At 63.6% G+C, this 121,896-nt stretch overlaps 12 protein-coding genes across 35 annotated transcripts in view; 6 read left to right on the top strand and 6 right to left on the bottom strand.

The window, feature by feature from the left end:
- Positions 1–764: 764 nt before the first annotated feature.
- On the bottom strand, positions 765–9,085 carry CNNM4 (cyclin and CBS domain divalent metal cation transport mediator 4). Its single transcript, XM_080568295.1, has 7 exons — positions 7,687–9,085; positions 4,517–4,660; positions 4,291–4,428; positions 3,471–3,640; positions 3,201–3,300; positions 1,743–1,918; positions 765–1,659 (listed from the first exon to the last, which is right to left on the bottom strand). Exons 1-7 carry the CDS (start codon positions 8,948–8,950, stop codon positions 1,465–1,467), a joined length of 2,187 nt encoding a protein of 728 aa, XP_080424421.1. The 5' UTR covers positions 8,951–9,085; the 3' UTR covers positions 765–1,464.
- Positions 9,086–10,382: 1,297 nt separating this feature from the next.
- Positions 10,383–20,409, top strand: LMAN2L (lectin, mannose binding 2 like). Of its 7 annotated transcripts, none has more exons than XM_080568292.1 (9): positions 10,397–10,814; positions 12,243–12,361; positions 13,512–13,629; positions 14,448–14,530; positions 16,127–16,159; positions 16,524–16,685; positions 16,760–16,874; positions 17,694–17,791; positions 18,111–18,229. In XM_080568292.1, the coding sequence occupies exons 1-8, from the start codon at positions 10,649–10,651 to the stop codon at positions 17,753–17,755; spliced, it is 858 nt and encodes a 285-aa protein (XP_080424418.1). In that variant the 5' UTR covers positions 10,397–10,648; the 3' UTR covers positions 17,756–17,791; positions 18,111–18,229. The 7 variants fall into 7 exon arrangements, 6 of the variants coding, with proteins under 6 accessions (XP_080424417.1, XP_080424418.1, XP_080424420.1 ...); XR_013942154.1 differs by adding an exon at positions 18,760–18,789 and having other exon boundaries at positions 10,398–10,814; positions 17,694–18,230; XM_080568293.1 differs by lacking the exon at positions 17,694–17,791 and adding an exon at positions 18,760–20,409 and having other exon boundaries at positions 10,408–10,814; positions 12,281–12,361; positions 18,111–18,230.
- On the bottom strand, positions 20,030–36,544 carry FER1L5 (fer-1 like family member 5; the record flags this gene model as incomplete). The annotated part of the gene is made up of 38 exons (XM_080568379.1): positions 20,030–20,713; positions 20,790–20,937; positions 21,022–21,131; positions 21,223–21,416; positions 21,514–21,613; positions 21,690–21,831; positions 21,917–22,012; positions 22,083–22,171; positions 22,679–23,404; positions 23,700–23,931; positions 24,713–24,868; positions 24,942–25,318; positions 25,940–26,165; positions 26,276–26,301; positions 27,303–27,464; positions 27,976–28,311; positions 28,391–28,913; positions 29,380–29,645; positions 30,533–30,647; positions 30,716–30,883; positions 30,962–31,075; positions 33,018–33,109; positions 33,187–33,311; positions 33,383–33,610; positions 34,025–34,098; positions 34,168–34,211; positions 34,307–34,375; positions 34,446–34,543; positions 34,618–34,738; positions 34,841–34,956; positions 35,041–35,071; positions 35,146–35,196; positions 35,267–35,329; positions 35,405–35,533; positions 35,611–35,920; positions 35,997–36,088; positions 36,168–36,223; positions 36,460–36,544. The coding sequence occupies 38 exons, from the start codon at positions 36,542–36,544 to the stop codon at positions 20,642–20,644; spliced, it is 6,162 nt and encodes a 2,053-aa protein (XP_080424505.1). The 3' UTR covers positions 20,030–20,641.
- Positions 36,545–37,684: 1,140 nt separating this feature from the next.
- KANSL3 (KAT8 regulatory NSL complex subunit 3) lies at positions 37,685–64,027 on the top strand. 6 transcript variants are annotated; one of them, XM_080568223.1, is made up of 22 exons: positions 37,685–37,981; positions 39,903–40,073; positions 40,731–40,821; positions 41,135–41,320; positions 41,503–41,634; positions 42,909–43,025; positions 43,598–43,699; positions 43,814–43,885; positions 44,200–44,274; positions 45,148–45,305; positions 46,234–46,297; positions 46,782–46,982; positions 47,242–47,398; positions 48,577–48,654; positions 51,687–51,878; positions 53,593–53,677; positions 54,534–54,688; positions 55,160–55,272; positions 55,867–56,086; positions 56,307–56,440; positions 60,850–61,009; positions 63,274–64,027. In XM_080568223.1, the coding sequence occupies exons 1-22, from the start codon at positions 37,725–37,727 to the stop codon at positions 63,855–63,857; spliced, it is 3,504 nt and encodes a 1,167-aa protein (XP_080424349.1). In that variant the 5' UTR covers positions 37,685–37,724; the 3' UTR covers positions 63,858–64,027. The 6 variants fall into 6 exon arrangements, with proteins under 6 accessions (XP_080424349.1, XP_080424350.1, XP_080424351.1 ...); XM_080568224.1 differs by lacking the exon at positions 48,577–48,654 and having other exon boundaries at positions 37,686–37,981; XM_080568225.1 differs by lacking the exon at positions 51,687–51,878 and having other exon boundaries at positions 37,686–37,981.
- A 2,905-nt stretch (positions 64,028–66,932) lies between these two features.
- Positions 66,933–73,620, bottom strand: ARID5A (AT-rich interaction domain 5A). Of its 4 annotated transcripts, none has more exons than XM_080568231.1 (7): positions 72,707–73,620; positions 70,426–70,612; positions 69,613–69,781; positions 69,456–69,508; positions 69,287–69,384; positions 68,972–69,194; positions 66,933–68,832 (listed from the first exon to the last, which is right to left on the bottom strand). In XM_080568231.1, exons 2-7 carry the CDS (start codon positions 70,579–70,581, stop codon positions 67,540–67,542), a joined length of 1,992 nt encoding a protein of 663 aa, XP_080424357.1. In that variant the 5' UTR covers positions 70,582–70,612; positions 72,707–73,620; the 3' UTR covers positions 66,933–67,539. The 4 variants fall into 4 exon arrangements, with proteins under 4 accessions (XP_080424357.1, XP_080424358.1, XP_080424355.1 ...); XM_080568232.1 differs by having other exon boundaries at positions 69,047–69,194; positions 72,707–73,613; XM_080568229.1 differs by lacking the exon at positions 72,707–73,620 and adding an exon at positions 71,104–71,189.
- Positions 73,621–75,379: 1,759 nt separating this feature from the next.
- On the top strand, positions 75,380–84,397 carry LOC308182898 (STE20-like serine/threonine-protein kinase). Of its 3 annotated transcripts, none has more exons than XM_080568221.1 (18): positions 75,380–76,474; positions 77,625–77,789; positions 77,899–77,947; positions 78,119–78,268; positions 78,359–78,431; positions 78,757–78,951; positions 79,509–79,590; positions 79,678–79,788; positions 79,883–81,811; positions 81,922–82,058; positions 82,205–82,328; positions 82,600–82,779; positions 82,866–82,995; positions 83,103–83,227; positions 83,305–83,487; positions 83,571–83,696; positions 83,778–83,891; positions 84,017–84,397. In XM_080568221.1, exons 1-18 carry the CDS (start codon positions 76,328–76,330, stop codon positions 84,122–84,124), a joined length of 4,128 nt encoding a protein of 1,375 aa, XP_080424347.1. In that variant the 5' UTR covers positions 75,380–76,327; the 3' UTR covers positions 84,125–84,397. The 3 variants fall into 3 exon arrangements, with proteins under 3 accessions (XP_080424347.1, XP_080424348.1, XP_080424346.1); XM_080568222.1 differs by having other exon boundaries at positions 79,509–79,788; positions 79,883–81,550; positions 81,656–81,811; XM_080568220.1 differs by having other exon boundaries at positions 79,509–79,788.
- Positions 84,398–86,435: 2,038 nt separating this feature from the next.
- On the top strand, positions 86,436–90,649 carry LOC308182896 (oxaloacetate tautomerase FAHD2B, mitochondrial-like). Of its 2 annotated transcripts, none has more exons than XM_080568217.1 (8): positions 86,436–86,593; positions 88,188–88,400; positions 89,118–89,334; positions 89,428–89,487; positions 89,602–89,764; positions 89,848–89,956; positions 90,069–90,156; positions 90,481–90,649. In XM_080568217.1, the coding sequence occupies exons 2-8, from the start codon at positions 88,195–88,197 to the stop codon at positions 90,541–90,543; spliced, it is 906 nt and encodes a 301-aa protein (XP_080424343.1). In that variant the 5' UTR covers positions 86,436–86,593; positions 88,188–88,194; the 3' UTR covers positions 90,544–90,649. The 2 variants fall into 2 exon arrangements, with proteins under 2 accessions (XP_080424343.1, XP_080424342.1); XM_080568216.1 differs by having other exon boundaries at positions 86,565–86,639.
- GPAT2 (glycerol-3-phosphate acyltransferase 2, mitochondrial) lies at positions 90,638–101,948 on the bottom strand. 2 transcript variants are annotated; one of them, XM_080568200.1, is made up of 21 exons: positions 101,629–101,947; positions 99,798–99,881; positions 97,713–97,826; positions 97,527–97,600; positions 95,954–96,064; positions 95,523–95,651; positions 94,346–94,672; positions 94,077–94,176; positions 93,652–93,858; positions 93,431–93,541; positions 93,059–93,144; positions 92,855–92,967; positions 92,579–92,649; positions 92,233–92,497; positions 91,997–92,145; positions 91,828–91,905; positions 91,527–91,652; positions 91,306–91,426; positions 91,041–91,094; positions 90,892–90,947; positions 90,638–90,813 (listed from the first exon to the last, which is right to left on the bottom strand). In XM_080568200.1, the coding sequence occupies exons 1-21, from the start codon at positions 101,716–101,718 to the stop codon at positions 90,697–90,699; spliced, it is 2,583 nt and encodes an 860-aa protein (XP_080424326.1). In that variant the 5' UTR covers positions 101,719–101,947; the 3' UTR covers positions 90,638–90,696. The 2 variants fall into 2 exon arrangements, with proteins under 2 accessions (XP_080424326.1, XP_080424325.1); XM_080568199.1 differs by having other exon boundaries at positions 90,892–91,094; positions 101,629–101,948.
- Positions 101,949–103,990: 2,042 nt separating this feature from the next.
- ADRA2B (adrenoceptor alpha 2B) lies at positions 103,991–106,470 on the bottom strand. Its single transcript, XM_080568215.1, has one exon. It carries the CDS (start codon positions 106,040–106,042, stop codon positions 104,870–104,872), a length of 1,173 nt encoding a protein of 390 aa, XP_080424341.1. The 5' UTR covers positions 106,043–106,470; the 3' UTR covers positions 103,991–104,869.
- A 1,446-nt stretch (positions 106,471–107,916) lies between these two features.
- Positions 107,917–121,896, bottom strand: part of ELMOD3 (ELMO domain containing 3) — a gene marked incomplete at its 5' end in the record, with an annotated part of 17,066 nt that continues 3,086 nt past the window's right edge. For 2 of the 5 annotated variants that reach the window (XM_080568210.1, XM_080568211.1), the window contains 11 exons: positions 107,917–108,257; positions 108,789–108,970; positions 109,899–110,026; positions 110,193–110,269; positions 110,994–111,124; positions 112,038–112,160; positions 112,695–112,818; positions 113,141–113,229; positions 113,349–113,411; positions 113,647–113,698; positions 113,776–113,844. In XM_080568210.1, the coding sequence (XP_080424336.1) occupies positions 108,111–108,257; positions 108,789–108,970; positions 109,899–110,026; positions 110,193–110,269; positions 110,994–111,124; positions 112,038–112,160; positions 112,695–112,818; positions 113,141–113,229; positions 113,349–113,411; positions 113,647–113,698; positions 113,776–113,844 (1,185 nt within the window). In that variant the 3' untranslated portion in view covers positions 107,917–108,110. Of the gene's footprint in view, positions 108,258–108,788; positions 108,971–109,898; positions 110,027–110,192; positions 110,270–110,993; positions 111,125–112,037; positions 112,161–112,694; positions 112,819–113,140; positions 113,230–113,348; positions 113,412–113,646; positions 113,699–113,775; positions 113,845–114,574; positions 114,891–121,896 lie in introns of those variants that run through there. The other 3 variants (XM_080568209.1, XM_080568208.1, XM_080568212.1) reach the window with 3 other exon arrangements.
- RETSAT (retinol saturase) lies at positions 114,818–121,579 on the top strand. Its single transcript, XM_080568201.1, has 11 exons — positions 114,818–115,054; positions 115,584–115,766; positions 116,404–116,645; positions 117,081–117,282; positions 117,726–117,923; positions 118,018–118,137; positions 118,807–118,945; positions 119,127–119,236; positions 119,612–119,778; positions 120,047–120,206; positions 120,467–121,579. The coding sequence occupies exons 1-11, from the start codon at positions 114,889–114,891 to the stop codon at positions 120,613–120,615; spliced, it is 1,836 nt and encodes a 611-aa protein (XP_080424327.1). The 5' UTR covers positions 114,818–114,888; the 3' UTR covers positions 120,616–121,579.
- Positions 121,730–121,896, top strand: part of LOC308182897 (caspase-7-like) — a 3,377-nt gene continuing 3,210 nt past the window's right edge. For both annotated transcript variants that reach the window (XM_080568218.1, XM_080568219.1), the window contains exon 1: positions 121,730–121,896. This exon is cut by the window's right edge and continues 837 nt beyond it. The gene's annotated coding sequence lies outside the window, so the exon portion shown is untranslated.

Below are 121,896 nucleotides of genomic sequence, written 5' to 3'. Positions count from 1 at the left end.
CGGGCTCTGGGCCACCTGTCCCCGCGCCCTGTCGCCTCCCAGGACAGAAGCGCCCCCTCAAATGGAGCTGGAACCTCCTGGGCTTCGGTTTGTGGCCGGTGCCTCTCGTCCTGTCGCTGGGCACAGCTGAAAAGAGACCGGCTCCATGCTCTGGACACCCTCCCCTCAGATATTTGCACACCTTGATGAGGCCTCCGGGGGAGGCTCAGCGCCTCGCCCTGCTGCCAGCACCCTTCCGACGCCCCCCAGGATCCCGTTGGCGCTCCCCGAGCACCGAGGGCGAAGCGAACGGGCAGCCCGGGAGCTCTCAGCCTCCATCCCCACCCCAAAGCACGCAAGAGGCCGACAGTACAGATATAGAGATTTTTTTTTTTATTACCCAATCGGCAAAAAAAATAAAATTCCAGAGTCGGTTCCACAACCTGGGGGGGAGGCTGCAACAGCGGCACCGGCCCCTGCGGGGCCTCCGGGCCGGCCTCCCCCTCCCCAAAATATACAAATCAAACCCGATGCGAAAAATAAATACAGATTCTCGGGGGGGGAAGGGTTGCATAGAGGAAGATTTAATAAAAAAGTTGTTTTTTTTTTTTTTTAATTTCCATCATGATTTATTATTATTATTATTATTATTATTACTTCTAGCATCTCCCCGCAGAAGAACCTAGGACCTGATAGTCGCGACACGATTAACAAAAATAATTAACCTTCTCCCAATAACTTACAGCGGTCACCCAGGGGACTTGTGCTTTTCGGGGGGGGGTGGGGGGGAGCCCCGGCGGTGAGGGGGGGGTCCCGGCTGGCGATTTCGGAGAAGCTCCTTGGGAGGAGGCGGAGGGGAGCCCCCCGCCCGTACTTTGGTCACTAGCTGTGTGCCGGATCCTGCCCCCCCGAGCCCCCCGCCCCGGGGCCGCGGCACTCCCTGAGTCACCCCCCCGTCCCGTTCCGCCTCCGGTTTATTTATGTTTTATTTTTTTGGGGGGGTCTCCCGGCCGTCCTCAGCGCCCCCGCTGGAGGCTGGGGGGGCTGGTGGCGGAGCCAAGCCCCTCGCCGCGGCCTCGGGCCCGGTGCGGTTCTCCGGGAGGAGGCCCCGGAGCCGCTCGCGTCCGCCCGAAAGCGCCCCCGGGGGAGGCCGTGGGGGGGCCCGGCCCGCGGGACCTGAAGCTCCCTGAGCTGCACGCGAACGAACGCCCGCCGGCCGTGGGGCCTCCGGCCTCCACCGCGCTGAAACCACGGAACCAGTCTCCAAAAAGCAGCAGCAGCAAAACCGGGCTCCCTTCCGGCCCGCGCCGCGGGTGCCTCCGGCGAACGCCGGGCGTGAAAACGGCGGCGGGCGCGTCCGTTCCCTCGGCGGCCGGCGCGGCGGACCCGTACCCGCTCCGTCGCCACCGGAGCGTTTCTGACCGGGGCAGGGTCCCCGCAGGGCGGCTGCGGGGGTCCCAACGCGTCCCTGGCCCGCGGCCGGGGTCAGATGGAGTTCTCCACGGGGCTGTGGTTGCTCCGGCGGCTCAGGCAGTTCCTCTCGTTCAGGAGGCTGGTGGTCTCGTCGGCGGGCTCCGGCTTCTCCGGCAGGTCGGGTTTGGGAGCGCTGCTGTCCGGGGACTGGGGACAACTGTCCATGCGGGAGGCGGTGAGGCCGTTCTGGTACTCCTGCCGCGTGATCTGCGGGGGGAATCGAAGAGGGATGGGGTGGAGGTCGCGTCCCCCAGGAGGCCCCGGCCGCCCCTGGCCCCGCGCAGCCTCACCTTGACGAACTGGAGGTCGGTGAGGGCGCGGACGCTGAAGTCGGCCACGTACGGGGCGCCGGCATTGAGCTGGTTGTTGCTGCCGCCGACGGGGGACGAGACGGAGTCGGAGCGCTCGTGGTAGCTCAGGGAGGCCGAGCGGTTCAGGCTGCCCACGTGGGACGGGGAGCGGGTCTCTGCGGGGACGGGGGGCACGGGGTCAGCACCGCGGCACCGGGCAGGGTCCCAGTGGGTGACCGTGGTGCTGAGCCCCCGGTGACACTGCCCCGAGTCCCATCCCCTAGGATCTGGGGACATGGAGCCAAGCACAGAGCGGTGGGACAGACGTGTCCCCGAGTGCTTGGTCCCTGCCTGCCACCTGCCAAAGGGTCCCCAACTGGAGCCCGGCCAGAGCCTCCAGTTCCCCCCGCTCTGGGCACAGCGGTCCCCTCGCCCAGGGGACAGCTCTGTCCTCAGCAGTGGGACCGAGCCCGAGGACGCCGTCCCTGCCCCGCTGGATCGCTCCCCCTGCGTGGGGGTGAGGGGGGGTGACGAGGACAGCGCGGTGACGTGCTCCGAAAGCCGGGGGTGCCCCAGGGACCGCGGGCAGCCTTGACACGGGGTGGGCTCACCCGCCCGGCCAGCGCTGGCTCCTCCATAAATAACCACAGAGGAGGCAGTCGGGGGAAATCGGGGTGAATGAGGGGAGCGCGGGGCCCTCGTGCCACTATGAGCGGGACCGGGTGCTCGGCTCTGCCCCCACAGCCTGTTGCAGAGGCTGGTGGAGCCGCTTTTCCTCCTCCAGCAGCACCGGGATCCCACGTTGAACGGTGAGGAGCCGGCCCAGCCCCAGGGGCAAAGCACCCAGCGCTGAGTTCATGTGGCTGGGGTGGGGACGCCCGAACGTGGGGGGTAACCCGGTCCCAGCGGGGTTTGGCACCATGTAGCTGTGCCGTTCGCCTGTCAGCCTGGGAAAGGGTGACCCTCGCTTTGTGGGGCTGGGCTGGGACACGGACAGCACGACGCACGCAGAGGACAACGTCAAGAGAGACCGGCGGGCAAAGGGGCAGCGCTGCACTGCCCCGTGCTGCTGGTGGGGATGGCAGAGGGCAAGACGGAGCAGGAGAAGTGCTGGTGACCCCACGGCACCAAGCAGAGCCTGGCACGGGCTGCGAGGTCCACGTCTGGCTGCTCGCAGAGCTCAGCAAGGGACATGAAGGCGCCCCGAAATGGGGGCTGAAGGGAGCGGATCCGCCTGCACGCTGCCAGCCCAGCACCGGGGTCCTGGCTCCAGCCTGGCACGGCCCCTTGGCCCCGCTGCCAGGCACGCACAGGGCGCAGTGCCCCGAGGGGCGGCACCAGCCCCAGCATTGCCTGGGGGGAGCCAGCGGGGCTCAGAGCCTCCTCCAGCATCTCCACTTCCCAACAGCAGCTCTAAAACGGGCAGGGGGCTCTGCCCACGCCATGGGGGACGCTTACCCGATACCGGAGGCGGGCTGATGGCCATCACCCCGTAGTAGGAGAAGGCTCCCGCTTCGAACTTCATGCACTCCTTGCCGGCCTCCACCTCCACCTTGCCCTGCAAGGCAGAGAGACGGCGTCAGGCTCCGCACGCCGCGTCCCGCGGCGCTGGGCTGGGTGGAAGGAGGCTCCCCGCAGCCTCCCCGGGGTGACGGCTCCCCCCCGGGGACCCCACACGTGGCCGGTGACACCACCCCGCTCCCAGCCAGCGAGGAGGAGCGGCGGTACCTGCAGGATGAGGATGAAGTAGTCGGCTGACTTGTTCTTGGTGTAGAGGAAATGGCGCGGGGACTTCTTGTTCTCCTCGTCAAACTTCAGCTCCTGGATGACGTCCGAGTACTTGAGCAGCCGCAGCAGGATCTTCTCCGAGATGAAGTTGGGCGTGAAGAGCGTCACCTCTGCGGGCGAGACGGGACGGGGTCAGAGCTGCCGGGGCTCCCTGTCCTCGTCCCGTCCCCTCGGACGGAGGTGCTGGGGGATGCAGGGGGACCCCAGGCCCCGCTGACACCTCCCTGGGCCCCCAGGTCTGGCACCTCCACCAGCTCCAGAGGGAGAGCACTGAGGTCCCCACTCTGTGGGATACGGCTGGCAAGTGCCAGCACACGGACAGGGACCTGCCAAGTGTCAGTGCTGCCACCCCTAAGCCCCATCCCTTTTCGTTTTGGGGGACAGGGTGGGAGGACAGCGGGATCTCACAGTCACAGCCCCCTCCCTCACCATCTCCTGCCAAATCCCTGGCTCCTGCTTGAATGCAGGGACCGCTGTGCCCCCATTTCCCCACCCCTGGGATCCTCCAGGCAGGACAAGGCCACCCGAGGGGCAGCGACAGCACCAACGCGGCCCAGCTGCGGGGACACGGTGCCAGGCAGGGCTCCCTGGCAGGCCACGGGGGGAAAACCCAGAGCAGCTGAGCTGGGGGCAGACTGCGGACAGGACGCTGATGCTCTTTAACTCCTCGATTACAGAGCAGCGGGAAGGGGACGGAGCCCTCGCGGTGCCCAGACGCGGCACCGCACCGAGCTGCGCGGAGCGTCCCCCAAAAACTCACCCGTGGAGAGGAAGCGGTGAGCGGCCAGCAGCAGCTGCGGGGACACCTTCACCTTCAGCTCGTTGACGGGGTCCTTGAAGGCCGAGAAGTCCCGCTTGTTCTTCTGGTTGCCCACCCGCTTCTTGCTGCGGTTGTCGGCTGCGGGGAGCACGGCGTTAGCGGGGGCGGGCGGCACCCGGGGGACCCCGGCACGCGACGGGGACGCGGGGCCGAGCCCCGGACCTACTGTAGGTGTCCGATTCGTCCAGGATCTCCGACTTGATGATCTCCTCGATGACGTCCTCCAGCGTCACCAGCCCCAGCACCTCGTAGAAGGGGTCTCCCTCGCCCTCGTTGTTCACCTTCTGCACGATGGCCAGGTGGGACTTCCCTGCGGACACACAGACAGATGCTCAACACGTGCCGGGCACCCGGATCCCACCGCCCTGGGGGGGTCCCGGGCAGCACAGGGCGGGGACAGGACCCTGCCACCAGGCCCAGCCTGTCCCTCCGCAGCATTTGACCCCGGTCAGGGAACAATAAACACGTAAAAATTGAAATGAGCCCCTGGGCTGGACCCTCCTTCCATATTTAATGACAGTAATTAAGGCCGTAACAGCGGCGCCTGCTGGGCTCGGGACATCTCAGGGTGTGGGCTCAGCCAGGGGGGTCACAGGAGAGGGGAGGGGTCCTGGAGGCACCGTCCCACGTCACCAGGGCCTGGGGACATCGGCACAGCTCCGTGTGAGCGCCACGGGGCAACCAACACAGCCACAGCTGCGTTTCCACCAGCAGCCACCACCTCCCTGGGTCTCCCTGGCCACGCTGTCCCAGCCCGGAGGGAATGCTCCGGACCCCTGGTGCTGCACGGGGCCAAAATATCCAGGGGGAGAGAGCCCAGGGCAGGGAAACGCTGCCTGTAGGGGACACGTCCCCAGGAATCCTCCCCAGCCCTGACTCAGTAACTCCTCTCGCTCCGCTCCCCGCGCGCAGGTTGCCTGGTTCTGGGTAAATCGGGCGTTGGCATCTCCCTGCCACGAGGCTCCGTTTCTCTTGCTTCAGCCAAAACCGCGCCAACAAAGCTCGCTGCCGGCCACCGCCTTCGGGAATTCCCTGCCCCGGGCACGAGGCTCGGCCCTGAAGGCCCTGAAATCCCCACACCGCGGCCGGCCGCGCTCTGCACCCTGCGAGCCACCAGGGCAGGCGCGTGCCCGCCCGGCGCTGCCCTCCCCGACGCTCTCTGCTCTTTAATCTCAGAGCGGGGCGGCTGCGGGCGGCTCAGCGCCGCGCTCCCACCCAGGAAAAGGCTAATTTTAGAGACGGGCACCGCGCGGCTCCCCGGTTCCTCCTCCGTCAGCCAAACACCCGCGGCTCAGGCGGCCCCGCTGCGACGAGGCGGCGAAAGCGGCGCCGAGGGGAGCCCGTGCCCGTCGTCGTCCCCGTCCTCGGCCACGCCGACGGCCCGGGGGAGCGGCGAAAGGACGGCGGCACCGGCAGGGCCCAGCCCCGATGAGTCAGGCCGCGGTTCCTCCCCGCGGGCCAAGCGAGGACGAGAGCAAAGGGCGTGACGCCGGCGTGCCCGCGGTGGGGACGGGCCCCACTCCTCACGTCAAGGCTCCCCAGCGCCACCACGGTCCCCACATCGACGGGGACAGGCCGATTCCCAACGGCCTCGCGCCCGCTGGCTGTGTAACCCGGTGAAAAGTCCACTTTTCCCCTTCCGCAACGCGTGGTGCACAAGCAGCAGCCGCGGGGTTTCGGGGTGTTCACGGTGCCCACAGTGGGAAGCCAGGAGGGGACAGACAGCCCCAGACCCGGTGCTGTGAAGGGGTGACGCGTCCCGTCCCCGCTCCGAGCTTCGTGCTGGGCTGGCACCGAGAGGATGAGAAGGATGGGAACGGGCGCTGGAGCTGCTGCAGGAGCTGTCACCCCGGTGCCAGCCTTGGGGACGCGTCCGTGGCACCAGGGGAGTCGCAGCGAGGACGATCGGGAGCGTGGCGGGTCGTTTTCCTCTCCTTATCCTTCCGCTCAACCCGGGTCGAGATGAGCGGGACGAGGGCAGGGGCTGTCAGTGGGGCGGCAGCCCCAGGGAACAGGAATTTTGGGGTGACCCCAGAGAGGGCCCCCCAAATCCTCCCGCTCCTGAGCCAGCTATGAAAAGCAACATCGCAGGACGTCGGCGGCTTTGGAATCAGAGCGGGCGCGCTTTAAATCCTTTAATAAGGATTCGTCAGAGGGAAAGCCGGCGCCAGCAGCGGCCGTAAGCCCAGCTCCAGCAGCACGGCTGCAGAATACAGCCCCGCTCCCCTTCTGCTGGATTTTGGAAAAGGGGCCGGGGGTGGGAATCACGCTGCGGGGTGGGAACCTGGCCCGCTGCGAGATGAACTGAGGCAAAAGCACCGGCCGAGAAGGCTTGTGGTAATCGGGGATAAAAAGCAGAGGCTCGGAGGCGATGAGATCCTGTCATGGTCACGACCACAAGTGACACCAAGTCGCAGCGTGGTCCCCGTGCTGATGTTCTGGGGCGCGGGGGCAGCATGGCTGCAAAGGGAAGGCAGGAACCGAGCGTGCGGCCACCGAGCTCTTCCCTCAAGGATCGGCCTGGCCTGGACCTGCCAACTCCTGGCCCAAGCTGTAGCAGAGCTCCTGCTGCAGGAGAAATTGGCAGATCCCCTAAATCCTGGTGTGGGGTGCAGGTGACTGCCCCAAGCCCCTAAAACGCCCCCAGTGCCACGAGGACAGGGCCAAGCACCCCCGGTGTGAGCGGAACGGGAGCCGGAGGAGCAGCGGGATCACGGCGGCGTCACCCCGCAGAGATGCTCATCCTTGGCAGCAGGGTCCCTGCCTGGTCGGGCGTCCCCTTGTCCCCTCGCTGAGGGACACGGCGCCGTGCTGCTGCCAGCCCCTCCTGCCGCCGGGCGCGCTCGGTTTTCGGGGCCAGCAGGAAGCGCGGGGCTCGGGGCCGTCCCGCGCGGCAGGGCAGGGCCCTGAGGAGGGAGCGGAGCAATTTTCCAGCAGCGTTTCAAGGGCCTCCGGGGCCGATAATTAAAAACGAGGCGCAAGTAAACACTCTCAGAGCGCTTCTAGAGGCGGGCGCCGAGCAGAGATTGCTCTGCCTCCGCCGCCCCGGCGCCGTTACGGAGCGGTCCCCGGAGGCATCGGGCACCGAGACGGGGCCGCTGCCCGTCCCCAGCGCCCCGGTGGGGGCTCCACAGCCCCCTCACCCCCTTAAAGCACCCAAAAAGCTCGCGGCCGCCGGGCAGCTCCGTCCCTGGAGAGCTGCCAGGGAGGCTCGGCCGCAGTTTTGCTTCCGGCATCGTGCAACCGGAGCTGGGCAGAAAGCAAGCAGCGGCCCCGGGAACCGCCCCCCCCCCCCACCCCGGGGGCGTTTCGCCCCCCCCAGCCCCGACCACTCACCCTTTTTGAACTCCTCCAGCATGGCGTCCAGCTTGGTGTCGTGGAAGACGACGTGGACGGGGTGGTTGTAGAACTTGGTGATGGTCTTGAGGGGCGTGCAGTCGTCGGGGTCGACGAAGGCCAGGTCCTTGATGTAGAGGATGTCCATGATGTTGGAGCGCTCGTCCTCGTAGACGGGGATGCGGGTGTAGCCGCTCTCCATGATCTCCGACATGGTGTTGAAGTCCAGGATGGCGTCGCTGTTGATCATGAAGCAGTTCTGCAGCGGGGTCATCACGTCCTCCACCGTCTTGGTGCGCAGCTCCAGGGCGCCCTGGATCATGTTGAGCTCCTCCCGCACCAGGTCGTTGTAGGGCTCCGTCACCTTCAGCATCTCCACCAGCTTCTCCCGGTTGTAGACGGTGCCGATCTCCTGGCCCAGGATGCAGTCCAGGAGCTTGCTGATGGGGTAGGAGAGGGGGAACGTCACCAGCATGAAGAACTTGGTGACCACGATGGTGTTGGCGCCCACGGCCAGCCCGTGGCGGGAGCAGAGCGCCTGGGGCACGATCTCCCCGAAGATGACGATGCCGATGGTGGAGGCCACCACGGCGCCGATGCCGGAGCCGATGAGGTCGTCGAGGAGGATGGTGAGCGTGGTGTTGACCAGCACGTTGCCCAGCAGCAGGGAGCAGAGCAGGTAGTTCCCCTTGCGGCGGATGGGCTCGATCTTGCGCGCGTAGCGCTTCTCCTTGTCGGTGCCGCAGTTCTGCACGATGCGCAGCTCCATGGGGTCCAGCGCCATCAGCCCCAGGTTGAGCCCGCTGAACATCCCCGACAGCACCAGCAGCCCGCCGATCAGCGTGGCCTGCAGCCACAGCGGCAGCAGCGACTTCTTCTCCTCCAGCACCACCAGCTGCCCGTCGGGGCCCCGGTGAGGCAGCCACGGCTGCCCGGGCCGCCGCTGGCTGCACAGCACGTACGTCTTGGCCCGCTCGTCCTTGCGCAGCGGCTGCACGCGCACGCGGAGCAGCGCCGAGGTGCTGCGGGGCTCGGCGGGCCCGGGCCGCACCACCAGGTCCTGCGAGCGCTCGGGGCAGCTGCCGTTGGCGGCGGCCGAGGCGTTGGCGGCGGGGCGCAGCTCGGCGAAGGCCACCCGCTCGCCGGTGCGCGGGCCCAGCCCCAGCCCGTAGAGGCGCAGCAGCACCTCGCTGCCCTCCGTCACCCGGATCGGGCCCCGCGACGGAGCCGCCGCCGCCGGCTTCGTGCTCTCCTCCAGCCGCATGCCCAGGATCACGCTGTCCCCCGCCGCCGCTACCGGGGAGCCGCCGCCGCCGCCGGGCAGCGCCAGCAGGAGCAGCAGCGGCGGCAGCAGCGGCGGCGGGGACGCGGGGCCTCGGCCGCCGCCGCCGCCTCCCGGGCCCGGGCCCGGGCCCGCTGCCGGCCCCCCCCCCGCCGCAGCCGCCGCAGCCGCCGCCGCCGCCTCCCCGCCGCCGCCCGCCGCCCGGCGCCATGTTGGGGTCTCGCGGCCGCCGCGCTCGCCGTGACGTCACGCCCCGGCGCCACGCCCCCCCCGGCCCGCCCGCCCGGGAAGGGGAGGCCGCGCCCCGCCAGTGCCCCGCCCCCTCCCCGCGGAGGGCGGACACGCCCAGCGCGGGGCTTAAAGGGGCGATGGATGGGGTGGGGCCCACAAGGGGTGGGGTTAGGGATGGGATGGGATGGGATGGGATGGGATGGGATGGGATGGGATGGGGTGGGATGGGATGGGATGGGATGGGATGGGATGGGATGGGATGGGATGGGATGGGATGGGATGGGATAGGGTAGGATAGGATAGAGTAGGGTAGGATAGGACAGGACGGGACAGGACAGGATGGGATGGGATGGGATGGGATGGGATGGGATGGGATGGGATGGGATAGGACAGGATAGGATGGGAGGGGAGGGGATAGGATGGGATAGGGTAGGATAGGATAGCACAGGGTAGGGTAGGATAGGGTAGGATGGGATGGGATAGGATAGGATGGGATGGGATGGGATAGAACGGGATGGGATGGGGTAGGATAGAGTAGGGTAGGGTAAGATAGGACAGGACAGGACGGGACAGGACGGGACAGGACAGGATAGGATGGGATAGGATAGGACAGGATGGGACACGATAGGATAGGACAGGACGGGATGGGATGGGACAGGATAGGACGGGACGGGACAGGACAGGATGGGATGGGATGGGATAGGATAGGAAAGGACGGGACAGGATAGGATAGGATGGGAGGGGAGGGGATGGGATGGGATAGGGTAGGATAGGATAGCACAGGGTAGGATAGGGTATGGTAGGATAGGGTAGAGTAGGATGGGATGGGATGGGATTAGGATGGAATGGGATGGGATAGGGTAGGGTAGGATAGGATATGGGGATATCTCTTATGTGGAGTGGGTCAGTGTGCAGAAGAACGGATGGGGAGCGAAGGTGGGGAGATAAGGTGGGGCGCTGAGGGCAAGGGGGGTCCCTGAGGGCAAGGGGGCCTCTGAGGGCATGGAAGGGGAGGGTGTAAGGGCATGGGGGGGGGTCTAAGGGCATGGAGAGGGGGTCTACGGGCATAGAGGGGGGCTCTCAGGGCATGGGGGGATGTCTCGGGGGCGGTCCAGGGGCATGGGGGTGGTTCTAGGGGCATGGAGGAGGGAATCTAAGGACACCGGGGGTGGGGACCTAAGTGCCAGGAGTGGGGCACTAGGACCCTGGGCGGCCGCCAGGACCTGCGGGGCAGGACTCGGGAAGCCGAGACCTGGAGGGGGGCGCTAGGACCCGCGCGGCCCCGGGCTCTCCCCTCAGTTGGGAGCGGGGCAGGCCCTGCGGTGCGGGCCCCAGGCCCTCCGAGGACTCCATTCCCCAGCATGCCCCGCGCGCTGTCCCCGCCCCTCCTCCTGACGGACGGCGCGGTACAGCCAATCAGCTCGCGGCGCCGGCGGGGCGGGGCGGAAAATGTGCGCGCGGGGCGGGCGGCGGCGGGGGAAGATGGCGGCGGCTGCGGGCCGGTGGCGGGCCGGGCTGTGGCTGCTGGCCGTGGCGCTGCGGCTGGGCGGGCCGCGGGCCGAGCAGACCGAGGAGCACCTGAAGCGGGAGCACTCGCTCTCCAAGCCCTACCAGGGTGAGCGGGGCGGGGTCCGGTACTGGGGGTCGGCGGTCCGGTACCGGCGGTCGGGGGTCCGGTACCGGGGGTTGGGGGTCGGCGGGGCCGGGTACCGGATTTGGGGTGCCGGGATTTGGGGTACTGGGGTTTTGGGTGCTCGGTACGGGGTTTGGGGGCATTCGGTACCGGGTTTTGGGGTACCAGGAGTTGGGGGGTGCCCGGTACCAGGGGTCGGAGGGGCTCGGTGTGTGGTGTTGGGGTGCAGCTATTTGGGGTACTGGGGTTTTGGGTGCCCGGTACGAGGATTTGGGGCACCCGGTACCGGGTTTTGGGGTACTGCAGGCTTTTGGGGGGCCCGGTACTGGGGGTCTTGGGGCCCGGGACCAGATTTGGGGTGCCGGTATTTGGGGTTCTGGGGTTTTGGGTGCCTGGTATAGGGATTTGGGGCACCCCGTACCGGATTTTGGGGTACTGGGGTTTTGGGGGAGCTGATACTGGGGCTTTTGGGGGGTCTGGTGCTGGGTTTAAGGTGAGGGGCTTTTGGGATGCTGGGGTCTTTGGGGCGCCTGGTGTGGGGGGGTTGGGATGCCTGGTGCCGGGGGTTTTGGGGTGCTCACTACCGGGATTTGGGTGCCCGTTATGTGGTTTTAGGGGTCTAGGGATTTGGGGTGCTGGGTTTTGGGGTGCCCAGTACCGGGTTTTGGGGCGTGGAGGATTTGGGGTGCCCATTATGTGGTTTTGGGGTTCCAGGAATTTGGGGTGTGGGGCTTTTAGAGTGCCCAGTACCCGGGTTTGGAGTGTCAAGTACTGGGTTTTGGGTGTGGGGGATTTGGGGCCCCCGATGCAGGGGATTTGGGGTGCCTGGTACCGGGGTTTGGGTGCCCGGTATGTGGTTTTGGGGTCCTGGCGGTTTTGGGTACCTGGTACCGAGTTTTGGGGCACTGGGGGTTTCGGGGAGCCCAGTGCGAAGTTTTGGAATGCCGGGGCCTGGGGATTTGGGGTGCCCAGTGTAGGGATTTGGGGCATCCAGTACTGGGTTTTGGGTGCCTGGTGTGTGGGTTTTGGGTGCTGGGGATTTTGGGGTGCCCAGCATGGGGGGGTTGGGGTGCCAGGTTTAGGGTGCAGGGGCTTTGGGGTTCCTGGTACTGGGATTTGGTGCGCCTGGTGTGGGGGTTTGGGTGTCAGGGCTTTGGGGCATCTGGTGCCAAGTTTGGGGTGCGGGGGTTTTGGGGTGCCCAGCGCGGGGATTTGGGGTGTTGAGGTTTTGGGGTACCCGGGCTTTGGGGGCATCTGGTGCGGGGCTTTGGGGTGCCTGGGCCTTGGGGCCTTGGAGCTTTGGGGTGCCTGGGCTTTGGGGCACGAGGGATTTGGGGTGTCCGGGCCTTGGGGCTTTGGGGTGCCGAGGTTTTGGGGTGCCCGGCAGCGACCGCGTGTGTGGGCCGGCAGGCGTGGGCTCGGCCAGCTCGGGGCTGTGGGACCTGCAGGGCAACGCCATGGTGATGACGCAGTACATCCGCCTCACCCCCGACGCGCAGAGCAAGCGGGGCGCCGTCTGGAACCGCGTGGTGAGCCCCGGGCTGGGGGGCACCGGGGTTTTGGGGGGGCTGGGGGTACCCGCTGCGGGGTGGGGGAACGGGGTGGGTGAGGGAAGGGGTCCGGAGGGAGAGCTTTTGGGGTCGGGGGGCAGGTGGAAGGGGGGTTCGGGCCTGGAAAATGGGGTGAATTTGGGGGAGGTGGGGGGGGGGGGCTGGGAAAAGGGGGGTTGGGGAGCTGGGGGTGTGGGGCGGTAGTGGTTGGGGGATTTGGGGGAGCTGGGGGACGGGTGGGGGTCAAATTAGGGCAACGGGGGAGGTTTGGGGGGCCAGGCCAGCAGGTAGGAGGGCGTTATTGGGGTGCGGGGGAGGTTGGGTTTGAGGGTCCGGGGTAAAGGGAGGGGAAATGGGGGGGATTTGGGGGGGTAGGGAGAGGGGGGCAGCGGGAATGGGGCTGGGGGGCCCGGTGAGGGCAGGGGACTGGGGCCGGGGGCAGCAACGCCGAGATGTGCAGCACGTGGCTCGGGGATTCCTGCGCAGGCTGAGCCCCTTTTGGGGTGACTGCTCTGAGGGGGGGGTCCTGGCGTGGATCTGGGGGGGGTCTTGGGCTGCCCCACCCAGAGCCCTTCCTATAAAGCGCTGGGGGAGGTTTGGGTGTGGGGTTTTCAGTCCTCTTTTCGGCTCCCACAAAATATCGCTGCCTGTGCGAGGCTCAGCTGCCGCCGGGCTTATCGCGTTCCGCGCCCGTTCCGACAGGGGGTTCGTTTGCAGCTCGAGCAATAATTGGCTCGGCAGCAATTAGGAAGGCAGAGCTGCTCCCCGGGCTGCTCTTGCTGTCGCTCACCCAGGCGCGAGTTACAGACCCCGCCACTTGCCGTCACCCCAGAGTAGTGCGAGCCCGGATTTGTTTTCTTGGCTCCTCATAGCCCTGGGCAACGACCGACTCCCTCGGCCTAATGATGTCCCTCGAGGTTAATTAGGACATTAATTATCCTCGCTCCCATCCGAAGCCCAGGGCAGCGCCGTCTGTTGCCCGGGGAAATGGGGAGCGTCCGTGTGCCCGCGGGTTCGGCGGGGCCGCGGGCTGTCGCGGTGGTGGTCGCTGCCTGACCCTCGGTGCTGGGGGGCGTTGGGGGGCCCCCGGGGGCGCCCCGATTTCACGCGCTCGTTCCTCCTCCTGCAGCCGTGCTACCTCCGCGACTGGGAGATGCAGGTGCACTTCAAAATCCACGGGCAAGGCAAGAAGAACCTGAACGGCGACGGCTTTGCCATCTGGTACACCAAGGACCGCATGCAGCCAGGTGAAGGCAGCGGGGCCGGGGCTGTGCCCGCAGGGGACGGGGATGGTGCGGTGCCGCCTCCTCGAGGTGCTGCCTCTCCTGCTCTGCGCGCTGCCTCGGGAGCCCTCTGCGGAATTGCGGCGCTGTGGGGCCTGAGGGCTGCTTTCCCTTCACGCTGGCAGGCCCAAAAGGGGGTAACAGCCGTGAGAGATGCGTGGCGCTGGGGGTGTGGGGGGTCCCTGGGAGGCTGGAGCCTGCCCAGCGCCTTTGGGACTTGTTTGCCTCGATCTCGGGGCGTGCAGGGCGGTGTAAGTGGAAGCACGGGGCTTCAGCTAGTAAGGAGTGGGCTGGGGAGGAAGCTGAAGGCTGGCCCAGCGCAGGGCAGGGGGTTTAACCTGTCCCTCTGACCTCCCCGCCTGTGGCACCGCGGGTCTGTGCGCTCGATTATCCGCACAAGGCTGCGTGGAGCCCTGGAGTGCCCGGCTCTGGCGTGTGAAGCCCAGTTCCGCGAGGTGACATCGGCCCCTCACGTAGGAACAGGCAAAGCTGGGGGCAGAAGAGCCCCCCCAGTGATCCCCATCAGCCTTTGGCCTGGGTCTCCCTGCCTGGTGTCAGCAAGCCTTTGCGTGCCCTGACCCTTTACGCCTCGCTAACTCAGCTTGCAGCGGGTTTCCCTCAGTGATTTGGAAGTAAACTTGACCCTGTGCAAGCTGGAGAGCACCCGCCTCGCTACCCGGTGCAGAGAGCGATGCGAAGGAACTCGTAAACCAACCCTGCCTGGCGTTGCAATGCCTTCCTCGCCTCGCGCCATCATTCACAGCCCGTTTTATTTCTTCTAGGACCTGTCTTTGGAAGCAAGGATAACTTCCTGGGCCTGGGGGTGTTTGTGGACACCTACCCGAACGAGGAGAAGCAGCAGGAGGTGAGCGAGGGGCGATGGCCGTCGCCGTGCTGCTCGCCGGGTGCCTGCCGAGCGTGGCACGGGCAGCGCTGGCTCAGCACCCAGGTTACGGCCTCGCAGCTGGTGCAGCCCTTCACCCGCACGGCGAGGTGGGATGGGTTTGGGCTCCTAACTCAGAGGCCAGCTGGCTACAAGCGGACGCTGCTCGGCTTCCTTTGCGCCCTTTCCCTCCCTGTGTAGTTGGCTTCTGCCCAGGGAAGCGATAACCTCTCAGATAGGTGAGAAGCTGCGGGGTGGTTTTGTTGTCAGCTTCACCCAGGGGAAAAAATCTTGGGGTGGGAGAAAATTCGTGGATCTCATCACCTCCGCGTGGCGAGCTCCTGCGCTTTCTGGAGGCTGCTGGCAAGCGGCAGTTGAGGGGAAGCTGTACCGTGAGCCTGGTCCTTGTAGACCTCGAGCAGAGCAGCAGGCCAGCGGCCAACCCCAGCCTGCCGAGCTGATTTATGGCAGCCAGACAGCAGGACCTGCTCCGGGGCGCGCAGCGTGACTGTGCTGTGTCCCTGAAAGGTGCCCGTCTGAAGACCTTTGGGTCCGTGATGCGTTGTTTGTTTGCCTGGGGTTTATTGGTTTCTGTGGAGAAGAGGGCGCAGAGGCAGTTAGAAGCGGGCTCCACCCGTCCTGATGCTGGAGTCAGTTTTGTCAGCCCGAAAACAAAGCTGGCCCTGCCCTCGATTCCAGCTGCCCCTAGAAAACAGGCGTTGTTTTACTGTTTCGCCCCAAGACGTTGGCACCAACCACCCCACAGCACCACTGTCATTCTTCACCGCGGTCCCCGAGGGAGAGGGGGCACCGTTTGGATGCGCCCTGGCCTTGGAGCTGCTGAGCAAACGTTGAGTAACCGGCTGCTTCTGCTCAGACGTTACCAGCAGCCTGCCCTGGCACGGGGGCGGACTTTGTGCCCACAGCAGCGCCTTCCCGTTACCGGCACTGCTCGGGGACTGGCGTGGCGGTGGGTAGGTGAGGCCGTCCTCTTGACGTGCAGGGCTGTGGCCGTGCTTTTCTGGGGTAAAGAGGCACAGCAGCCTTTATTTAAACAAAATAAAATGGTTTATGGGATGTGTATGGCTTTACAGCATAGTCAGCAGCCAGAGGGGCTGCCCTCCTGCGACCGAATGAGAAAGGACAGAGGTGGAGAAGCGCCGATCAGGCGTGGGGGCTGGCAGCTGCTTTGTCTCTGTTAAAAGTTAAAGTGTTTTATTATTGAGGGAAGGGGGCGGGTGGCTTGCGGGACCCTTGGGAGCTGTTGGGGAGCTGTCGGTCGTGGTCAGTGTCAGGGCCTGTGCTCGGGGCACGTGGCTTTGCGCAGGGGAGCGGCTGTGCTGCACGTTGAGGAGGAGAAACGTGGTGCACGAGGGGGCTTCTGCCCACCCGTGCTGCTTCCTAGCCCTGTGCCCCGGGATTTGGGACCTGGCCCCTACAAACCCCCTCCGCTAGGCAGGTAGCGTGCTGAGCTCTGCAGGGAGGAACTTCCCAGGTTGCGAGTTAATCCTAAACTCTGGTCCGTGACCATTTTGCTTCTGTGCTCTTTCTTGCTTTGCGATAACCCTGGACTCGCAGGCTCAGAAGAGGAGGTACAGCCCGGGAAATCAGGTACTTGCTCTTGCCAACCTACTCGTTTCCAAGCTCTTTGGCTTCGTCTCGTTTCCCCGTGAGGGAATTCCCTCATCCCGGCTCCAGAAATCCCCGTGCGACCAGGGAGGCAGGCGTGGGAGCTGCTCTCCATCCCAGCTGCTCGGTAGCCGCGGCTGACCCAGAGGAAGGCTGGAGGGTGGCGAGGGATCGCGGTCAGCTGCTGAGCCCAGTTTGGGGAGGCACAGATGGGGAGTGAAGGAGTTTGGGGTGTGCAGGGTGGCGCGGCTCTTCACCCCGCAGGTGTGCCGTGACGCTGACACGGAGTGGGCAGAGCAGCCAGGGGGGGAGAGCCCCGAATTCACCCCCAGCCTTGCCCCCGCAGCGCGTCTTCCCCTACATCTCTGCCATGGTGAACAACGGCTCGCTCACCTACGACCACGACCGGGACGGGAGGCCCACGGAGCTGGGGGGCTGCACGGCCATGGTGCGCAACCTCAACCACGACACCTTCCTGGTGATCCGCTACGTCAAGAGGAGGCTGACGGTGAGTGAGGATGGCCGGGGCCGAGCGGGCAGCCCCCCAGCCCCCCGGTGCTACCGCAGCCTCCTCTCCTTCAGGTGATGATTGACATCGATGGCAAGCACGAGTGGCGGGACTGCATCGACGTGCCAGGCGTGCGCTTGCCCCGCGGGTACTACTTCGGGACCTCCTCTGTCACTGGAGACCTCTCAGGTACCGCCACGGGGCCCCGAGTGGCGCTTCCCAAGCAGCTCTGGCAGGACTTAAGCAGCTTTGGGTGCTGGAGGTGCAGCTGGGTATGTGGCGGGGCTCATGGACGTGCCCAAAATCTCTCCGTGCTTTAGGCACCCCCAGGCTGTGAGCCTTGGTTCTTCGTCTTGCAGCAATTCCCTAGGAGCCAAATCCCCGGTCTGGGTGTGCTGTGCCCCCGAGCACTTTGCTTGAGCTCCTCCTGCCACCGGGTTAGGCTGACGGTGACACCCAGACGGTGACAGGGACACGGCCAGGCTTCAGCCAACATCTCAGAGCAAACAGCAGAGAAACACGAGGGGCCGTCTCCAAAATGTGTGCCCTGGGAGGAGTAACGCAGAGCGAGCACTGAAAATCTCCTCCTGTGCTCTCCTGGCTCGACCCATAGTGGTCGGCGGGGCCTGAGGGCAGTGCTGGAGGTAACTGCACCCCGGGGGTTAAAACACGGGGGTGCTGTGCTGCCTCTCCAGGTGTAGTTCTCATAGTGCTTTGGATTTCCCAGCCCAAGAGCGATGTTGAGGAAGGGACCGGCCAGATGTGTCTGGAAGCAGTGGTGCAACAAGGGCTGATGGAAATCGGGTTTGGCAGGGAGCTGAAGCCCTCTGCTTTGCTTTTCTCACTTCTTGCAGCACTGCTTGGGGTGCCGGGAGGCCTGAAGTTACCCCGCTGTGTCTCTTTCAGCAGGTTTTAGCCCGATTTTGAGTTATGCCCCTACAAAAGCGCATTGATGGCCAGTGTCCGGGCCCATTGTTAGCTCCAACAAAAGTTCCTTTTCTTCCTCAGATCTCTGCCTAATGCCCTGGGAGCTCGCAGGCTGGCGTGGAGCACTCGCCTTGTCCCACTAATAACTCCGCAGTCACGAGCAAAGGAAATAGGGTCATGTGAGGCTGGTTCTAACACGCTCTTTTCGGGTGGCTGAATGCTTTGGGGTCAGATGATCTCCCGGTCTGGGCTGTTGTTTCTCGGTTTAAGTAGCTTAAAAGTTCCCCTTGGAAGTGCTGGAAGAGGGCCCCGTGCTGGGCACAGCTTTCAGCCCAGCGTGGACCCTGCCCCGAGAGGTGAGTTCTCCCCGTGGCAGGGGACAGCCGGCGGCCTGGGGCTGGTGCCCGAGTTGTGACGTGCCACCGGTGGCACTCAGGTCCCCGGCCGGAGCCGTGCCGGTCGGTGGCACCTCAGGACGTGTCTCTGCTCTGCTTGCAGACAACCACGACATCATCTCGCTGAAGCTTTACCAGCTGACGGTGGAGCGGACGCCGGAGGAGGAGAAGCGGGACAGGGAGGTGTACCTGCCCGTGGTGGACAACCTGAAGCTGCCGGGCAGTAAGTAGGAGCAGGGGGAAGAACAGCGGCAGAAGGACCTGCGGGGTCACGGAGCAGAAACAACGGCGCCTCACCAGCAAACCAGCTGAGCCCAAGCTGGGATCAGGAGGCCCATGCCCAGATTTCTCTCGCCCGCTGTGCCACAATCTGGGTCACCGCCTGCCTTCGTTTGGCACAGGCACGCTTGGAGGAGAAGTGCTGCCCCCCAGAGCGTGCCGGGCTAACCGTGGTCACGGCATCACCAAAATGAGGTGTGCTGGTCTGCCGAAACCTCACGGAGGCTTGGGCCCTGGTGGTGTTTGCTCCTGTCCAGAAATGCCCCTCCTCGCGTGTCCGCTGGCTGGGTTGCGAGGCTCTCGCCAGCCCACAGGGCACCCAGAGCCTCGTTCCCAGCCACAGGAGCTCTTCCCACCGGTTTTGTGTCCTTCCGAATGAGCTCCCTGCAGGAAAGCCCATGGCCGAAGCGGTGACAGGACGGGGGCGAGCTGATCGTCCAGCTCACAGCCGTTCTTCTTCCTCTGTCTCGCAGTGGAGGCGCCGCTGGAGCCCATGAGCGGCCTGGCTCTCTTCCTAATCGTCTTCTTCTCCCTCGTTGCCATCGTCTTCGCCATCGTTATCGGAGTCATTGTCTACAACAAGTGGCAGGAGCAGAGCCGGAAACACTTCTATTGACTTGGGAGCCTGCCTGGGATGGCCCCTCGCTAGCCACACCCTGGCTCCCATCCCAGGCTGGCCAGAGCGCGATGGACCCGGCCTCGTGGCAGGGCCCCCGGTGTCCCCAAAGCCCCAGCGGGGACGGCCGCCGTTTCTCGTCAGGCTCCAGGACCCCCCGGTGCGAGCGGGGACCCCCGGCGCGGCGTGGCTGGGGCCGGGTGCTGCGGGGACGGAGCCGCCGTCCCCTGAGAGTTTGCTGGGAGCAGGAGCCTCGCTCTGGGAGCTGTTGGGGACTGGGCTGTGGGGTTGCGGCAGCGCCGAGCCGCCTCTCTGCTCTCCGGGGAATACAGAGGTCACTGCTTCGGCTGTGAAATCCCGGCTGAGAGCGACGCAGCGAGCAGAGCCCCGCCAAGCGCCTGCGTTCCTCGCCAGGCTCCGACGACAGCCCCTCTGCAGCGGTTTCCTTTCTAGGAGGGGTTTGCCGAGCTGCTCATCCCCCCCCCAGCTGCTTTTTAGGCCGTCTCTAGAGACCGGACTGCTTTTCCTTGGCACCTTGAGCTCCCCCCACCACCGCACAACCCCTCTGGGTCCCTTCAGCCTCCCCGGTTTGGTGTTTTCGGGCTGCTGACGGATTTCCCCATCCCAGGCAGCTCGAGCTGGCAGTCTGCCTGGCCGCTGGGGGCTTAATTCCGTGCTCCCCTCTTTTACCACCTGTTTGCTGCTGCTGCTGCCCCCCGGGGCTCGGCCCCTCTCCCCGCTCCAGCATGCCGCTGCCTCCGCACGCCTCCCGCACCGGTGCCGTCCGCATGCCGTGTCGTGGCTTTGCCGGCTTTCCCCGGGGCTCCCCCTCGCTGCGTCCCGACCCCGCCGAGGAGGAGCCGAGCTGCGCGGGCCTCTTGGAGCCGCAGCTCCCGCTGCCCTTCAGGGAGCTGTAGTTTATTCCTACCTCAGCGCCTTCTTGCTGTGTTTCTCTCGCCGGCGGTCGCCAGAAGGAACGGCGCGGCCGGTTTTGCCCCCAAAGGGATGGGGCGGCCACCTTCCCCCCCCCGGGGACTGCCTCGAGCTCCTGTGGTCACTATCCCAGAGCGAGGGGTGGTGGCAGGGGGTCCCCGGAGGGACCCAGGAGAGGGGAAAAATGAGGTCGCTTTGTCCCAGGAGCCTCCCAGCAGCTCTGGGCACGTCCAGATGGCGAAATCTCTGCAGCACCCTCCTTGCTGGGGCCCTGGGGCAGGGCTGGGAGCCGTGTCCTCCGCACCCTGCTGCTTCCCGGGGTGCTTTCTGACCCAGCCAGGTCCCAGCCCGCGGGGAGCGGTGTTTTTTTGTGAGCAACCACTGCTTTTTTGGCAGAAAGCTGCCGCCGGGGTAGGTGGAAGCTTTTTTAGAAGTGCCCAGGCGTTCTTGTGGCCTGAAAGGACTATTTCTGGCGTTTTGCCTCTGTTTTTTTGCCTGATGACCAGGAGTGAAATGCGTGCGCCTCTTCCCAGAGCTGTTACTGGTGTCTTGGAATAAACGTTGGTGTGTGTGACGTGGCCGCTGCTCTCCTTGGGACGACCCAGCCCCAGCACCCCAGGGCGCCATCCTGGCCCCGTGGTGCCTTGCTCCCCGAGATGAAGCCGGCAGAGTCGGGGGATGATGCCATGCCCGTCATTTGGGTCCCATTTTATTAAAGAGGTGACACCGGGGGGTGGCAGCCCCTCGGCAATCCCCACACCCAGCATCCTCGTGCCCCGGGGGTGTCCCCGAGCAGGGCTGGCCCCTCAGGGCTTGCTTGCACTGCTGAAGAGCTGCCAGCCTTGCAGAGGGTTCACCAGCTTCATGGCCAAATAACCCTGCGGGGGGCAGAGAGGGGAGCTCGGGGGGGCTCTGGGGCTGGCAGGGGGAGGGATCGGGGGGGACTGCGCTCACCGGTGCGGCGTAGACGAAGGCGAGTATGAGGGCGAGGAGCAGCAGCAGGGCCAGCCCCAGCACGATGCGGCAGCGGTGCCGGTGCCAGAGGCTGTAGCGCAGGCTGCGCAGCGGTGCCTGCAGCCACAGGAACGACCACTCCGGCCTCCTGCAACGACACCCAGCTGGGGGCACCCACCGCCACCCCCCTGCACCCCTTTTTTTTGGGTGGGGGCTCCACGCGGGGGCTTACACGGGTGGCTGTAGGGCCGGGTACATGTTGGGCTCCTCTCGCCCTTTCCCTGCCGGCCGCTCTTCTGCCTCCTTGGCCTTCAGCAGCTCCAGGCTCAGCTCCAGCTTACCCTGAAGGGGGGGATGGATTCGGGGGGTGGGGGCCGGGATTTGTGCCCCCCTCTCATCGCCGCCCACCCTTTCCCCACCCCTCCTGCTGTACCGAGAGGCGCCGCTTGCCGCCCTCCTGCACCGTGCAGGGCCACCACCCCTTCACCCGCTTCTGCCGGAAAAGGGAGAGGTGGGGGGGTCCCCGCGCCCCCCGCCAGGGCCAGCGGCTCGGCCGCGGCGTCAGGGCACAGTCCTGGGGGCGCCGGGCTGGCTGCGGCAGCCGGCTGAGCTCCAGCTCCAGGACGCCTGCATGGGGGGGAAAAGCCAAAACGTGGGTGCCCCCATCACCTGTGGGTACCCCCCTCCGCCCCAGCAGCCGCTGGGCAGGGAGCTGGGGTCTCACCCAAAAAGTCATCGGCCGTGAACACGTCGTTGTCCCACACTTGGAGGATGAGCTTGGGGGGCAGCTTCTGCACCGTCTCGTCCAGGCTCCAAAAATGCTCCTGAATAGCGGGAAGGAAGGGTGGGTCATGCTCGGTGCCCCCCAGCCCCATGCCTGCCCCAGGGGAACCCCGGCACCTTTCGGGGCAGGACGCAGAGCCGCTCGGCCACCAGGTACTCGAAGGGGAAGACGAAGCGCCAGTTGAAGCTGCCGTCCCCTTGCAGCGAGCGGTAGTGCACGTCCGTCCTCTGCCTCTGCTCCTCCAGCCCGTCCAGCCACCTGCCATGCCCCGGGGGGACGGGACGTGGCTGTCACCCTTGTCCCCATCCCCACCACCGGGCCCCCGGCGGTGGCTGTGGCTCACCCGGTGACGTAGATGTCGCTCATCCTCTGCCCGGCCACGTTGGTGTCCCTCAGGTCCACGTCCCGCGTGTTCCACACCACGCAGCGCAGCTCGTACCTGGAGGGGGACGGGGACGTGCCACCTCCCACCCCCAGGGGACGTCCCTGTCCCCCAGCGGGGTGCTCACCTCTGGGGTTTGCGGGGGGTGATGTCGACGGGGGGGCCGGGGGGCCCAAGGCTGGCAGGGAAGACGTCCACCCACATCTGCACCTTGCCCTGCACCATGGGGCGGGGGGAGGCTGGTACCGGCACCCTTGTCCCTGTGCCACTGTCCCCCTCCATCCCAGGGTGTCCCCAATGTCCCTGCCACCTGCCCCCAGCATCCCCCCTTGGCCTGGGGTCCCTGTCACCCCAGGGTTCCCCTTATTCCCCCAGCACCCAACCAAGTCACCCCAGTGTCCCCATTGTGTATCCCTTTTTGGCTCAGGGTCCCTATCTTACCCCCCTGCTGGTGTCCCTGTCTGTCAGGGGGGTCCCTGTCACCCCAGGGTCCCCGTTGTACTCCCTAGCATCCCTTCATGCCCTAAAGTCCCCATAACCCTTGGGTCCCTCCCCAGCCATGTCCCCATCACCCCAGGGTCCCCATCACCTCTCTTCAGCACCCCCCCCTGCCCAGGAGCCCCTGTCACAGTAGGGTCCTTGTCACCCCAGGGTCCCCACCTTCCCCGCCCCGTCCCTCTGTGCCCCAGGATCCCCGTCTCCCCGCCGTCCTGGCATCCCCACCTGCTCCAGCCCGGGCTGGGTGCTGTTGTAGAGGGTCCGCGTCTCGAGGTGCTCGGGGACGAGGCGACAGGCGCGGAGCACGTGCAGGGCCAGGCGCTCCCGGGGCGCCCCAGGGTGCCGGTGCGCGGGGGGGCCGCTCTCTGCAAGGCCGAGCCCTCGCACCACCGGAGGGGCCCCGTGATCCCTCCCCAGCACCCCCGGACCCCGACGCACCAAAATGGCTGAGCAGGAAGGTGGAGCACCCGAAGGTGACGGCGGTGCCGTCGGCGCTGAATTCGGGTACTGGCAGCCCCTGGGTGCGGGCGAAGTGCTCCAGAGCCCGGCTGGGGCTGAGCTGGTCCCTCCAGCGCCCAGGGCCGGCGCTGAGGGCACAGTGAAGGGGCTGGGGACCGTGGTGTCCCCTCCCCAGCTCCCGGTGCCGCTTGTTGTGCCCACCCCATAGCCCCGAGCCTGCCTGATCCCTTTATGCCCATCGTTGTGCCATTCCCATCTCCCTGTTCGCATCTCCCTGTGCCCACCCGATCCCCCTGTCCCCTTCCCCCTTCTGCCACTGCCAGCTCCCTGTGCCCACCCCATCCCATGTCCTCGTGTCTGTGGGCCCCCCCTGCCCCATCTCCCCGGCCCCAGTTCCCCTGTGCCCATCCCTGTGCCAGCCCCATCCTCATCCCCCTGCACCCATCCTCTTGTACCCACCCTGTCCCCGTCTCCATGTGCCCATCCTGGTGCCTACCACATCCCAACTCCTTGTACCCATCCCCATGCCCACTGTCCCCATCTCCTGTCCCCATCCCTATGACCATCCCCATGTACCCCTTCATCCCCATCACCCCGTGCCCACCCTCCTGTGCTCTCCCCATTTCCTTGTCCCTATCCGTTTGTCCTGATCTCCTTGTCCCCATCTCCTCAGCTCCAACCCCTCTGCCCTCCCAGCCTCTTTGTCCCCATCTCCTTGTCCCCATTCCCCTGTGCTCGCTCCCTCCCCATCTCCCCACACTCAACCCCATGCCCCCACCCGTCCCTATCGCCCCGTGTCCCCCTCAGGTCCCGGTGCCCCAGCGCCGTGCCCATCCTGGGGCACCCACGTGTGGTACAGGCGGGGCAGCCCGCAGTGGGCACGGAAGCGGGACAGCAGCCGGTTCTCCAGGTCGATGGTGGTGCTGCCGATCTCCTGGTCGGGAGGCAGCAGGTCGTAGTCCAGCAGCGAGACCCGCAGGTCCTTCTCCAGCGGGATGGTGCCTGTCACCTCGAACATCCTGGCAGCGCGGTGCCGTCAGCCCCGGGGACCAGCACCCGTGGGCATGGGGACACCCAAGGGTATGGGGACACCCAAGGGTATGGGGATACCCAAGGGCATGGGGACCCGCTGGCACAAGAATGGGGACCTACAGGCATGGACCTGCTGGCATGGGGACTTGGTGGCGTGGGGAACTGGTGGGATGGGGACCTCCTGGCACAGGGACCTGCTAGCACGGGGACTTGGTGACATGATGGCCTGGATTGTATGGGGACTCACCAGCATGGGGAATGGGGACTTCCTGGCATGGGGACCTGCTGGCATGGGAAACGGGGATCTGGTGGCACAAGGGTGTACTGGCATGGGAAGTAGGGTACAAGAATGGGGACCTAAAGGCATGGGGACCTGCTGGCCAAGGGACTTGGTGGCATGGTGACCTGGTGTTATGGAGACCTGGTGTTATGGAGACCTGTGGGCACTGGGAATGGGGCATCTGGTGGCACGGGGACCTGCTAGTATGGAGGCCTGGTGGCGTGGGGACCTGCTGGTATGAGGGATGGGGATGTGGTGGCACAGGAACCCTCCAGCATGAGGAACAGGGACCCAGTGACATAGAGCCCTGCTGGCAGAGGAACTGGGGACATGGTGGCATGAGGACCTGACAGCCTGGGGACCCAGTGGCACCTGGACCAGGTGGCATGAGGAATGGGGACCTAATAGCTTGGGGACCTGGTGGCACCTGGACCTGGTGGCACGAGGAATGGGGACCCACCAGCACGGACCCTCATGGGACACCTCACCTGGGTGCCAGCCTGGTGCCACCCAGCAGTGGCAGTGCCACCACGCCACCCGCGCTGGCCCTACCTGCCAAAAACTGGCTCCACGGTGTTGGGCACGTACTGGTCCCGCTGGCCCAGCGTCTTCGCCCCCAGTGAGACACGGACGTAGGGGTCACACTGGCAGCGGTGGGGGGGACATCAGGGTGACCCAGGGGGACATGGGGTGTGGGGGACATGGGGGTGGCCTTACCAGCCCGTTTCGGTCACGAGGGGACAAGTCGAAGGCGCGGACGATGTAGACGCGCACCAGGCACTGCTGGGGCTGGCTGGGGGGCAGCTCCTGGAAGTGGCGCGGCGGGGGGGGCACCCCGGGGTCCTCGGGCAGGGGGTAGAGACAGAAAAGCCCCTGGAGGTGGGGGGGGACAGCCCAGCTGTGCACCCCGAGGTGCCCTGGCCCTGCGTTTGGGGTCCCCAGGGGACACCGTGGGCTCTCACCTTGAACTCGCCCACAGGCACGGGGTCCTCCCCAGCCCCCAGTGGCCCCCCCGGCTGGTAGAGAGGAAAGGTCTGGCAGAAATCCTGCAGCCCCTCGAGTTCGGGCACTGCCTCCAACTCGCAGCTGTAGACCTGGGGGTACAGAGGTGGCCGGTGGGGCTGGCACTGTCCCCACCGCTGTCCTCGTCCTTGTCCCCAGCCCCAGCTCAGCCCCATCCCTGTCCTGATGCTTCTCTCCACCCAGTCCCCGTCCCCTTCTTTCTTCTTGTCCCCATCCCCAGCCTTGTCCCCATCCCCATCCCACCTTCCTTCCTGTCCCTGTCATTGTCCTCATCTTGTCTTCATCCCTGTCCCCATCCCCAGCCTTGTCCCCATCCCACTGCCTTCTTCATCATTGTCCCGTCTTTGTCTCCATCCTGTCCCTGTCCTCATCTCTTCTTCATCCTTGTCCCCCGCCTAGTCCCTGTCCCCTCCCCATCTTTATTTCTGTCCCCTCCCCACCTTTATTCCTGTCCCTGTCCTCGTCTTGTATTCATTCCTGTCCCCATCCCTGTCCCTGTACCCATCCCATCCCCTTCTTCATCACTTTTCTTGTTCCTGTCCCCATCCCCATCACTGTTCCTAAAGCCACCCCATCTCTGTCCCAATCCTCTTCCCCACCCTTATCCCCATCCTATTCCCATCTCTGTTTTCATCCCCATCTTTGTCCTTGTCCCCTCCCCATCCCCATCCTTGTCCCCTGCCCCAGCCCACCTTCAGGCTGTCCCTGTGTGTCCCCCGGTGGCTCTTTGCTGTGTCCCCCATGGCCGCATAGAATTTGCTCCACCAGTCTCCTTCTTCCTCATCCTCTTCCTCCCTCTCCACAGCCTGGTGGGGAGCAGGGTGAGGCGGGGAGGGGCAGCCCCGGTGCCCTTGGGGGCCCCCTTCCCGTGCCCACCTTGTCCGCAGCCCCCTTCTCAGCGGTGATCTTGGGCAGCATCTGCAGGGAGCAGAGGGGACACCTGGGGAACGGAGGTGGGGGGCCGGGGACCCCGCTGCGGGGCCAGCGCTGCCAGGACTGGGGTGGGGAGGGGCAGGGGGGGGACTCACCTGAGCGATCCTGTCCCAGGCAGCGGCTGTGCGGGGAGAGGGGAAAGAAATCCCAGAGAGGGGAAGAGACGGGCAGGGATGGGAAGGGATGGGGAAGGGGTGGGATGGGATGGGATGGGGTGGGATGGGATGGGATGGGATGGGATGGGATGGGATGGGATGGGATGGGGTGGGATGGGATGGGATGGGATGGGTTGGGATGGGATGGGATGGGATGGGATGGGATGGGATGGGATGGGGTGGGATGGGATGGGATGGGATGGGATGGGATGGGATGGGATGGGGTGGGATGGGATGGGATGGGGTGGGATGGGATGGGATGGGATGGGATGGGATGGGATGGGATGGGATGGGATGGGATGGGATGGGGAAGGGGTGGGATGGGGAAGGGGTGGGATGGGGAAGGGGTGGGGAAGGGGTGGGGAAGGGGTGGGAAAGGGGTGGGAAGGGATAAGAAGTAATGAGAAGGGATGGGGAAGGAATAAGAAGGGATGGGAAGGGATGGGGAAGGGATGAGAAGGGTTGGGAAGGGATGGGGAAAGGATGGGAAGGGATGGGAAGGGTTGGGGAAGGGACAGGAAGAAATGGGGAAGGGAGGTACCCAGTATGGGGAAGGGATGGGAACAGATGGGGAAGGGAGGGGGAAAGGATGGGGAAGGGAAGGGGAAGAGAGGTACCAGGGATGGGGAAGGGGCTACCAGGGAGAGGGCAGACATGGGGCAGGAGGGTGCCGGGGATGGGCAGGGGCAGGGCAGGGCTATACCAGGGCCAGGGCTCGCTGGGGGGGCACCGGGTCCAGACAGCCGCCCCCCACCGTCGGGCTGGCAGCAGAAGCGCCCCAGGCCCCGCACGCATGCCTGCCCCACCTCGGGCCGGTACCCGAACCCCTGCGTGTCCAGCACCCGCAGCCGGAGGGGGGGCACGTACTCCTCCTCCGCCGGCAGGTGCTGGGGCCAAACCTCGCCGTCACCCCGGGTGCCACCGGCAGCACCCACGGGTGGGCCGCCCCCCGTCCCCGCACCCTCACCAGCGGCAGCAGGAAGGCGTTGATGGGGAAGTTGGGGTTGGCGGCGAGGTCGGCGATGGGGGGCGTGCGCAGGACCTGGCCCCCGCACTGCACCTCCAGGCAGGGGGCGCGCACGGGCAGGGGGGAGCGGCCGCGCAGCCCCCGCAGCCCCCACGCCAGCACCTGCGGGGGTCCCACGTGGCTCCTGTCACCCCCCGGCACCCGTTCACCCCCCACCGTTGCCACTATCCCGTCTCCATCCTTTTCTTCATCCCTGTCCTTGTCCCCAGTCCCTTCTTCATCGCTGCCCCATCTCCTCTCAGTCTCCATCCCTGACCTTGTCCCCATCCCATTTCCATTTCCATGTACCATTCCCGTTTCCCCACCCCTGTCCCGATCTTGTCCCAGTCCTGTGCCCATCCCAGTCCCCATCCCCTCTCCATCCCAGTCCCCATCCCATCTCCATCCCAGTCCCCATCCCCTCTCCATCCCAGTCCCCATCCCCTCTCCATCCCAGTCCCCATCCCATCTCCATCCCAGTCCCCATCCTGTTCTCTTCCCTGTCCCCATCCTGTCCCCATCCCTGCCCTGTCCTCATCCATATCCTTGTCCCCAGCCAGCCCGTTCCCCCCCAAACCTCCTCCCACCCCATCTCCCTCCCTGTTCCCATCCCCGTCCCTGTCCCCGGGGTCACCTCGAGCGCCACCAGCCGCAGGAGGGGCCGGATGCCCAGGGGGACGCTGAAGGTGCCGTCCCTCCACGGCGGGGTGCTGAGCTGCGCCAGGGACCCCTCCTGATGGGATCGGGGGGCACGAGAATGATGGGGACAGGTTCCGGGTGCCCCCACGCCACCCCCCTGCCCGCCCCTCACCTCAGCCTCGTGCAGCAGCTCGAAGGCAGCCAGCAGCTCCCCCGTCGGCCCTCCCGGCCCCTCCAGCGGGTAACGTCGCAGCCGGGGGGGCTGCCGGCGCCCCAGATCCAGCCACACATGCGGGGTGCACACGCACCTCCCCAGGAAACTGCCAGCACCCTGCAAGACAGCACCTGGGCGTGGGTGCCCCCCACCCATGGGTGTCCCCAACCCATGGGTGCCTCCCCCCCTGCCGTACCTCTCCTTCTTGGTCAAACACCTCCACCACCACGGCCGGGGGCTCGTCGCGGACCCCCCGGGGGTCCCCGTAAAGCAGCACCCGGTGGAAGAGCAGCGCCTGGTCCCAGCGTGGGTCCAGTGTGCGGGCGAGCACCCGGGTGCTCTGGCTGACGTGCACGAAGGACACGTGGGCGACGGGGTCTGCGGGAGCGGCACCCACCGTCAGCACCCCGGGGTGCCTGCTGGGGGGGTCCGGGGTGCCGGGGAGGGGTGGGGGGTCCCACCTGCCGTGGCCTTGGTGCCGTGGGGCACCAGCTCCAGTGCCTGGAAGAGGTAGCAGCGCAGCTGGAAGAAGCTGGGCCCTGTGGGAGAGGCAGGGGGTGGCAGGGGGTCCTGTAGCCCCCCCGGGACCCTCCCCTCCCAGCAGCCCGGCGCTCACGCTGGAAGGTGCAGAGGATGAGAGGCATGGGCTGCTGCGGGCGTCCCTGGCTCCTGGTCCCTGCTGCCGGCTGCTCTCCCTCCGGCACCGCCGCCTCCGCGCCCTGTGGGGTTGGGATGTGGGGCAGGGGGTCAGCCTTCCCCTGATGCCCCCGTGTCCCCTGTCCCTGCATCCCAAAGCCCCTGGGTTCTGCTGTCCCCATATCCTGCTATCCTCGTGTTCCCTTGTCCCTGCATCCCACATCCCTCCATCCCTCTCTCCCTCCATCCCTTCCTCCCTTTGTCCATCCCTCTGCCCTGCATCCCCGTCCCTCCATTTCACCATCCCTGTGTCCATCTGTCCCCCCCTTTACCCCTGTCCCTCCATCCCTGTGTCCATCCCTCTGTCCTAGCATCCATCCATCCCTCTGTCCCTCCCTCCCTCCATCACCCCATCCCTTTCCCCCTCTGTCCCCCCATCCCACCACCCCCTGCCGCCCCCCACCCTCACAGCCCCCTCCCCAGCACCCCGTCCCCATTGCCCCCTGCCCAGCTCCCCCTTCCCACGCTGGCGGCCGGGCGCTGCGGTACCGGGGAGCCCTCGAGGAGGAAGATGGGGGCCACGGACGAGGACTGCGATGGCACCATGCGCCGGTGCCAGCAGCGCCGCCGGCACAGGTCCCCGGCGCGGGGCCGCAGGTGGAAGCGGCAGCCCCACAGGGTCGCGTACTCCCACGCCTCGTCCGCCGCCGGCGCTTCGGGGCTGTGCTGAGGGGACATGTGGCACGCAGGGGATGGTGGCACGGGGAGCAGATGGGGATGCTCAAGGCAGGGCACTGGTGGCTGTAGGCTTGTCCCTGCCACCTCATCCCTGCCACCTTGTTCTTGTCACCCCCATCCTGTCACCTCCCTTCCCTGCCACCCCCTTCATGTCATCCCCATCCCGTCGCCCCCATCCCTGCCATCCCCATCCCCTCCACCCCATCCTCAGCACCCCCAATCCTGCCACCCCATTCCTGCCACCCTCCTATCTGCCACCCTGTCCCGGCCACCCAATCCTTGTCACCCCCATCCCATCACCCCCTTCCTTGCCACCTTGTCCCTGCCACCCCCAACCTTGCCACCCCATCCTTGTGAACCCATCCCAGTGACACCATCCCTGCCACCCCCATCCCTGCCATCCCATCCCTGCCACCCCCATCCCTGCCATCCCATCCCTGCCACCCCATCCCTATGACCCCATCCCCACCATCCCACTCCTTCTACCCCCACCTTGCCACCCCCGTCCCTGTCACCCTGTCCCCCCTGCCCCAACCAGCTGGAGGAAGGTGGCCACGTCCTGCTCCTGTCCCTGGGCGCTGGGCTCCCTGCGGCGGGTGCGCAGCCACCGCCGTCGCCGGTGCGTGTGGTACGTCTTCTCAGCAGGGTGCCATGCCAGTGGGGGGCTGCCGGGCGCTGTGCTTGCCCCGTACTCCCAGCCTGTGCCACCCGGGTGTCCTTGTCACTTCTGCCACCACCACCCTCCCCATGGTACCCGCTGGGGACGCCCGCTCACCGGCCTCATCCACGGCCCCCGCCACGTCCACCCGCCAGCTGTCGGTGATGTGCCAGCCTTGGGGACAAGCCACCTCCTCCTTGGGGGGCACCGCTGCACCGACCTGCATTGGGTGGGAGCTGAGCCCCGGCGCACTGGTGCCACCCCATTGGTGGCACCCCCAGTGTCCCTGTGTCACCCCTCACTCACGGCATCGGTGTTGGCCATGGCGGCGGGCCCCCAGTCCCCGCCGGGCTGCCGGCTCTCATTCTCGTAGACTTCCTCCAGCACCTCACCCAGGTTGGCCTCGGTGTCCAGCAGCAGCCTGGGGACAGGGACAAGCCGGTGTCACCTCCCCGTCCCCTCCAGCTCAGCGCAGGGTCCCCAGGGTGCTCACCGCCGCTGTGGCTCCACAGCCCAGGGTCCGTCCCAGCGCCAGCCCTTGGGGGGCCGGATCCGGTGGCGGGGCAGCCCTGCTTTGCCAGTGATGTCGGAGAAGCTGGGGCGCCCCGGCAGCCCCCTCCCGCTCCACTTGCCCAGGAGCTTCGTTTGGTTTTCGTACTGCAGCAAGACCAGGGTGGGGGGCTCAGGGGGACGTCGGGGATGTCCCCATGTCACCGTGTCCCTCCCAGTGCTCACCGTCTCGGCATAGAAGCGCAGGGTGCCCTCCAGGCACCGCGGCAGGTCCCGGCTCTCAGCCACGCGCCCCAGCCACAGCCGGACACGGAGCTGGGCATGGATGTGGCCCGAGGCCTGGGGGGACATGGGGGACAGGGGGGAGGATGTGGGGGGTGTGGGGGACATGGGAGACATGAGGGGACGTGGGGGAAGTGGGGGACATGGGGGGACATGGGGGATCTCTGGGACATGGGAGATGTGGTGGGGACATGGGAGATGTGGTGGGGACATGGGAGATGTGGATGGACATGGGGGACAGAGGGGATATGGGGAAGTGGGGGGATATGGGGGACACAGGAGATGTGGGGGGACATGGGGGATGTTGGGGACATGGGAGATGTTGGGGGGGACATGGGAGAAGTGGACGGACATGGGGGACATGGGGAGATATAGACAAGGCACAAATGGAACAGAGAGGGGACGTGGAGGAGACATGGCGGGGACAGGAGGAGCATGGAGGGGATGTGGAGGGGACACGGGACACAAAGGCGGCATGGAGAGGACATGGAGATGACGTGGTTGGGGCATGGAGGGGAGATAGAGCGGAACTGGAGGGGATGTGGAGGGGACGTGGAGGGGACATAGATGGGACATGGAGGGGAAGTGAAAGTGACATGGAGGTGACACTGGTGGGACACAGAGGGGACATGGAGGGGATGTGGAAGTGACATGGAGGTGACACTGGTGGGACACAGAGGGGACACACAAAGGGGACACCGAGGGGACACGGCAGGGACGTGGGACAGCCACGCTGCTCCCTACCCCCAAGAAGAGGGTCTGGGTCCGGCCGCAGAGCCTCCCGCAGGCAGCACGGCCGCGGGGCGAGAACGCCAGGCAGTGCGCGGGGATGCGGGTGCAGGCCACCCGCCGTGGCCCGCTCAGCAGCCACAGCAGCACGTCAGGGACACCGGCCTGCGGCTGGGGACAGGACGGGGCTGAGGGCAAAGCCCCAGGGCCAGGCACCGGAGAGGGGCCTCGAATTTGGGGCCTTCCCCTCACCTCGGCCGCCAGAGCGGCCACGCGGCCTAGCCAGGCCTCGGCCTCCGGTAGCAGCGCGGCCCAGCCACCGCGCGGGGGGGCCGGCGGTCGCCGCCGCGGCCATGAGGCGCAGGAGGTGCAGGCGGGCGGCACGCAGCTCCGTGTCCAGCGGCGTTTTGGGGAGCTGCGCCTCCAGCACTGGCAGTGCCACTCTGCCGGATTGGGGACACCGGGATGGGGACAGCAGGGAGCATGCCGGGGATGCTTGCCCACAGAACTGCCCCATTTTGCACCAAAATGCCACGTTTCCAGCCCAGAAGTGTGCTGTTTTCCCAAATAAATGCAACTTTTCTGCCCCTGAGATGTTTTGTTTCCTCCTAAAATGTTCAATTTACACCACAAAAGTGCCCCGTTTTCCCTCAGATATGCCCCATTTCCCCCAGATATGCCCCATTTCCTCCCCCCTAAATAGCCCATTTTCCACTAGAAATGTACTATGTCCCCCTAAAATGTCCTATTTCTACCCCAGAAGTGCCCCATATTCTCCCAGAAATACCCCTTCTACTTGCAGATATGCCCCGTTTTCCCCGTCTCATTTCTACCCCAGAACTTCCCCATTTTCCCCCAGATATGCCCCATTTCCCCCTAAAATGCCCCGTTTCTCCCCAGAATTTTCCTGTTCCTCCTCAAATATCTAATTTTCACCCCAAAATGCCCCATTCACCCATAGATATGCCCCATTTTCTCCCATAAGTCCCATTTCCACCCCGGAAATTCCCCATATTCCACCCAATGCCCCATTTCCCCCCCAAATACCCATTTTGTCCCCCAAACATCCCATTTTTATCCCCAAATGACCCACTTTTTTCCCTCCAATGCCCCATTTCCCCCCAAAAATGCCCCAGTGCAGCTCAGCGGGTGCTGGGTTCCCCTCCATGTCCCACCACCAGCACCCTGGGGGCTGCTGCGGGGCTGCCGGTGGGGATGTCTCAGGGGTGCTGCACCCTGGGGGACCCATGGGCCACCCATGGGTGCTCACCTGCAGTCCCGTGCCAGCTCCCGGAGCAGCCTCCTCCCGGCGTCCCCGCAGGTGGCCGTCCCCGCATCCCGCAGCGCGGCCACGTTTCCCTCCTGTGGAGCTCACCGCTGCCCAAAAACCGCCTGCGCTAGGTGCTCGCCCCCCGCCTCCCCCACCCATGGGTGCTCACCAGCCTCTGGGCCATGTTCTGCAGCAGGTTCGTGGCGTCCCAGCGGTAGCCGGCGTCCTCCCAAATGGAGGTGACGGCCACCACCGGCTTGGCGTCGTACCAGGGCAGGTAGTGGTAGCGATTGCCTGCGTCCACAGCAGGATCAGCATCCCCGTGGTGACCCGGGGCGGGGGACAGGGGTGTCTCCTGTGCTCACCATCAAAGAGGGGGTGGCCGTGCGGGGTGGCGGAGGCAGCGGGGCGGCACGTGGGGTCACTGGTGTCCCCGTAGTTGCCGATGCTGAGCTCGAAGCGCAGCAGCTCGGGTGCGGGTGCCAGCATGGTGGCCGAGTAAAACACCCCGCACAGCCCGAAACGGCGGCGCCGGGGCAGGAGGCGCTGGGGATAAAAAAGCCAAAATCCCTCAAATAAATACTGCTCCCCCCCTATTAAAAAGCAAAAGCCCCATCAGTGGCATGGCACCGTGTCCCCACCTGCACGCGGGCGACGTCCTCGGGGGCGATGGTGTCCTGCTGGCGCCCATCTGGGCTCCCGGTGTGGGTGCTGAGCTCCAGTAGCACCCGGCCCCGGTATGCAACCCTGGTGTCCTGCAAAATAAAGGGGGGGGGGAGCAGCTGTGGGCTGGTGTCCCCCCCCCAGCGTGGGTGCTATCCCCCCCCGCTGTACTCACACTGGGGGTGCTGGGTCTCCTGGCAGGATCTGGCCGAGGGCCGTAGAATGGGAGGAAGCTGGGTCCAAAGCAGGGTAAGAAGCCAGAGACCCCCCCTGGGAGCAAAAAAGGGGGTTCAGTGGGGGGGAAGAAGGTGCTTGGGACCCCCCCGAGGTTGGACCCCGCTCACCTTGAAGCTCGGCGCCAGCAGAGGAGATTTGGGAGAGGTGCAGGGTGGCGGTGCCCAGGACCTTGGCGCGGGACCTACGGGTGGCAGCGATGGGTGGGGGGTGATGCCAGGGGCCCCCCCAAATTGGGGAACACCCCACTTACCCACTGACGATGGCCAGCTCGATGGCATCACAGACGGGGGGCAGCTGCCGGGCAGAAAAATATTGGGGGGAAAGGACAGCATTAATTAATAAGGGTTTTAATGGGGGTCCCCACCTGGGGGGTGTGGGGGGCACCTCACCCGCAGCGGGAAGAAGAGCACCTCGTTCCATGCAGGGTTGGCATCGGGGGGCATCACCCGGGTGCAGAGCTGTAGGGGGGGGACACAGAAATCATCCCCCGCCCACCGCCAGCACCCATGGGTGCTCCCCACCACCCACCGTCCTGCCGGCGAAGCTGGCTCGCACCGCCGCCGCCACGAAGCCCCGCTTGCCGCCGGCCGGTAGCACTGCTGGGAGGTACGGCCGGGTCGGTTCCTCTGCACCGGGGAGGGGGGACAAGTGGGTACAGGGACACAAGGTGACACCCGTGTCCCCCGTCCCCGTGGCGCACCCTGGGGCAGGTCCTCGGCACGGTAGACGCGGAGCTGGAGCGTGGCCACGCACGCGGTGAGCGGCGAAGGCTGCAGGAGGTTGGCCTCCACCTCCTCGCTCCCCGCCGGTTCCTCCGGCTCCTGGCGTGGGGGGCAAAAATAACCCAAAATCAAAAATAATAATTAAAAAAAAATCACAGGTGCACACTAGGGGGGTTTCAGGGTGCTGGGCACGGTGCTCACCGCCACAGGCTCGCCGGCGCGGAGGACGGCCAGGCTGACGCGGAGGTAGCCGCAGGACCCGGCCTCGGGGCGCCGGGGGTGCTGCAGGCTCAGCCACTTCCAGCTCAGCCTGCGACCTGCCGCGGGGACACCCGTGTCACCTCCCCGGGGCGTGGTGACACCCCAAGGGGCACCCACCGCCCCACGGGGGGCTCACCTACCGGGCGCATTGTAGACGGTGCTGACGTCCAGCTGCGGGGAAGCAAAAAGGGAGGAAAATGGCTATAATGGGGTTTTTCACCCCGTTTCCCTGCTGCCAGCCTCACCTTGAAGGCACCGATGGTGGCCTCAGCACGGATGGCCCGGGAGTTGAGAACCTGTGGGGTTGGGGACAACGTCAGCGGCCACCCTGTTGTCACCGACCCCACAGGTGCCACCGGCCCCGACCTGGACGTGGATGGGCACTGCTGCCAGCTGGACGGGCGTTAGGTGGAAATGCTGGGAAAACACCTAGAATTGGCAAAACTGTGAGCGTGGTGGTGGGCGGGGAGGGGACACCGGCGGGTCGCCATCCCCTGGGGCCACCTCGTTGTAGTAGGGGTTGTTCCCCGCGCGGATCCTGGTCCTGAAGCGGTGCTCGCCGATGAGGACCGTCACCACCGGCTTGATGTCATTCCCCTGCAGCTGGTGGCCCTCGATCACCCTCACCCGCACCTACGGGACACGTCGGGACACGGCGGCCACTGTTTGGGACACCGCCTCGGGTGCCACCGCACCCTTGGGTGCCCTACCTGGAAATCCTCCTTCCTCTCCATCACAGGCTTAGCGTGGTGGTGTGGTGGCCCCGGTGGCACCCCGATGGCTGTCCCCACCGCCGGGGAGAGGCATGGGGGTGACAGGCAGGGCGCCACCCGTCCCTGCTGGTGTGGCGCGGTGTCCCCTGCTGTCACCTGGCCGGGGGGGATGTAGGAGCAGCGGACAGTGACAGTGGCCCCCGTGGGACGTCCCCGAGGGTCCAGCAGCGGGAGGTGGCTGAGGGCGAGCGGCAGCCCGGGCTCCTCCGCCAGCCGGCCCAGTGGCACCGTGGTGGCACCCAGTTCCCTGGGGGGACAGGGACGGTGAGCACGGCCACCTTGGGGACAGCACCCTGCGGTGCCCACCCATGGGTGCCACTCACCCCTGGGGTGCTGGCTGGCCCCAGTGCCGGAGGCGCAGGGCCAGGCTGGCCGAGGGGCGCAGGGGACGGGCGCCAAGCGGCCACACCAGTGTCTGCAGGGCAGGTGACAGCGGTCAGCAGGGTGGCACGAGTGTCCCCATGCCACTGCTGGCTGTCCCCGTGCCACGTCACCTCGTTCCAGGTGGGGTTGCGCTCTGCCGGCACCACCCGGGTGCTCCTGGGGACACCTGGGGGGGGGACAGGAGGGACGGTGGCAGCAGCCTGCGTTGGGGACGTTGAGGTGGCACTGTCCCTGTCCCCGCACGCTGTCCCCATGTGTGGCTGGCACCGTCCCATCACATGAGGATGCTCGATGCCATCCCGTCCCGTGACGATGACCGATGCCACCCCATCCCATGAGGATGGCCAACGCCAACCCATCTCATGGGGACGGCCACCGCGGTGTCCCCCTGCCCCCCGGTACCTCTGAAGCGGGCGGACACATGCACGCCGGGCCCGGCGCCCGTGGCTGCCGGGATGTGGGCGCTGGCCACCAGCAGCTGCAGCATGGCTGTGTCCCCGTGCTGTGTCCCTGTGTTGTGTCCCCGTGCCACCGAGTGGCTGTCACCACGGCGCTGCCACCAGTCTGTGTTCTGGAACGACACCACATGCGCTGCGGTGGGGACAGGCAGGGACACTGCTGCTGTCAGCGGGTGTCCCCGTGTCACCAGGTACCTCTGCCACCGTGCACCCGTGTCACCCTGTGCCATGTCCATGCGTGGCCATGTCACTGTGCTGTGTCACTTTCTGCGCGTCCCTGTGTCCCTGCATCACGCCGTAACCCACCTGTGCATACCTGTGTCACTGCGTCCCCATGTCCCTGTGTCCCCATGTCTGTGTCCCCGCATCCGTGTGTCCCCACATCTCTGTGTCCCCATGTCCACATGTCCCTGTGTCCCCATGTCTTAGTGTCCCACGTCACTGAGTCCATGTGCCCCATGTCACTGCATCCCCATGTCTGTGTCCCCATGTCCCTATGTGCGTGTGCCCCTTGTCACTACATGCCTGTGCCTGTTACTGTGCCCTCATGCTCATGTGCCCCCATGTCCCCATGTCTGTGTGTCCTTGTGTCCCCACATCCATGTGCCCCATGTCCCCATATCCTTGTGTCTGCACATCCATGTGCCCCACACCACTGCACCCCCATATCCTCATGTCCTTGTGTCCCCAAATCCATGAGCCCCATGTCCCCACCTCCCCATACCCCTGTCCCCACATCCATGTGCCCCCGTGCCCTTGTGTCCCCATGTCTCCGTGTCCTAGTGTCCCCACATCTGTGCGCTCCATGCCACCTCACCCCCACGTCCCCACCTCGCCATGTCCTTGTGTCCCCACATCCATGTCCCCATGTCCCCATCCGCTTGTGTCCCCACATCCCCATATCCTTGTGCTCCCACATCCATATGCCCCAATCCACCTCATCCCCATGTCCCCGCACCCTTGTATCCCCACATCCACGTCCCCACGTCCCCACCCCCTCCTGTCCCCACCCCACGCCCTCCCGCCCCTTCCCATTCCGCACTCCACTCTCCAGCCCTTCTCCCCTCCCCTCCCGCCCCGCTCCGCGCGATCCAGTCTCCACACCTTACCTCCCCCCTCCCATAGCGCATGCGCCGTCTCCTCAGGGGGGCGCCTCCAGGCGGCGGCGCATGCGCAGTTGGGGGGAGGGGGGGGGGGGGCGGCGCGGCCATGGCGCAGCGGGACCGGGACCGGGACAGGGACCGCGATCGCGATCGGGACCGGGATCGGGACCGGGAGCTGCAATGGTCGGCGCGGAGGATGGGGACGTCGCTGCTGCTGCAGCTGTCGGCCCACGAGCGGGAGCTGGACCTGGTGTGCCTGGACCACAGCTACGCCAAGCCCTGGAGCGCCCACCCCGACGCCAGCGCCGCCCGGCCGGCCCGCATGCTCTTCCTGCCCCCCCGGCGGAGCCCCGGCAGCGCCCTGTGAGCCGGGGGCGGCGGGCGGGGGGGGCCGGGGGCGGGGGGGGGCGGAGGGAGGGGCCGGGAGGGGGCTGGGGAGGGAGGGGGTGGGGGAAAAGGGGGGGGTCCGGGGGGTTTTGGGGGGGGCTGAGGGGCTTGGGAGGGGGTGGAGGGGGCTGGGGGGGTGTGAGGAAGGGCCTGGGGGGGTGGGAGGGGAAAATGGGGGGTTTGGGGGGTGGGGGGGCTGTGAGGAGCGGGCTGGGGGGGCTTCTGAGGGGGCTGTGAGGGGAAAGTGGGGGGGCTGGGGGAGGGGGGGGGCTGAGGGGTCCGTGAGGGGGTGTAGGGGGCTGGGGGGCTGCCAGGAGGGGCCTGGGGTGGGGGCTGGGGGAAGGTGTGGGGCCTGTGAAGTGGGGGGGGCTGAGGGGCCTCCGAGGAGGGTCCTGGGGTGGCTTCTGAGGGGAAAGGGGGGGGTCTGTGGGATTTGGGGGGCCAAGGGGCTTGTGAGGGGCTGTAGGAGCTTGTGAGGGGCTGTAGGGGCTGTAGGGGCTTGTGAGGCTGTGAGCACAGGCTGGGGTGGTTTCGGACGGGCAAGTGGCGGTCTGTGGGAGTTGGGGGGCTGGAACGTCCTTGGGAAGTGTTCTGGCTTGGCTTCTGAGGGGTCTGCGAGGAGAAAATGTGGGGTTTGTGGGATATGGGGGGGGCTGAGGGGTCGGTGGGAGGTTGTAGGGGGCTGTGGGCCTCTGAGGAGGGGCTTGGGGTGTGTTGTGAGGGGAAAATGTGGGGTTTTGGGGGGTGAGGGGCTTGTGAGGAGCGTCCTGGGGTAGGGCTTGAGTGGAAAGTGTGGGGTCTGTGGGACCTGGGGGGTTGAGGGGCCTGTGGGGGGGTGTAGGGGGCTGTGGGTCTATGAGGAGGGGCCTGAGGTGGCTCCTGAGCAGAAACTGTGGGGTCTGTTTGGACCTGGGGGGTTGAGGGGCCTGTGAGGGATTGTAGGGGGCTGAGAGGTTTGCGAGGAGGGTCCTGGGGGTGGCTTCTGAGGGGCAGGTGTGGGGACTAGGGGATTTGGGGGGCTGAGGGGCTTGTGAGGGGTTGGAGGAGCTTGTTGGCCTGTGAGGAAGGTCCTGGGGTAGGTCATGAGAGGAAAGTGTGGGGTCTGTAGGACCTGGGGGGCTGTGGGGCTTGTGAGGGGGTGTATGGGCTTGGGGGTATGTAAGGAGGGACCTGGGGTGGTTTCTGAGGGGACAGCGTGAGGCCTGTGGAGTAAGGAGGTGTCCTGTGGGACCTGGGGGGCTGTGAGGGGAGAGTATGGGGCTGGGGGGCTGTATAGGACCTGGGACTATGGGGAGGGGCTGGGCAGGGTCCGGTTGTTGGCTGGGAAGCTTTTCGGGTGTCTGTGGGGCTGGGGGGACGGTGGAATGTGAGGCAGAGCCTGGGGGACGTGGGTTGGGGAGACTGGAGCAGGTCCTGGGCTCTGTGGTGGGGAGCATGGGGCCGAGGGGAGGTCTGGGGGCTGCAGCAGGGCCTGGGGGGGTCAGGGCAGGGCATGGGGTGACGGGGCTTGGGGGCACAGCAATGTGCGCGGGGACGTGGCGCGGGGCCTTGGTGTCGGGGTCTGGGGCCCCAGCGGGGTTCGGGAGCTGCCTGGGCTCTGTCAGGAGCGGCGCAGTAGCTGATGGTGAAGCTCGGGGGCTTGAGGTTGGCTGCAAACACCCGCCAGGAGCTCTGGCTGCGTCATTAAGTGTTAAAGTGAGGATGTTCCAGTGCTTCATGTTCACACAACTTAGACAACTCCTGCTGCTGCGCTCACTCTCGCAGCCAGAGCCGGGGTTTGAGAGACGTGGCCGGACTTAGGACCCCAGCTGGCTACAAATCCTTTCTCACTTTACCAGCGTAGCAGACCCCGAGGCGAGTGATCCCGCTCTCTAACGTGTGATTTTTTTCCTCACAGCGAAGCAGATATCCCCATCGACGTCGAGACGGTGACGCCCACGCCCGTGCCGCTCTACGACAACCAGAAGGCGCGCAGCGTGATGAACGAGTGCGAGCGCCACGTCATGTTTGCCCGCACGGATGCAGACGCCCCTCCGCCGCCGGATGACTGGGAGGAACACGTCAACAGGTAGCTGGGGCCAGCTGGGAAAACAAACTGGGGCTCGGAACAACCCCACGCTGCCCGGTGTGGGTTTTTTAGTGTGACGTAATACCCGGCGACGTTCCTGAACCGAGTAATGTTCAAAGAAAATGAATTCTGGTGTCCAAATTCTTTGTTTGCCTGCTGTGAGAACTCTTAGGTTTAATGACAGAGGCTGGCCCAGCTGCTGAAGCTCCTGCACGCTTCGTGTGGAGCTGTCACCTCCCTTCGGAGGAGCTTGGGACAGTGACACGCAGGTCCCCAGCTCAGCCATATTCCAGTGTTGAAGACTAAAAACGAGGACATGTAAATTCCCACCCCCCTGTAACTGTAGTCAGTCGATTTTCAGGAATGGTTATTCTGAGAGACAGGGAGATAACGTTTGCTAAAAGGAACAATTATTTTGGTCTTATTTCTTGTTTCTGTTGTTCCAGTGCTTGGATGTTCACTGGTACGCCCTGGTGACACTTCCAACCTGGTGGTTTTTGTTGAGCGATCTTTTAACTTAAACCCTCGCTAGCGAAACTCACTTTCTCCACAGCTGTAAGCGGGTTCTGGAGGTGCAGCTGATGCCCAGCTGTGCCTGCTCGCCCGACCCAGATGCCTGTGTCCAAGCGATCGACGTTACCTGTTTTTTCTCCCCAGGACGGGTTGGACAATGGCTCAGAACAAGCTGTTTAACAAGATTCACAAAGCGCTGCAGTCCGATAGGCTGGCCCGCTTGGCCAACGAAGGGGTAAGATCTTTTACTCCCTGTTGCTCTCTTACCTTCCAGCAGATTCGTTGCCTGTGTGTTTTTCGTCCCCCCTCGCAAAGCGATTGAGTCAAGACGGAAGTCTCGGCTCTGGGGTTCTGTGGTCTTAAGAACCAGGCAGCTCGGGACTTGTTTGAGGCGTGATTCTGTCCTCGCTGAGAGGGTGTTGGTCCCTGCTTGCTGCCAGAGGGCTTTGAGCTGCCCAGGCTGATGCTTTCCTGTGGTTTGGGATGCACGTGGCATGCTTGATTTTCCCCGTAACTGTGTGTTTGTCCTCTAACTTCCTGGTTCTCAGGCTTGCAATGAGCCGGTCCTGAGGAGGATAGCGGTGGACAAATGTGCCCGGAGGGTCCGCCAGGCGCTGGCCAGTGTGAACTGGGACACCAAGCTGATCCAGTGGCTTCACACAACGTTAGTGGAAACCCTCAGTTTGCCAGTGTTGGCTGCATACTTGGACGCTCTGCAAACGCTTAAAGGAAAGGTGATGAAAGCAGCGAGAGACCTTACCCTCTCTTACCACGTTCTCCCTTTATAAAGCTCATTGAAAGGAAGCTGATGGAGTCTTTATCCTTTTTTTTTTCTTGGGGTGGCAGGGATGATGTTTAAAAGCCCCTTGGAAGAACAGTGTGCGTGTACTCAGTCCTTTCTGGCCTCTGGTTTCAGATCCCCACCCTGATCGATAGGATGCTGCTCTCCTCCACCGCGAAGACGGGGGCAGCAGGAGCTGAGGCTCTGTCTCTGCTGCTGAAGAGACCTTGGGACCCAGCAGTGGGCGTCTTGTCGCATAATAAACCTGTGAGTACCTCTGGGGGCTCGCGGGGAGCGAGAGGCCGTTCGCAGACCACAGGGTGGTTTGGGTTGGATGGACTTTAAAGCCCATCTAATTCCAACTCCCCTCCCACCAGCCCAGGCTGCACAAAGCCCCATCCGGCCTTGAACACCTCCAGGGGTGGGGCAGCCACAGCTTCTCTGGGCAGCCTGTGCCAGGGCCTCACCACCCTCAGAGTAAAGAATTTCTTCCTTATACCTGATCTCAGCCCACCCTCTTTTAGTTTAAAGCCGTTCCCCCTTGTCCTATCACCACACTCCCGGACAGAGTTCCTCTCCAGCTTTCGTAGCCCCCTTTAGGCACTGGCAGGCCACTATCGGGTCTCCCCGGAGCCTTCTCCTCTCCAGGCTGGACGCCCCCAGCTCCCTCAGCCTGTCTCCATAGCAGAGGTGCTGCAGCCCCTTGATCATCCTCGTGGCCTCCTCTGCACTCATCCTACTACTTCCACGTCCTTCTCGTGCTGGGGCCCCAGAGCTGGACGCGGGGCTCCAGGTGGGGTCTCACGAGAGCAGAGCAGGGGCAGAATCCCCTCCTCGCCCTGCTGCCACGCTGCTGTTGGTGCAGCCCAGGACACGGTCGGCTTTCTGGGCTGCGAGCGCACATTGCTGGCTCGTGTCAAGCTTGTCATCAACCTCCACCCCCAGGTCCTTCTCCTCAGGGCTGCTCTCAACCCATTTTCCACCCAACCTGTGCTTGTGGTAGGGATTGCCCTGGCCCTGATGCAGATCGGCTTTATTCCTCCTGTTCTTCTGCTTGTTTCTTCCTTCTGTCTCTTTCGTGCTCCTTGGGCTCTTTTCCTCCTGGTTTTTAGCCTTGCTCAGTGAGGGGACTCCTTTTGTTGGACCCATTTTCCCCCATACTACCCCGAGGTACTATCAGCTGGGGAAAGCTTGCGCATTTAATGAGCTCTGCAAGATCCCTCCCACTTTGTAGTGCAGGCCAGGCTGGGCTTTGGGTTTATAAATAACCGTTTTAATTCTTCTGTGGCTTATCAGGGTTGTGCTGAGAGTGTTGCTCCTTTTCAGCCCCCACCTGGGAGGATGCTCTTCCACGGGCTTACCACCAAGAAGCAGCTCGCGTAGCACGTGGTGTCCTCTTGTGTGAAGTTTTGCTTAAGTTGCCCCCGTGAACCCCTTGGTGCACGTGAGGGTCTGGAGCAGCAGGAGGATGGGGAAGCAGGCGGCGAGGTTTGGGGCCGAGAGGTCGCCTTCCCTCACGTATCTCTCGTTGCACTCTGCAGAGCAAATTGCCTGGTTCCCCCCTCATCCTGATTGCTTCCTCCGGCCCCTCCAACTCCATGTTCCCCACTTCTCGACGGCACCGCTTCTGGCAGTCGCAGCTTTCCTGCTTGGGAAAGGTTTGTACGGTCGGGTTTGGAGGCAGGCACGTTAGTAGCTAGTTCACGTTAGCAGCTGTGGTAGGCTGCAGCTGCTGAGCTTATTTTTGTAATCTGTTGGTGCACCAAAATGTTTGCTGTTGCTAAAAACAGAGGCTGGCATCTGCCACCTGCAGTGTTTGGCAGCTAAGGCACAAATTGGGCTGAAGTTGCCCAGTCTGATCAGTTTGGGGTCACGGCGGGAGACTTGCCATCCAAAGTCAACCGTCTCCAGCAGTTCGGGTTGTATCGTTTTATTAAGAATTTGAGTTTTCCCCTAGGAGGAGGTTGGAGGAGGGAGGCTGTAGGTCACCTTGGCTACAGAGCTGCTCGCAGCGCTCTGTGTGTCGGACGTACTGGGCGTATAGGGGCAAGGTGAGCAGCAGGGGCTGTCTCTGGAGGGAATTCTCTGTTTCCTCTGTTTTTAGCAGCTGGAAGCGAATTCCACGGGAGAGACAAAGCACAAAGTTGTGTATAAACTGGTTCCGGCCTGTGCCTGTTGCTGGTGCCCGTTGTGCCTCTGTTATTTATTCATTTTTCGTTCCAAATGACAGGTGATTCCCATCGCCACCCACCTGCTGAACAACGGCAGCGGGGTGGGAGTGTTGCAGTGTCTCGAGCACATGATCGGCGCGGTGAGGAGCAAAGTGGCGGAGGTAAGAGCGGCGAGAGGAGGGCGAGCCTGTGCCGCCCTCGCCCGCAGGTGCTGCGGGGCCCAGCGGCAGCGTCCCGTTGTCTGTCCCTCCATCGCTGTCCTTTGTCTCCCGTAGATTCACAACCACTTCTCTCACAAGCCGATCATCCTGATCGGGTGGAACACGGGTGCCTTGGTGGCCTGTCACGTAAGTGCCTGTTTCGTTTGCATTCTCTCAGACAATTTGAAAACTTCAGGTCAGAGTTTGGTGCATTTGAGGCTCTGGGGGATTATTATTTTATTCCCTTTCCTCTTGCTGAGGCCTGGCTTTGAGATGCACCCTTTTTGGCCATGGGGACGTAAAGGAGTTTGAGTTCCTTGGTGTTTTTTCCCTCCCCCATTCCTTTTAAGCACCTAAGCACAGTCTAAATACGTGGGAGATCTCCGTGCCCTGAGCCTAGCAAAGCAGTCTTTACAGCAGAGGACTGTGAGGATGCTGACTGTTGTTGCTTTTCTACCCAGGTTTCAGTGATGGAGTACGTCACTGCAGTTGTGTGCCTTGGATTCCCTCTTCTAACAGTTGATGGCCCCAGAGGGGTAAGGACTGAAGGGGGTGGGGGCCATTTAAAGAACTGTTTGTTTATTAACCTCCCTAGACTGTTCCGTAGAACGTGGTTTGGAAGTCCAGTGATACCTGGAAAAATTTTGAGGAATGTCTCTGATTTTTTTGTTTGGAGGGGATGTGCCCAGCAGGCAGAAGTGTTGCATCCGTAACAGGTTTCCTGATGCGATAGCAGGCGTGTGAAGTCCTGTGTTTGCTTGTCCCTCCTGTAATGTGTTTTTGCAGCTCCTTCCTTGGGTCTCACATGAGCGTCGCTTGTTGACTGTGTCGTTTGGCACCAGAGGTGATGACTTAAAGTCATTTATGTGGATCCCAAATCGCTCCTGTGTTAGCTGACCAGTTTGCGACCGTGTTGGGAATGATTACGGTTGTGCTGGTGAAATAACCGGTTCTGAGACTGTAGTGGAAATCCATATCAGCCCTGTGTAAAAGACATTTTTTGGGGATGGTGCAGTGCTTGAGCAGACTTCTCTTCAGGATGACTGCACAAATCCCATCGGGGCTCACCCTAGAAAGCTTCATTGCCGGTTGTGCTGCTGTTGGCACTGCTTCAGCTTTGTCCTGGGTTTGTGTGGCAAAAGCTCGGAAGAGGAAGGATGAGTTGAAACAGGGTGTCTGAGATGTGCCACCTTGTCCAGGCAAACCACGCGATTCATAATTTCCTTTCCTCTAGGATGTGGTTAGTACACACTGGGATCGCGTGTGACGTGCTGCCTGCTCCTCCGTGGCACGTGCTTTCCTGTTGGGAAGTGCTTACCTGTTTGGGAAATGCTTCAGAAACGTGTTTGGCCCCAAAGATTGCATCCTGGAACAGCCCTTCTGAATTACAGCCCCCCTTGCTCTTGCAGGACGTCGATGACCCCCTCCTGGAGATGAAGACCCCTGTCCTCTTTGTGATCGGTCAGAATTCCCTGCAGTGCAACATCGAAGCGATGGAAGATTTCCGGGAGAAAATCCGAGCTGATAACAGCATGGTGGTGGTGGGAGGAGCAGACGACAATCTCAGGTGATGTCCTGTGAGGTGGATTCTCTGCCGTGAGGCGCCGGGCAAGACCTGAGCGTGCTGCTTACAAAAAAAAAAACGTGGCCCTGCCTAATAATGCTCTGTCAAAGCGAGCAGTTGGTCAAAGCCCAGTGTGCTGGATAGAGAGATGGTTGGTTGGGTGATTTTTCTGGGATAAATCACCATTGCTTCTCCCAGTGGGAAGCAGAAGATCCAGGGCACAGTATGGCATGACACTAGAGCAAGTAATCTGTTTTTTCTTGCCACCCTGGCTCTGGAACATGCAGCTGATGGAGGTTGTGTCCGGTATTGGGGTAAGGGAGGCTCCAAGAGCCTTGCAGGAGGTGCTGAAGTGAACTTTGGAGCTTGTTCTCCAGTCACACTCGTGTGTCTCTGGGATAACTGCACCAAAAACTGGAGCAAGTTATGTATGAGAACAGCTTTAGCCTGATGCTAGAGCTGGATCCAACAATGCAAACAATATTTTGGACTGTCAAAAGTCAGAAATCCATAGCAGAAATAGTTACTAAGGGAGAGGAAAGAAAGAAAAGTCAAGCTCTGATACGGGTCTGGAGACGAAGCTCTGAAGGAAAGGAAATGTATTTGCTTTGCAAGAAGCTTTAGTCGTAAACTGAGCGATGCTGGGCCCTTGTTGCTGTCCCCGAAGCTCATCTCAGCACTTCTGAGGATGAATCTCGTACTTCTGAGGATGAATCTCGTCTTGCCAGCAGGCGGTGCTCTGGAGTTGAGCGCTAACGGAGCCAGCTCATACTTACTCTGTAGGGTCAGTGGGTAAGGGAGCAAACCGGCCATCGTTTGAGTTTTATTCTCTGGTGAAGAATCGTATAGTGAGTGTGAAAGGGGAAAAACAGTATCTGTTGACTTCCACTTGTTTGATGTGTTTTTTGTTTTTTGTTTTTGTTTTTCCTAGGATAAGCAAAGCCAAAAAGAAGTCAGAAGGCCTGACCCAGAGTATGGTGGACAGGTGCATCCAGGTAAAGACAGAAATCTTCCCCGTATGCTTCGTACCTATAAAAAGCCTGCTGAAATGTCTGCGATCACAAGTTACAACCTCGCTGCCAGTATTGGTTGAACAAACATAATCTTTCTCAAGTGGTTTTCGAAGTGGTTGTCCTCTGACAGGAGGAGAGACGTGAGCTTCCTGTTTGTGTACTTTAAGCAAAGATCAGTTTTCTGAGTCTTCTCATCTGCCTGGGGAAGCAGGCAGTACTTTGGGGAGCATTAGGGAAACCATCACGTTTCTCTTCCATGTGTCAGAAATCAGTGGAGTTAGGAGCTCTGGTGAGAAGTCAAGGTCTGTCTGCAAGGGATTTCTGTTTGTGGAATGTTAAACCCGGAGAGCCCTATCAGTTTTTCTTTGAGAACCTTCAGTTATTTTTTTTTAATTTTAGCCGTGAAACTGAATTATTCAGAGACCTGCGCACCTCATAGCCTAACTATTAGTTTCATCCTGCCTAGGATGAAATAGCTGACTTCCTGACTGGAGTCCTCACTCGAGCGGAGAGCCACTCGGGCTCTGATCCCCGTGACCTGGACGCTGAGAAGAAGAAGAAGCCGCGTGACTCGACCAGGAGGGATCTGTCGTTTGATTTGCCAGAGAGATCCAGCAGGCCCACCTCACCAGCAGCCAAAGTGCCCGCTTCGCCTTCGGGCTCGGAGGTAGGGGCTCCCTCCGGGATATGGCAAGCGGGGGAAGGCTGAGGTGGGGCAAAGAGATGTCGTGTGCCGCTGAGGTGTGGTAGGGCTGGAAGAGGGAGGCAAGAGGATGTGAGAGGACTGAAGGCTTGTGGAGGGGCAAAGGAACCTTTGGATTTAGACCTGCTTCAGCAGAGGGATGCACGTTCTTGCCTGCGCTGAGGGTTAGGATTGCCTGTCCTCGGGGAAACACGGGGGTAAGGTGTTCCTTCTCTTCGAGCAGGACTTATCCAGCGTCTCCAGCAGCCCCACGTCGAGCCCCAAGACTAAAATGGCTGCGGTGTCCTCCATCCAGAAGCCCACCCAGATCAGCACCACGCAGCTGCTCAAGAGGCAGGTGCAGAGGACGGACACTATCCTGACACACAAGCAGGCACAAGGTAACCTCCTGCGGCTTTTCCACCCTCTTCCCTCCGAGCACCTGGATTTTTGGTCTTTATCTGCCCCGACTCTTTTAGGTTTTGTCTTCTGAGTCCTGTCGTGAACTCCAAGCTTCCCGTGGCAGTTTGCTCTGCAGCTCAGTTCCCCGTTCCTGTCAGCTGAAGGCAGCAGCTTGTAGGGGGTTGAAATTAGGTTGGAAACGGTGTTTCTGCAGCTCGTGGAGCCTCACTGCTTTTCCAAGTGGGAAGGATTTTCACGTGCTCTGGCTGACAAAACCGCTACGTAGCCATGCTCCGATTCCCTTTTGAGTGTGAGCCCCTTGACTGGTGTCTCCAGGCTGCTCGGGAGGGAGATTAAAGATTCTCAGGTGATGGCTGAGGCTAGTGAATTGTGACTGGAGCAGTGGGCCTTTGGTAATTAGTCATCCTGCATGAAACAGCAGAGGAAAACCCGCTCTGAACTGCTTGAGCTATGGGGTTTTGTCCTGTTGGATGCTGATTTAAAAACCTTTTTGCGCAGCTTCAGTCTGATTGTGACGGCTGTGGCTGTAGGTGAGGGTTTTGTCATTGAGGATCCTTTCTGGCCAGAACAGCAGGAGCGGGGAGTAGTTCATCCTCCCCTCTGGCCTCGTTCCTTCGCTCAGGACACACCTGAACAGACTTGTTGTTGTCTCCTGCAGCAGTGCGACCACGCACTCGCTAAAGTCTTTGTGTTACTCAGGCTAGGCTCCGGGGGGAAATCCAAGCTTGGATCTCGTAGTTTCTCAGCTCCTGGACTGTTCCTCCGTTGTCGTAGCCGAGGAGGAAGCTCCTAGATAGCGTAAGGGAGGCAGGAGGATGGCTTGCTGAGTGGAGCGAGGCTGCCTCGTTTCGTGAGGAGCGCCGCTGCGGCGTGCCGTCCGTGCGCGTGTCGTGGCAGCAGGTGGTGAGGGACGCGCTGGCTGCGGGGCTGGAGAGGGCTCGTGCTGCTGGGACCCTGCAGGAGCTGGGGCGCTGCCCGGTGTGGCGCGGGATGCGCTGCGCTGCCATCCGGAGAGGAGCTGAGGGTGTCTCCTCGTGCCCTGAGCCGTTTGCCTGCCTGCTGCCAGGTCTCTGCGCGTCGCAGTGGTGTTCCTGGAGGTCGCTGCCCCCCTCCAGAGCCAGGCTGTGATACTGTAATTCTCTCTGATTCATTTCAGCTCAGTTTGCTGCTTTTCTGAAACAAAACATGCTGGTGAGGAAAGCTCTTCCTCCTGGCACCTCTTCATGTCTCTTTGGTGAGTATCTCCTCACTTCTCTCTGTCTCTCTCCATCTCCCTCCTTTTCTCTGTCTCTCGGCTTCCTTCTTTCATCATTTTCCTCTTCCCTTGCATTGGTTGGGGGATGTGGCCCAACGTGTCCCCTCGTCCCCTGCTTTTTGCTTTCTCGTTGCTGTATCTGAAGCTTAAGCAAACGGCTCGCGTGCTAGCTGAGAGCACTAACGCCTCCTGAGCTCCTCCCCTGCCCCTGCCCCGGTAGGTAAATGCTGCTGGGACCCGGCAGCAGTTCTGCTCCGAACTGAAGCTTTGTGGACGGTGCGGTGACTTGTTGGGAAGCTTAAAGACCGAGTGCATGCTGGCGGAGCTCCTTACTGCAAAGTGGCTGTCGGCGGGCGTGGAAGCGAGGAGCCCCCGAGTGGAAGGGGCAGACGTAGAGGCTGGAGCAGCGTTTCTTGGCCAGAGGGCGTTAGAGAAGAGCAAAGAGAGCAGGGAGAGGGATGGCCGTGGGGTGACGGCGGCGTGGTGGGAGAAGGGTGTGAAGGATTGAGTTTGTTGACAGGTTTGGCTGTGCTGAGCGGGAGGCAGGCCGAGGTGAGCAGTCTGTGGTCCTGGGGGCTCTTGGTTGGGTGCTGGAGCACCCCGAGGTGGAGGTCAGCGTGTGAGGTGCTCCGAGGGTTGGGTACTGAGGGGCAGGATCCGCAGCATGTCTAAAGGTGTGTTTTGGTGTCTCAGAAGGCGGTGACTGGGCAGATCTGGGGCTAGGGGAGGAAGAGAGCCTGACATCCAAGGCTCTGGGAGGCTGCGCTGTCGTGTGGGGTGCCCGTGCTCAGCTCAGGTGACCCCAGGAGCTGAGAGCACTGCTGGGGGTGACGAATGCCTGCAGCCCCCCCAGTGCCGGTGCTTTTAATTGCCGAGGATGCAGTGACGTCCGTGCTGTGTTGGCATGCTGAGCACACACAGGGTGCAGTCCAAACATGCGTGCACAGCCATGGTGACAAAGCCCTGAGGCACAAAGACCAAGGTGGCGGCTTTAAAGGTTTCTTTCTCCCTCGAGCCTTGTTTTTGAGACACCTGGTGGTCTCCCCGTGCGTAAAGATGAGCCTGGGAGGAGCTCACGTGGAGCTCTGCCCTTACCCAGTACCTGCGGGGAAGAGAAACCGCAGTGGCCGAGTCGGGTGCCTGGATGCTTTATCGGGGATGCTCTGGCACCAGCCTGCCCTGCCTTTTGCTAAGACTGAAAGTCGTTAACATCTCGGGGCTCGTTACTGCGCTGGCTCAGCTGCCTGAGCCGTGAGGTAGGAAGCTGGGGCGCGCGTGCTGTGTACGTGGGGGTGATCGCCGCCCCCCCTGGAGCTGTAAAGGCACGCCGAGCCCCTTGCAGCAGAGTCCTCGTACAGCACGGGCTGCCTCTGCGGCAAGCAGCAGGCTCTGCTCTCGCTCGCGGTGACCAGGAGGGACTTCGGGTCGCTGCTCAGTGACGCTTTGAGGGGCACTAACGCCACTGCCTGCGCATGTGCCCTTTCACCGTCCTGCTTGGCTGGTGGCACTCACGGTGGCACTCCGGGGGGCTTCGGTGCCTGCAGTCCGTGCACGCCGGGCGAGGTCCCTCTGGGCAGCGGTTCTGTCCGAGTGTGTTCGCAGTCGGGCGGGAGGCGTGGGAGCGTGCACAAGTGTGACCAATTCACGTGCTCCAGCTGCGGGTCTGCAGCGATAGCAGCGCAGCGGGCTCGGAGCTTGTTGAGGGGAGCAGAGCAGCGCCAAAACGCTGCTGCGAGTCGCCTGACACCGAGGGATTTGGGTGCAGCCTTGTCCCGGCCCGCAGCTCAGAGACACACAGGTAGGGGGGTGTGCAGGGAGAGGAATAAAGACACATACACGTGCACATCTCGGGACTGATTACATATATATAAATAAAAGGATGCGTGTAGCTTGGCTTCCAGGCTGGTGACTTAGAAACCCAGGACGTTGACCAGCAGGGAGTTAGCTGCCTCACGGCATTCTTCGAAAGCTCCCGGTGGAGGGGGCTCTCCAAAGCTTGTCCCATTGCCGCAGATCGCGGCAGGGCTGCGGCTGTGAGCGCTGCCAGGCTACCAGCACCGCAGTAGGAGGCAGATCCGCGCTCTCGTTTGCTCCACCAGCGTTTCAGCTTGGGGCTGGGTGACCGTACGCCGGCCGTGGAGTGCGCAGAGGACGGACAGATGGGATAACCCCTCTTGTCCCCGTGCCGTTGATCCTGTCTCGTGACCCCCTCTTGTCCCCGTGCCACCCAGAAGCGCTTGTAGCGGGCTCCCTGTGCTTTTTGCACAATCCTTTCCCCAGCAAGCTTGTGCTGTAGGCAGAACGGAACGGATGTGATGGGTCGAAAGGACGCGACAGCAGAACGAGCCCTTGGCGTGGAAGAGAAGTCTCAGCTTGCTGCTTTTCTCCCTAGCGCCACGCAGCGTAGGGCGCGGGGGGCTTGGCTTTGCTGCAGCACCTCTTGTGCTCATGGCTGCTTCGCTTAGTGCCTCCCGGCCACCTGTACGCTCCTGTCCAGCCCTCTGAGGGCCGGTTCTGAGCGCTGGAAGGGACGTGCTGAACGACAGGCACACAAACACCTCCTCTCTAATCCCAGCACTGACAGCACGCCTGCACCAGCTCTGCAAGTCTGCACCTTCGTCCCCCTCGTCTGGAAGTTAGGGGTGCTGGAAGGGTCGGATGCCGGGAGCGATTGTACCGTGCTTTGAAAGGAAAAGTGTTCACGCGAAGATGTGTTATTACTGTAGGCATCCATTTTTTTCTTCGCTGCAGAGGGCAGGACGGGCTTCGTATGCCTGTGAGCAGCTTAAGCTAAGCACTGGCCCTGAGGCAGCAGCGTAGGGCATGCAGGAGTCAGCATAGGTGGTGAAAAGGAGAAGCGAGGGGTCCCGGTGCATGGGAGATGGGCAAGGCTGGCATGAAGGGAGCTGTGGAAGTATGCATGGGCATGTGTCCCTCCTCCGCGCCTTGGAGCAGCACTGACCTGGAGGAATCGGCCATCGGTTTCAAAAAGCTACTTCTGTGTCCCCTAGTTCCAGTCTCCTCAGAGCACTCGGAAGGGGCTGAGAGAGACGATGTGCGCGTGCAGCTGAAGAGGCAGCAGACCCCCAGCCCGACCCAGTGCAGCAAAACTTCCAAACGAGCCAAAATCAAGGTGACCATTGTCTCTCACGGAGATGCTGCGGGCGTGGGGAACGGAGCACCCCTCACCACCCAGGCAGAAAGTGAGTTGCGATTGCAAAGCCGCTTCGTAAGCAGAGAGCGGGTCGTGGCGGCGCCCGGCTCCTCCGGGGCACGGCGTGGGGAGGGGAGGGGAGCTGTGGTTTTTGGCTTTTCGAGGAGGCAGCTGCAGGAAGGAGACGGAGGCTCGAGGTGCGATGTGGTGCTCTAGGGGGTAGCAGGGGATGCGTGGGGGCTGGCAGCGCGTAGCCGGGACGTTTTCCGTAGTGGTTCGGGTCGCGCGCTTCAGCGAGGTGCCTGACGGCAGCCTTGTGAGCTGCGAGGCGAATTTTGTACCTTCCTGGGAGGCATCGAGGTGCCGCTCCTGGCAAAGCCTCGCTCCGCGTAGGTCCGTGCGGGTCTCCGGTTCTGCTGCCTGCCTGCGTGTCCCCCGCAGCGGAAGCAAGGCTCTCCCCGGGAACGCGCTCCTGCTTTACGGATGACGGCGATGTTCCTGCCTCTGCGTGTTCGGACTTCACGATTCAGCCAAATGCCCCTCGGGGCTGTGCAGTGGCCTGAAGTCCAGGACAATTTGCCCTTCATACGCGTGTTAACAAATTCCAGCTCCTCTCCTGCCTGCGGGGCTGAGAAAACCCGCTGCCACGGGCGTTGCAGAGGTCCTTCTGTCCGAGAAGAGGTGATGTGCTCTGTCGTCTTCCCCTCGAGCCTTCGTGAGGAGGGCAGAAGCTTTGGCTGCTCTCGCTCCTGTACTCGGAGGATTTTGCCTTCTTGCTCTCCGTGCTCGTGCAAAGGACTTCTTGAGCTCAGAGCCCCCCACTTGTAATGCTGGTGCTCGTTTTTAGCGCTAGCTCGGTGCAGTGCAGGGCTCGAAGGTCAGCGTCTCCGTTCAAAGTGTTAGGAGGTCGGAAGGTTTTCCAAGCTGAGAAATAACCGTGCTCCTTTAGAAGGATTTCTTGGTTAATTAACGGTTGTTTTGAAATGTGAAAATTAACTAATCAATACACATCCTTTCGTAGGGTTACAGTTCATCTTCGGGCAGCTTTGAAGATCTCTGGTTTCCGGAATCTTTTTTTTTTTTTTTTTAATTTTCCAAACTTTACTTCTTTCCACAGAAAGGAAATGAGTTGCAGAAGTAAACACGAACCAAACGAGAATTCCCTCTTACCATGCGTGAGCAGGAGGAATGCACGAGACAAATGCAGTTGTATCCCAAAGGCCGCGATAAACAAATATTGTGACACAATAAACAAATATTGCGACTCGCCGCATCCCTGTGTATTTTGTAAAGTGCCTGTAAGGAATGCTTACAAAATTCACAAAATCCATCTCCAGCAGCCAGCCAGACCCCAACCGAGCACTCGAGGCGGTAGCTCCGTGCCGTGAGGAGTAGGAGGAGGGGATTAGTGGAGGTGACGCTTAGGAGAGAGAATTGCATTTGGTGGTGAGGGCCTGCGTGGCCGCTGCTGTCGGACTTCGAGCCGGTTCCTTGAGTCCTGCCTGTTGTCACGCTCTGATGACGGCAGCTTTCTGGTTTTTATTCGCAACTCTGCTCTCTCCGCTACTCCTGACCTGCTGTAGCGCGGTGCCTCGAGCGTGTGTTCATGGCTGCAGCGGAGGTTTCCTTGAGAAGAGGTCTTGTGAGCAGGATGAGCCCGTGGCCTGCAGCGCTGGGCTGTGCCTGGGGGTAGTGCGTGAGACAGGGAATCCCTCAGGCCTCATGGAGGAGGGAGAGTTAGGTTTCTTCTTTTTCTTTTGCAGTTGTCTCTGGAAAGCCGGTCCCCATGGCTGTCGGCCAGTCCGTGTCAGGTGTGAAGGAGCCCTTCGGACTGCTCACCGCCTCCAAGTGAGTGCAGCTTTGGTTTTGTAAGCCCTGCGCCTCCTTGAGAGGCTGCTGGTGTGAACAAAGCACCACTGCGTGGCGCGTTCTGTGCGTGGAGCTTCCTGGTACCTTGCTTATGACTGGATTTCTCTGAAGAAAGGGAGACGCTTAGGCTCCCCAAAACTATTTGTCAACTGGTCGAGTCTGAGAACGGTGGAACTGGGCAGATGGGGAAGGTGGTGTGGCTGCTGGGCCGTTTCTGTGTGGTTTTCCAAATCCGAGTTTGCTGCAGGACTGCTTATCTTCGTCTTTTGAACGACTGTGCCGTGGTCTTTGCCAAAAATTCAGTGTTGTCTTCGTTCTTTGATAGTTGAGCGTTTTTTTTCCAAAGATAGCGAAAGAATTCTCAATATTGGCTCTGAAGTTAACGGGCCACTGGGATTTCTTCTGAGGAACGAATGTGGTGTTGACAATCCCTCACATCACTGTTTTCCATTTTAATTTGAACCATGCCTTGGAGAACTGGACCCCGACTGATCTGGGTGGGGAGAGGAAGAAGAGCTGTTCTCTGATAGGAAGTAGGTTTTTAATGGGAAATTTTTCGCTCCAAGGTGGATTGCATTTGTGTAGGCTGGCACAGCCTTTGCAGCACCTTCCTTCTGATCTGGAAATGCACAGATTTTGCCCCAGGCGCTCCTCGCTGCGGTGGACACAGGGAAATGTCTCTAGCTTTGTTTTATTTTAGCTCATCACCTCCCCACCTTACGCTTCCAGAAGCCCTGCTTGGTTGTGCTAGGTTGGTGACAGCGCGCTGTCGAAGCCATCGTGCGTTGCCCATTTTATCGCTAAGAGGTGCCTTTCCCTTCTGCTTGCTTTGTAGGCTGAGCTCAGCAACAGAAACCTCCTCCATGAGCCCTGCTCCGTCTGCCGTGATCCCCAGCAGCACGGCGCCCAGCGCTTTCCATGCCCTGCAGAGCAGGCTGGTAGCCAGCAGCGCCCACTGCATGCAGGCCCAGCCAGCCAGTGCCCTCCAAGGTACCTGTCTCTTGTGAATGTAAAAGGTAAACCAGGTTCCACATCATTCAGGGGATCCTCTTTCTTGCGTTCACTGGTTGCGTTGGGTTCGGCGCTGAGGTGCTTTGCTCTTCAGAGCCCGTGGAGAGCCAGAGGGGTGCCATAAATGAGGCTGAAGGTTCAATAACCCGTTAACTGCATCATTTTCATGTAATGATGCCTCGAGATACCAAAAACGACCTCCTTTTGGCAGTACGACTGCTCCTGCCCAGTTGTACCGTGCCTCCCCTCTCTCACAGATGGTGTTGCTGGTCACTGCAGCAGTGAAACGTGTTGGGCTGTGTTTATAGGGTAACTAGGAGCATCCCTGCGGGCTGCTTGGGATGCTGCTCTTCAAAGGACAGTTCTGCAGGCACTGCTGCGTGACAGACCTAGGATTTCATGGTGGTTAATTCTCCAGGACTAATCTCTTTGTTCTTTCCTCTTTTCTAGGAGCAGCGTCTGCCAGCAGCCTGCTGCAAGGGCTGAGCTTCAGCCTGCAGGACATCGGGACCAAGTCATCAGCCCTTCCTGCCAGTGTGGCTGCTGCTGGCTCACCCGTGCAGGTACACAGCCTGCAAACATCGGAGGTTGCTCTCTGGAGGGAAGCAGTACGGGGGTGACGTGGCAGGAGCTGGAGCCCAGATAATGTGTGGTGTAGGGCCAGGAGAGACGAGTGGTGCTGGGTGTGAACTGCAGCTGGAATAATGTGCCCAAAGTTTGACAGGCGATGAGGGTACAGGTTCCTGTAAAAGGCCTTGGTTCTAGGGAACAGGGCTGTGGGAAATTGTACTCAAAAGTGGGCTTGGCAGCCACCTAGAAAGTGCTGATAAATAAGGGTCCGGAGAATGGAGAGGGGAGGATCAGCAATCTGTCCTCCTCTTGTCCTTCTGTGATGCTGTCAGGCAGTGCTCCCCATCCTTCCAGTCTGAGAGGCCTCAGTAGAAGCGGAGCCAGCCTTTCTCCCAGTTGTGCTTTCAGGTTGAAATGGGTACGTGCAGACGGGAAGGGATGGCTTTACCTGCTTGTAGACCTGCTTGTGGCTACCGGGATGAAGTGTGGAAACTCTCTGACCTCTAGCTCCTGCGGGAGGGAGAGGCTGTGCCATCCCACCGTCCCCAGTCCTCCCAGGTGCTCAGTGCTTCTGCTTCTCCTTCCAGAACTCAGCTGTGAAGACACCCGCACCGATCCAGAACCTGAGTGCCATCACCACAGGCACGGGCACGATCGTCCGCACCATCCCAGTCGCCACCTCCTTGTCTGTGGGAGCCTCGGCGAGCGGGAAACCCACGGCCATTCACCAGCTGCTGACCAACGGGGGACTGGCCAAGCTGGCCAGCAGCCTCCCTGGCTTGGCTCAGATCTCCAACCAGGCGGCAGGTGAGGCAAGCAAGCGCTGCAGGCTTCTGGAGCACCCCAGGCCTGGTGTTCCCCGAGTTTATTTCGCCTTTGTGGTGCTCTGAGCTGTAGCTGTGCAAAGCTGCGTGTGGTAGCAACTCGTGAGCTTCCTCTGCTGGGAAGAGACTCCTGATGCAGCCCCGTGGGTGAAGGTGGCCCCTGCAGTTCCGTGTTTCAGGGACGTCTCGCTTGTGTTTTCCAGGCTTGAAGGCCCCAACGACCATTACTGTGACGCTGCGTGGGCAGCCCAGCCGAGTGACCACGCTCAGCCAGGCTGCGATGGGGGCTGTGCAGCCCCAGCTCGACGAGCAGCCGATGCAGACGCAGGCCCCTCAGGTAATCCTCGGCGTCTCCTCCCTAGAGAGAGTGTTTGCTGTGATCAGAGACAGCTCACGGGCAGGAACGGCTGTTCTGGGGAGAGCGTTCTTGGTCCTGACATCTCTCCTGGGCTTGAGCCTTGTTCTTTTGCTGAGGCTGTGCAGAGAGGGGCCTTGCGAGGTGGTGGTTGGAGGACCCGGGTTATCTTCACATCCGTTAGCAGCAAGGTCGTCTCCTCCAGAGATTGTACTCGGTGTCCTGCTGGTACTGCACCGAGGGAATCTCCGTCTAGTTCCTAACGCTGACATCGGTATGGAAACTCTTGTCGGGGCTCTGGGCTCTCTTGGCAGTAACAGGGCTTGGTGGGAGGAGGAGGGCTGCTGCTGCAGCGTCTATCCCGTCTGGTCAGGCAGGAGAGTGGGCTGGCTGTGCTGTCTGGTGGTGTCTTCCTCTCAGAAATGCTGCTCCTGACGCTCAGGTGCCCTGATGTGACAGCGGGTGTCAGGGCGCTGGAGGCTTTCCTGCTGCAGGACCTCAGCTTCTGCCCCGTCTCGCTGCTGTGCTGTTAAAACCAATACATGAAGTGCTCAGTGCGTGCTCCAAAGTTGTGTCTGTTCACAGCAGATCTCCTTGCGGCGATGGATCGCTGACAGAAGGAAATGCTTTTGCCGTGCCCATGCTAGAGGTGTGCCAGGTCTCAGAAGGGTCCCGGCTGCCTCCCAGCTTCCCAGGATGAGGCTTGGTGCAGATGAGTTGAGGGCACAAGAAGTTGGAGAGGGTTTTTTTTTGTTGTGGTGGTGAAGGCAGTGGTGTTGGGTACCGTAACGCAGACCTCTCCACCCTGACGCCTGGAGGTAGCAGACGCGGTACGTTTGCTGCAGGTGTGTCCCTGGGCTCTGTCCTAAACCACTGCCAGTTTGGAGATGGATCCGTAAATGTGAGGGTAGAAAGAGCGGTTCCGATGCCCTGCTGGGACGTTTGGTGAGTGGTGGCCGTAATGTGCCATCAGCAAGGTTTTAGCCCAAGCTCAGGTGGCTTCCCCATGATCCCGGCTCCAGCGCTGCACAGCACTCAGGCCTCTCCTGTAGGCGTTATCCTGGCGGGACACGGGATTTACAGGCAGCCCTGTAATCTGCCTTATGGGACTGAAGGAGGCATTGCAGGGAGGGCTGGTTGTCTGAGGATGAGCAGTGTGGGAGGCAGCACCTGGCTGGCTCTGCCATAAAACCACCCCAAGCTGGCAGGGACGCCCAAGGACTGTGCAGTCCAACTTCTGCCTCCGTACAGGACCCCCTAAAAATCAAACCCTGTGTCTGAGAGCGTTGTCCACGGGCTTCTGGAGCTGTGGCAGGCTTGGGGCCATGACCACTGCCCTGGGGAACCTGGGATGGTCAGAAACAATTTCTGTGTGAACAGCCTGAAGGGAACCACAAACTGAACTGGTGAGGGTCTGACAATACAACAAAGCAGCAAGCTTCGGAGGTAAATGAAAGCTTTGAAGCTTGCCAGGAGCTCTTGAATTAACTGGGGGTTAGCTTGGGGTCATCAGAGGAGCCCACAGAGCAGGGACAAAGAGGCGCCAGCAACATCCCCCAGCCTAAAAACTTCGGGGTACAACCGACTGCCCAGCAGGAGCCGAGTAGTGATTCGAGACAGGCATTTGCAGGGAAACAGGAATTTAAAGACCAAGAGAACAAATTCCCAGAGTGACAAACGCTACAGCTTGGGCAGTGGGGTGAGCATGGAGCGAGGGCTGCGGGGATTGAGCTCCAGTTCCCACAAGCTGGTGCTGAAGGCACTGGAGGATGCCAAGGTCTCTCCAGCGTGGCCGCGGCTCTGTTCTCTTGCACGTGGGCTTTTCCTGCTCTCGATATCGCTAACGCAGCCCGGGGCAGGTGAGCTGGTGTAGGAGACGCAGAGCAATCTTTGCCTTGTAGGTGAAGCCCTGCAGTTCTGGTCCCTGCTAGTGAGGCAGCTCGTGTCGTGGAGGCAGGGAGCGTGCTTCTGCTCCTTGCTGCTGTCTGCCGAGGTTGTTTAGGGTTGCTCGAAGCCCTGAGATGTGTAGGGAGGCATCGTCTGTAGGTCAAGCCTCTGGATGGAGCTGGGTAAGTATTAACAGCAGCCACGAGTCCTTAGTTTGTCCCGTGCTGCTTCAGAGCTGGCCTTGCATCTCCCGTTGCCGGTAGTTTCCGCCCAGGCTCCTGGTTTGCCGCTGGTTAACGCCAAGATCCGGGAGCATCCGCGTCCTTCCTCCCTTGACTTCTCTGTGTTTCTTCCAGTCACTTCGTAGCGCACCAGAGCCTGTGAGCGCTGGCAGAGCCGGGCTGCTGCCGGCTAAGGTAGAGCTCGGAAACGCAGCGCTAGTGGCACTCAGTGCAGCTCCCACCTAAGCAGAGGGTGAGTCGCGTCGTGCTGCCTTGCAGCTCCCAGTCTTGGTTTTTGGGCTCTTCAGAGGCCGTTGGAAGAAACCACGAGACCTGGCGTGCTTCCCTCTGTGCCCTTTGTTGCCCGTTTGAGACACTCAAAATCCATCCGCAGCTACCGGGTGTAATGAGGCCTGGCACGGGCTGCTCGAGGGTTAATGGGTTCCTTTGTGGGTTGGGGTTTTAAGGCAGCGACACCTGAAACTGCCTCGCTGATCCTAGAAAACTGCATAGCTGGTGGCAGGCTGCGGCTTGGACCTACAATGCTGAGCTTGTGTGTTCAAGGTAGCGCTTAATTGTGAGGTCGGTTGTGAGAGCTGCTTCAAAAGCAAACTGAAAGCAGGCTTTTACAGGAAATGGAACGAGCTGTGTGTTTTTGTAACTAATTATAGCCCTTGACATCAGCTTGTGTGTACCTTTAGCACATAGGATTACGTAATCCACCGGGGCTTCCTGTAAAAGAGCAAATTTACAAAAGGCTGGGGGGGGATTATGCCAGAGCTTAAACTCTTGTGTTTTCAGCGGTAGCCAAAGCCATTGTTGGTTGGGTTTCCTTTGAAATTCCAGCTGACGGCTCCGCTGTGCCTGCGCAGGAAGCGTGAAGCCCACGCATCGGCTGCGATTTAAAACTCTGGGGGCTGGGGCGATGCCTGTAGCAGCTGAGATGCAGTTTGAGTGGGTAACTCTTCCTTCCCCCACGGGCGTTGCAGGGGAGGCGGGAGGCTGAGGAATCTTCCCGGGGAGTTTGGCGCAAATGTTTTCTGCGAGTAGCAGAGTAAGAAAAGCAGAAGAGTGTTTGGGTGGCTTCGAAGTGAAAATACAAGCAAGCTTCAGCTCCTGTTTTCAAGGAACTGTTCCACCGTGGTTTTGAGCGGTGCTTTCTGTGTGAGTTCCTCTCTGCAGCATGGCTGTATCCCGATAGCGGCTCCGCAAAATGTAGCGATGCCGATGCCGGATCGTGCTCTTGCCCCGCCACGAGGCGGAAAACCATTTACGTTGCAACGAGCCGAGGTGCGACGGTTTGAGCCGTGGGCAGGGATCTCGCCTAGATGGCATGAGGCAAGCGAGGAGCCTCCAGCCCTTGGTGCTGCCCGGAGCCAGCCGTGCTGGTGGTGGACGTACCGCCCCTTGCTGGAGTCTGACCTTTTTGCCTCCCAGGGGCAGAAATGAGTTAAAACGAATGGAGCGCCGTCAAATTGCTGCGCAGGGCGTGGAAGAGCAGGCTGTGACCTGCACGAGCGTCAGGTAGGAAGGGCTCGGACTGGAGCTAAGCCTTTGCTGGCGATGTTTGGCGGCGGTGGAGGAGAGTGAGCGAGTTGCCTGAAGCCTGTCAGCCCCTGAAGGCCACGTGCGCCTTAGGACACGAATCCAAGCTGCCCGGTTGTCCCAGTGGGGGACATCTGCAGACATCTGGTGGACACCAGAAGGACTTGTAGTCTTCCTCTGGCACCCGGGGAGCTCTTCTGCTGTGTGCCGTTTGCAGTCTTTGCTGGACTTCACCGGTGCTGGCGGTAACAGCGCCTTGTTCTCACAAGCAGCTCTGTGTGCCGTGGGAGTTGTGCGTGAGCTCCAGTTCCTGGCGGTTGCTTCGCTGGCGCCGCAGAGAGCACGGGAGCACGCCTGAGCTCCCTGGCAGCCCGCGGTGGGGACAGGGCCACCCCGCTCCAGGAAAAGGGAACGCGTTTGTGGCAGTCCCAGCCCGAGCACTGCCAACAGTGCTGGCTCTGTAAGCGGCACCGTCACGCCTTACAGGACAGATCTCTGCAGACTGTCTCTCGGTGTGGATTTTGCCTCGAGTTTAGACGTGACTGATGGGAGCGAGGGCAAGGCTAGAAGAAGCAGGGAGGAGGCGCGCTCTGATTTCGAGGTGAGGGACAGCGCAGGCCCTGAGGAACGGCTGCAGCCCCCCCAGCGATGGTCGAACCCCGCTCCACTTGGGGTCCCGGCGCTCCTGGCAGCGCCGCGGCCGCTCCCAGCAGCTCTCCGTTCCTTTAACCCCTCCAGGCTCCAGACGGTGCAGTTGGGAACTTGGCCGGCCCAGCTTCCAGCGCCGCCTCTCCTGGCAAGCTGCTGTCTCAGATGGATCTCAGCAAAGCCCAGGCTGGCGCAGAGATGGCTCCTGCCGACCCCGCAGCCCACCTGACCGCCGCGGCAGCACCCGTAGGTGAGGCGCATGGCAGTTGTGGGGCGCGGGCAGCCGGCCTGGGGGCCAGAGCGGAGGCCGGCTTGGAGCCATGCCTGCGGGTGACGTGTGCGGAGTCCCTCTGGGGAATAGCTGCCTGAACCCTGCTTATTTTTAAGTCCGTTGCCTTTTTTTTTCTTCTTTTTTTTTTTTTCCTCCTCCATTGAGTTAGGTCCCCTGTGGTTTCTTTGCACGAGTACATGCAGTTCTGATTTCGCTCCGTGCAGCTGACAAAGAGCGGGGTGTAAAACTTGAGCCCGAACACAGCGGGGGATTACCTTCAGTTTGTGTGTAGGGCCCCCACCACACGCCGGTAGCACTAAGCCCTCTCCCTGCTGCCTACATTTATTTACCTTGCCTGGAGAGAGCAGACCCATCCGATTACACCCGAACAAACATTGCATACCCAGCTAGTAGCCTCACACTACAAGAAAAAAAAAAATCAAAAACCTCCGCAGAGCGATGATGCAGCCCGCCGCATCCTCAAAAGGCTTCCGCACAGCAGAGCCCGCCTCCAGCCACGCCAGAAATGTGTTTTCCTTTCCCTCGGTCCAGCCGATTTGCCAAGCCAGGGGAAGGACGGGCAGGTATTCGGCACCCAGGTCTGGTGGGTGACGTTCGGGGGAGCTGTGCCGGTTCCCCAGAGGTCAAACAAGGCTGCTCGGCACCGCGCCGATGCGTGTGCTGTTTCACCGTGCCGTTGGCTCCTCGCAGGCGTCAGACCCAGCTCTAACTGGTGGTCGGCGCTGGCTCAGACCCCCAGTCTCTGCTGGTCTCCCCCAGGACTCAACAGGGAGCTGCAGAAGCACTGGGCTTAATCCTTCTGTGTTCTTGTGTTTTGTTTTGCTTTACTTTGCCCTTTTATGTTGTGTTCTTGGTTGGTTTGTTTTTGGTCGTAACTAGCGGGTGAAGTCAGATCCGTGGAGAACTTTACCTGCTTTCATTTGAGGTTCATTTTGGCTTTGTGTGCAGGGGGAGGACCGGTTTGCAGCAAAGCTGCCAGAGCAGCAGGGCGGACTGGGCTGTTAGCACAGACGGTATTCCAGCCGGAATATCTTCCGTGGAGCTTTCAGGGAGCCTGCTTTCATGGAGCAGCGTGTGCTGCTGCCCGACAGCATCGTCATGTCTCCGTGCCCCTTTCCAGCCTGTGCAGGGGTTTTACCCTCCTATTCCTGCTGTGCTGCTGCAGGTTTGGCCTCTCTCATCCCCTCCAGGACGGTGGGGTCAGCACCCCACCCTGCTCAGTCAGTCCTCAGCCTTCGCTCTGTGTCCTCCGTGCCCGAGCCTGGCACCCTGTTCGGGAGAGCTCCACGCTGCTGCTGGAGCTTGTGGTGAGCTCTTGCCGCTGAAGAACGTGAGGGACACCGCGATACATCTCTGACACCGTTGTGTCGGAGCTGTGGTGCGATTCGGGTGAGCCAGCGCTGCTGCTGTGCTGCCTGTCGATGTGGGCTCCTGGGGGACAGAGCGAGTGGCCTTGGGTGACCGCAGGAGCGAGCTGTGGGCTTCTCCAGGTCGGGGTCTTTCTGGTCAGCGTCGTCTTTAACCAGCAGTGGGTCTCCAGGCTTTATCCAATGTCCTGAGCACATCTAACCCCAGCGATCAGATTGCAGAGGCGTCTCCTTCCCTCCCCCCTTGCACTCTGGGCTGTGGTAACCCCAGACGTGGCCGGGGAGCAGGCTTGGATGGGGTAACCACCGCGCACCACCTCTGCTACTGCCTCAGAGCGCCAAGGGCTTCATTTTGTGAAGCCTGATGTCTTTTAGCTGCCCAAAGGTGGAGTGTGGTGAGTGTCCGAGCACCTGCGGCAGCGTCTGCCTTCGCTGCCGGTGGGATGGAGCTGGAGGTGCCTGAGCCGAGCGAGAGCTTGCCCTGAGCCAGGCCGCCGGGAGCAGCGTGAGCTCAGCGTGTTCGTGGCAGCTCGGAGGGTAGGATGGCATGTGCCTGGCCAAGAAAGAGCCACAAGGTCCCGTCCCCACGGGAAGGGACTGTGTTGGGTGAGACACTGAAGGAAGAGAGGCTTTTTGTGGGGTCTGAGAGGTCCGGGAAGGGAGCTGGCAGGTTTGGGGTTTCCTTGCAGTGCTCTGCCCAGGCTGTGACAGCTCTGGGGTTTGTTGTGGATGACAAAACGAGGCAAGTTGTCTCTCTCCAGCCTGAAACCCTACAGCTGTGCTGCCGGGGGGGCTCAGCTCGGGGTGGGCACCTCGTCCCCCCGGCCGCTGACTGCGCTCTCCCCTTCCCCGCAGTGACCAGCGCCAGCCCCATGAAGACGCTGTACGTCATGTCGGACGCCAAGCTCTCTGCGCTCACCAAGTCCGTGATGGGTGAGGCTACCTCAGTCCCCCTCAAACTGCCAGGCATCCAGCCTTCCTCCTCCTCCTCCTCCTCGTCCGCCAGCTCTCCCACTGGCGCCGTCACCTTCGCCACCTCCCCGCTGGCCGGCGCTCCCAGTCCTCCCGGCAGCCTGGTGCACTCGAAGGTGGGGCCCGTCCTGCAGACCGCCTCCAAGACCGTCATCCTCACCTCGACGCTGGCCGCGGTGAAGGGCGACGGGCCCCTCGGGCACCTCGGGGAGAAGGTCGGCCTGACCAAGAGCGCCTCGGCCCTCGGCCACGCTCTGGGGACGATGGAGACCCTGGGGAGGGTTCCCTCCGTGGTGGACGACGGCAGCACCATCATCCGCACCAGAGAGGCTCTGGCCAACAGACACTTGCTGCCCCAGGGCGTGCTGCCGGGAGGGGCCGGCACCACGCTGATAACGCTGGGCAGCAGCCTGGCCAGCTCCTCCATCATCGCCGCGGCGGGGCCCACGCTCAGCCAGAAGCCGTAGGGACCCCGGGGCCCCTCGGCCAGGGCCGTGGGAAGACCCAACAAGGCTGCGGGACGGGAGAGGAGCAGCCCCGGGGTGACCGGGGGCTGGTTCCGGCTGTAGCAAACTAGGGGGATGTTTTCTGGTTTTGTTGCTGTTCAATAAATCTGTTTTTTTTTTTTTTCTTTACCGACTTTGTTGTACCTGTCTCTTCCAAAAGCAGCTCTGGTGGCAGCCCAGCTGTGGCCTTGTTGGGCGCTCTGGGTGTTTGGAAGAGACCAGTTCTGCTGAGGGCCTGATTTCTCTGATTTCTCTCGCCACGAGTGCACGGACAGACAAAGCAGTGTGCAGGCAGGGAAAAATTCACGCTGTGGGTCCTGGGAGCAGGCTGGGCAGCAAGGAGGGAGGCTCCTCCTGCCCCTGCCATCCGTATGTCCCTCCTCCGGGTAGAAATTCCCTTCTACTTCTGGAATATTTGAATTTGTTGAAAAAGGCCTGACTTACGTGGGGGCTCAGCACCACCAAGCAGGGGAAGGCACCGGGGACCTGAGCAGGTTGTGCTTGAAGTGGGGGAAGCTGCAGAAAGGGCACCACAAAGGTGCTGAGCCCCAAAATGGGTGCCCAGGGGCTGAGGTGAGGCTGGGTTTGGCGGTGTCGAAGGTGGTTTCCCAGGGTCTGTGTCTGCTGGGGCTCAGGACCAGCGATGCCCCTGGGGCTGTCACTGGGCTCTTGGGGGTGCTTGCACAGCACAGAGCTTAGGGCTGCGATTTTGGGGGACTTTCTGTGGTTATTGGGGCTAATCCCTGTGCCCAACGCTACGGCCCTGAGCCCTCGACACTTGCTTCCCCCGAGGGATGTGGGGCGTGAAGCGCCGCCTGAGATGCGTTCAGGGAGCACGAGCCCGTGAATGGGATTCTGCGGTGCTGGGGCAGCCCTGCGCTCCCCACCCCGCTGCAGGCACGTTTCCGAAATCTCCGCTCACTTCCTCATCCCGCTGGCTCGTGAGAAGGTCCTATTTTTGGCTGAGACAGCGACCAGAGGAAGGGTGATCGGTACGGGGAGCCTGGAAAGCAGCAGGGGATAAACATCTCAACCTTCGGCTGGGTTTGCTCGTTGCGAGAGGAGGGAGATGGCACGAGGCTCGTCCCACCCTTCCTGCGCTCTCTGTGTACCCGCTCCAGACGCTGCCCAGCTTTTGGGGACCTCACGTAGCCTTCAGAGCCTCGCCACAGCCTTTTGTGCACTGGACTTCGCGCCCCAATGCTGGTGAGTAGAGGTCTTGAGGGTGCTGAGCAATGATCGTGAGCTTTGCCCTTTCACTGGGCCGCTCTCCCAAGCCCTGCTGCACCCAGGGCCTGCCTCACCTCACCTCTTTTCCCCGGGGTTTTGCGGAGAAGTTGGCAAGGTTTTACTTTGCCAGCCATCCGGGTTCAGTCCAGGCAAAGCCTCTGCCGGGGGAGGTTGTATCCAAATATCCTCGGGGTTGTAACTGGGAGGCCAGGCAGCGCCCAGCTGAGCAGGTGGCTGCGGACCCGTTGCTCTCCTGACTTTACCCTGGTCCTGCTCCGAGCCCTGCTGCTAACCGCTGCTACCTGCACCGAGTCGGGGGCTCGCTTTGGTTAAAAAGGGGACTGGATGCCGCGAGGTGCAAAATGCGCCACCTCCTCCTGTTTTTCCTCTTCCCCAGGTGGCCTTGCACCTCCCAAAAAGCACGGGGACCTTTCCGACGGGAGCCAGCACCAAGCGGGGACCGGCTGGGTCTCGGCTCGCTTCCTGCACCGCGGCTGCGCGAGGGACACCGAGACCTGCTGCGGGTGAGGGGTGGCCACGGGGCGCAGCTCTGCCAGTCCCCCTGGGGATGGATCGGGGCAAAACGCAACCTGGACGAACTTCAACTGAGAGACCTACGGACAGAAGTGTGTGCACGGCTCCTGAAAGCTTGGTCAGCTGCCGCCCTGCCGTGTTTTCGAGCAGCCCAGCTCTTTCCTAGGCTTCACGTCACAATTTCCCTGCTGCAGTGAGGCTGAGGGGTGGGGGGCGTCTCCCATTTCGCTCCGGTGCCCTCGCTCCCAGGCGCAGAGGGAGTGCGGCAGCTCTGAGGGAGCACTCGAGCCCTGGGGCTCACCGAGCTGTACGCGTTTTGGTGGCAACGCTTGGGGCACAAGGAGTGCCGGGGCAGCCAGCAGCGTGTGTCTGACGCCCAGGCTGGAGGACCCAGAACTGGCTGGCTCCACGATGCTGCAGAAAGCTGCTCCCTGTTTCAGCAGTGATGACGACTCCTCTCACCAAGTCTTAACCCTAAAGGCGTCCCAGTGACCAGCACTGCTTGGGGATAACTTGAGCTCTTTTTCTGCTTTCTGTGGAAGCAGCGGAAGTGGTCCTTCAAAGCCGATTTACTGCTGCTGCTCCGTTTCTCCACCCGAAGCCGTTACCCTCGCTGGGGATGAGCACGTGCCACCGTCTCGCCGCCCTTTCCCCGGCTCACAGCAAGGCGCCAGGATCGCAGTCAGCAGCCGCTCTCGTGGGGAGTGGCCGGCACACGAGAAATGAGTCCTGAGGGCCCCGTGAAGAGTTCAGGTCGTTTGCAATGGCTCATCGGGAGCTCCCAGAGGCAGAAAGCAGCTGGAGATGTGCTGTGCAGGTCTGTGCGGGTTTGCTCCTTCCTCTGGAGTTGTCCTGGGCCATCTGGCCACCACCAGCGTGCTCCTCTCTTCCCCAGCTCATGTCCAAGGTGCTGCCTGCCTGCCTGCCTGGCTGTCCATCTGTCCCCTCCCAGATGTTCTCAGCCACGCAGGAGCGCTTCGGAGCCAGGAGGCCTCCCTGTGGGGCCATCACTGCGCTGCCCTCAGCCCTACGGCACCTGCAGCCGGGCACACGGATGCTCCAGGACAAAGCTGAGATTCCCCGGGGCTGGCAAAAAGCTGCCAAAAACAATGCAGGAAAACCCCTCCTTCCCCACGGGACGGGGGAAGCCCCGCAGGTAGGTCTCAGCCTGTTCCCCACAGCTTGCGAAACACCTGCAAGGGTGAGGCTGGTCCCCCCCCCAACCCCGCCCCGAAAATCCCAGAAATCAAGGACACCCCAAACACCGCCAGGTTGGGACCATCCAGCCAGTTTTATTTTGGGATGCTGCCTTCTGCCACCGGCTCAGCCCCTTGGGCTGTTGGAGGTGCGTGGCGGCAGCGAGCGGAGCGGCCGGCGCGCTTCTCACGGATGCTTTTGCCGCGGTCCCGAGCCCCTGACCAACCTCAGGAACCCCCTGCTCAAGGCAACGTCGTTTAAAAATAAAATTGCATTGCTTCCTAGGAGTGAGCAGGGGCCGTGTGCCCAGGGAGTTACAGAGCATCCTGGTGAGATGGCGGAGAGCCACCGCTTGGCTCTGCCTCCTCTCGGCGTTGGCCACGTGAAACTGCACGGGGCACGGCCTCTCTAACAAACTAGAAACCTGCAGCTCGCTTTGCTCCCTTTTTTTATATATATATAATATATATATAACCTTGTGATATTGGAAGTTAAGTCACCGGCGAACGATGGCAGATACAAACAGCTCTAAGATCAGAAGTTAAAAACGACACGGTCCAGCTCAGCTCGTCTCTGCCGCGGGACGCGGCGGCTCTGAAGCGGCGATGGGCTCCGGCCACCGCGGCACCCCCGCGGCCACCTGTCTGCGAGGCCGAGGCCGGTCCGGATCGGGGCGAAAACCCTACAGCTTGGCATTGCGGTGGAAGGCCGATGCGTGCGGGGTGGCGTAGGTGGGCTGGCTGTGCCACGTCGCCACGGGGTAGAGCCGGTGCTGCAGCGAGCTCTCGTAGGACGTGGGGTAGTGCCCGGGGCCGGTCGCCAGCGGCCGGCACAGGTCGGAGGGCTGCGTGGAGGCGGCTATCAAAGGGCTGGGGAAAGCAGGGATGACGAAGGGGTTGACGGAGAGGGACGGCATCAGCGGCGCCGCCGGGGTTTTGAGGTGCTCCAGCGGGTTGGCGAAGCTCACCGGGAACCGCAGCATCGCTCCCTTGTAAACGTCCGGGGCTGGAGGCACGGCGGGCAGCGGGGCGGCGTAGCCGGGACCGGGCACGATGGCTTTGGGCTTGGCCAGCACCTGCTGGCCCCTGGGCGAGCCAGCGCCCTTGTCCCTGCCCTCGGGCTCCTTGACGAAGGGGGACACAGCCCGCAGCTTCTTGCCGGGGCCGAAAGCCTCGTCCTCGCGGCTCCGCTTGCCCCCCGGCACCGCGGGGCTCTGCGTCGGTGGCGCGAAGCCGGCCCCGGGGGGCACCCGGCAGGATTTAACGGCGGTGAAAGCGGCCGCCCGCGGGCCCTCCCCGCTCCACGCTTGCCCCGCTTTGCTCCGCAGGTCTTGGGGCTGCTCCGTGTCCTCCGGCTGCGGCTCCAAAAAATCCTTCAAGCTGGAGAAGTAGCCCCCGAGGGGGTGGCAGCTCACGGGCTTCAGCACCTTGTTGTGGTAGGCGTGGAAGTAGCCGGTGAAGACGGCGGGCGCGGGGCCCCCCTCCTCGGCTCTGGGGTAGGGCTGGCTGTCTCTCCCCCCGGGGGAGGCGCTGGGGACGGATCCCGCCTCGCTCCTGCCGCCTCGGGATGGATCCTTAAATCCAGGAGGCTCCGGGCTCCTCCGCTCCTCTGCTGGCCGGGGGGGCTCGGGGCTTGTGCTGGGGTGAGCGTCGCTCGCCCCCCGCCGGCCCTCTGGGCAGTGGCGCTTGTGGCAGTGCAAGGACTCGGCCTTGCTCACCTGGGCCAGCAGCTTCTTCTTGGCCAGCGGGGACATGATGGGGTGGTTGCCTTTGGAGTAAAAGCTGGAGAAGAGGCGTTTGTAGGCTTCCGTGTGCGCTCTGCAGGTGCCCGCACACCCCGCTGAGGGGCTCGGGGCTGGGGCCGCGGGGCTGGCGCGTCCTTCGGCCGGTCGGCCTCGCTCCGGGGCCTCCGCCGGCTCCTCCTTGCTGCCTCCAGGGGTGGCCACAGCCTCAGGCTTCGCCTTCTCCGGCGGCATCTGCAACCAAAGGGAAGTTGGGGTGGGGGTGCTGGGCCCCCCGCCCACCCCACTGGGTTCCCCCCCGGTGTCCTCCACTGCCGGAGGCTCAGTCCTCTGCTCTCCTCCTGCCCCAGCTCTTCCACGTCCTCCCACGTGCCTGGGATGGAGGAAAAGTCTCCGGGGGGTTGGGGGCTGCTCCCACGCTCCATCCCAGCCCCATGGGGCTGCACACCTGCTCCCGGCCCTTCTCCTTCTTGCTCCTCCTGCTCTTCTCGCCCGTCTCGGCGCCCTTGGAGACCTTGTACTGCTTGCGGGGCTTGCTGGGGGGCAGCGGCTTGTCGTCCTCGCCCTTGAGGTGCCGCACGTACGGGAGGACCAGCCTGCGGGGCGAGCAGGCGGCCGTGAGCGCCGGCCTCGGACGAATCCCAGGGAGGGGAAACTGAGGCACGGAGCGGGGCCGCTGCCCCCCTACCTCTCGTAGTGGCGCCGGGTGCAAGTGGCCGCGCTGGTGCTGCCGGGGCTGCCCCCGAGTTCATCGTAGACGTTCTTCCAGAGCCGTCGCCCCGTTACCTGCAGTGGGGACGGGTTAACCCCTGCCCAAACCCCCGGACGGCCCCCGTGGGTGCTCCCCAGCCGCTTACCAGCTCGTAGGCCCCCAGCTTCTCCACCGCCTTGTAAATCTTCCAGAGGTTAACTGGGAAGAGAGGAGAAGGCGTCAGCAGGGCGCAGCGCCCGCCGGCCCCGCTCCGAGCCCTCAATCCCCCAAAAAGGCTCCCCCCTGCCCCGTGGGGGCCGTACTCTGCTTGAAGCCGAGGTGGGGGATCCTCTCGATAGGCGTGTGCCGGTCCTTCATGAACTTGTAGAGGCTGACGAGGAAGGCCTCCTCCTCCTCCTTCTCCCCGCTGGCCACCGCGTCCTCCTCGGACGCCTTCGGCCGCTCGGGGCCATCCTCGGGCAGCGGCGGCTCCTGGGGACACAGCGGTCAGGAGGGACCCCGCACCCCGGGGTGGGGGGCACAGAAAGGTCCTGGAGGGGAAACTGAGGCAGGGCAGGAGCCCCCCCAACCCCCCTTTGCAGCCCGGGGGCATTTTCTGAGCTCTCCGTCCGTTACTCGGCAGCCCGGGCAGGCGGCCAAGTTGGTCAAAGCGCTGGAGCCGCGCGAGAACACGAGGACCGGCTTCCAGGAAAACAGAAGGGCAGAAATTCTTGCTCCGTCCCCCCCCCCACCCCCCTTACCCCCCCGCCTCCTTTCTCAGCTAAAAACGTTTCTCGTTTGTTTGTTCTACATTTTCCGGAGTTATAAAACTTGTTGCTATTTTTGGGCAAAGCAGCTGCTCGGCTCCCAAAGTACTTTTTCTTCTTCTTTCTATTCTATTAACCGCTTGTGACAGCCGCGGCGTTTCAACGGCCGAACTATTTCGAGGCTCGTTTTTAAACAGAGGCCGCCGGGGAGCGGCGCGGCCGCGGGGCCACAAACCCTAAAACCCGCCGGACCCACACCCCCGGGGCCCCCCCGCCTCCATCGGGCTTTGCGCCGGCACCCCAATTTTGCTCTTTTTCCCCCCAAAACTGGGAACCGCGCCCTCCTCCTCTTCCTCCTCGCTTTCTCACCCCGTCGGAGGCCGGCGCGGGAGGCTCGTGCCCGGGGGTCTGCCCCGAAACGGGGGGCGGCTGCTGCGGGGCGGGGGGCGGCGGCGTGGCCCCCGGGCTCTGTAGGGTGGCGGGGGGCTCGGCGGGGCCGGGGGGCTGCTCCCGGCTGTCCTCCATGCGGGGAGCGGCGGCGCCCTCACGGTGAGCCCTGCCGAGAGGGGGGGGGGGAAAAGGTGAGAAATGGGGAAAATGGGCAAGATCCCCCCCAGATCGCCACTCCCCCCCCTCCCCAAATCGTCGCTGCTCCCTCCCCCCCCCCCCCCCCAAATATGGGGAAAAAGGGCAAGATCCCCCCAAATTCGCGCTCCCCACCCAAATAAGGAGGAAGCGGGATGCTTCGCACCAGGGGGTCGCCCACCGGGGTCTCTCTCCCCCCCCCCACTTCTTTCACACCCCTCCCCCCCAAAAAAATAATCAATTTTGCCCCCCCCCGCCTGCCCCTCCCTGCCCCTCCCTGCCCAGCGCCAACTTTTGGGGGAAAACCCTCCGAAAATGGTTAAAAAAATTTTAAAAAGGCGGTGGAGGGGTTGAGGGGGTGGGGGGAAGGGGCGGCCACCCCGAATACTCCGAGCTCGGGGGGCGCAGCCCCGAGGGGGGGGGTCCCGGGGTGGGGGGGGTCCCGGTGCCGGTGCCGCTCACCCGCCGCCGCCGCCGCGCCATGTGACTGCCCGCCTATTGGGCGGTGCCGCCACGCCCCCGCCGCCGATTGGGCGGCGCATCCACGCCCCCGCCGCCGATTGGGCGGCCGCGCTGCTCGTCCCCGCTGGCGAAAGGGACGCTGGGGGTTGTAGTCCTGCCGCCCGTGCGTGCGCGGGAGGGGGGGCGCGGGGAACACGCGTGTGCAAGGGGGTGCGTGGGGGTGAATGTTTGTGCACGCGTGTGCATGGGGGAGGTGCATGTGCGTGTGCGCGCGGCTTCGTGCGTGTGCACACGTGTGCAGGCGTGTTCAGTGCGTGTGTGAACACGTGTGTGTGTGAACACGTGTGTGTGTGTGCGTGCACGCGCGTGTGTTCAGGCGGGCGTGTGCAGGTGGGTCGTGCATCGCGGTGGGTGGGTGCGGGTGCAGCTGGGCGCGTGCCCAGGGGCTGTACACGCGTGTGCCAGGCTGGGCACACATGTGCCAGCGTGCTCACATGTGCAGGTATGCACTGACATGTGTGTGTGTAAGTATAGGTGTGTGCGTGTGGGTGTGTGTGCGTGAGTATAGGCGTGTGTGTGTGAGTATAGGCGTGTGCACGTGGGTATAGGTGTGTGCATGTGAGTAGAGGCGTGTGCATATGAGCATAGGTGTGTGCATGTGAGTATAGGTGTGTGTGAGTATAGGTGTGCGTGTGAATATAGGTGTGTGCGTGTGAGTACAGACACATGCGTGTGAGTACAGACGTGTACGTGTGAGTTTAGGCGTGTGCGTGTGAGGAGAAGCGTGTGCATGCGGGTCCAGCTGAGCGCACCCATGTGCGTGCCAGTGCTCACGTGTGGGTGCCGCGGGGCACACGCTGTGCCCGTGTGGGGTGCGCGCAGCCACGCGCGTGCACACGCAGAAACACGCGTGAACGTGCGCGTGCACAGCCCGGGCCCCGGCTGTGATTTCCCGGCTCACGCCCGGTTCCCGGCACTGCGAGCGCGGCGGGGCTGACGCGATTTCCTCCCTTTCTGCGAAAAAAGCAGGAAACCGGCGCGCGGCTGCCCCGAGCGCAGGGGGGGCCGGGGGCTTTTGGGGCAAAAAGCCGCCACTTTGGGGGCAAAGAAGAAAACGGGCGCGGGAAAGCTGCGCTGTAGCAAAGCAGGAAAGTTTGAGACAAACAAACTCCGGTGCCCCCCGCGGCACCGCGCTCCCCGGTCGAAGGCCTGCGGGATGCTCCCGTGATCCCGCCACGCTCCCCCAAATTCCCGGTGACCGGCGGCGGCCGGGGCGAACGCCGGGGGCGTCACGGCCGGGAATAGCGCGGGCCCGGTGCCAGGCGGGTGAGTAACGCGTGAAGTCACCGCGGGCCCGCTGCCACCCTGCGCCCACCGCTGCCGCGCGCCCGCCGCCACCCCAGCCCCAGCCCCTCGCCAAAACAAGGCGGGGGGGGCAGCCCCCAAAAAGTGGGGGGCTCGGTGCCGTTGGGTTCGCTCCGGGCTCATCGCCGGGACCCCGTGCCCGGAGCCCACTGGTGTTCGGCCCCACGCAGCGTGCCCGTGGGGCGGGGGCCGTGCGGTGCCCCCCCCCCCCCCCAGCCCGGTGCCCCCCGGCACTCACCGGTTCAGGAGGCGAAGGCCGAGCGGCTCATGGGCGGCCGGAGGAAGAGCGCTGTGGGGCTGCTGGTGTTACTGGGACGGGGATGAAGGGCTGAGGATGACTCATCCCCACTCAGGGAAGTGGCGTGTGTGGCTCTGCGTGTGCGATTGACTCTTTCCTTACCGGAACGGACGGGCTTTTCGGGGCTCTCGCCAACCGGCAGCCGGCACCTTGCTGTATGACTGTGCCGGACTTTCCGGCTCCAGCCCCCCCAGCCCCAGTCCCGGTGATGCTCCCGGGGCATTGGGGACATCACCGGGGCCGGGTCCCCGTGCCCTGGGTGCCGGTGGGTGCGTGGCCCTCGTACCCCCCCCGCTCCCCGGGTGGCTTCGCACCCCCGGCTCGGTGTGTCGGCTGTGAGTTGGCACCGGTGCGTTGTCCCTGCCCGGTGTCCCTCTGGGGCTGGAAATGGGGACCGAGCCACCGGTGCGTGTCCCCCCCCCTGCACCCCCGGAGCTGGGACCGTCCGGTAAAGCGGGAGTGAGCCCCCGGCACCGCTCCGGTGCTGGGTGCTGCTTTCCAGGGACGGCGGCTCCGTGCCACCAAGAGGGACCGTGCCTTGTCCCTGGTCCCCAGCCCGGGTGCCGTGGTCCCGCCACCTGCAAACAGGGGCCGGGGGGGGCTGCTGGAGCACCCATGGGAGCTGCGGGAGCACCCATGGGTGCTCAACCCCTCGGCATCCCGGCCGAGAATCCCCCCCCGCCGGGTTGTGAAAGAGCCCCGAAAAAAAAAATAAAAATCCCCCGGTGACTCATTTGGGGCCAAACAGCCAGAAAAAGCAGAACCGGGGGGGGGGTCGAGGGGGACGGGGACGTTTCGCTCCTGCCCCCCCCCCCCCACACCTTGGGCTAGGAAAGGGGCAAAGGAGCCGCTGGGCAGGGGACAGCCGGGGGGGACTGATACACCCCAAAAGGCAGTGGGGTGGGGGGAGAGGGAGAAGCGGGCTGAGCCCGGGGGGAGGGAAAGGGGGGGGACCGGGGGGGGGGGGGGGGCTTTGGGGTGTGACATTAACCCTTTCGTTCCAGGAACGCTCCCGCTTGGGCTTGACTCAGCAGCAGTCAGAGCGAAAGCCATCCCTCGTCCCCCCCCTCTGCTCGCGAGGGGCCTCCCGTGAGATTCACCAAGAGGGGAGAAATTGGGGGGGGGGGAGGGGGGGGACAAGTGTGGCCCCCCCGGCCCTGGTTCCCCCCACCCCGCAGCCCCCAGCCTGTGCCATTGGAATAAAAGTTGTTGTTATTTTTATTCCCGGGGTGAACGCTCATTGCTGGGATGGGGAATTTAAAGCCCCCCCCCCAACCCCCCGCCGTGTCGCAGCCGGAGCACCTCGCCCCCACGCTGCCCCCCCCCCCGGGACCCCCCGGTGCTGAGCCCCGCTGGGACGCGGCGATGCCGGGGCAGATCCGGGCGGCATCGCCCCGACCGCGGCAGGAAGTTGGGGCAGCAAAATTACCCCAATAATACGGTGTGTTACGGCGAAAAAGAGCTAAAAAACCCCAAACCTCTGCTTTCTATTCCCGGCTCCGGTTTCTATTCATGTGTGTGTGGAGGGGGGGGGTTATCGGGAGGAGGTCAGGGCCCCGCATCGCGTTGCCAGCCCCGTGCCTCAGTTTCCCCTTGTGCGAAGCCTCCTGGGACCCGCAAAGGGTTTGGGAGCGACAAATGTGCCGCCAGGGGCCGGCGTCAGGCTGGGAAACACCGAATGTAAGGGTGAGCCCCCCCGGTGGGGGCCAGCCCGCGAGGGAAAATCTCCCCCCAGTGGGTTTGGGTTTTTACCGCCCTGCTCGGGGGAAGCAGCGAGCGGCTGGGGAGGGGTCGAGGCAGCGCTGGGGTCGCGGGGTGCTGAGAGGTGCTGGGGGTCAGCCCTGGGCACAGCACCCCGGGGTCCTGCCACGGTCTGCTGGGGATATAGGGGAGGGAAATAAGGGGAAAGGGGGGGGGGTAAGAAGGGAAAAAGGAGAAAAAGAAAAAAAAAAAAGGAAAGGAAATAAGGTAAAAGAGGTGAAAAGGAGAAAAGGGAAAGAAGTGGAAAAGGGAAAAAATAGGGAAAAGGAAAAAAGGAAAAAAGGAAAAAAGGAAAAAGGGAAAGGGGAGAGAAAAGGAAAAGGAAAAGGAAAAGGAAGAAAGGAAGAAAGGAAGAAAAGGGGGGGGAAGAAGAGGAAAGGGAAGAAAGAAAGAAACAAAGAAACAAAGAAAGAGAAAGAAAGAGAAAGAAAGAAAGAAAAGGGGGGGGAAGAAGAGAAAGGGGAAAAAGAAAGAAAGAAAGAAAGAAAGAAAGAAAGAAAGAAAGAAAGAAAGAAAGAAAGAAAGAAAGAAAGAAAGAAAGAAAGAAAGAAAGAAAGAAAGAAAGAAAGAGAGAAAGAGAGAGAGAAAGAGAGAGAGAGAAAGAGAGAAAGGGGAAAAAGAAGGGAAAAAAGGAAAATGGGACAAAGAAAAAAGGGGGGAAGTGCAAAGGGGAGAAAGGGAAAAGGGGAAAGGGAAAAAGGAAGGAAAAAAGGGAAAAGGGCAAAAAAGGGAAAGGGGGAAAGAAAGAAGGGAAAAAAGGAAAAAGGGAAAAAGAAAAAAGGGGAAAAAAACAGGAAAAATGGGAAAAAGAGAAAAAAGGGAAGTGAAAGGAAGGAAAAAAAAGGAAATGGAAAATCAGAAGTGCAAAGTGGAAGCCTGGCTGCTGGCTTTTCCTCTGGGAAGGAAAAGCTTTTGCCTGGGGGTACAAATAGGTCGGGGGGGGGGGTGAGGGGGATGCGCCCACACCCCCTTGGGGTGTAAGCGGCCGCCAGCGGGTTTGTTGTGGCCCTGGGGCCCCCCCGAGCTGTCCACCCCCCACGGTCACCTCCCCGGGGCCAAAGCCACCGGGCGTGTGGGCACGGAGCAGTCCGGTACGCGTGGGGAGCACAACCCGATGAAACCTCCCCGGGTAACTAATGACACCGTGATTAACGACGGCAATTAATTGATTAAAACCAATTAGCACCGGGGGGCCCGAGGAAACCCCCATGGGGCCGTGTAGGGCTGCCCCACCCCTCTGGGCACTGTTTCAGCCCTGCCCGGCCAATTCTGTGCCCCTGACCCGGGGGGCTCCCGGTGGCTCCATCCCATCTCCACGGCCCTGGGTGGGCGCCCCGAACCCACCCTGCTCGGTGAGGGGGGGGGATTGTTGTCAGAGCAGCAAACCTGCTTTTAATGTCCCCAAAACGCTTGGGGACAAGGGGACCCGTCGGCACGAGCACCTGGATGCGTGCGCACCTGCTGCGTGGCGATGGAGCCGCCGCGCACGGGGGGGACACGGAGCCCCCAAAGGAGCGGGGTGTCTGCAGGGGGGGGGCGGGTGCAGGCAGCACCCTTGGGTGCCCCTACACACCCCGAACCCCCACCCTGGGGCAGCGCAGCTTCTTCTCTACGGCCTCCGCCGCTCAGCCTCCGCCTGCAGCCTCCGCACATCCTGCGCCCTCCGCGAGGCCGCTTCCTGAGCGGGGCAGGAAGAGCGCGGGCTGCCACGGCGCCTCGCAGGGGAGCCCGAGACCCCCGGGGCGAGCCCCGGCCCCACGCATGGGGGTGGCCGCCGGCCACCCCTGAGCCCCCAGCCCCATGGCTTTCCTCCGGAGGCTTTTCCGCTTGGGTCCGGAGAAGAAGAAGCCGAGGCGGTGCGAGCATGTCAAGCGGGACGTCGACCCCGAGGAGGCCTGGCTGGTGCTGGGCGAGCTGGGCGACGGGGCCTTCGGCAAGGTCTTCAAGGTAGGGGGGAAACGAGCAGCCAAAAACCACCGCCGGTCCCCGAGGATTCTGGAAACGCGCTTTTTTCTTCTCTTTTTCTTCTTCTTTTCTTTTTCTTCTTCTTCTTTTTCATCCTCCGTGCTCCATCAAGCGCGGAGCCCATCGCCATCATGCAGCAAGCCAGAAACCTTCGAAATGGCCCCAGATTTCTAGCAGGGGGTGGCAGGGTGCAGGTCCCTGAGCGTTGGCTCAGTGCAGCCCCATCCACGCCTCCTGGCGTGGGGGGAGCCCCATTTTGGGTCCCCACGGGCCACCGCTCGCCGCCCCCGTTCCAGCGGTGGGGCGCAGCAGGGATGTTTTCCTCCTGCACCATCGCTGCCACCGCGGTGCAGAGGCAGGAAACCCGATTTGCTGCTCTCCGGCCCCAAAGCAGCAGCAGCCGCCTTCCGGCACCAGGGCTGGGGGTGCACAACGGCCCCGCTTCTAAACCATCCCCTTCCCTTCGGCACCGGCTCTTTTTTTTTTGGGGGGGGGGGGGGGTGGCCGAATGCCTCCTTGTAGCACCGGGTGACCTGGGGTGGGCGCCATGCAGCAGGGATGGGGCAAATCCCCCTCTTCCCCCGGCCCCAAACCCATGCAGGCTGCTGCTGGGGTGGGCTGCAGTGCTGAGATGCCCCCTTAAACCTGCAGGGTCCCCCAGTGCCCCCCAGTGCCTCCCAGTACCTCACAGTACAATCCCAGTGCCTCCCAGTGCTGCCTACAGACCCTCGATAACCTCCCAGTGTCCCCCACTGGTACCTAGAGACCCCCAGGTCCCTTCCAGTGCCACCCAGTACCACCGAGACCCCCCCCAGCGCCCCCCCCAGTGCTGTCCGGCACCTCGTAATACAATCCCAGTGCCCCCCAGCGCTTCCCAGAGCCCTCCCAGTATCCCCCAGTACTAACAGCTTGCATACAAACCCTGTGCCCCCCAGTACTGCCTCGAGCCCCCCAGAGCGCTCCCTAGAGCTCCCCAACGCCCCCCAGCACTTTCTGCACCTCCCGGTGCCCTCCATTGCCACCGAGAGACCCCCAGCTCCCCCCCAGTGCCCTCCAGCAGCGCCCAGAGCCCCCGGATACGCTCCCAGTGCCCCCCCAGTGCTGTCGGGCAGGCGGAAAACCTCTCCCCCAGGCACAAAACAAGGCGACAGGGGCGCTGGCGGCGGCGAAGGTGATCGAGACGCCGAGCGAGGAGGAGCTGGAGGATTACGCGGTGGAGATCGAGATCCTGGCGGGCTGCGACCACCCCAACATCACCAAGCTCCTGGACGCGCTCTACTGGGACGGGCGGCTCTGGGTGAGCGGCGGGGACACGGCAGGGGCGAAGCGTCCTCGGGGATGGGGGTTTGGGGCTGGCGAGGGCACGCTTGCAGATTTTAGGTGGAAAACTCAGCTCTTTCCCGCAGATCTTGGTGGAGTTTTGTCCCGGCGGGGCCGTGGATGCAGCGATTTTGGGTAAATAAACGCTCTCGGGGTTACAAGCGCGGCTGTCGGAGGGGTGGGAAGGGGGATTGGCAAATTTTGAGGTATTTTGAGGCAGGTGTGGGACCTGCAGGAAGGGTCAGGGTGCAGCCGGGAGGGGGGGCATGTTTCATTAGTGGCGGGGTTCATTTTTGCTGCCGGCAGAGCTGGAGAAGGGGCTGACGGAGGAGCAGATCCGAGCGGCGTGCAAGCAGCTGCTGCTGGCGCTGCAGTACCTGCACGGCTGCAAGATCATCCACCGCGACGTGAAGGCCGGCAATGTCCTGCTCACCCTCGATGGGGACATCAAGCTGGGTGAGCCCCGGGGGGACGCGAGGACAGGACCCCCCCTGGGGTGGTTTCTGCCCCGAGGGTCCCCTCTAAGCCCCGCTTTCTGCGCTGCAGCCGATTTCGGCGTCTCTGCTAAAAACTCCAGCACCATCCAGCGCCGGGCGTCCTTCATTGGCACCCCGTACTGGTAGGTGCAGGGTGGAAATCCCAGGGGGGATGGTGGGGTTTTGGGGTGTCCCGAGCATCCTGCGCCTTCTGTGGCTGCTCACCACCAGCTTCGCTCCTGCTGCAACCCCTGGAGCATCTCGGCCAGACCCAGCGCCGGTCCCAGGCTGGGTTTCTCAAGAGCACGGAGGGGAGTGGGGCTGCTGGTGGGTGACAGCCCCCCGGGGTGGTGCTGGGGGTGTCAGAGGTCAGATCTCCGAGGGGAAGGAGCCCGGGGCTGGTTTCAAAAGGAGGCGCCAGCTCCAGCACGGGCAGGCTTGGCCCCTTCCCCTCGCTCCTGTGCGCAGGATGGCCCCGGAGGTGGTGCAGTGTGAGACGTCCAAGGAGAACCCCTACGGCTACAAGGCCGACATCTGGTCCCTGGGCATCACGCTGATCGAGATGGCCGAGATGGAGCCCCCCCACCACGAGCTGAACCCCCTGCGGGTGCTGCTGAAGATCGCCAAGTCCCAGCCACCCACCCTGCGTCACCCCAAGAGGTGGTGAGTCCCCACGCAGCGCGTGGTGAGCCCCCTGGGGTCGCCTGGCACGGAGAAGACCTTCGAGCTCACCAACCTGACCTGAGCCCCATCACTGTCCCGTGTCCCCTAGTGCCACGTCCACAGCTCCCAGATACCTGCAGGGACCCCACCACTCCCCCCGCAGCCCCTTCCAAAGCTCGACCGCCCTCCCCGTGAAGAAATTCCTCCTGACGCCCGATCCAACCCTCCCCTGGTGCCACACACGGCCATGCCCTCAGGTCCCGTCACTCGTCACCGACCCCCCCAGTGCTGGTGGTGCTGGGAGAAGCTGTCCCATGGGGACCCCAAGGCAGGGGCGGGCAGGACGGGGTCGTGGACTGACGGGTGATGTTGGTTGTGGTTCCTCCACGACACAGCACCAGGGGGTTCCCATCGCACCGCCGTGACCCGCGGCAGGTGACATGGGTGGGCAGCACCAGGCTGGGGACCTTCTGCCAAGGTGTCCAACACCCCCCCGAGTCCCCTGGGGACCATGGCCGGGAGCACCCCTCCCTGTGCTCACGGGGACCGTCCCACAGGTCCGAAGACTTTAAGGACTTCCTGAGGAAATCCTTGGAGAAGAGCCCCGAGGCGCGCTGGTCGGCCACGCAGCTGCTGCAGGTGGGTGGCCCCCGTCCCGTCCCTTCCCTGCCTGTCCCCGGTGGTGGCCCCCAGCCCCATCCCTGCTTGTCTCTGGCTCCTTCTCAGCATCCCTTCGTGGCGGGCGTCTCCGACAAGCGGCCGCTGCGAGAGCTGGTGGCTGAGGCCCGGGCAGACGTGCTGGAGGAAGAGGATGAAGAGGAAGCTCCGGTCCCCTCGGTGCGTGAGTAGCGGCCAACGCGCCGTGGGTGCAGGGGACAGCTCCCCTTTCCATCACCTTCACCTCACCTCCCTGCCATTGTCCATCCCGCAGCCTGTCCAGGAGCATGGAGGCTCCTCCTGCCCCCCATCCCCGAGGGGGCCCCTGGAGCATCAGCCCCCAGCCCCAGCGGGGGGGCTCGGCGAGGAGCCCCCCATCCGGACGGAGATAGTGCCCAGGAGCAAGACAGCGTCCGGCGACTTGAAGCCAGCGAGGAGGAAATCCTCGCCCATGCCCACGGGCTCCCTGAGGCTCCCCTCGAGGAAGCCGTCCGAATTCCTCAAGCTGATGCGGCGCAGGTCGCTCTTCGGGGGGGTCAAGTCCCAAGAAACGGCTCAGGAGCAGCACGGGGGGGAGGCGAGCAGCTTGGAGCGGATGGCGCTGGGTGCGCCCCAAGGGACGGCGGAGGCAGGAGGAGACATCCAGGGATGCCAGCAGGAGGGGAGTGTCCCTCTGGGGACACCCTGCACCCCCGCTGAGCCCCCCCCGGGGCGAAGCCAGGAGGGAGACCTTCCTGAAACGCAAGAACTGCGGCTTGGACCCGAGGCTGAGGAGGGAAGCCAACACACCGATACAGCACCTGTGGATGAAACGCCTGCGGAGGGACAGCTCGCAGCCCCGCTGAGCCCCGTTTCACCCCCCAAAACTGATGAGAAAAAGGAATCAAGTGATGCTGCTGCTCGTAGCTCTCCGGTCCTGCCCAGGCCCCCAGGTGGAGCTGATGGGGACCAGTGCGGAGGCTCGGCCGTGGGGGTGCTGGGTGAGGACCCAGGAGGACGGAGGACGAAGCAGCGCCTGGGCTGGGCTGGCGCCCACACCGAGCAGCAACCGTGGGGCGGCTCCCAGCTGGTGGCAGCCCTGGACCTGTGGCCCTTGGGGACCAAAGCCCGGAGCTTCAAGAAGCTCGCAGAGCATCAGTGCTGGGTCACGGCGACCTTGCGAGGTCCGAAAGTTGAGGCTGGCTCCATCGGGGCTGGAGGTGGCCCTGGGAAGGACGGGGACGGAGCAGAGAGGGCACCCACGGGACCTGGAGGTGATGGGGAGCCTGAGGACACCAAAACAGAGGGGGAAAGGGTGCTGCAGGAGGGGGCATCATTGGTGCCCCGTGCGATGGAGGAGGAAGCTGTGGGGTCAGAAGTGCTCGAGGGGGGGCAGGAGCCCCCGACTGGTCGGGGAGAGGATGGAGAGAGGAACGAGCGGGAGAAAAACTCAGCCGAGTGCGAGCCCATCGCTGGCTCCTCGGCCCTGGTTAGGCAGGAGGTGGGGAGGGAGGAGGATAAAGCCACCAACAATGATGAAACTCCAGTGGAAACTTCTCCTGGTGAAGCCCCGGTGCCGGCAGAAGCCCAACTGGAAGATGACGTTGGGGAAGGGCGTTTGGCTGGAGACCCCAACGCAGCGGGGGATGCAGCCAGCCTGGCCGAGCCGATGCCGGCGGGAGAGGAGCTGGAAGCAGCCCCTGCAAGAGGGGGACCTGTCGGTGAGGGAGCCCAGAATGCAGCAGGGGATTCATCCAGTGCGGAGATCCCGGCGGCGCTTAAAGAAGCGGAAGAGAAAGCAGAGAACAGCCCCAGAGACAACACGCCAGGGGATGCTAATGGGAACGGCTGGAGGGGACATGATGGGGACGATGGAGAGCTCGGAGATGGGGCACGGCTCGGAGATGGGGCACAGCTCGCTCCAGCTCCTGGAGGGCCTTTGAGGGATGGACCCGAAGAGGAGGTGGGCACCTTGGAGAGTCACGGAGCTGTGCCAGAGCCCCTTGGAGCACACCCAGAGGCCACGAACACCTCGAGCTTTGCTGCTCTTGTCCACTCCTCTGCCCAGGTGCAGGCAGCGTGGGAAGGGGACGCACCGGACCCATCCGTCACATCAAAGCAAGGAGAAGAGCCACCTCCCATTGAAAACCCTGCGGTCGTACAAGGTCTGAGCACCCTCCCCGTGACATCGCAGCCCTCTCCCTCCGTCGGGGAAGCCCAGCAGGTGAGCAGCTTGCAGGTGACGTGACCCACAGAGCTGCCCCCCCTTTGCACGGGCTCCACATTAGGTTTGCCCGACTTGGGGGTCAGCTGAGCTCCCACCGTTGCCCCCAGCCTCAGGAGCCCCCCTTGCTGCGAAGGACGGTGAGGAAAACCCGCAGGTTCGTGGTGGACGGCGAGGAGGTGAGCGTGACGACCGCCAGGACGGCCAGCAGGGCCGGGCCGAGGGACGAGAAGACGCGCTCGGCTCGGTGAGTGGTGCCAGCAGCACGGACCTCGGGGTTTCTGCTGGGGAGGATGAGGGGCGAAGGATGAAGGAGGGAGGCTGGGGCTGGGGCAGGGGGGGCCTCTTCCAGGCTTGCGGCCCCCTCCCGCCCCAGCTCGCCCCCCCCTTTAGGCGCCAGGAGCTCCGCGAGCTGCGGGTGCTGCAGAAGGAGGAGCAGCGGGCGCAGAGCCAGCTGGAGCAGAGGTTCCACCAGCAGCGGGAGCAGATGTTCCGCCACATCGAGCAGGAGATGACGGTAACGGGGACAGGGGCTGGGTGCGACTACAAGGTCAGAGAGGGGTGCACAGCCCCCAGCCCGTGCAGGGAGGTGCTCGGGTCCCACTGCGGGAGATGCTTTTGGGGGGGGGGGGGGTGTCAGTTAGTTTGGTGGCCACGTCCCCAGTTGCCCCAGCCCCACTGACACAATGCACAGGTCACTTTTTGGAGGGGACTCTGCCTGCTCCGTGACACCCTGCCCGGGTGTCACCGCAGCCCCCGTTAACCCTTCCCCTGCCCCTGCGTGGCAGAGCAAGAAGGAGTACTACGACCGGGAGGTGGGGAGCTGGGAGCGGCGCCACCGGCAGCTGAAGGAGTGCCAGGAGCTCAAGTACACGGCCAGGCTGCGCGACGAGGCCAAGCGCCTCAAGGCCCTCCAGGAGAAGGACTGCAGGAGGAGGCTGCAGGAGCTGAAGGGCGATGGGAAGGAGGTGAGGGTCTGGGACGGCGCTGTCCCCCCCTGGCTGTGCCACCAGGACACGTGCCACTGGGGACCGTCTGCTTTGGGTGGCCGCAGGAGCAGCGGTTCCTGCAGCAGCAGCAGCAGGAGCTCAACGCGGCACTGCAGAAGGTGGTCCAGGAGCACAAGAAGAAGATGACGTCCATCGACTGGGAGTGCATCAGCAAGATCCACAGCCTCCGACGAGGTGGACGGGGCTGGGAGGAGGAAGGCGGAGGGGTCCCGGGGAGGGGAGCTGGGGGGGTTGGAGGCTGGGGTGGGTCGTGGTCACGGCGCTGTGCTCTCGCCCGGCAGCCCGCGAGGCGGTGGTGTGGAGCATGGAGCAGGGGCACCTGCAGGAGAAGTACCAGCTCTTCAGGCAGCAGGTGACGGAGCAGCACGCGCTGCAGCGGCAGCAGCTCCGCAGGCGCCACGAGAAGGTGAGGCCGGAGCCGGGCGGCCACGTCCCGCCTGCCCCCTGGCTCCTCGGTCACCCCACCGCCCCGTCCTCGCACAGGACACGGAGCGGGCGCACCGCTTCCACCAGCTCTCGCTGGAGGAGCTGAGGAGCCAGCAGGCCCAGGAGCGGGCCCAGCTGCTGAAAAGCCAGCGCTGCGACGCCAAAACGCGCCTGGCCCTCTTCAAGGGCAACCTGAAGAGCCAGGGCAACGGGGCCGAGCAGAGAGAGCTGGCCAAGCAGGTGGGGGCTGCCTGGGACACAGGGGGGATGAAGCCCGGGGAGGGCTGGGGACGGGCAGCGTGACGGGGGCTGTCCCCCCACAGTTCCTGCAGCAGGAGGAGAGGCGGCAGCAGGCGGAGGTGCGGCGGCAGCAGGAGCAGCAGGCGCAGGAGCTGCAGCAGCTGCAGCGGCAGCAGGCCGAGAGCTTGGTGGAGCTGGAGCAGATGCAGGTACCGGGGAGCAGCCTTCCCGCGCCTCCCGCTACCTCTCCCTGGGCAAATCCCTTCCCCTTGCCACCTCGCCTCTCCCAGAGGGAGAAGATGAAGCTGCTGGAGGAGCAGGAGAGGCGGCAGCTGGGCCGGCTGGACGAGGAGCACGCCATGGAGCTCAGCGAGTGGAAGCAGCGGCTGGCTGCTCGCAAGGAGGTGAGCGGTTCCCCCCACACCCGCAGCATCCTGAGCCCGTTCACCCCATCCCTGGGAGTCTGACGGAGGGCTGCCTTCCCCACCACCCGGGGCTGGGACGCTGAAATGCTGCTTCTGTCCCACAGATGCTGGAGGAGGAGCTGGGGAACGCGCTGCCGGCGCAGCGGCACGGAGAGCTGCACGGCACCCACGGCGGCAGCAGGACCAGCCGCTTCTTCCACCTCCCCTCCTGACACTACACCGGGGGTTTCGGGGAGAGGCAGGCGTCCTCTGCGAGGTGGGACTGAAGGACCCCAAAGGCTGCCCCAGGATGCTGAGGTGCTGCACAGACCACGGGGGCGGCAGGCGTGGGAGAGTTCAAGCCCTCCTCGGTCCCTTCCATGCAGCCAGAACGGCCCCAAAGCCCCTCAGGGAAGTCACCCCCCTGACCCCAAAGCCACCGATACAGGGGTGTTGCCCTCCTGCCAGCTGGTTACCCCTCGAGGAAATACAGCCTTTAACAAAGTCCCTGTTTGTCATTATTTTACTAAAAATCTCCTGCCTGTGCTGTGAGCTGCCAGCGTCCCCATCACCACCATCCCCAACACCACCACCCCCAAAAGCAATTTCCCATCACGGTGATTTCCCATCCCAGCAATTTCCCATCCCAGCGATGATTTCCCATTCCAATGATGCTTTCCCTTCCTGCCGCTGGTTTCCCATTCTAACGAGAACATCTTATCCCCCAAATTCCCCATCCCAATGATTTCCTCTCCCAACCATTTCCCTTGCTGTGGCGGGCTGAGCTCAGCTGGCCAACAGGTGCCCCCCAGCCGCTCTCTCATTCCTCCACCAGACTTTTTCCCCCCATTTCTCATCCCAACACATCCCTGCGCCTAACCCCAGTGGGGATTTTTGGGGAGGGGTGTCTTTTGGAGGGGAAAGGATGGGACCAGTGGCAGCGGCCCCGGGACAGCAGCGTTTGTGCTGCCCCGTAGGTGGGTGCGGGGGGGGCTGGGGGCTGTTTCGCCCTCCTGCTCTACACCCTGGGGTGCTCCCACACGGGCTGGGGATGCGGGTGCTGGGGATGCGGGAGGCAAGGCGGGGATGCGGGTGGCAGGTGGCGGTGCTGGTGCAGGCTGGAGGGGTGCTGGGGGGGCACTGGGGCGAAGCAGGGAGCTGGGGCTGGGACTGGGGCTGGGACCAGGGCTGGGACCGGGACCGGGACCGGGACCGGGACCGGGACCGCGGTGCTGGGGCTGCCCGGGGTAAGGAGCGCAGGGCCTCGGAAGGGTAACGCTGCCCTCTTGCGACCATCCCATGGCGCTGCCTTCCTCCTCCCGGGCTCACCGGCACTTCGACGGGAGGGAAACGCCGTCGTGACCGGCTTCCTTCCCTGTTCTGAGCGTTATTCTATATACAGGAGGGTTGGGGAAGAGCCGGTGCTTACAGCAGCGCGTGTCCCTTCTCCCAGGGACTCACCTCGCTCAGTTTAGGGACACCGAATCTCAGGTGGGCAACGAACGGCTGCATGAAGAGTTTTGCAACTTAATTCAGCTGATAAGGCCCCGTGGTGCGTTACAATGCCCCATGTATGACTTAGGGGTGGGATAAGGCCCCGTGGTGTGTTATTACGATGCCCCATATACGAGTTCGGTGTGGGATGAGGCCCAGTAGTGTGTTATGATGCCCCATATATGAGTTTGGTGTAGGATAAGGCCCCGTGGTGCATTACAATGCCCCGTATGAGATTGCTGTGGGTGGGATCGGAGAGCAATCGCACCCACACCTTATATTACAATCACTCCCAAGCGTGACTTCAAGGACGCAAGCTTGATTGCATTGATTCTGACCTGGAAAACTTCACAGGCCTGTAATAACGGATGAGCAATCACAACAAAAGGTGCTTGAACTTTATGTGGGATGTGAATAACAGGAATTGTAGAGGTGCTGTATTTTCACTGCTCCTATTTCTGCTGCGGTCTGTGGGGTAACGGTCGCTGGGTACCGACAGCTGGGAAACAGGGCAAAAACCCCAGGTCTGGCTCAGGATTTGTCCACCGGACAAGGCGATGAAGCCACACACCCTTAATAAACCCAATTTTTCCTAATCCATGCGGTGACCGCGGAGGCTGTGGCTGCCCCAGCACCGTCACAGGGGGCTCCCAGCCTGGCCCCAGCACCCCCGGGGATGGGGCTCCCGCAGCACCCCCGGGCGGCCTGTCCCGGTGCCTCGCCGCCCTTATGGCGAGGGATTTTTTCCTAATTCCTCCCTAATGACCCCAACTCCTCCCTAATGACCCCCCCTTAACTTAAAGCCATCACCCCTCATCCCATCACTGCGCCGCCTGACCCCGACCCCGCTCCCCAGCCCCGCCAGGCTGCCCCAAGGCCCCCCCAGGAGGGGAAGTGGCTTTTTTTTTGGCTTTTTTTTGGCTTTTTTTCCCCCAAAAGTGCCCGGCGCGGCGCTGCCCAGCTCCTTCCGTCCCTCCCCCCAGCCCCCGGGGCGGCCATGGCGGCGCCATCATGGCGGCCGCCCCCGTCTCCTAGCAACGCCAGCACTTCCTGGAGGAAGGGGCGCGGCCCCCCGCCCCCAGCCGCCATTGGCTGCGGGCAGCCACCTCCTCACGCTCCCATTGGTCGGCCCGCTGAGGGGGGCGGGGTCTCGGCTTTCACGCGGGCGGCGCGGGGTTAGCGCGTGCCCGGAGGGCGGTGACGTAGAGGTGACGTAGGAGGCGCCGGGATCCCCCCGTGCCCCCCTGAGAAGGGGTCGGGGAAAACCCCCCGGGGCGGGGATGGGGGGGGCTGGGCGGGATTGGGGGGGTCCCATGGGGGCTGGGTTTGGGGTGCAGGATTTTGGGGGGGTTCCATGGGATTGGGGCTGTGCAGGACTGGGGGGGTCCCTTGGGGTCAGGGCTGTGCAGGATTGGGGGGGGATCCCCTGGGATCGGGGCTGTGCGGGATTTGGGGGGGGGGGTCCGATGGGGTCGGGGCTGTGCGGGATTTGGGGGGAAGATCCCATGGGATCAGGGCTGTGAAGGGTTTAGGGAGCATTCCATGAGATTGGGGCTGTGCAGGATTGGGGGGAGGGTTCCCATGGGGTCGGGGCTGTGCAAGATTTCAGGGGGGGTCCCGTGGGGTTGGGGCTGTGCGGGATTTGAGGGGGGTTCCCATGGGATCAGGGCTGTGCAGGATTTGGGGTGGGATCCCCTGGGTTTGGGGCTGGTCGCAACTTGGGGGGGGATCCATGGGGTCGGGGCTGTGCAGGATGTGGGGGGGGATCCCCTGGGATTGGGGCTGTGTGGGATTTGGGGGGGTTCCCATGGGATCAGGGCTGTGCAGGATTTGGGGTGGGATCCCATGGGATTGGGGCTGGTCGCAACTTGGGGGGGGGCTCCATGGGGTCGGGGCTGTGCAGGATTTGAGGAGGGTTCCCATGGGATCGGGGTTGTGCAGGTTTGGGGGGGTTCCCGTGGGGTTGGGACTGTTGAGGATTTTTGGGGGGGGGGTTCTGTGGGTTTGGGGCTGTGTAGGATTTCAGGGGGATCCCCTGGGATCGGGGCTGTGAAGGATTGGGGGGGAGGGGTCCTGTGGGATCGGGGCTGTGCAGGATTTCAGGGGGGTTCCCATGGGATCGAGGTTGTGCAGAATTTGGGGGGGGTCACATGTGGGCTGGATTTGGAGTGCAGGATTTTGGGGTGGGTTCCATGGGATCAGGGCTGTGCAGGATTGGGGGGTTCCCATGGGGTTGGGGCTGTGCAGGGTTGGGAAGGGGTCCCGTGGGGTCGGTGTTGTGAAGAACTGGGGGGGGGGTCCCACAGGGTCGGGGCTGTGCAGGATTTGGGGGGGATTCCACGGGACTGGGGCTGTGCAGGATTGAGGGGGTCCCATGGGATTGGGGCTGTGCAGGATTTGAGAGGGGGGTCCCATGGGGTCGGGGCCGTGCAGGTTTGGGGGGGGATCCCATGGGATTGGGGCTGTGAAGGACTGCGGGGAGATCCCATTGGGGTCGGGGCTGTGCAGGATTTGGGGTGGATCCCCTGGGATCGGGGCTAGATAGTGGTGGGGGATCTGCTCCCTGCTGTGCCACAGGACCTCAAATCCCCCTGGATCCAACCCCAGCTGCACCCCGACCCCCTCCTCAGCAGGGATCTGCAGCCCCCCCCGGGATCCACCCCCGGGAGGGATCCACAGCCCGCAGCCTCCTTTTGGGGATCCGCTCCCCACCCTCAGCCCGGGACCCCCCCCTCCCTCTGGCTGGGGGCTCGGTCCCGCTCCCAGCCCCGGTGCCCACCGTCCCCCCACCACCACCCGCAGGTGCCGGATGCCCCCCGGCCGCTTGCCCGCGGCGCTGCCCCGCGCCATGCGCCTTGTCCGCTTCCAGGGCCCCGGGGGGGGCGAGCCCCGGCTGGGGCTGGAGGAGGAGGAGGGAGGGGGCCTGGTGGACCTCAGCGGGGCCGAGCCCTCGCTGCCCCGCTCCATGCGAGCCTTCCTGGAGACCGGCGAGCACGGCCTGGCCGCAGCCCGCAGGTGGGCTATGGGGCCCCGAGGTGGGCTGCAGGGTCCTGAGGAGGGCTATGGGGTCCTGAGGTGGGCTATGGGGTCCTGAGGTGGGCTGCGGGGTCCTGAGGAGGGTTACGGGGTCTTGAAGTGCGTTTTGGGGTCCTGAGGTGGGTTATGGGGTCCCGAGGTGGTTATCGTAGAGTCCTAGAATCACAGAATGGTTTGGGTTGGAAGGGACCTTAAAGATCATGTAGTTCGACCCCCCCTGCCATAGGCAGGGACACCACAAGAGTCCCAAGGTGGGCGTCGGGGTCCTGAGGTGGTTTTGGGGTCCAGAGGTAGGTGCTGAGGTCCTGAGGCAGATTATAAGGTCCCAAGGTGGATTATGAGGTCCAGAGGTGGGTTGCGGGGTCCTGAGGTGGGTGCTGGGGTCCCGAGGTGGGTTATGGAGTCCTAAGGTGGATTACAGGGTCCAGAGGTGGGTGCTGGGGTCCCAAGGTGGGTGACAGTCCAGAGGTGCTGCCAGGGTCTGGAGTTGAGTGCTGGGGTCCTGGGGGCGGGTTACAGGGTCCTGAGGTGGGTTACAGGGTCCCAAGGCAGGTTATGGGGTCCAGAGTTTGGGGTCCCGAGGGTCCCTGGTGCCGTCCCCATGCTCAGCCCCATCCGGAGGCGGGTTACGGGGTCCAGAGTTTGGGGTCCCGAGGGTCCCTGGTGCCGTCCCCGCGCTCAGCCCCGTCCCCGCAGAGCGCTGGCCTCGGGCCAGCACCGCCTGCCGAGGGCGGGGGCGCGGCTGCTGGCCCCCATCGGCGACCCCGAGAAGGTGATCTGCGTGGGGCTCAACTACCGTGACCACTGCCTGGAGCAGGACGTCAAGGTGCCCAAGGAGCCCCTCATCTTCAGCAAGTTCCCCAGCGCCATCGCCGGGCCCTTCGACGACATCGTGCACCCGGCCGAGAGCAGCGTGAGTGCCCCGCGGCCCCCGCCCCGTGCCACCCCCCCACCCTGTCCCAGCTGGGGGGGTGCAGCCCCCCCTGAACCCCGTTTTGTCCCCCAGGAGGTGGACTGGGAGGTGGAGCTGGCCGCCGTCATCGGGAAGACGGGGCGGCACATCCAGGTAATAGCAGCGCCTTGTGCTGCTGGGGGGGGGGGACATGGATGTGGCCCTGCCACCTTGTGCGCCCCCCCCCTCCCAGTACTGGCTGAGTGTGTGTGTCCATCCCCCCCCCAGGAGTCGGCGGCGCTGGAGCACGTCGTGGGCTTCACCGTGGCCAACGATGTCAGCGCCCGGGACTGGCAGATGCGGAGGAACGGGAGGCAGTGGCTGCTGGGGAAAACCTTCGACACCTTCTGTCCCCTGGGGCCGGCCATTGTCACCAAGGACTCGGTGACAGGTGGGGACGGGATGGGGCGGGAGGCGGACCCCCGAGCGTGGGGTCCCCGAGGCGTCCCCCGGGGTGACGCGTCCCCTGCGCAGACGTCCACAACCTGAGCATCCGCTGCAGCGTCAACGGGCAGCTGATGCAGAGCAGCAGCACCAAGCAGCTCGTCTTCAGGCTGCCCCAGCTCGTCGCATGGGTCTCCCGGTACGTGCGGCACCGGGAGGGGGGGGGGACGGCACGGGGAGGGGGGGCCGGCAGCGTCCCGGCTCCCCCCCGTGTGTGGGACCCCGGCCGATGGCTCCCCTGGGCCCCCCAGGTTCGTCACGCTGCGCCCCGGGGACGTGCTGCTCACGGGGACCCCTCCCGGTGTGGGGGTTTTCCGGAAGCCCCCCGTGTTTCTCAAGGTGAGCGCGGGGTGGGGGGGGCTCGAAACGGGGCCGGGAGGATTGGGGTGGCGGAGCAGGGGTTGCCTCCCTGTCGGATTACACGCTGCAGGCTTTACGCCTTCCTCCCCCCGCCCCTTCTCACCGACCCACCCAGCGCCCCAAATTTCCCCCTCCCAGGCTCCCAGCTCGTGCTGGAGGTGGAGACCCCCCCCCGTGGCCCCCTCCCCACGCGCCCCACTCCCCCTTCCCCACGGGGCGCGCACCCCTTCAGCCCAGGAGCCCCCACTTTGCCCCCCGGTGCCCGCAGCGGGCGCGGTGCCGCCAGCGCCTCCTGCCTTGCAGCCAGGCGACGAGGTGCGCTGCGAGATCGAGGAGCTGGGCGCCATCTGCAACAAGGTGGTGTGAGGACCGAGCCCCCCCTTGGCTTCGATCGAGCCCCCCCGGCCCCGGGCCTCGCCGTGCCGCGACGGCGTTCAATAAATGTGCCCGAGGAGGAGGGTGCTGCTCCCCCTGCGCCCGCAGCTGGGTTTATTGCTGTGCCGCGTAGCCGCGGGGGGGCTACGGCTGCACGAACTGCTGGATGAAGGCTCGCAGCTTCCCCCGGCCCTCGGAGGAGCGGAAGGGTCGGGCGAGGTGCAGAAGGGGCCCCGCGGGGCTCGGCGCCTCCTCCAGCACCTGGGGAGGGAGAAGGGGGGGGGGTCACAGCGAGGCTGCTGGGGATGGGGCCGGGGGGCAGGGCCCGGCTGTGCTTACCCCCATCTCCTTGAAGGTCCGCAGCGTGCTCAGCGCCAGGCTCCGGGTGGGGCGCTCTGGAGGGAGAGAAATCCCCGAGGGAGCCCCCCCCCATCCCACCTGCAACCCGGCAGGGGTGGGGGGACCCCCGCCGCCAGGCCCCGACTCACCCAAACCGTCCTTCTCCGCGAGGAACTGCTGCAGCGCGCCCGCACAGGCTGCCTCTGCGGGGGGAGCGGGGTCGGCACCAGGGTTGGGGGGGAAAACCCTGACACCCCCCCCACTGCGGGGCAGCGCAGCCCCCGTGGGCTTCAGCGGGGGCTGGGGCTGCGAGGGTGGGTGCTGCTGATGTGCCTCAGTTTCCCCCAAAGCTGAGCAGGGCTGGGGTGGGGGTAGAAGAAGGGGCCATGGGGGTGTCCTGGGGGAGGGTCCTACCAGGCTGGGGCCAGCTGGGCTGCTCCAGGAAAGCCGCCGCTCGCGCGTAGGTCTCCAGCACGGGGCTCAGGAGGCGGCAGAGGAAGAGGAGGAGGCCAGGCGAGCCTTCGGGGTCTCGGAGCTGGCGGGGGGAGAGCCCGAAGTGGAATGAGTTTGTGGAGCCTCGGCGCCCTGCCATATCCCAGGGGTGTGGGGGGGGGGGGGGGGGAGCCCCCGCGCACCTTGAAGCAGCGCTTGCAGACGTCCTCGCTGTCACTGTCGCTGTCGGTGAAATCCACTTCGGCCCAGGGCTGCCACTTGCCGAAGGGCCGCGGGGCCACGTCGCACAGCCAGCGCTCGTTCTCCGACTGCACAGCGACGCCAGGCACCCCTGAGCTGGCACCGCGCGTCCCTGTCCCCTCACCCCAGCCCGGGGGGGCCCTCCCCAGCCCCGGGGGGGAGCAGGGGACAGGTGCCCCAGTCCCTTGTCCCCGAGCAGGACCGGAGGGCGCGGTGAGGGCTGAGCAGAGCGGGGGCACCCACCTCATCAGCCTCCAGCAGCCCGCACAGGATGAGCTTGTCCAAGACGTCCTGGCTCTGGTGCTCGAGGGGCTGGCAGGGCTGCCGGAGAGGAGAGGGGGCTGGTGAGGAGCCGGCGAGTGCCCAGCCACCGCCACGCGACGGCAGCGGTCCCCGTGCCGCCCGCTCCCACCTGGAGCCCCAGCAGGCTGGGGGGCAGCAGCTGGAGCAGCGCCAGGGTCTTGTGGAGCAGCTCGTCCTGGCTCAGCGTGATGCTGGAGGGGCAGGCGGCCGCCCCCACGAAGGGCAGCATCTCCAGCAGCAGGGCGCGGATGGCGCAGGCTGCCGGCAGAGCGGGGCGAGCGGTGTCACCGCGGCGTCACCGCTCCCCAATTCAGGGACCCCCCCACCCTATGCCCTGCTGCTCACCTCCCACCGCCTCGCCGGCGAAGACGGGCAGCAGGGCTGCGCTGTGCTGGCTCAGCTCCCAGCGCGCCTCCACCGAGACCTCGGGGACCACCAGGACGTCGCCAGGGGGTGCGAGGTGGTAGAGGGCGATGTGGGCTCTGAGCAGGGCCAGGCTGTGCCGCACCAGGGCGCGGAGCTGCCCCGAGAAGCCCACGTCGCGCTGGCGCACCAGCGTCTCCTCCAGGAGCCACGCGAAGTCCGACATGAGCCGGGAGAGCAGGACGCCCTGCAGGGAGAGGAGGCTGAGCTGGGCTGGGGGCTCCGAGGGCAGCCTGGAAGCCCCCCCCCCGAGGGGGCCTCGCCTCACCTGGCGGTGCTTGTGCAGCAGCAGCGCGGACGTGATGCCCACGGCCGTGACGGCGGAGCAGGCGGCGCCGTCTGCGGGGAGCGAGAGGTGCTCGTTCGTCTCCCTTGGCACTCGGTTGTTTGCGCTCTATTTCCAGCACGGGCGCTGCCAGGCAGCAGCAGGAGCAGGGACACGCAGCCCCGAGGGCGTCCTGCTCCCCCCGCAGCCTGCACGGCCAGGCGGGCGGCTCAGGACAGACGGACGGACGCCTCCCGTCCCCCCCAGCAGCCCCCTCACCGCTCAGGGCGTGCAGGCCCAGCTTGGTCACCATCATTTTGTCTTCTGCCTCCGAGCCGGGAGCCGTTCCAGGGGCCGGCCCCTCAGGCTCTGCCCTCTCGCTGTGCGGCTGGCTGCAGATGTAGAAAAGGGGGTGAGAGAGGTGGGAAAGGGGAGGGCTGGGAACAGGCGTGGGGGGGCGGCGAGGCGCTGCCGCGGGCTTACTGCGTGCCGAGGATGGTGGGCAGCAGCAGCTCCTCCGGCGGCTTCCCCGCGCTGCTCTGTCTGCTGAGGGTTTTGGCCACAAACTCCTGGGGAGGAGGCCGGAGCCGGTTACTGCCAGCAGCCCTCAGCACCACCGAGATGAATCCACGCCCTTGGTCCCACCAAGAGCCGCCCCATCGAGCCCCAACTTCCCCTAGGCGTGGGCTCCGCGGCTCTCCGGAGAACGCCGGATCCCCCCAGAATCCCCAAACCTTCCCACGCATCCCCCAGAGGTTTGCAGAGCCCAGAGCACCACGGCAGCACGTCCCCTGGGGCCCGGCCGCATCCCGGCAGCCAGCTCTGCCCCAGAAGCTGGACGCGGTGCCGCGGTACCTGCAGGGAGAAGGGCTGGGCGAAGTCCACGCGGGTGCAGCCGAGGCGTCGGCGCAGGGCTCGGCACGCGGCCCAGAGGCAGGCGCTGAGGCTGAGGGGCCGAGCGCCGTGCTGGGGGAGAAGTGGGGTTCATTAATTCATTAATGGGGCGGCAGAGGGGGGGCGCCCCCACCCCAATTCAGGTGCTGCCCCAGGGCAGGAGTGGGCTCGGGGCCGCTCACCGCTCCGCTGCCCTCGAGGCAGTCGGGGGCCAGGTCGTAGGCGATGCCCACGGGGACCAGGAGGACATCGGGGACGGCGCCGTCCCGCACGGCTCGGTACACCGGGGCCAGCCACTCGTGGGCAGCGGCCGAAAGGCGCCGCGGGGCGCAGGGCTCCTCCAGGAAGATCAGCAGAGGCTGCCGGCTCCTCAGCACCTCCTCGACGTACTGCAGCAGAGGGGGTGAGGCTGGGGGTGCCGGTGGCACCGCAGGGACACGCGGGAGCTGCCACCCCCCACGGCCGGGGGCTTCAACACAGCCCGACAGCCTCACCCATCTGCCAGCACGTGGTGCTGCAGGTCCAAGAAGCCTTCACCGGGCGCTTTGGGTGCTCGGGGGGGTTCTTTCCTCCCAGCACGGGGGGTGAATGTGGGAGCTGGACTTACCGAGGCAAGCACAGCACCTGGGAGCCCTCCGTCCCGCCCGCTCGATGTCTGCTCCATCCCCACAGGCAGGAAAACCCCTCCCAGGCGGCGAAGCAAGGCCCTGTTGGGGAGGAAAATGCTGTGGGTGGCCCCCATGAATGGGACCGTGTTCTCCCTACCACCCTTCTGTCCTCCCTGCCACCCCTCTGCCCTCCCCACAGGCAATCTCATTCACCCTGTGCAGGGAAGCAGCCACGTGCCGGGCTGGAAAAGGACTCCCCGTGCCTTACCGGAGGCGAGGGCTGCAGTTCAAGCTGCCCACCGTCACCCTGGGCACCCCCAGGCCGTGGGAGAAGAAGAGGAAGGAGAGGAGCAGCCCGTCCAGCCGGGATTTGTGCGTGGAGAGGAAAACCAGCGGCACGTCGGGCTGCGGGGACGGAGGAGGCGATGAGGACCGGGTGCTGAGGGGGAGATGTGCCGCCGCGGCGTGCCGGGAGCAGGCGGCCGTGCTCCTCACCGTCGTGGCGGCCCTCAGCACCATCTCCAGCTGCCCTCGGTGGAGCTGCACGCTGAGGAAGAGGCGGCTCAGGAGCCGGAGCAGGACCCAGCTGCACAACCTGCGGGACGGGGCGGCACAGCAAGGCAGTGAGCACCCCTCCGGGGGCCGTGGCTGCACCCAAAGCCCCCGGAGAGCTCGGCCAGGCTACGAGACGGCACCCAGGCATCATCCAGGGCCGATTGCCTCAGCTCCCTCACCCTCCTCCCAGGCACAGTCCTGACCCTCCCCTGCCTCAGTTTCCCCAGCCAGGCACAAACGGGGCTGTGCGAGACGGTTCGCTTCACCGCATCGACTCCCGATCTCACTGCTCAGCTCCCATGAAGCAAATAAACAGCTTTATTATAAATTAAGTTAAAACACTAAAGGCTGGATGTGACAAGACCACCCCCCTCTCCCCCCGGTAACAAAAGCTCAAGTCAATTACCCCTCCATCTCCCCGTCCTCCCGCACGCTGCTTACGGGAAGGATCTGAACGCTTTTATCCCCTGGGTAATTTCTTCCCTTTAAATACTTCAGACTGCTCAGAAGGTTCTTTTATTACAGCTCAATCAGACGAGCAATTAGGGTACAATGCAACCTTTAATTGCCAATTTCTCAATGACAGGAGGTAAAAAGGAAAAAAAAAAAAGGGGGGGGGGGGAGAAAAAGGAGGAATTTTCTTTTGCTTTGCTTTGATTTCCATCCCCCTGGTGTGGCTCCCCCCCACCACCACCACTCCAGCACTGTGTTCCAGCTCTGCGGAGGGGAAAATGTCCCTAGGAGGCCGTGCGAGACCCCCAAGGAGCAAACTCCCCCCCGGCAAGGGGCTCCATGCCCCAACTGAAGAGCAGGAGGGAGCTGGAGTGGAGCAGCGGGACTGGGAATGCCCCAGCCGGGGCCTGGGAGCTGCTGCGCGGCCCTGCACCCACCTGAGCACGGGGAGGGAGAGCGGGGCCTGGATCCCAGCCAGGATCTCCAGGGCTTTCTCCTTCCACCGCCGGCGGGATCCGCTGTCCCCCTCCGAGCCACGGGCCTGGCCGGCAGCGACGTCCCGTACCCTGCAGGGGAGGGGAGGGGAGGGAGACGAGGTGGGAAGCGCGGGTTAACGCGGTTTTTTTTTCAGCCAAAGCCGCTCTGAGTTACAGTAATCACAATGTACCGGCTGCCAGCCTCGTGCTGGATAATTAGCGGTGACAAGGGGCGAGGTGACAGGTGCCTGACGAGGCCGCGTCACCCGGCGCCGCAGAGCAGCAGCAGCCAGAGACCAAACACGGAGCAGCCTCTGCGTGAGGACGCGCCTCTGCAGGGCCCGGGTCCCGCTGGGGAGGTGACACCGAAGCCCCCGGCTGTCCCCACTGACCTGCGGCTGCAGCAGACTCTCTCCGGGAGGTCCCTGGGGGTGTCGGCGGGCACCTTCCAGTCCCAGACAGCCAGGAAGCAGCAGAGGCGTCGAACCAGCCAGCCCCGGTACCTGGGCACGGAGACAGAGCGGCGTGCCGGCGGTGAGAGCAGCCGGGGCTGCGGGACAGAGCACCCCCCTGCTTTTTTAGGGTGCTGTTACCGCGTCAGCCTCCCTCGAACTTGCTCTATGCACATTTAAGACTTTTCTCCCTGTTTTACAGCTGGGGAAATGGAGGCACCAGCACTCTGCTCGGTGCAGAGCGCTGCTCCAGGCCGCCCCACTCCTCACCGGATTGCTGCCTGCTTTCCTGGCACGTAGAAGGAAATCTGGCATTGCTGGAGAAGAGCTGGGGGCTTCCAGGCTGCGAGGAAAGCTCTCCAGGCACCCTCCAGCCCTCCCTGCCTCAACAAGCCACCTCTCCATCTGCTGACATGTCCCCGAAGCTGCTCTCACAGCAGCTCTGCCAGCACCAGCACTGCTGCACACGTCCCAAGCCAGGGACTTTCCCAAATCCACCCCAAATCTGAGCTGGGCAGCACCACTGGGTCAGAGAGGGGTGTAAATGACGTTCCAGACGTTGCAGAGCGCGGGGGACCCAGCGTGCGACGAGGCTGTGGGTGCCCAGGCAGGGACAGAGGCTCTCCACACCTCCAAGCTGCCTGCTTCTGATCTCGGCCTCCCATCTCCAGCCTCGTTTTTAGCATCCCGCAAGTCCTGAGGCGCTCCGAGCGGAGATGAATTATTCAAAGAGTTTGAAAGCTGGGAGCTGGGATATTTCAAGCAGAAGGGAGCATAATGACCCGATTTGGAAAAATACAGCGCGGAATTGCTGAGCCGCCAGGGACCGCTCGGAAAGGGAGAGGAACCGGAGGAGTCCGGCACCTCCGAAAACTCGGGCTAAATTCAACGACAGGCGTTTGGCAAGCGAGCGGCTCCTGGGCGGCCACGTCAGCTCCTCAGCTGGAGCAGAGGCTGGTTCACACCAGCTGAGATCCCCACGGGGCCGCGGGGAGGAGGAAGCGCATGGGGGCTGGCGAGGCCATCTCGCGTCTCCCAGGGGTGGGAGCGAGCTGGCCCCGCGTGCGTGAGCTTCTCCTTGTGCCGGAGCCAGAGGGGAGAACGAAAACACCCTCTGCCCCCTCTCAGGCTCTTCCCAACAGCTTCAAGAGATCAAGTTTTGATTTAAGGAGTCCCAAGCCCTTGACACTGTGGCTGACCGCTCTTCCAGGCCACGAGGGTGACAGTAAGCAGAGGAACGGACCAAGCCCTTTCCTCTCTGCTGTTATTATCGCTCTGCGCTTGGAGATGTGGCTTCCATTCAAAAAATAATTAACGTGACTACTTTCTGGACTAATTAGTGAGCGAGGATGACAGAGAGGCGTCCCTGCACTCCAGTGCAGCAGGGGAAGTCAGTTCCCCAGGGATTCAGACAAGAACAAAACCCAGAAAAAGGGATTTGCCCAGCGTCCCTGGCACGGGGCTCTGCTCCGAGCGCCCACGCAACAACCGGTACCGACGGCCCCGTCCTCACCTGGTGTCTTCCTCCGTCACCTGGGCGGCGCTGCAGAAGCCGAGGGAGGAGAGCTGCGCGTGGTAGAAGCCATCCTGGGAGCAGGGCAAGGGAAATGGCTGGAGGTTAGCCCAGACCAGCTGGGAAAGGCAAACCCACCGCCACTGCACCCCCAGCCCCTCGGCCGAGCCCCCGCAGCGGGCTTACCCAGCTCCTCGGCGTGCAGGTCTGGCAGCAGCGCCCCGTGAGCGGCCGGTATTTGCCCAGAAAAGGGATGAAAATTTCCAGTTTCTGCCCTGAATCACAGACCCAGGTTTTCATCTGAAGAGGGAAAGAAAGACAGGGAGAGGGAGGGATGGCACAGAACCTCCTCGCCCTGGAAATATGAAGTGCAGGCAAACGCGCCCCCAAATGCACCGGGGCAAGGAGAAATAAAGCTGCCACGTGCTGGTGCAAACCTCCCGTGGCCAAGCCCCAGGTTCATCCTGCAGCTGCCTTCCTCCCCGAGCAGCCCCCTACAGTTAGCTTTTAAATCACAGAATCACAGAATCACAGAATCATCTAGGCTGGAAGAGACCCCCAAGATCATCTAGTCCAACCTCAGCCCTAACACTAAAGGGGGCTTGTAAAAAAGATGGAGAGCAACTTTCTGCTCGGCCAGATAATGACAAGACAAGGGGAAATGGTTTTAAACTAAGAGATGGGAGATTTCGATTAGAGGTTAGGAGGAAATCCTTCACTCAGAGGGTGGTGAGGCACTGGCACAGGCTGCCCAGAGAGGTTGTGGATGCCCCATCCCTGGAGGTGTTCGAGACCAGGTTGGATGAGGTCCTGAGCAACCTGATCTGGTGGGTGACATCCCTGCCCGTGTCAGGGGGTTGGAACTGGATGATCTTTGAGGTCCCCTCCAACCCGAGCCGTTCTATGATTCCAGGATACATTTGTGTGCCACTGTCACCGGAGGAGCGTGGGGACCTGGAAATGGTGAGACCAGCACCCTGGGGTGATCACCGTGCTCCAGCAGGAACAAACCCTCGGAGAAGCGTCCGGCACGGCCCGGGGAGGTCAGCTGGGGAGAAAAGGGCAGGAGAGAATCAGTGAGAGTCGGGGTGTGCAGGAAGGCTGTGGAGGCCCCTTGCCCCCACGACAGCAACCAAGAGACCTCTCCCCCCACAACCAGGGTGGAGGTGATGGCAGCATGGGACCCACGGAGTGCTGGGAGGAGGTGCTGAGCCCCTCTCCCCACTTCAGGCATTCGAAGGGAAGGGACCGGCTCCTTGGTGGGGAAATGAGTTGTTCTACTGCAGAAAGAGAGAAAGGGAGGGAAAAAAACAGCAATCAACGCTCCAAAAGCCCTCGGGAAAAGAATTTGTTCTTTGTAATACAGCTCCGGCACGGCTACAATTGACTTTTCCCTCCCACACCTTCCTCCCCGCAAGCGAGGAGTTGCCAATCTGTACCCAACAACCCCATGGCATCACCACGACACAGAGATCCCCAGGACAGCGAGGACGGGCGAGAGTCGTGCAGGCAGGGTGGGATGTAACGCTGTCCTTCTGCAAATCTCCCCTCCCCAGACACCTGAGAGACACTCGGGCTGAAACCCTCGGTGCTTTGCAGCCCGGGCTCCACGCTGCTCTTCAGGGAGATGTTTACACCCCAAAATGAAGGAATAATCCTTGATTTTCAATCCCAGATTTTCAAACCCAAGCAAGGAGCTGCTGCATGACACCAGCCAACAGCAAACGCACCCACTGCTGATCAGCAGGGACACTTCTCCCTCTAAAAAAACAAATGCAGAAAAGTAAACCGTGCTAATGTGGCTCACGGATGCGAGGAGGAGCAGGGTGACAACCACAGTGGGGACATCCCAGGGTCACTCGCGTGCCCACACGCGAGACCCCTCCGGCAGAGCCGGTGCAGCCCGCGGAGGCTGCAAACACTTCTACCCCCGCTTCACTTCGGAGCAGAGATTTTAAAGTCATTTTATTCCAAGAAACAGCACTCAGCGAGGCTTCTCCTGGCAGCGATGGGAGCGCGAGCGCTTGCTCACGCAGAAAAACAACCTGTTTTTCAAATCTAGCAGGGGAAAAGAAGGAAACAGGGGCCTGGCATCAGCCTGCCCCGGGCCTCCCGGGCACCTGGGGGGAACCCACAGGGGACCCGAGCAGGGTACACCATGCCTGGGTACACCGGGGCGCTCGTGGCACGAGGGAACAGGGCCAGCACGCGCTGGCACTCACCGCGTCCCCGCCACGGGGACAGCCTGTCCTTGTCCCTGGGGAGCCTCACCTGCCTTCGGGCTGCGACGGCGTGGGGGGGACGCTCGGTCTCGGTGCGGGAGGGGGACGCTGCCCCGTGTCCTGTGCCACACAGCTGGGGAAGAGAAGACAGAAAGTGGGCAGAAAGAGTCGGTTTGGGGTCTGGTCCTGCAGAGGGGGGCTGCTGGCACAGGGCATCCCCACGGACCCCACAGCGCTGGGGAGGGGCAGGGGGAACGGACCCTGCATGGGCCCCACAAAGCTCTCGGTGGGGTTTGGGAACCCACCCCCACAGACCCCACGGGCACCATAGAGCCTTGCTCGTGGGGAACACACCCCACATGGACCCCTTACACCCTACATGGACTCCTTTCACCCCACATGGGCCCACTGCACCCCACGTGGACCCCTTACACCCCACATGGGCACCACACTCCCCACATGGGCTACACACACCCCACATGGGCCCCACACAGCCCACATGGACTCCTTACACCCTATATGGGCCCATTCCACTCCACACGGACTGCTTACACCCCACATGAGCCCCACACAGGCCCCACAGAGCCCCGGGGCCCTTGGGAGCCCATGCTGCACGACCCCGCCGGGCCCTGGGGAGGGCACAGGCCCCACACAGCCCCTGTAGTCGTGGTCTGGGGGAACCCACCCCACACAGACCCCAGCCCCCCCAGGGCCATGGTTTGGGGTACGCCCCCCCCCAAGGCCCCATAGAGGCCCCACAGGCCCCGGCCCTGCTCACCACCGCCCGGCCCGGCCCTGCCCGGCCGCCCCGCTCCGCCCCCGGATGGGCACGGCCCGGCACGGCCCCTCCTGGGCCTCGGACCCCGGGGTGGTGGCCACGGGCCTGTGTCCCCCCCCCAGACCCCCCCAAATCCCGGTCCCCGCCCCCCCTTGTCCCCCCTGTCCCCTCTTTGTCCCCCCCCCCGTCCCCGACCTCCGCAAGGCTGGGAGCCCGCGGGGGCTGCGGCGGGCAGGCCTTGAGTGAGGGTGGTGAGGGAATAAGGGGGGGGGGAAAGAAAAATTTAAGGGAAAATAACAAGTAAGGAAAAATAAAAAGGCATTTATATAGAGGGGGGGCAGCTCCAGAGCCTGGGCTGGGGCTCGGGGCAGGGGGGCTACGTCCTGCCCACCCCAGACCCAGCTCTTTCGGGGTCCTCCAGCTGGCTCTGTGTTCTTCCAGGCTTTTTCCCTCTTTTTTCTTTTCTCGTTCGTCACTTTTTTTGTGTGTGGGGGGGAGCTTTTTCTCATTTTTTGGCTCTTCCTCAGTTTTTCGATCTTTCTCTCACTTTTTTCTACTTTTTTCTCACTTCCCACCAGACCCCAATAGCAGCGGAGCATCGCCCGGCGACCCCGGCAAATCTCACCCCGCGAGGAAGCTTTCACGCAGCCCAGCCCATAGTTTTTAAAAATTTTCAAGCATTTTCTCCGCAAAGTGCCTGCTGCGGCTTTTCACCCCCCGGCGCGCCGCCGCCAGCCGCGCGGTGGTGGCCATGGTTACCGTATCTCCCCTTCCCTGCCTCGCGCCGTGCTGCCATTAAACCCAAGTACAAATAAAGCGCTTTCACAAGCCCCGGCGGCCCCGAAGCCGCTCCCAGATCCTTATTTTTAAATATTTGAATGGAAAGAAGCATTTTTCCCCCATGAAGAAACAGATTGCCCCCGCCGCGTTCGCGCCTGACCTCCCTCCGCAGGCGAAAGTGGCCAAATGTTGTCACCACCCCGAGAAATAAAGCAAAGAGCACGGGACGGAGGGAGCGCGCCGCAGGGCTGCGATCGAGCTCGTTTCCATCCCCGGCGAGCCCCGGAGCTGCAGGCTGAGACCTGGCAGGAGCTCGTCACACCTCAGCATCGCCCGCACTGCTCCCGTACCAGCGCTTTCCCAGTCTGAGGCAGACTGGTACCAGTTCTAGCCAGCCACTGGGCCTGAGCATCCTCCCTGGCAACAACCTCTGCACCCGAGGGAGGAGGCTGGGCGCAGCAATTAACGTTTCTGCTCAATTAACCTCTCCCTGCGCTTCCCCATCGCTGGCGGGGCCGCGAGTTGGCTCAGCAGCAAGTGTGGGGTCAGCCCAGCCTGAGCAAGCCCCCGAGCCCCCGGCGCCTCCCCCGGGGAGCACCGCATTCCAGAGGCATGTGGACTGACGCCACACGCTTTGGGGTCTAACCAGGGCTTTTTTTACAAGTGTTTTTTTTTTTAAGCTTTAATCCTTGGGATTTAAAAATACATATATATGAATTTACATGGCCTCTTTTTTGCAGCAAACCTGGTTACGCTGAGTAGGGGGGATTTTAGTGAGTCACCATGACAACCCGGGTGCTGTTTTGGGGAAATTACCGGGGAGAGAAGGGCTGTGAGAGCCTGGGGAGTGGGGGGGGAAGGGGTAAAGGGGGCTGGAGGCAGCACTGGGGCTGGGGCAGGCATCAGCTCCCAGTGGGGCCATGCCCAGCTCCATGGTATCAAGCCCAGTGTTATAGGACCATGCCCAGCCCCATGGGATCAAGCTCAGTGTTATAGGACCATGCCCAGCCCCGTAGGACCATGCTCAGCCTCATAAGACCATGCTCAGGGTCATAGGACCATGTCCAGCTCTATAGGACCAAACCCAGCCCCATAGGACCATGCCCAACCCCCTAGGACCATGCCCATTTCCATGGGACCATGCTGAACCCCATAGTACCATGCCCAGCCCTGTAGAACTATGCCCAAACCCATACAGCCATGGCCAGCCCCATAGGACCGTGCTCAGCCCTACAGAACCATACCTAGCACCATACAACAATACCCAGCCCCATAGGACCATACCCAGCCCCACAGCTCACCTCGATGTGGGGTGCAAGGCGGTGGCAGATGGGGGTTGGGAGGGCACGGGGCTAGGGCTCGCCAGGGGCCAGGGTCTCGGCGTGCGCAGCGGTCCCGGTCGCACGCCCTCTCCCGCGCCGCTGTCACCCCAGCACTGTCCCAGCGCGCCGGGTCGGGCCAACGGCCGCCGGCCTCTGCTGGCTTGGTTGGGGAGGGAGGGGGGAAGTGTCCGGGCTGGGAAAGGGCTTCCAAAAAAAGCTCAACCCGGTTTCGGGGTGGCCGGAGGCGATGTCCCTGATGGGATGGGGAGGTGGCGGGGGGCCAGCACCGCTCCGCCACTGCAGGGGCGAGCTGTCCCCAGCCCTGTCCCCCGGGGCTGGGCTCGGCATGTGCGGCCCCACGTCCTCCGCTTCTCCCCGGGCTGGTGGCGGGGGAGCACGGGGTGGGATGGGGGCACGGATGGGGTGAGGAGCCTGGGAATATGTGGGTCAGGAGGCAGCGGTGTGGGGCACGGGACCCTGGTATAAGGCAGGATTTGGGGGGGATCCTGCAGCACTGGGGGCACCAAGCAGTGATGGGGGTTCCCATGCAGTGGTGGGGATCCCCATGCACCACTGCGGGGCACCGTGCACCATCGTGAGTCATGACACAATGGTGTGGGTCGCGATATACTGGTGTGGGTCACCACCGTACACTGGTGTGGGTCACCGTGTGCCGTCGTGAGTCACGGCACAGCAGTGTGAGTCACGATACTCTGCTGTGGGTCACAGCGTGCCACCAGGAGTCACGATACACCAGTGGGGTCATGACATGCTGGTGGGGGCTGCAATACAGTGGTGGGGGTGATGCTACACCACCGTGGGTCATCGTACACCGGTGTGGGTCATGATACACCACCGTGAGTCGCGATACACCGGTGTGGGTTGCAATGCACCATCGGGAAGCACAATACAATGGTGTGGGTCACGATACACCAGTATGGGGTGTGGGGCGCTGCTGTGGGGTGCGACACACCATCCCGAGCCACAATGCACCAGCGTGGGTCACAGCACACCACCACACAGCACTGTGGGTCCCGATACAGCCGCGTGGGTCACGACAAAGCAGTGTGGGTCACACCGACATGGGTCACATCGCACCACCGTGACCCCCACCCCACAGGCACAGCTCACGAAACCCCCTCCAGGAGACCCCCTGTCCCAAGGCTGGGCAGCACAGCCCTATATCAGACACCCGAGAATCCCACCCCCCCGGTCATTTCACGTGGCACCGTTGCAAACGGCCAGCACGGGGCTTTGTCCCCGTCCCCCGGCGCTGCCTCCCACCCCTGTCCGGTTCAACATCCTCGGGGTCGGGCCCTGCGGGAGGCAGCTGCAGGGATTTATTCTTTGGGGCGGGGGGGGTTGGGGGGTGTTTTTCTAATTATTATTTATTTTCCCCGTGCGCTGCCATAAATAACCGACCGCGTCCAAACATTTTGTTCCCGCTCGCGCTGCAAACATTCCTCCTGGGCGGCCGACCCGTGGCCACGGGAGGAACTCAGCTCCGAGCGCTGCCCTTGCACCACGGGGGGGGTCCCAGGGCCCCCCGGCCCAGCAGGGGCATGGGGCGAGGTGGCTGCTCCAGCTGGGCTGTGCCCCCGTGTCCCCTCTGCGGCGTCGAGAAGGAAATGATTTTTTTTTCTTATTACAAAATATCTTTTATTGTTAAAAGGCAGCGGCCCCCGGGACTGGGGGGGGCTCGGCTGGGACACCCAAAAAACAGGGAGAAAAGCTGATTTCCTGGGGGCACCGTGTGTAGGGTGGGGAGAAAAATCCCTGAACCCCCTCACTGCCGTTCCCGGGCTGGGGTCTGCCTGCTGAGCACCCCAGCACGGCTGGGGACATGCCACCAGGCTTGGGGACAGGGGATGTGTGGCATGGCGGCACGTGCCCCCAGCCCCGCGGGGCTGGGTTTCCCGCGGCAAATTTGGCAGCGAGACGAGGCAGCGGGCGGGCAGGCGCTGCCAGCCGAGAGCCTGCCGCCTGGGGAGGAAAACCGGGGGGGGGAAAGGGAGAAACGAGGAGGAAAAAGGGAAAACGAGGGGGAAAAGGGGAAAATGAGGAGCCCCAGTGCGAGCAGGGTGCCCCAAGGGGACGGCCACCGGGACCGGCAGAGACAGCGAAGGCGAGAGGGGTGGAAGGAAGAGCAAAGCTCCCCGAAAACCGCGGCACGAACCCGTCGTAGCGTCGGGGGGCTGGGGAGGCAAGGCGCAGTGCCTCCGGGGGGGGGGGGTGAGCCCCTCACCACGCCGTCCGGGCGCCGCGGCGGCAGAGGATGCGGCGGAAAGCCTTGCGGAAGTCCTGGTTGAAGACGGTGTAGATGACGGGGTTGAGGGAGCTGTTGCAGTAGCCGATCCAGAAGAAGAACTGGAAGACGCCCTCGGGCACCTTGCAGCGCCGGGGGCAGACGGCGCCCAGGCTGTAGAGGAAGAAGAAGGGGAACCAGCAGAGGACGAAGACGCCGATGACGACGGCCAGCACGAAGGTGAAGCGCTTCTCCCGGTTCGCCTGTGCCTTCCTCCGCCAGGGGCCGGGGCTCAGCGTGGGCGCCAGCACCACCCGCCCTGTCCCTGTGGCCAAAGTGTCCCTGGGGCGCCCCGTGGGCCGTGGGGACCCCTCGGACCCCCGGCCGGTCCCCGCTGTCGCCACCGCTGCCGCCGACGGCTCCTCGGGGCTGAGCAGCGAGGTCCTGTCCGCCGGCAGGGGATGGGGTCCCCGGGTGTCCCCATCGGCGGTGGGGGGCGCGTTTGGGGGCGCCGAACTCAGGGGGCTGGGGGCGGCGGGGGGGCTCTGGCCGCGGCGGTGGCGGCGCTTGGCGATCAGGTAGATGCGCAGGTAGACGAGGATCATGATGAGGCAGGGGGCGAAGAAGGAGCCGATGCTGGAGGAGAGGATGTACCAGGCCTCCTCGTTGAGCTTGCACTGCGGCCGCCCGCCCGGCGCCGCCTTCTTCTCGCCCTTGTAGACCAGGGGCGGCAGGGAGATGACGGCGGCGATGGTCCAGACGATGAGGATGCTGCACTTGATGCGGCGCGGCGTCCGCTTGGCGTTGTACTCGATGGCGCGGCTGACGGACCAGTAGCGGTCCAGGCTGATGGCGCAGAGGTGCACGATGGACGAGGTGCAGAAGAGCACGTCCAAGGCCAGGTAGATCTCGCACCACGTCTTCTGGAAGTACCAGTAGCCCAGCAGCTCGTTGGCCAGCGAGAAGGGGATGATGAGCGTGGCCACCAGGATGTCGGCGGCCGCCAGCGAGACCAAGAAGAGGTTTTGGGGCGCCCGCAGCGAGCGGCTCGTCAGCACGGCCATGATCACCAGCACGTTGCCCGTGATGGTGAAGAGCACCAGGAAGGTGATGGCGGCCGCGATGGCGGCGGTGGCCTGCACCGAGTACCCCCCCTCGGGGCTCTCCATGGCGGGGGACGGGGGCACGGAGCCGGGATCCGGCCACCGGCGCTCAGCGGCCCCCCGGGACGCGGGGGACGGGGCGGGAGGATGAGGATGGGGTGGGTTGGGGGCCGGGGGTCCCGCTCGCCATCCTGCTGCTGCTGCTGGGCTGCCCGCACCCTGCCTGCCCCCTGACCGCCCCCTGCCCGTCCCCGGTCCCGGTCCCGGTCCCCGCCTGCCGGTGCCGGTGCCGGTGCCACCGGGCTCTGCGCCGCCGGGCGCCGCCTCCGTGGGGTTTTGATCGGGCGCGGGAGGGCTCTGAGCCGCCCCCGCCCCCGGGGCGGACCCGGGCGGCACCGGGGACACGCGGAGGAGCCGGGGGATGCGCCGGGCTCAAACCCGCCCCCCCCGGATCGTGCCACCCCCCCCCGGGATGGTGCCCCCCCCCCCTCCGGTGCTTGCATCCCCCCTAATACTTGCGTCTCCTCTGGACCCTCGTCCCTCCCCAGTACCCGCGCCCCTGCCTCACTGCCAGCCCCCCCAGCACCTGAGCCCCCCCAGCACCCCTGTCACCCCCCCAGCACCCCTGTCACCCCCCCAGCACTGTCACCCTCGGACAGGAACCGCATCGTGCACCAGCACCCACGTCCCCTCCCAGGCACCCTTCTCCCATCCCTTCCTTTTGGGATCCCCCCCGACCCCTCCTCGCTGCCCCTGTGCCCCCCAGGGCTGGATGAACCCCCCGATCGCGGCCACCCCGCAGCCGCCCCCCAATTTGGGGCACTTTGGCCCTAAACCTGCTTTCCCCCCGATCTCCCCGCTGTCTCCGACCCTAAGGGGTTTGGATGGGGCACCCAAGCAGCTCCAAAAACCGATGGCAGAAATTCCTGGAATCGCCCCTTTTTGCCATGATTTCGATGCACTCAGGACCCGACCTTGCCCAGGTTTCGAGGCACCGATGCCAAAAACAGACACACAAAGAACCCCGCTTGCTTAGCGGCCCTACTAAAACCCATAAGAGAAATCTCCGACTGGGATGACGAGCAGCGGAGCGGTGGTGCCCAGCTCCATGCCCCGCTCTTCCCGCCCCATTTCTTCTTTATGAGAAAAAAAAAAAAAAGGCTGCCTGGGCTCTGGCACTTGTGCTGGGGGTGTGTGTGCAGGTTTGCCCGTTTTCTTTTTGTCCCCAAGCGCTGTTTCAGACGGGGCAATCAATGAGGCAGCCGCCGGGCGCCGTAAGGCACCTTTGTCTCTCCAGCTCCCGGATCTCACTTGTTAAAAGACACTTTTATCTCCAGCTCCGCGCTTTTGGGGCTTTTTTCCCTCTTTTTTTTCCAGGGCTGAAGATGCTTTTGGAGCACTTCTAAGCACCGGGCATGCTGCAGTCGTTGCTGCTCCAAGTTTGCCTCCATGCCCCATCCAATGGCAGTGTCCCCATGCTGGGGACCCGTCCTCGTCCCCCTGGTGGGGACACCGACCTGACCCCGTTTTCCTCCTCACCCCCCAGGGACGCTGCAGGGGCTTTCCCCCAGCACAGCCCCATCCTTCACCCACAGTCATCACCGAAATTTGGGTTTTATTGAGGGAGAAACTGAGGCACGACGGGGCAGAGCCTCAGACCCACTCTCCAACCCGAAGCTCGATGCGGCTCCGGCACCTGCAGGCAAAAACCCTTTTTTCCTCTTAAATGAGGTTTTCCTGAAACAAAGAGGTGGGCACAGAGAAGTCACCTGTCTGCAGCCGGGGGCTGGACGGGGCTCCCAGCACCGCCTCGCTGCGGGGCAGAATCAGGCCCTGGTTCCTCTCCTGGCCCCGTCCCGCTCCTCGCGACCACCTCGCCCCCAGCCCAGCCACGGAAACCACCAAGCCCACGTCAGGAAGCTTCTGAACGCTGAGAAAAGTTTATTTTTTCCTTTTTAATGCCTTATTTTGATACGTACACACATAGTAACTCCCGGGGGGAGTTGAGGAGGGCTCCCCAAACACCGGGCTTGTGTTCAAACCCACAGCCCCAGCCACAGCAACAGGGCCGTGCTCACGGCTCTTGGAGCACTACTGGTGTGAAATAAGGGGGTTTGGCCCGAAACTACGGGCTTCAAGCCCTCCCACGTGCTCTGGAGCAGCGAGTGGGGAGCCCTGCGAGAGGGGAGGGCTCCCACGTGCGTTTCCAGCCAGGTCTGAGCCCTCCCGGTGTGTTCCAGCTCCAGCCGTGGGTCTGCCCCGCGCAGCAAGACTCTTCCTGCTGGGGGTAAAGACAAACAGCACCACACGTTCCCGACAGCCGGGCAGATGTGAAACCCAGCCCAGGGCTGGTGGCTAATAAAACCCACCCAGTTTCCTCCTGTGCTTAGTTTTAGAATCACAGAACCACCTAGGTTGGCAAAAAACCTTCAAGGACCCAAGCCCAAGCGCCAACCCGACTAATTCTGCCTCGAAAGGGTCGAAGCCTGCAGTTGGCTCCTGCCGCCGCCCCGCGGCTCCCAGCGACGCCACCAAACCGCAGGGGAGGGACACGGCCACCCTTTTTGGGGGATCTAGGGCAAAATCTACGCTCCACGGTGCCCCAGCTGACCGACTGCCCGAAGCTGGGTCCCAGCCGCTTCTCCCACCACGGCTCTCGGCACCTCCTGCCCAGAGGCATCGCTCTGCCCACTTTGGGGCAAGCCCCTTCCAAGCCCCCTGAGCAGCACCAGGCACCCCCCGGTTGTGGTGCCACGAGCAGGGCTCCCCGCTGCGGGTTTCAGACCAGCCGGGGCTCCCCTTCCAGCTCAACCTGCAGGTCGCAGATGCCTGTGAAGTTTATCTCTTCGCCAGCCCGGCCGGCGCTGATGGAGCCGCCGGTGCCGGAGGGAGGGGACGGTCGCTGGATGCCGTCTGCCACGGAGCTTCTGCTCACGTAGGCTTCCAAGGATTTCAGGAGCTGCTTCGGTTTCTTTTTGGTGGATAACTCCAGTTCTGGAAAAGGTCAAAGGAAAAGCATGCAAACAGACAGCAAGGGCTGGATGGCGGCAGGGACGCAGCGTGGAACGCACGCTCCCAGGGTAAGGCATTTACTCAAATATTTACAGACTATTTCTCAAGTCCCAGTGTATCGCCACTATCCCCTCTGGAAAAGGCACGGTTGTTTTGCTCAGGAAAGGCTGCGCTTGGGCTGAGAGCACAAAAAGCTCCTCGCCACCCCCCCCAGCAGAGCTCAGCACCACAGCCCCAGCTACCACAGCACCCCCCCAGCCGACCCCACTGAAGGGGAAGCCCAGAGCTGCCGGGGGGCAGGACCAAGCCCACGCCTGGCCACACCAGCAGGACCCCGAATTAAGGGAGCCATTAGCACAGCGCATGCGAGCAGCTCTGCTTCCATCAGGGCCCTCTCCTCCGGAGTAAACATCCCTGCTGCTTAATGTGGTGCTTGCTGCGAAAAGCACGGCAGCGGCCGCCCCGCTTACACGGCGCGCTACGAACAGCGCTTATGCAACTGAGCCCCGCGCTACGGCAGCGAGCCTGCAGGAATTGGGGCGAGACACGGCCCCGTTTGGTCACCCCGCCGGTGTGATTTGCCACCCCGAGGCACCACGACACGGCGCCCCTCTGAAAGCGGCGGGCGCTTGCCTGTCAAAAGATTTGAGACCCCGAAGTTAAGAAGGAAAAAAACCAACCAAACAAAAAAAAAACGCAGGGTGCTAAGATAATAGCACCACTTGTTGAAAAAGCTCTGTGTGAAGATGAACGGCTGGGGCCTTCCGCGCATTCTGCCCTGTTGAGTTCATCCCAGCAGGACGTGGTGCTCCCAGAAGAGCAGAGAGCACCAGAGCACACCAGGCTTGGTCCCCGCGCCTCGAGTCGCTTTGCTGGCTGGGAGAGGAGGGCGAAGCGTGGGGATACGCACCCTTCAGGAGGAAGCCGGAGTCAGCAACGGTCTTGTGCTGCGATTTCCAGACTCGGTAGAGCTGCAGAAACGCCGCGGCGTACACGTCGTTCAGCACGGCGATGACCTGCTGCCTGCGGTTGCACTCCCTGCCCGGGGACAGAGGGGCTCAGCCGGCAGAGCCGCCACCGCAGCACGCCCGGGGGGACCGAGCGGAGCCGCTTCTCCTCGCTTCTCCCCCTGGGCAGCCCGTGGTGCGGCAGCCCCGAGGGCAGGAGGGCGCAGCACAGCCCGGCTGCACGGCTCAGTCCTCACCTGGAGAGGCATTCCTCCCTCAGGGCCTGCAGGACGATGCGGGTGATGTTCACGGACATGATGCAGAAGGGGAAATTCTGCAAGAGAACTGGCGTTACGTCGGCTCTGCCAGAAGGGCGTCCTCCCTTCCAGCACCCAGAGGTGCCTCGGCACCACCAGCCCCTTGGTGCTGCGTCTGCACGGCCCCAAACCCACGCGGTGATGGCTGCAGGGAACAGATTCACCTATCAGGACACTAATATTGCAGATGCAGGCTCAGATGGATGCCGTGGATCCAGCCAGGCTTAAACCTAAAAGCAGCCAAGACTGCCCCAAACTGAAGGACTCTGCTCACCCTCACTGTCCTGCCGTGCTGCTCCTGGCCACACCACGCAGGGTCAGACGTTCGGTCTGGTCTGTGCCAGCCCTCTGAACTCACACAAGCGCAGACCGGAGCCCCACCAGGGAAGCTCTGCTCTCTAAAATCTTATTCCCAGCAAAAAAAAACAACCCGGGGGTTTGGCCTCAGCCTTTGACCAGCTCTCCTCACCTCTCCGGGGACCACCTGCCTCACCTGAGCAGCGTGAGGAGGACTAAGCAGCCAGCGAAGCTGCTCTGGCTGGTGGAGAAACCCCTGATGGAGCTGCAGAGCCCTACCACGAATGGCCCCAGAGACCCCACCACCAAGCAAAGAGGCGCAGCACAAAATGGGGCCCTAACTGAGAAGACAGGAAGGTTTTTGTGCTCACCTTTCCCTGAGCTTTAGAAAGAGAGAGGTAAATACCACGGCAGAGGGTGAGCAAAGAAGGTGGGAGGACGTGCCTGTGTCTCGTGGTGGGACAGCCTGAAAATCTGCCGAGCCAGAGGCAGCGTCTGCGTGTCCATTACGAAGTGCAGCATTTGCATCAGGCCCAGCATCCCCGTCCCTCGCAGGTCGGTGCCCGGATCCGCACCTTGAAAGCGAGGAGGGTGAATCGAGGGCTGTTCCGTCACCTCCCCTTCATCCTGGGGCTGCTTGCTCCCGGCCACAGCCCTGGCACTTGGAGAGCAGAGGAACCTCAGCGACCACGTCCTGGGGGAGTTTCCTGGGAATTGCCCTGTCTAACAGGCGCTGAAGCGGTGCCATAGCCCCTTTGATGTGGGCATCAACAGGCACTTCTCTCCTCCCCACATGCCGATTCCCACAGTACCTCTAGGAATTTGGATCTTCAAGCTCTACCCGCCCCAGGGCAAACTTGGCTGAAGCTGGTAAACTAAATCAGGGGGATTAAAACCAGTTGTGGACTCGATGCTACAGAGAAGAGGGAGCCGTTCACCTTCTCCTGTGGGTTTCAGCCCTCATTAAAAGCTGGCCTATTTAACTCGAGTCAACCAGACCGAAAACCCCGGTGAAGCCACACTTGAGAAGACAGAGGCGGCTTTAATCACGCTGTTTTCAGCACGCAGCAGAGGCTGAAAGCAACCTGCGACGCGCCCTCGGTGACAGAGCCCTGACCAGGACTTGGCTGACAAACCAGCCCTCCAGGGACGCCTCATTAGCCGCAGAGATCGCTTGCTAATGAAGAGCATTAACGGCCCCGGCAAAGCGGTGACAGCAGCTACTTCTGTCCCCTCCAGCTGGACGCAGGCTGCCGAGGGTGCTGGGCAGCTCGTCCAGGCGCGGTCCTGCCTCTGACACCTGGCTGGGGCAGCAGCGGCCAAATATCCGCTGCAAGACAACAGCAGGGGCAGCGACTGCAGGGAGGCAGAGGGAAGGAGCCCCCAAGCCTTCACACCACCTCTGAAGGAGGGAACGGGACCGCCGAGACCTCTCCTCGCGAAGGCTTGCCCCGGGTGTGTGTCCCCCCCCCCAGCCCCGCGCCGTACCTTGGAAGCCGAGCTCCTCCCAGTGCGCGCCGTAGCGCGGGCAACCCAGCCGGGAGCAGGTCAGCTTCTTGTAGATGGTCTGCAGGATCCTCATGTGCACCGCCTCGCTGTCATCCAGGCCACCTGGCAGAGAAACCCCCCCACCCGGTGACACCGGGCACCCCCTCAGCTGTCACCGCAGAGCGGGACAGGAGCCACCCCCAGCGGCAGGGGGACGCCGGAGGCCAGCTGGGAGCAGCAGAAAACGGCTCAGGGGAACAAGGAGAGCGTCCCCGCTGCGTTCACCCTGCCGCAGGGGAGAACGGAGGGATTCAAAATAAAGCCCGGGAGGGGCCGAAACACAAAGCTGCGCGCTGTGTGAGTGCCGGGGGGCTAAATAACGCAAACAGCACGGGAAATATTGCGGGCTGGAAAGTTTTCCCTGCCCGGGGTACCACAACAACCACGAATCGCAGGTGGAGGAAAGGAATCTCCTCGTGCAAGCGTGCTCTGGGCATCCATCACCCCCCCGCCAGCAAGCACGAGCGTGCAAATGAATGAAGCAAAGGAGACAGGAGGCGTCCTTTGGGATAAGTGCGTGCCCCGGGACCCCCGAGCGGCGCTCGGCGTGACACCGGTGGGGCCCACGGCCCACGGGGGGGCACAGGGGACACTCACAGTGAGCCATGGCGAGAGCCAGGTCCCGCTCGCCCTGCAGCTGCTGCTGGAGCCGCGGGGGGCCGAAGAGGAAGCGAAGCAGAGCGGCCAGGCCCTGCCTGCGCGCCGTCGCCTGGATCTTCTTCTGCGGAGAGGAAAAAGGCAAAAAAAAACAAACAAAAAAAAAGCGATGAGGGTGGGGCCGGTCCCGTGGGAATCGGGCGGGGGGAGAAACACCGGTGGGCAGAGCGGGAGGGGAGGGATCGCAGAGAGCCGGGCAGCAGGGCGGGAGCAAGGGGAAAGAGGAGTGCGAGGCGAGGGGAGAGCACGAGGCGGGGAACGGGGCGACGAGGCAGGACGCCGAGCGTGGGCGCCCTCGCCGGGGGGACCCGCAGCTTCCCCGCGCCCCCCTCTCCTCCGGGCTGGAGCCGGCAGCGGGGAGCTGGGAGCCGGCGTCCCGCACGCACCCTGCAGGCGGAGAGGTCGGCGGTCTGGAAGTGCTGCAGCGCCTCGTTGAAGGAGATGAGGGGCACGGGACCCGACTTCCCCGGCAGCCCTGCGGGGAGGCGCGGAGCAGCGTCAGCCCTCCTGGCCGAGCCCTGCCTCGAAGCGGGCGCTGGAGCTGGCTCCTGCCCGAACCCCCCCCATCCCAGGCGATTTTGGGATCAGCAGTACCTGGCTGGATCTCCTCCAGTGCCTCCCATTCCTCCCGCGCTCTCTGCACCTCCTCACTGCTCTCTGCCGAGGGAAGCACGCGCTGGAGGCAAGAAGCGGGGAAGGCCGGGGGGGGCTGCTCGCCCCCCGCAGCCCTCGGCAGGCTCGGAGGCGTCCCCTTCCCCTTCCCCGCGCCCCACACCGCAGCCACCCGGCCCCCGGCAGAGCCCAAACCCGGTGCCGGGGGCTCCGCAGCTCCGCGGGGGTTTCCACCAAGGGAAAGGAGCAGACGGAGCAGGAAGGGAGGGGGGCAGCTTACCGGCGACCCCCCCGAACGCCCGCAGGAGGCCGGGCTGCCTCGGAGCCGAGATCTAAGCCGGGAAAGAGACGCAGCGCTCAGCGGGGCCGCCCCTCACCCCCCGCTGCCCCCCAGGCCCCCGCCGCTCACCCCTGACACCCCGGGGACCGGCGGGGACAGCGGGGGCTCCTCGGGCGGCGCTGGGGGGGCGCTCATGGCCTGCGGGGGGAAGGCAGCGCTGGTCAGCGGGGGGCCCGGGGGACCCCAAAGATCCCCAATGAGCCCCCAAATGACCACCCAAAGGGGTCCCCCCAAGGGAGTCCCCAATGAGCCCCCCAGGGGGGTCCCTAAGGGGGTCCCCGAGGTCCCCACTGAGCCTCCCAAGGTTCCCACTGAGCCCCCAAGGGGTCCCGCAAGGGTCCCCAGTGAGCCCCAAAAAGGGGTCCCCGAGGGCCCCCAATGACCCCCCTAGGGTCCCCAAAGGGCCCCCCAAGGTCCCCATTAGCCCCCCTAAGGGGGTCCCACACGGGGGTCCGTCCCCAAGGGTCCCCAGTGAGCCCCCCCAGAGGGGTCCCCAGGGGTCCCCGATGAGCCCCCCCAGGTCCCCAATGGACCCCCCCAAGGGGGTCTCCAATGAGCCCCCTAAGAGGTCCCCAGGGGTCCCCACTGAGCCCCCCAAAGGGGTCCCCAGGGGTCCCCAATGGGGTCCCCGCTGAGCCCCCCAAGACCCCCAGTGGGGCCCCCAAGGCCCCCAGTGGCCCCCCCGAGGGTCCCCAATGCCCCCCCCGGGGTCCCACTGAGCCCCCCAAGGGGGTCCCCAAGGCTCCCACTGAGCCCCCCGAGCCCAGCCCGGCCCCCGTAGCCCCGCCCCCTGCCCCTTGACCCGCCCCCCCGGCAGCCCCCCGCCCGCTGCCCCCCGCCGCCCCCCGCCCCCTGACCCCTCGCCCACCGGAAGCGGCGGCGGGGCCGCCGGGCGCAGCCAGCTTCGGCGCGGCGCACTGCGCAGGCGCGGCCGCGCTGCCTGCCGGGAGCTGCAGTCCGCTAATGGGGGGAGGGACGCGGGAGGGGCGGGGCAGGGGACTACAGCACCCGGCATGCACCGCGCGGGGAGGGAGGGGGGGCGGGAAGAGCCGGAGGGTGGGCGTGGGCGTGGGTGGGGCTCCGACGGAGTGGGCGGGGCTTGAGCGGGAGTGGGCGGGGCCTGGGCGCGGCGCGGCGGGGTCGCGCTGCCGGCGGTGGCACGCCGCAGACGGGCGCCGCGCCATGGGGCCGTTCGCGCTGCTCGCCTTCGGCCTCGGCCTCCTCCTCTTCTTCGCCCTGCTCCGCTGGGTCAGGGCCCGCGGCCCCAACCCCTTCGCCGCTGACGCCCGGCGCCCGCCGGCCCCGCTGGTCACCGACAAGGCTGCCCGGAGGGCGGTGCTGAAGGCAGGTAGGGGTCGGCGTCCCGTCCCCGTGCTCCCCGGGGCGTCCCGGGATAAGTCCGGACCCCCAGCACCCGGGACCCACAGCCCCGGGATGTCCCGGGACCTCCAGAACCCGGGACCCCCATCCCTGGGATGTCCCGGGACCCCCATCTGCCAGGCGCCCAGTCCCCGGGATGCCCTGGGACCCCCAGAGCCCGGGACCCCCAGGACCCCTGTCCCCGGGATGCCCCAGGACCCCCATCCCTTGGGACCTCCATCCGTGGGATGTCCCGGGACCCCCATTCCCCAGGACTCCTGTCCCTGGGATGCCCTGGGACCCCCATCACCCGGGTGTCCCGTGCCCGGGATGCCGCAGGACCCCCCATCCCCTGGGACCCCCATCCCCCAGGTGCACCATCCTCAGGATGTCCCGGGACCCCCATCCCCAGGACCTCCATCCCCAGAGCCCCTATTGCCCCCCCCGAGTGCCCCATCCCTGTGGCATGCCCCACATCGAGATTTCGGGAGCCCCTGCTGAGGACCCCCCTCCCGCAGTTTTCTCGGCAGACAAAGTCCCCGCGGGGCTGGATGCCATCGTCATCGGCAGCGGCATCGGGGGCCTGGCGGTGGCCGTGCTGCTGGCCAAGGCCGGCCGGCGGGTGCTGGTGCTGGAGCAGCACGGCAAGCTGGGGGGCTGCTGCCACACCTTCAGCGAGAAGGGCTTCGAGTTCGACGCTGGTAAGCGCGGGCGCGGAGAGGGAGATGCTCGTACGGGGCGGGAACCAGCCCAGGACCCAAAGCCCTTGGGGGGGAACCCGGGGACGCTGCCCCCACGCAGGGAACCGGGGTCGCAGTGTCATCCCCAGCACGCACCCAGCACTTTGCTGGGACGAGTGGTGGCGTCTCGTAGACGTGCCCTGCCCAGAAATTCCCCTGCTGAAAGAGAGCACGGCCACAGTGCTGCCGTCGCGACGCTGCTGTCGCAACATGCCCTGTCGCTGTGACACAGCCACATCCCTGTGGCACCCCCAGTAGGGGCAGGTCCCCGCAGCACGCTTCTTCCAGCGAGACAAAGTCGAGCTCTGTGCGTCTTGCAGCGTGCCCAGGATTAATTATTGACAGCAGCGTGGCGAGGAGGGGAAGTTTGTATCAATGCGTACCAAAGTTCCTGAAAAACCACCTCAAAATGCAGCGTTAGCACGTGGATTTCCTTTTGAACATGAACTCTGCCCCAGCAGCGGGAGGCTGTGGGCACCCTGCCAAGCCCGGAGGAGCCGGGAATTTCACAGGAATGCGGTGCGAGGAGAATAAACCCCGAAATAAACAGAATAAACCCCGAATCCCCCCCCAAACGCCCCGCCGTGGCTTCTTGCAGGGATCCACTATGTGGGGGAGATGCACGAGAGCCGCATGATGCGCTTCATCGTGGACCAGCTGACGGAGGGGCAGCTCGAGTGGGTCCCCATGCCGGCCGCCTACGACGCCGTGGTGCTGGGGGAGCCCAAGCGCAGCAGGGCGCACCACGTCCTCACGGGGAGGAAGGAATACTTCGATGGCTTGAGGAAGCGCTTCCCCGGAGAAACCGCCGCCATCGATGAGTTAGAGCAGCTCACGCAGGTACCGGGGGCACGGGCTCGGTCACATTCCCTCCGCTCGCGGGGCCGTGGTTGGGACGCTTGGCTCCGGTTCCTCACTCTGGAGTCACGCAGGGGAAAGGAAGTTCTTCCCCTTTGCTGCCCTGGGGACAGCTTTTTGGCGACCACACAGCACAGTGGTGTTGCACAACCTGCCTCCACGCAGAGCGTCACCGTCCCAAACACTTCAGGAGAAAAACCTCAAAATCTCCATTTTGTACCCCAAAAGCCCTGCATCGCGCACAGAGCTTTTAACCCATCTAAAGACACCCTGGATGTGCTCAGAGCAGGGCGTGAGCAGTGAAAGAAAGGAGAAAAATCCACTCCGTGCCCAGCCCCTGGTTGTTTGCAGCCCTGGCGGCCTCCCCCAGCGCGGGGAGGGTCGGGGGTGCGCTGCGACAGCCCCCCTCTCTCGCAGAGCGTCAGGGGAGGGTTGAAAGCCGTGGGCGTGCTGAAGCTGCTGCCCCTGCCGCTGGCCCGGCTGCTGTGCCGCTCGGGGCTGCTGCCCTGGCTCAGCCCCTTCTGCCGGATGGCTTCGCGCAGCCTGAAGGATGTGGTCGACGGCCTCACCGCCAACGCAGAGCTCCGCGCCATCTTCAGCTACATCTTCCCCACCTACGGTACGGCGCCGCGAGGCCCGGACACCCTGTAGGGGTGAAGTTAGATCCTTTATAACAAAACCAACCCCACCCCCAAATCCTGCTCTGCTTTGCTTTTTGGATGCGTGCCGGACAGATCCCAGCTCCCCGAGCTTGGCTTCGCATCGCGTCGCTGCTGCCGAACCGCCCGGAGCCCTCGGTGCCATCCTCAGCGCTGTCACAGTGTGCCCCTGCCTGCTGTCCCCTGCTCGCCTTCGTCCCCAGGGCTGTGGCTTTTCCTCTGCATCCTTCGGCTTCCCAGCAGGAATCCTGTACGCGAGGGAGCAGCCGTCCTGCGCTAACCTCCTGCTTGCTTCCGCGCTGCAGCCTTGGCACAGCCCTCCTGCCCTGAACCTTCGTCTTGCCCCGAACCTTCCTCCTGCCCGGCTCTGGGAAAATGCTCCTTACGCTCGCCCTTTTTCCAGGCACGCCCCCCTCGAAGGCCAGCTTCTCCATGCACGGCATCCTGGTGAACCACTACCTCTACGGCGCCTGGTACCCCAAAGGGGGGTCCGGGGAAATTGCCTTTCACACCATCCCCATCATCCAGAGGGCCGGGGGCAACGTGCTGGGCAGGGCGCCGGTGCAGAGCATCCTGCTGGATTCCCAGGGCAGAGCCTGCGGTGAGCGATGGGACAGGACAGGACGGGACACGCAGCTTCCCCCGCCGGTGCTTTTAACCAGAGCTTTTTTCCCCTCCTTGCCTCTCCCCTCCAGGCGTGAGCGTCAAGAAGGGGCAGGATCTGGTGAAAATCTTCGCTCCCACCATCATTTCGGACGCTGGATTATTTAACACCTACGAACGGCTCCTGCCGGCGGAGGCGCGGGCTCTGCCTGGTAAAACGTGACGGGAGCAGCCCTGCGGGGGGGGCGAGAGCTGCTGCCTCCAGCGCTGGGTTTGACTGGGATTAGCGCAGTAATCCCCTCTCAGCCAGAGCATCCACATCAGGAAGCAGCTTTGTAATTCTTTGCTAGGCACCAGCAAAACCCAGCGGTGATCCGAGTCCCTTTGCAGGGGCTTTATCAAGGCTAAATTGGCTTGCTGGAGCTGGCATCGCTGCTTGCTTGCTGCAAAAAACGTGGCACAGTGCCCAGGAGCTTGTGAAAGCCGGTGAAACTCCTCCAAGATGAGCTTAGCGCTGCCACAAAATTCCCTGCTGTCTCGGTGGGAGCTTTCTGGACAACGATATTGAACAAGTGTTCAGTGTTTGCAGAGCAGGAGCACAGCTGAGTCACAAAAAGTAGTTAAAGGCACCGAAAGCTCATGCCAAGGTTACCCTAAGACCTCTCCAGTAGGACACAACGGCTCTGCCACCGTCTCTACAGCTGCCAGCTGCCCTCCTGCCCCTCGGGGACAGGAGGACATCACTTTTGCAAGCCGACACAATCAAGGGGAGCAACACAGATCCAACAGGGGCTTCCTCTAGGAAAGGAGAGGCTGCCACTTCCCCGTAGCTGAGCAGCCAGGAAAATACTAATTTTCCACTTCTTTCCCCCGTATCGCAGAGATCCAGTCCCAGCTTGGCATGGTGAAACACGGAGACGCGAGTTTCAGCGTTTTTGTAGGTCTTACGGGCTCGAGCCAAGAGCTGGGGCTGGAAGCCACGAACTACTTCGTCTACCTAGGAAATGACCTGGATGAAATGTACGTTCGCCCTCATCTCCGACGTGCTTCGCTGAGCGTAGGGAGATAAATTCCTGGGTGGTAGCTCGGAAAATGCTCAGAATGCTCTCGGCAGATCCTCGCTGCGTGGTGATTCGGCTCTGGCAGGTGTTCGCAGAAAGGCTTGCATGAACCTGGCCCCAACCCCTGTGTCTCTCTGCAGAATGAACCGGTACCTGACTTCATCCAGAGACGAAGCCGCCAAGAACATCCCATTCCTGTTTGTCACCTGCCCCTCGGCCAAGGACCCCACGTGGGAAACGAGGCACCCAGGTGAAGGCTGAAGCTGGGCAGCGACTCGAAACCTCTCGCTGGGTTTTGGTTCGTTTGCCGACTGCAGTTGAGGAGAGTTTCCCCTAAAGCAGCCAAATAATGCCCTGGGGGTTTGGAAATAAGGGGGTGCGAATTGGCTTTGTTCAGGGAGGGGTCTGAGGGTCTCCGGCGCAGCCAGAAGGTGCTGAGCAGCTTCCTCTGTGACGAGTGTAAAGGGAGGAGAGGCTCCATTTGGTGACTACACCAAGGACATGGGACCACAGCTATATGGACATGTCCCAGACGTTCATGGGATTATGGGGTGCTGGGTTGGTGGCAGCGAAGTGGTGGCATAGAGGGGGCAGAGGGACACAGGCCAGCCTCGTCCTGCTGCAGGTAAATCCACACTGGCCATCGTGACCTTTGCCAAATACGAGTGGTTTGAGGAGTGGAAGGACGAGCAGGTCAACAAACGGGGAGATGCTTACGAGGACCTGAAGAAGACCTTTGTGGACGCCGTCATGGAGGTTGTCTTCAAACTCTACCCCAATATTGAGGACAAGGTGAGGAAACAAGGGCTTCACGGGTCCTCCAGCTCCTTTCCTGTGTCCCGTCTGGGTCTGCTGGGTCCTGGGTGGCACCAGCCCGTTCAGCAGCCTCCTGACCGTGCATGGTGCAAGGGGGCTGGCTGCTGTCCTCTGGGACCACGCTGTGCCCAAACTTGGCCACGAACACCACCCAGGGGCTGCAGGGAGCCTTGTCCCAGACCGTGCCCCATGTCTGGGGGCACCAGACCCCCTTTGCCATCGTGCCTGCCCTTGTGCCCTGCAGATCGAGTACATCTCTGGAGGGTCGCCCCTCACCAACCAGCACTACATCGCCAGCCCCCGGGGGGAGATCTACGGCGTCGACCACGACATCGCCCGCACGCAAGCCGAAGCCATAGCCGCCATGCGGCCACAGACGGCTGTCCCCAACCTCTACCTGACAGGTACCACAGCCCCTGTCCTCGGGTGAGGACATCCCCAGGGAATTGGGGTGGGAGGACAAAAATCTTCAGTCCCCCAATGGCACGAGGGGACGAGCCACCTCCGTGCCGTGGGGTGCCGTGAGAGCTGCTGGCACGCACTGAAGCGCATCGCCGCTGCGATGCAGGAGGAAAGGGCTGGGCGCCCCCCAGCTCCGGGACACGGCTGCCCTGCTGGTTTGGTTCCACTGGGCAGGATGAAGCCCGTTCCTGCTCTCTTCTAGGGCAGGATGTCTTCATGTGCGGCTTCATGGGAGCCCTGCACGGAGCCCTCTTCTGTGCCAGCGCCGTCCTCAACCGCAACGTCCACCTGGACGCGTTAAGGCTGAGGAAGCGCACACAGGCCACCACCAACGACAAGAAGAGAGATTGAGGCCCGGCGTCCCACCAGTGCCCCCTTCCCCTCCCAGCCCAGCAAATCACCCCCACACCACGGCTCAGTGGTGGCTTTGGCATAGGTAGCGCATCCTCCTCGCACACAGCTCCGAAGGATGGAAGGCCAGGAGGAAGCTGTTGCCGAATCTGGCCGGCTTGCCTCGGGTCCTGCCCAGCTGGAGCACGCCTCCTTCCACCACAACGCACACCACCACCCGGTCCCGGCTGCCCTTTTGAAGGGCAAATCCCTTTTCCCAGCACTGGGGACACCAAGAGCTGACACGGGCAGCATTGGCCAGGAGCAAAGTTGCAGCACTCCCCAAAAATGGGGTGTGCCAGAAGGCAGAGCCCAGCAGCTTCCGCCAGCAGCACCCTGCACAAACCTGCCCAGGCAGCATCAGACCCGTTTGCTGTCAGTCCCTGGGTGGATGATGGCTGCATCGAAGCGAGGGCAAATCGTCCCAAGCCAGGGCAAGCCCCGTCACTGCGTGTTAACGAAGGCACAGGAGGCTCAGCGAGGCTCTCCCCGCGAAGGAGCCCGCTCCTGGCTGCAGCCCTCGTCCTGCAGCCTCGCGGCTGCTTGCTGCCAGCAGAGTTCAGCGGGTCAGCAGAGCAGGCGTTGTTGCACCCCGAGTGGATTGATTAAAGCTGGATTTAAGGTTACTGAGGAGCCACGGCACGCAGTGCTCTCCAGCTCTATGGGGCGTCCCACGGCGTGCCTTGCTGCGGCGGTGTCGCACGCCCTGCAGTCCCACAGCCCTCGGTCCAGTGATGCTGCAGAAGTCGGCGCTGCTCATCACCTGAGATGTGTGATGGTGCCAATCCCCACTCCTGTAGAAGTAGCAAAAAGCCCGGCCTGTCTGCTGGCCGGGAGAAGCTTGGGCACACGATCAAAGCCCTTTCCGACCGCGGTGCTGGGAAGGGAAGCACATGAGACTAAATAAAAAAGCCTTGTGATGCCATCAGTGCCTCGTGATGTGGGAGCAGCAGCGCTGGGGTTAGGGTGGCGTGAGGGGGCTGCTTGCATCCCCCGTGGGACGCAGAAAGGGCTGAGCAGAGACATCCCTGCTCTCCAAACCTCTTAGCTCAGATCCCCCCAGTTGGGTGGCAGTGAGCAAGGACGGTGGGCTCTCAGGGCTTCCCACCAGCCTGGGCAAGCTGGGGAAGGAGAGAGCTGTGCTCCTAAGGAGGGGGCCAAACCCCATCGCTAGGGGCTGTCCTGCACCAGCACAGCCTGCTTACAGGGACAATAAAATAACGGGGCACCACAAATGGGTGC

This window comes from Anser brachyrhynchus (assembly GCF_964034855.1).
Source record: "Anser brachyrhynchus genome assembly, chromosome: 26".
Classification (NCBI taxonomy): Eukaryota; Metazoa; Chordata; class Aves; order Anseriformes; family Anatidae; genus Anser; species Anser brachyrhynchus.
The sequence above is the reverse complement of the archived record's forward strand: the minus strand, read 5'-3'. Positions and strand labels throughout refer to the sequence as shown.

What these genes read in the sequence shown, in the direction of transcription:
- CNNM4 (XM_080568295.1), bottom strand. Translation starts at nt 8,950, where the DNA reads ATGCGGCTGGAGGAGAGCACGAAGCCGGCGGCGGCGGCTCCGTCGCGG. An exon ending in CAGCCCGCCTCCGGTATCGG is followed by an intron (nt 1,919 to 3,200) that starts GTAAGCGTCCCC and finishes CCGTCCCCGCAG; the next exon opens with AGACCCGCTCCCCGTCCCAC. An exon ending in CCGACCTCCAGTTCGTCAAG is followed by an intron (nt 1,660 to 1,742) that starts GTGAGGCTGCGC and finishes TTCCCCCCGCAG; the next exon opens with ATCACGCGGCAGGAGTACCA.
- LMAN2L (XM_080568289.1), top strand. Translation starts at nt 10,649, where the DNA reads ATGTGCGCGCGGGGCGGGCGGCGGCGGGGGAAGATGGCGGCGGCTGCG. An exon ending in GCGCCGTCTGGAACCGCGTG is followed by an intron (nt 12,362 to 13,511) that starts GTGAGCCCCGGG and finishes CTCCTCCTGCAG; the next exon opens with CCGTGCTACCTCCGCGACTG. An exon ending in ACGTCAAGAGGAGGCTGACG is followed by an intron (nt 16,686 to 16,759) that starts GTGAGTGAGGAT and finishes CCTCTCCTTCAG; the next exon opens with GTGATGATTGACATCGATGG.
- KANSL3 (XM_080568223.1), top strand. Translation starts at nt 37,725, where the DNA reads ATGGCGCAGCGGGACCGGGACCGGGACAGGGACCGCGATCGCGATCGG. An exon ending in GGACTGCTCACCGCCTCCAA is followed by an intron (nt 53,678 to 54,533) that starts GTGAGTGCAGCT and finishes CTTGCTTTGTAG; the next exon opens with GCTGAGCTCAGCAACAGAAA. An exon ending in TGCAGACGCAGGCCCCTCAG is followed by an intron (nt 56,441 to 60,849) that starts GTAATCCTCGGC and finishes TAACCCCTCCAG; the next exon opens with GCTCCAGACGGTGCAGTTGG.
- ARID5A (XM_080568229.1), bottom strand. Translation starts at nt 71,183, where the DNA reads ATGCGCCGCCCAATCGGCGGCGGGGGCGTGGCGGCACCGCCCAATAGG. An exon ending in CCGCGCCGGCCTCCGACGGG is followed by an intron (nt 69,782 to 70,425) that starts GTGAGAAAGCGA and finishes CTGTGTCCCCAG; the next exon opens with GAGCCGCCGCTGCCCGAGGA. An exon ending in ACCCGGCGCCACTACGAGAG is followed by an intron (nt 69,195 to 69,286) that starts GTAGGGGGGCAG and finishes CTCGCCCCGCAG; the next exon opens with GCTGGTCCTCCCGTACGTGC.
- LOC308182898 (XM_080568220.1), top strand. Translation starts at nt 76,328, where the DNA reads ATGGCTTTCCTCCGGAGGCTTTTCCGCTTGGGTCCGGAGAAGAAGAAG. An exon ending in TGAAGGGCGATGGGAAGGAG is followed by an intron (nt 82,780 to 82,865) that starts GTGAGGGTCTGG and finishes GGGTGGCCGCAG; the next exon opens with GAGCAGCGGTTCCTGCAGCA. An exon ending in GATCCACAGCCTCCGACGAG is followed by an intron (nt 82,996 to 83,102) that starts GTGGACGGGGCT and finishes CTCGCCCGGCAG; the next exon opens with CCCGCGAGGCGGTGGTGTGG.
- LOC308182896 (XM_080568217.1), top strand. Translation starts at nt 88,195, where the DNA reads ATGCCCCCCGGCCGCTTGCCCGCGGCGCTGCCCCGCGCCATGCGCCTT. An exon ending in AGACGGGGCGGCACATCCAG is followed by an intron (nt 89,488 to 89,601) that starts GTAATAGCAGCG and finishes TCCCCCCCCCAG; the next exon opens with GAGTCGGCGGCGCTGGAGCA. An exon ending in CACCAAGGACTCGGTGACAG is followed by an intron (nt 89,765 to 89,847) that starts GTGGGGACGGGA and finishes TCCCCTGCGCAG; the next exon opens with ACGTCCACAACCTGAGCATC.
- GPAT2 (XM_080568199.1), bottom strand. Translation starts at nt 101,718, where the DNA reads ATGCTCAGGCCCAGTGGCTGGCTAGAACTGGTACCAGTCTGCCTCAGA. An exon ending in GTGACGGAGGAAGACACCAG is followed by an intron (nt 96,065 to 97,526) that starts GTGAGGACGGGG and finishes CTCCGTGCCCAG; the next exon opens with GTACCGGGGCTGGCTGGTTC. An exon ending in TGCTGCACAAGCACCGCCAG is followed by an intron (nt 92,498 to 92,578) that starts GTGAGGCGAGGC and finishes CTCTCCCTGCAG; the next exon opens with GGCGTCCTGCTCTCCCGGCT.
- ADRA2B (XM_080568215.1), bottom strand. Translation starts at nt 106,042, where the DNA reads ATGGAGAGCCCCGAGGGGGGGTACTCGGTGCAGGCCACCGCCGCCATC.
- RETSAT (XM_080568201.1), top strand. Translation starts at nt 114,889, where the DNA reads ATGGGGCCGTTCGCGCTGCTCGCCTTCGGCCTCGGCCTCCTCCTCTTC. An exon ending in GGAGGCGCGGGCTCTGCCTG is followed by an intron (nt 118,138 to 118,806) that starts GTAAAACGTGAC and finishes CCCGTATCGCAG; the next exon opens with AGATCCAGTCCCAGCTTGGC. An exon ending in CCCCAACCTCTACCTGACAG is followed by an intron (nt 120,207 to 120,466) that starts GTACCACAGCCC and finishes GCTCTCTTCTAG; the next exon opens with GGCAGGATGTCTTCATGTGC.